The sequence below is a fragment of the Crassostrea angulata genome, chromosome 10, assembly GCF_025612915.1.
Source record: "Crassostrea angulata isolate pt1a10 chromosome 10, ASM2561291v2, whole genome shotgun sequence".
Classification (NCBI taxonomy): Eukaryota; Metazoa; Mollusca; class Bivalvia; order Ostreida; family Ostreidae; genus Magallana; species Magallana angulata.
The window spans coordinates 51,647,719-51,772,405 of NC_069120.1; the positions used below are offsets into that span (position 1 = coordinate 51,647,719).

At 32.7% G+C, this 124,687-nt stretch overlaps 4 protein-coding genes and 8 pseudogenes across 4 annotated transcripts; 5 read left to right on the forward strand and 7 right to left on the reverse strand.

Moving 5' to 3' along the window:
- Positions 1–5,406: 5,406 nt before the first annotated feature.
- On the reverse strand, positions 5,407–6,513 carry LOC128166037 (heat shock 70 kDa protein 12A-like; annotated as a pseudogene).
- Positions 6,514–8,176: 1,663 nt separating this feature from the next.
- Positions 8,177–13,352, reverse strand: LOC128168349 (heat shock 70 kDa protein 12A-like; annotated as a pseudogene).
- A 275-nt stretch (positions 13,353–13,627) lies between these two features.
- On the forward strand, positions 13,628–17,854 carry LOC128167663 (heat shock 70 kDa protein 12A-like; annotated as a pseudogene).
- A 7,241-nt stretch (positions 17,855–25,095) lies between these two features.
- LOC128166038 (heat shock 70 kDa protein 12A-like) lies at positions 25,096–27,243 on the forward strand (annotated as a pseudogene).
- Positions 27,244–32,340: 5,097 nt separating this feature from the next.
- LOC128164816 (heat shock 70 kDa protein 12A-like) lies at positions 32,341–34,175 on the reverse strand. The gene has a single exon (XM_052828832.1). The coding sequence runs from the start codon at positions 33,734–33,736 to the stop codon at positions 32,705–32,707; it is 1,032 nt and encodes a 343-aa protein (XP_052684792.1). The 5' UTR covers positions 33,737–34,175; the 3' UTR covers positions 32,341–32,704.
- On the reverse strand, positions 34,172–45,543 carry LOC128164815 (heat shock 70 kDa protein 12A-like). Its single transcript, XM_052828831.1, has 5 exons — positions 45,235–45,543; positions 44,855–45,121; positions 44,260–44,425; positions 39,488–40,020; positions 34,172–35,255 (listed from the first exon to the last, which is right to left on the reverse strand). The coding sequence occupies exons 1-5, from the start codon at positions 45,253–45,255 to the stop codon at positions 34,710–34,712; spliced, it is 1,533 nt and encodes a 510-aa protein (XP_052684791.1). The 5' UTR covers positions 45,256–45,543; the 3' UTR covers positions 34,172–34,709.
- An 891-nt stretch (positions 45,544–46,434) lies between these two features.
- Positions 46,435–49,348, forward strand: LOC128165260 (heat shock 70 kDa protein 12A-like; annotated as a pseudogene).
- Positions 49,349–55,102: 5,754 nt separating this feature from the next.
- LOC128166039 (glutamic acid-rich protein-like) lies at positions 55,103–56,929 on the reverse strand. Its single transcript, XM_052830950.1, has one exon. It carries the CDS (start codon positions 56,165–56,167, stop codon positions 55,103–55,105), a length of 1,065 nt encoding a protein of 354 aa, XP_052686910.1. The 5' UTR covers positions 56,168–56,929.
- On the reverse strand, positions 56,479–67,336 carry LOC128166040 (uncharacterized; annotated as a pseudogene).
- Positions 67,337–70,160: 2,824 nt separating this feature from the next.
- Positions 70,161–88,610, reverse strand: LOC128165266 (uncharacterized; annotated as a pseudogene).
- Positions 88,611–88,879: 269 nt separating this feature from the next.
- LOC128165263 (uncharacterized) lies at positions 88,880–96,102 on the forward strand. Its single transcript, XM_052829642.1, has 4 exons — positions 88,880–89,084; positions 94,748–95,108; positions 95,231–95,414; positions 95,501–96,102. Exons 1-4 carry the CDS (start codon positions 89,080–89,082, stop codon positions 95,698–95,700), a joined length of 750 nt encoding a protein of 249 aa, XP_052685602.1. The 5' UTR covers positions 88,880–89,079; the 3' UTR covers positions 95,701–96,102.
- LOC128165265 (uncharacterized) lies at positions 96,102–97,050 on the forward strand (annotated as a pseudogene).
- Positions 97,051–124,687: the final 27,637 nt, after the last annotated feature.

A 124,687-nucleotide genomic window follows, 5' to 3' on the forward strand; every position in this document is an offset into this window, starting at 1 on the left:
AGGCGCTCAAATTAAGAACATTCAAAAATTTGATTGGACTTTCACATTATAAACGAATGTTGTTTACAAGGCGTGAACTCGTGCGACGTTTTATAGCCTTACTCACTTGATCGATGAATACATTGTACTACCTAGTTATTGTATTTTATTTTTAAAAATTCCTACATTTGAAAGAAAAAAAACTGTACCTCAAGGCGCTCAAATTAAGAACATTCAAAAATTTGATTGGACTTTCACATTATAAACGAATGTTGTTTACAAGGCGTGAACTCGTGCGACGTTTTATAGCCTTACTCACTTGATCGATGAATACATTGTACTACCTAGTTATTGTATTTTATTTTTAAAAATTCCTACATTTGAAAGAAAAAACTGTACCTCAAGGCGCTCAAATTAAGAACATTCAAAAATTTGATTGGACTTTCACATTATAAACGAATGTTGTTTACAAGGCGTGAACTCGTGCGACGTTTTATAGCCTTACTCACTTGATCGATGAATACACTTGATTGAAAAATGTTATCATGTGATATGTTAAAGAGCCATTACATGTATCACCAATGCATAGGCGTCGGAACTGGAAGGAGGCCCCCCCTCCCCCACCCACACTCTTTTGGCAAAGTCAGACATAGCCGTATTCAAAATCTTTTTCTTTTTTGCTTGTCAAGATTTCTGATAAGGTCTATCCACCCCCACCCCCTCAATGAGCCTCAGACCGCAATGTATTGACAGGCATTTCGCTCTATTTTACTAAGGCCCGTCCTTTATTTTCATCTTTATTCAAAATCAACATTAACAAATGGCTACAAATCAAGATGATTTTCCACTGTAATTTTTTTGTTCAGAATAGCGACAATACATTTATCCCCGTAAGAGTAATGTTTTAAACTGTTTTAAAGAGGTCGTTTTTATTTAATTGTGTCTGAAAAACCAACAAAGTTGGTGTAGATTTATCGTATAAGGAGAGGGCTAAAAAAAAGTTGTTACAGCATATCATCCTTCTAATTTTTCTGTACAAATATTTAACGTTTAGTGAGACATTTCTAGTGATAAATCGAAAAATACAGCGTCAATCGCAGAATTATAAGCAAGATACAGAACTCACAATTCTGCTTGGTTTGAGTCAATTTTTTGTTCACAAGAGATAATTACATTCAACTTAAGATTTTTATACTTGGTATTTCCTATTCAGAATGAACAAAAGCATGGCCTCAGTTCTGTGAGCAAAACTCTGTACCTTGCTTATAATTCGAAACTTGACACAGCTGAATATGGTTTGTAAAGAGAAAATAGTAAACAGTTAAAACAGAAGAAACCTACACTTAAACAAAGAAAGAGCACAATTTATTTTTCATAATATATATATACCTATATATTTCTAGCAGCAAAAACAATCTCCGTTTAGAATGAAAATGCACAGCATCTTAACAAAACACGTTGCATTATAATTATAATCAACCATTACGTAGAGATCGTACCGAATTACCAATAGAATGTATATTATTTATAATATAATGTGTTAGTGCATCAGATTTTGCTCATTTTGCACAGGTAAACAATTAACTGTCTGATTTACTTAAGTCTATATTTAAATTCCAAAATACAGGCGATATTTCCCCTCAAGTTACAATGCATAAACGAAATTCAACACAACCTAAAACCACAGTCACGAGTGAAAATGTAAACGCACTGAAAGATTTAACCTCTATTCACTTCACGAAATCGGCACTAACATGTTTAGCATGTTTCAAGTATCCCTTCGCACGTAAACTGTTGCACAGTAAGCAAATACATCTTTGTCAGTTTGACCCGTTTGTCATGCGTCAACATTCAAACATTGCTAATTTGCTGCTTTATACAAAGAACTTTCGTTTTCTATATGGAATACCGAACCCGAAGTTATAAACTGATTGACCGCGATTATCTCCATTTTTGATCTCGTCAATTACTCAAATATGAAACAGAATTCGCCGATAATTTTTGCAATTAATATTTTCCTTTCCATAAGGATTATTTATGCAAAATTACGTTGAATTTGACTCAGTAGTTCTTGAGAAGAAGATTTTTTAAAATGCATCCCCTTTTTCTACATTTTCGAGGTTTTCTCCGTTTTAATAAAGATCGGTGTTTCATTTCTGCAATTTATAATCACCTTTCTATAGGGATGATTTGTGCCAAATCTGGTTGAAATTTGAATAGTGGTTTTAGAGAAGAAGTTCAAAATGTAAAAAGTTTACAGACGGACAGACGGACGGACGGACGACGGGCAAAATGTGATCAGAATAGCTCACTTGAGCTTTCAGCTCAGGTGAGCTAACAATACCGAAAAACTATTCAAACACGTGTGGTTAAAAGGTACAAAAATTGGTTGTTCAAATACCTGATGCTTTTCTCAAACAGGCCCCTGAGAACTAGACGGGATGACGACCACGTCTATCGGCTGATGTTCCCGGGTACAACCCGTGCATAATTTTACCAACTATTCAAGGTATCAACGAGGGGCTCCCCACAGGATTGATATGTTACCACGGTAACCAATGGTCAAAGTATTAAAACAAAGGGCTCTCCCAAGGATGAACCGGAAGGGTGAAGCAAGGGGAATTATAATTATACACACAGAATTTTTGTTTGTTACACACGTAAATCATCAAGGTACTGAAGAACTGACGGGAATTGATTTTTTTCGATGTTTATTTATTTTAAAATCAGTGATATGCTATTTTGCATGACAAGTACATGTAGTGTCTAATTTGAATTATGCACAATTTTATAATGTGAATTTTTGGACTTTTTCGACAAGAATGTCGAGAAACCCACATATGAGTAATGTTAAATAATATTAAAAGATAGAATTAATTCAATCAAACTATGTATCAGTGATAGAAATATTTCTCAAAAATTGTATGGATCCAAGAAATATTGAACTCTAGTCTCGTTCAACCAAACGCTCGGCTGACACCGTAAATCTCCAACAAGGATTTACGGAGACAGTCGAGCGTCGAGTTGAACGAGACTATATTGAACTCTGGCGACTATATTGAACTCTGGCGTAGGAATACATAAGACTACAAAAATATTTAAATTGTTCGTACCATTTAAAATTTGACTATATTCAAGTTTTTTATAAATAAGTTTCCTTGAAAAACAATGCTTTACATTACACTACATTACATCGAATTCATCAATTATTTTCAAGAACTAAGTCTTGTCAGCAACAATGATTAGTGCTGAGGTCCAAACACTGTTTCACTTTCGGTTTGTCTCAAGACATAGGAGAGTTGATTAAAATCAACTCCCAAAAATTAGACTTGTAAAACCGCTCCTCTTCTTTTCATGTTAATAATTCATAACTGAAAAGACATTATTTCATTGATATAAAACTGTATAAATTAGAAATTGTATTTCGTTAGTAATTATGCAAAAAGTAATCAGAAAACTTCTGGTAAGCGTCAAATAGTACAGGAAGTTAAACGTTCCAGTGACTTGCTCATCGGTGTGCATCATACATGTAGGTGTTACTTTTATTTCTGTCCCTGTGATATCCAATTTAACTGTGACATAAACTCTCTCAGGACATTGACTGTTTTTACATTCTATCATAATATTTCAAAGCAACAGCCACCCCTCTTCATCATCAAACTTTGGCAACTCCTTTTTAAGCGGAAGCGCCTATTGCAATTGCTTTCATGACCTTCTAAGTCACAGGTCAAATTCCTCCCCCTTTTTAATGGGAACTCTATCGGATGTTATTAAACTAAGGACATACAACTCTCTACCCCCCCCCCCCCCATTCATCGTATTACCCCCGTTTGTACATTGCGTTTTTTAATAATAGAACTTTCGTAATGCATATACAAGTTTGTATTTTATCAGTTTATAAATATCCATTGAAAATACCTAATAGCAAAGATAGTAAGTGTTAGATTGTGTTAGAATTTACGTTTATCTCTATTAGATACTACAAAAACGAACGATACATCTTGATCTGGTATGCGACATAAACAAATGGGTTCAGCATTTCACAAGCAAGGAGTCTGTAGATAAAATTACGAGGGAAAAATAGTTTGATATGAAATTGTTTGTTTATGAGTACAGACAGAAAAAAGGGGCATATGTAATGAAACTTTTTTTTAATTAAAAATAAAGATAATTATGTATAATTCTAATTTAAAAAGTTGATTAGAATGATACAATGCCTATAATTTTTTTGTTAACATACAAACGTTTCTTACACATGTTTGTTTTTGTTATACAAATGTACTTTACAAAATAAATATTTTGATGTTTTTAAAACTGCTTTTATCATTTTATCTTTAAGACATGGTCCAGACTTATCTTGTGTGGTTACTGAGCATTTCCAAATTTACTATATGCTTTTTTATTATGTTATTAACTATTACCTTACTTTCTTCATTTAAACTGTGATGCCTTTATAAAATATCAAAGTATAATTTTTTTCCACAATAAAAACATCAATTGAATCAATGGAATCAATTTTTATCATTCATTGACATGTAGCCATAACCACCTTTTATCAAACTAATTCTGAAGGAGGAAATAGTCATAACATTGACATCTTGCCTATAGGTACTTTAACTACTTTGATTAGAAATGTAAAAAGGTACATAGAGTTGTAAATTACGCAAGATTAAGATTATCGACAAGGGCATTGTGGATCTCATTTCTACCGATTCACCAAACGATATCCCTTGACCAATCGGAATATAAAACTTTAGGAAACAACGGACGCACAACAATTCCCCTTCAATATTCGTCTGCATAATTTTGTCATGCCAATCCTGCTTCCATTGGTTAATAAACTTTTTGTCTGGAAAATCCTTTTTATTTACAAAATTAACAATCATAAACAGTATCATACTTTGAAATACATACATCTGTTAAAGCGATGCAATTGCAATCGATACAAAGGGGAAAATCCAAGATATCTTTATTGTCACTTCATCCAGTTTTACTCGGAATGAATAACATGAACGAAATCAAGTTTTTAACGAAAATTTACAATAGGAAATGTTTACTCCATTTAAAAAGGCTCGTGACACCAACACAATTTTTCAACGACATCATCCGGGGACTTTTCATGTCGTGTCAATCCCGTAAACTATCCATTTCTGGTTGTGGATTGAAACCTGAAGCGGTAAAGGGGCGTTTCAAAACATTCAAGTGGATAAATGTAGGTTGGACAAAAAAGTGTTTCTGATTATCGAAAAATCAAGAAAAAAGTTGTGGAATTAGAAACATGGAACAGAGTATAACAGTGCTGCGTAAAAATATTTTTTCCGAATGTAAAACTCTAATACTCTCTCTTACTCTCTCTCTCTCTCTCTCTCTCTCTCTCTCTCTCTCTCATATTTCTTTCACTATGTTTGTTCAAGTACACGTTAAGCCTCATAGAAAGTCAAATGTTGCCACTACTTGTTCCCCTGTGCCCATCGAAGCTGTAACTTTTATTTCGGTCCGTGTAATCTCCATTTTTGTGGTGATGGACACTATTTCAGGCCACACCCCTTCATCATTTTTACATTCTATTTTAATATTTACGAGTAATTCGCATCCATTTTCATCCAGATACATTGGCGACTCCTTTTCGGAAATATGAATAGAAGAATAGATAGGTTTGTAACGCCCACCTTTTGCATTTTCATCAACAAACGAATAAGCTGCTTGCTGTTCAACTGATTCACCAAGAGATACCTGCTGTCCGATTGTAAAAAACTTTCGAAAACAATTGGCGCAATAAAGCTTATTATCAATAATCTTCTTTTTTTGTCGTCATGTAAATCTTCATCGAACGGTATATTTACGTCTTTGCCGTATGTGTACCGACAAATTCGGGAACAGATGATATCAGGATAATGTCCATAGAGAACTGCTCCCTTGGCAACTGCCAATCCAGCTTCCATTGGAATAATAAACTTTTTGTCTTGGAAAACCTTTTTAACATCAGAATTTACGATCATACTTTCGGCAAATCCGCCAACCATCACAACTCCATCTAAATCACTGCAAATGTCTGCCTCAAAAATATTTTTAATATGAGAAAGGATATCATTCACCGAACTCTCGAAAAAAGATGTGAACAGGGAATGATCTATATTTAGCTTGTCTCCACTTAATGACAATGCAGTCATGTGTTTTGATGTTTTGATAGCATTTACGAAATTTTCGCCGCTTTTTTCTGAAAAAAAATTTCACAAAAGCTGGAGGAATCTTCAGGACAACTCTGTTTTTCGAATCAATGTTGAAAGTTCTCATCTTCAACTCAAATCCTCGTAAAAATTCCAGGTACTCCGACCTGCCCTCGTTTTTAATATGTTTCATATTTTCTGATCCGATCAATTCATTTAAGAATTTCATAAAACTTTCATCAACTTTAGTTCCTCCCCAGTTCCCACCGCAAACCTTGTAAATAGTTTTTATTTCGGCATCTGATGTCGTTTCTTGTTCAGCAATATCAACTGTTCCACCTGGGTGTACAAAAACATGGTAATTCATTAATAGATATGTTCTAAAAAGTTTAAGAATACTAATCAAAATCTAAATTTTAGTTCATTTAAATGTCGTTTCATAAATCGGAAATTTACGACCATTATTTGTTTACTGGTGCTTTATAACTGATCTATTTATAAGTAAATTACTCTTGAATTGGTTTTCCTATTGATAAAAAAAATCAATACTAATAACAAGAAGGCCAAACCTCCGGGTTCTTAATTCATATACATAGATTATTATTAATCTGATATACAGTGTATAAATGTTTCATGAACCAGTGAAATTCTCTAAGTAGTAAATACATATACATGTTCTTATATTGATAAAATGTTAAAACTGAAAACGATCTAGTAGGTAAAGAAAACAGATTTTAATCGGCTGGAGTAAATCATTCACAAATATTTAATAAAAACGTGATACATTTCACAATACAGATGAACTAACATGAAATAAAATTGTTAATTTCTAATATGAGCGAATTTACAAAGGAATTTGTGATTGAATTAACTTAAGTATGAAGGAGTTTTGATGGTCCATAAAAAATAGGCCATCACCTTACCCATACAGGTACAGGTTTACAACACTCGATGTCTCGAGCTTCAATTTCTAAACCAATTTGATTTTTTGAAAAAACATGGCCTCATTTGTTTCTAGACTTTAATATTTCGATCCCCGATCTTTCTTTCAAGATATTTCTTGATTTCTCTTGGAAACGTGAATGCATGGGCGCAAGCGCGTCTGTGATACTAGTATTTAAAGATTTTTATAGGTGACGCAACTCCTGGCTTCTTTAAAAGGGTATACATATTTGAGAAGCTAAACCCGGTTTTTATTTGCAAATACATTTACACAAAATTGACATTAAAAAAGAAACTGAATCAATTAAAAGCATATACGATATCTTTCTACTCAAAACCCAACTTTGTGTTCATGAATATTTGTAGGCTGCAAATTCAAATTATTTTTCCCAGTTAAATCTATCAGATGTTATAGAACAAGTTTGCAAAGACACAATTTCTTTCCCAGTTTGAATATTTCGACAAAGGATCAGGAAAATATATTGACTGACGTTTTGGTGGAATCGAACCCACAACCTAAAAAAAACCTAATCATGAACGTAAGATTACTTGTATCTTATATCTGGAGCTTAAACTAATGAACCATTTCAGTCAGTGAATTTTTTAATGCTCTATGCGACTTTGGCTATGAAATTACGGACTTGAATAATTTTTCTAAAATTGTCATTTGTTGGGATACAAAATTATATTTTTAATGAATAGTTAGTAATATATACCTCCATGTTTTTGTTGATCGAAATCGGTTTAATTTCCATTAGATCTCATGTAGACTATGACAAAAATATGGAGCACAAACCCACTTTAACAGAAAACGCATTTAAATTCTAAAACGGCACTATTTAGAGACTTTAATACGTATACTCCAGTTTGAATTTATCCTTATATAGGCATTGTACACGCCTTATCCATCCACCTTCCTTCTGCATTTAATCAAACTTAATCGTTCGAACTTTTGATCTCCTGAAATTTTATCAAAGTGCCTTGTCTTGATATCTGAGTTATCGAAACTTTCAAATACCTACTAATCTAATTATGCTTTTCTGTAAATTGTAATGATATTTAAAGTACATTTGTTCTAATTTGAAGAATCATAAAATGTCAAACTTTGAGGTTGCCTTCTCCTGAGTACTTAAGGTTGCTGTAACTTGAATTTCTGTTCCAGCTATTTCCATTTGTATTTCACATGAGAAAGTTTTAGGCCAAAGTTTTGATTTATTATTACATTTTACAATAATTTCACCCAACACCCTGCATCCGACATCTTCAATATACTCAGAGGTTTTCCGATTTGAGACATAAACTTTAATGGTCAAAGGTTGTTGCCGCTGATAAGCTCTGCTTTCGTCGCGGAAATCATAATCAGAAGTAAAGGATCGTTTATCTCCAAGAAAAACTTTTTCACCCTTTTCAGAAAACTTCTGAAAAATGTTTTTACAAAACTGCTTTTTGTTTATCAAGGTTAAATTACTAAATTGGTGTTTGTCTTCAATAAATGGGATGCATATGTCATCCCCATTTGTATAGCGGCATACACGCGAGCAAATGATTTCTGGGTCGTGACCAAAAAGAACGGCGCCTTTAGCAACAGCGAGACCAGCTTCTGTAGGTACGACAAATCGTTTTCCAGGGAAAGCGTCTTTAAGGCTGTCAATGACAAGACGACTATCTGCATAACCAACAACAACTACTATTCCCAGCAAAGCTTGACAGACTGGGTCTTCCAATATACCATGTAGGTGAGATATTATGTCTTGTAACGAACTTCTAAAAAAAGATCTAAACAAACTCGCATCAAAGTTTATTCTATCTTGCAAGTAGGTTGTAGACTTGGGATAGGGAGAGTTTGATATTATTTCAGTAATGTTGCATCCTGTGTGTTCTGCTAAGATCTCAAATAAAGAAACTGGTATCCTGAATGGAATTTTATTTTGAGAGTTGTAATCAATTTGCTTTTTCTTGATTTCTAGGATTCGCATCAACTCCAAGTACTCAGACCTATACTCATCCTTAAACTCAGTGAACACATCTGCTCCAACAAGTTTGATCATTAATTGAATAAATTCCTCATCAACTCTAGCGCCACCCCAAGGTCCCCCACAAACGTCATGAATTGACTTCATTTTCCCCACACCAGTAGTTTCCTGTACGCTGAAGTCGACGGTTCCTCCTGGAACAATACTCTTCAGTAAACATTTATTCCTTTCCAACTGAAAACGTTTTGGAAATAAATAAGATAGAACGTTAAATAAAACACAATTTTTATATAATATCTTTGGCAGTGGTCCACTTAAATCTTTCTTGCTAGAAATACCAGTCTGTAAGATAAATCACAAATTACACAGGAATGTTAATGTTGTCATTGTGATCATTGACAAACGATTGGTAGAAATAGTTAATTATATGCATGTACTTTTTCTATTGATACCTTTAATTCAAAAAGTACATATGCAAATGTGCTAGGAAGAAGTTGAATTTAATATACAAAATGCACAGTTCTGCATATAAGGTAAAGGTGTAAATAAATGCTTTGAATTTAAAAAAAAAGTAAGATAAAAAAAAAGTATGCACACAGATGGACTCGACCAAAGGCATAACGAACATCTCGTGTAATATAGCTAGCGGTTAAATTCACTGAACTATTCAGAACTTCCACTCTTCGGTGTAAATATAGACCACTATGATAGAAATCAGTTTCCTAAATTTTTGTAGGCTTTTTGCTAAATTCGAACCTATGTCCCAAAAAAATTCTATCCAAATTTAATTCTTCAAACAAAACCCATAAAAAATCTGAGCTTTTTTTTAAGGCAGAGCAGGCTCCGATTTCACACAAAAAACTTTTTTTTACCTAAGTTTAAACTCAAATCCTGAGAATTTACTCAGCTGAGATTTTTCGCAAATTGCATTTCACAAATCAAACTTAGTCATTTCTCAGCTGAGTTGAATTTTTTACTTAGCTGAGTCAAGAATTGTCAATGTCACAAGTGGCCCCTTGTAACTTCTGTTGGTTTTTTTTATTCATTCTCCATAAAAACAAACGTCTGCTTATGTTTTCAACAGAGGAAAATCGGATTAAATTAACTAGGGTCATAAAATGTTAATGAGTCATGAAATGTACACTTTGTTATGCTAGGTATAGATGACATATCTACATGATCTTATATATTATATAGCAAACAAAAGACCATATTTAATACATTATGGTTACCTTAAAATCATTAGAAAGAAGAATCACTTCAGAGTTATTCCATTTAACACAAACAAATGAATTAGTTCCCTTTGTTTATATTTTTGTCAAGGGAGATAACTCCGCCAAAATTATTATTTTCTAATGAAAAAATATATTTATCAAACCTGGATGAAATATTGCATATACGCTGATCACTGAGTGGAATAGATCTAAGAAATGAACATTACAGACAATATAATACTGTATTAATGATGTTAATGACATATTCATATTTGAGATTTGACTTAAGTCTGCTATGGAGGTAACTTAAGTTTTTTCTCAAATTGAGTAAAAAACACGACTAAGATTTTTTTGTGAAATGCAGAATATATTTGAGATATATAATATTTCTCAAATATTTAAGGAAAACCCGTACTTAAATCTGAGGTTTGACTTAAGTTTTTTTGCAAAATCGGAGCCAGTCCTAAAGAATATCTTGGCCAAAATCCATGCAGAAATATACCAATTTACTGAAACAGTGCTGCTTTCTCTAAATTTGAAAGACTAATATTAAAATTGCAATAGCAATATGATAGGTTCAAAATGCAAATTTAAAAATATAGAAATATGTACGAGAGAAAATAACAAAAACACATTGAAATTTAACAGCTGGTTTTTTTTCGGAAATTCCATCTTAACTATAAGTCAATTTAATAGTTTTTCGCTATAAATACTGTAAATTCCTTATATTACGCGAGTACTTAATTTCGCAATCCTGCTGGGTTGTCTCAAATCGCGAGAACATGAAATCGCGAACGTGGAACTTTCTCCTTATTTCTTATAGTTCTGAATTCTCAGATAATAATGGCGAGATTTTAAAATCGAAAAGTTATTGTTTGTAATCGCATCAAATCTCACTATATCTTGAAATATGTCGTAATCGTGTTAATCGTGCTAATTGTAAAACATTTTTAACACGATTAACTAAATGTCCAATTTTCGCTGTTATTCGTTATTATCGTATTTGAGCACACTGCATCTTTGCTAAGCGCAGCACGTTGCTTTTAATTGTGCCCCTTCCTAATCGTATTGATCCTGGATCATTTTTGGAGGAACAAACACCACCCTGCGCTGCGTTGAGTTGCATTGTGTCAATATGGTCAAACGGGCAAAATACATGTATTGTCGGATCGAATCGTAGCATTTTCCAACTTGATTATAAAAAGAATCACCATCATTACCATACACCATCGAAACAGAGCATATCGGTTCGTAGTGAACGTACACGAACGTCTATGCACAGTTTTGATATTTGTTAAATGTAGTAAGTTTGTATAATAGAATATTCTTGACTATTCTAGATTGATAGGTTATTCTCTATAGGACATTCTCGATGTCCGGGTAATTTATGTAACCTCTTGTACATATAATTTCTAGAATTTGGTAGTTTTTTAGTATAAATAACCTATAAACAGTGCTAAAAAAAGATACTCTCGTTAGACTTTTGTACGACGACATTGAGATGTGAGCACTTACCTACTTACTGTGCCATTGTGATATACGAGATCTATTCAGCTGATTGTAATAATTGCATTATTTTCTTTGTTTTAATAGCAAAACACTTCACATTTAAATTCAAACTTAGATATTATGGGTAGTATGTCGACAATATAGCCTTCTTAATGTATGATTTATTTTTCGTTTTTAAAACTTGTCAATGACTCACCCCCTAGGTCGATGACCATAAATTTCTTCCCTCGTTCAAACGTCTTAAGCACTAGCTCCTGGTGTTCTCCCCCACTCTCAAATCTATCAATCGGAAGTAGGCGGCAGTACAGGGCGGCAGCTTCCGGTTCATATGCTAGCATTAGCTGATCGTCGTGAATTCCGGCCTACCAAGCGTTACATAGTAAGAATCACTAATCTATTAACAATTTCTGATTTTAACTATTCAATCATTTCCTTTTAAAAAATACACCTTTACAAACCAATGCTACATGATTTTTTTTCTCAAAAATTAGTACTTTTCAAAGGTTAATTTAATCAATTAAGTCAACAAATTAAGCTGATGTAATAACTTTTCCAGCATAAATTATCAAGATTTTACATCCAATAGATGACAAATGATGCACTTATGGAGTAGCTGAAAGAAACACATTTAAAGGTAAGCTGAATGAAAATCTGTATGTGTGAAATAATGCACAAGGACTTAATTATATATGTACCTCTTTTGCCGCTTCTCTTGTGAACTGTTTAACAGAGTCAGTCCAAATAGCGGGAACTGTCAATACCCAAAAAATACCGTCAGCTGTCACTGCTTCTAGAATGTTCTTGTCGTTTAACTGGCGCAATAAATGTTCTTTAAGATATCGAATGGCGTGTGCTATGATGGTCATAAAGGGCATCCTTTTACCATCTATGTCTTCTATCTCCATACTTCTCTCAAGTTTAGTAAATAAACGATCACTCCCTGCTTGATCTTTAGATATATCCTAATAATGAACAGATGAAAATATCCATTTAAAAGAATTAAATTGAATACTAGTCTGACTCAAAACTTATAAAATCTTTAAAGGAGATACAAAATAAAAAACAAAATACCAGTGCATTCATGAGTTTCATCTTGAAGCGACTGAAATACTGCAGTAGTACCACTCTTGGTGTTCTTCTGCTTCAGACAGCTCTGCGTATTTATCTTCCGCGTCGTAACCAAAGCTGTGAAATGTCTGGTCAGGTTTTAACAAAACAGTTGTCGGTGCTTTGTATGATATTCCACCAGACTGTACAGATGACCAGTTGTTGGTATGGATCTTCAAAGGATTTGTTTGGAAATCATCGCGAAACGAAAAGGCGTACCCAGAGTAGGTCGACCCAAAATCAATGGCGGCAACGACTATTTTCTCCCTCTTCTGCTCGCCCCCTTTTTATGGAAAACATAGAGTAATCGTAGATGAATGGTAATTGAATTAAATTTCAATTCAATTATTTTATTTACACACAAAAAGAAACTTAAAAAAGAAAACATTTTGAACTGTAACATTTTGGTAATGAAAAAATGTCTATTTACCTTTTTTTGGATTTGCTTTTCCTTGTGCCATATCCCCCAACCGATTCTAAACACTGTCTCTATGGTGCTGTAATGCTTCTATATGACAAATATCTTTAATTTATCCTGTAAAGAAAACTCGTAATATCATTGAAAATAATTTCAACGCAATGCATAATTGAATGAGACTCTTATTTTGGAAAATTTTCAAAAGGATATACTCAGAGTTAAATTTATTCATCGTGCTTTCTTTCAAGTCATAAATCATGTTTAAACCTAGCGTTTTCTTTTTAACTTCCTTATTCAGTAAACACAAGGTAAATAAAAATGGCTGGCGGAACAAGCTTTTTAGATGGGAAGCTTCTTGTTGCTGCCATAGACTTTGGGACAGCATACAGTGGTTATGCCTTTTCTTTTCGAAGTGATTATCGACTTGATCCCTTAAAAATTGAAGTAAACCACTGGACCGGAAATGGATCCCAAACGATGTCACCAAAGGCTCCTTCATCCGTTCTCTTGAATCCTGACAAAACCTTCAAATCGTTTGGGTACATGGCAGAGGAAGAATATTCAAGTTTGGTCGAAAATGGACAGCACCAAGACTGGTATTTCTTTACAAAGATTAAAATGAGACTGCTTTATAAGGAGGTATATATTATAGGAGATAAGAATCTGTTTTGGAAAAAATTTGTAGTTACTTTGTATTAATTTACTGCAGTGTAGTGTTAAATCGTTTTATTTAATTTAAAACAGAAAATTTCTCGAACAGACACTTTAGAAGATGAATGCGGTAAACCGATGTTGGGGCTAACCATTCTAAGTATGATAATCCGTTATCTTAAGGATGATTTATTTAAAAGATTGGAACAAAGAGGAATGCCTCTGAGAGCTCAAGACATCCTATGGGTGCTAACGGTTCCAGCTATCTGGACAGATGCTGCCAAACAGTTTACTAAAGAGGCAACAGAAGAGGTGTATATAGCTGTAGTAATAAAATATGCTTATAATTTTGATTTATTCAACCTTGGTAATTGCAAAAACATGTTTTTTATCTAATTGTAGGCGGGAATAAAAATCAGATGATATCCTGTTGGTATATGAACCGGAGGTTGCAGCACTGTATTGCCGATTTCAAAGAATGCAAAATATTTCCAATGCAAAAGGTGACAGAAATCTATCGAATAAGAAAAAGATGTTGGTGTTTGATATGGGAGGTAGGGGACCTATTACTTTAACATTTTAGTGACAGCATTTATTTGATTGTGATAACAATGATAAATTGTACAAATTTATGCAAATTAAGTCAATACAAATATGCTAACTTTGCTACTTTTGAGTCAAATATTCGATATAATGATTTTTTTCTTATTACATAAAGCTACAACTATTGATATTTAATAGATACTATTATGAAATTTGCTTATATTTATGGACTGTGGTTTAAAATGCATTACGCTTGCGACTTTTACATATTAAACATAAAATTAATATTATTGAATACCTTTGCAATCTGTTTATACCAGCCGATTTCAATGGTTTTTTTACTTTTATGTTAAGGGGGAACAACAGACATCAGCACTATCGAGATCATAAGTGAGAAAGAAATTCACGTCGTAGAAAGAGCACGTGGTGGAGCGTTTGGTGGAGTCTTCATTAACGAAAAATTCATTCAGTGGCTGGAGGACGTGTTTGAAAAAGATAGGATAAAGGAATTCAAAATGAATCATCGATCTGATTTTATGCTACTCATGGAAAACTTTGAAACCAAAAAACGTTTAATAAAACCTGATGATGATACTCCCATATGCTTCCAGATCCCGTTATCTCTTAAAGCCAGCTCAGAGAAATTTTGGGGATACTCTTTGGAGGAACATTTTGACAAAATGAGTATATCTAGTGTACAGGTTAAAAAACGTGGAAAACTGTTCATCAAGTCTTCATTTATACTGAATACTTTTTTCCCCCTTTTGCCAAAGATGTTTTTGAAGAACTTCGGAAAGCTCTCTCAAAACATGGAGATATCGACTGTGTGTTGGCTGAAGGAGGTTTAGCTCAGTCTCCTGCCGTTGTCTCTGAGATCCGGAAATACGTCAAAGACATACCTGTGTACGTTCCGTTTGATTCGTCCTTAGCAGTAGTCAGTGGGGCGGTGCTGTATGGACATGAGAATAATATCATTAAGGCTAGAATCTGTCTTTATTCTTATGGTATTCAAACGATGAGACCATTTATTAAAGGAGATGATGAAACTAAAAAGGTTGTTCAAGAAGGAGAAACGTGGTGTAAACACAGTTTTAGACCCCTTTACAAAGCTGGAGATCTCGTTAAACTAGGAGACGTGTCCTCATACGACTTGGTGGAGTCGTTTGAAGATGAAAACAGAAATCACTAGAACTTTTTTTGTCTTAAACAAAAAGTAAGGGCTTTTCGACAGCCCCATTTTCCCCCTTTTTTAACGTAAAAAAAAATTCATCTCGTATCTATTTCCAAAATTTCTGAACGCCTTGGTATAACCAGTTGCTTAGATAGGAACTGATGAGTACTTCAATATCATAAGAAAGTTAACTCCAGAACTTTACAAGTACCTACACTTCTAGTTTTCAGAATAATATTTTCAAAAAATCATTTTAAGTAAGTATTCATATCTGGGACACAAAATTTGCCTACAGTTTTTATGCTATACATTCTTAGAGCCAAGCGAGATAACTCTTTCCAAAAGAAGTTTGAAATTTAAACATGTTGTGATCTTTAGGCCTTTCAAACCCCTATAAGGAGTCAAAAAGTAGCCCCTCGGACCACAATTTTTAGATTTATCTTTTTGTTTTTAACAATAAACTGAAAAGATTTTTAAAATCGGACAAAAAATATAAAAGTTACAGCTAAAGTGCTGTTTAAAACGTTGGCCCCTGCAGACCCCTTATTTTTCGAATTGTCTACCCAACTGACAATTAACTGAAAACTTTCTGAGAAAACGAATGACGCGTGATTTTTGTTTAACATTGAAACTCCCATAGACGATTTTCATTGACCTATTAAACCAGAAGTAGTCAACATATTTAAATGAAAATCGGAATGTATATTAATTTCTTCTACCTTAATAATGTCGCATCAAATGGAATTTTAAAAGTCATTTGAATGTTTTTGTTTTTTCATCCCCTCTTTTCTAAATTTGTGGGCTTTATATTTCAAAAACGGTAAGATAAAGATACTTGTCAACGCTTACAATTTTGTAAGGCTAGACAAGGTACATCTAATACTAAAATCTGAACGTTCAAACTTAAAAAATAAACAAAATATTGCGTTTTCTTTAATTTTTACAATTGTCCCTGTAGGTTCCGGAAGTACCGGAACCGGAAGTCCAAAACCTTACATTCCATAGATTGAAAGGTTTGCAGTATAACTGTTGCATCATTGAATCAATATATCTGACAACTTTTAAAAAATCGCTGTCAGAAAACTGTCTAGTATAATAATAAAAAAAGACGAAAACAATAGGTTTTTTCGACCGAAAGTCGAAAAGCCCTAATAACACCCCTGCGAATGTGTTCGGAATGTTTTCTTTATCGTTGCTAATTAATTAATAAATCCAGAGATGCTCGAATGAAAGTTCACGAGACTTCACCGATATTTGTTCAGTTCCTGTGAAATTTCGAGCGGAAGTATAAGTGTTCGGATAATATTCTCAAAATACGTAAGTACTGGTCGTTTTTCATATCATATCCTATTTTGATTTATGTTAGAACGGGAAAAGCTTTCAAGATGTATGTCTTATTTTACCATCTAGCGGTTATCGTTCGTGTTCAAACACGTGTAGAGTGGTTGAAAATATAAACATTGGGTTGCCTAATAAAATCAAAGCCATTTTTGATGCTTGTGGTGTGCAATACCATGTTTGAAAAAAAAATAATGTGTGTCTGTTTTGCATTAAAATTTAGTATATCGAGCCATTTTCAAGCAACATTCTGCATAAAATTGTATAGTCTGTTTCACTATTGATGTTATTACTAGGTCAGGCGCGGATCGAAAATTAATCCTCAGGAGGGATCTCTTTTAAGCATGTTAGTTGTTGCAACAGCAGACAAAAACTGATTTTGTATAGTCACATTTATTTCTAGAACACATTTTATTCACCAATTAATGAAGATAAAGTTTAAAATCAACAAACCTCTAGATTTTATATTTGACTACTAGAACCTAGATACTGTGAAATATACTTTATACACGAGGTACGATTTTTACTGCGAAACTGAAAGGGTCAAATAAAACCACGTGGTCTAAAATTTGAATGACAATAACATTCGCAGGGGTGAATAAGCGATTTAAACCAATACGGTGCTTTCTTTTTACATCAATGGATAAAAATGTAAGATATGTCATCGACGAAGGATGCAAGGAACACGGAACAATTGACATTGACGTCCCAGAAGGTGGATTTCTGGTTCATTACGAATGTACTGTTGAACTTGAGTTTGCTGGAACCGAAATTATCGCTCGTTTAAAAGACGAAAAAGGTACAAAAACTATCAGACTAGAATTTATGAACTAAAAAGTAAGCGTTTATGCTTATTTGGTTTTTTTTTAAAGAAAATATATTAATAAAAACTCAATTTCAATAAAATTATATGCATTGTGGTTATTCTTGTTTTAAATTGAGTAACGCTTTAAGTATATTAAGCAAGAAAGCAAAAGAAGGAACAATATATTAACATTAATATTAACAATTTTTTCGCAAACGCTCTAATAGAATTAGGATATTTGCCAGCATTTTTTAACTTTAAACCGTGTTGTTAATTTGAATGTTTAAATAAGCTTTTCGTAATGATGTACAAACTTGTCTTATGGTCTAGCCTGCATGTTTTATTTAAAATTGTGTACAGCCTGTTATCCAAAGCTGACAAAAATAAATAACAAATTGGCTGCTTAGAAGTGTGCAAATCGTTTTTTCATCAAGAAATATTTCGGTTGTCACATATTCAATCGTTTGCGTAAAAAGCCATGTAATACATTTACAAACAGACCATACTCAGTATATGTTCGCATTACAAATACTTTTTTTTACTTTTTAATATTGTCATCAATTCTTTCTTCTTCTTTTTTTTACATTATAGCGTTCATGTTTCAAATGAATGGCGTAAAATGAAAAATAAAGATAAATCAAATATAGGTACATGCAAAACAAAACAGAAAACCAACTAGCGTGAATTTAAATTTCGCAACGTAGCATAATGTGTATATTCATTGCGGCAGGTTAAGTTAAATCTACAGCAGAAAACGCCCTCCATTGCGCCACGTTATGCGGAATCTTAATGTCGTAAATGGCATTAAATACCACTGTCAACAGTAACTGAGTACAAAATCTTTTGAAATTTACCGAAAGAAAAATATTGCTTCCATTTAAATATAAGGTCTAAACTTGGTTTCTTATGGAAACTAGGTTATAGGCGTATAAAAAAAAACCAAGAAAATTAAAAATTTGCAAACCGTAGAATCGATAATTTGATATGACTGGAATTTTGAAACGGCAATGAATAATTAGAAGATTTAAACCATGTGTAAATGAGTGAACGACGCATCATTACTTGAGTTAAAATACTTGATATTCAGTTTACCTGATTAGGATTTATATATTATTTTGTTGAAATCATTTGAATGTTAATATAATTACATCATTATTATAGTTTTAATGGTAATTTTATTAACAATACCCTAATTTTAATAGATATCATTCAGAAAATATTATTTGACGATTAATTAAAAATCAATGCATTTGAAATGTTTTTCGTATAGAATGTTTGTGGATGTAATCAATAACCTTGAGTCAAATCGTTTTTTGTTAAACTTAAAACTTGCATTCGGCAAAAATTGAACACAATCTAAAAGAAAAGTTAAGCTCATCATTTTCGTAAATGAACAAAGTTGACTTAAGAAATGAAGATAATAATTTTTCTATTGATCGACGTATCAAAGAAAAAATTGACCGGAAAACTTCATCAATGCGCTACGCGCATTGATGAAAAAGTTTTCCGGTCAAATTTTTCTTTGATACGTCAATCAATAGAAAAATTATTATCTTCATTTCTTATCATTTAATAAAACATTTTCAAATAAAAAAAATGTGAAGTGTCATTGATCAAAAATGTAAATAATGTAAATGAAGCGGTGCGTATGAATACAAAACAACAACAGCAAGAATATTCAAAATGGATGCACCTTCAGCTGATGCAGAGCTAATGAGCTGAATTTAATGGATTAAACACAAATAGTGAGTTAAAATCTGAACCGGCTGAGGAAAATACATGCGATAGCTTGTGATATTATCCACTGTGCAGAAAAACTCGTAATAAAACTAGTTTTCATGTGAGATCGCTGGAATTTGCAACTGGAAATAACCATCTAAGGAAAGGCGACCGAGGACGAACATAGCTGATATGTCGACAAAGAATAGTATGTATAAGCGACTTTTGTAAACGTTGTGGTAACTAGATAGCAAGTGATGTACTTAAATGGTATATCTGCAGCTTGGAATGCGCCGAAGGAGCTGATGCATTACTCATAGCTTTTCTTTACGACGCTTATTCTGATGATCGATCATGTACGTGTGTAAATTTAAAAATTATCGTTACCAAATTCGAACAGCAGTGTTACTGTGAAAGTTTATAGGCCTATATGTTCGTTATAATATTCCTGGAAAAGAAACAGCCAGCCTCGCTGTAAATGAATGTTGATTGATCTCAAGCAGACGAAATCGTGAGAAGACGCTTAATTTTTTATTTAGTGAATCAAATAATGTGTTTTGTTTATTTTTGAAGGTTAAACTTTCAAGTTTTTATATTCACAAGGTTGCATTTTGTTTGCTGACAATAAAACAGACACAACTTTACTTTTTGTTGACAGTGTTTATCTTGGAAATTCCCGTTCTATAAATAGTGTTAGACCAGAACAGTTGAGAAAAGTAGATCCGGCAAAAATTTTATTGATGCAGGTATCAAAGAAATTTTTCAACCAATCAGAAGCGCCGATATCTCATCAAACGAATAAATATTAAATGATATATAACTGAAACTGAAAATTAAAATAAACATAGAAAATAATAGCGTCCAGTTTTTTAGACATAATAAATACTTATTCATATTTCACAGCTGATATGTACAAGAAATCTTTAGTTTATACGGCACTGTTTATTGCACTCTGATTATGCTTTGGAAAATTGAATAATAATATCTAAGTCATGGTATGCCTTATAATTCAAAACAATTAAACAATTTCTAAAAATTTAGTCTTTATCATATCCCCATCTTTATCAATCGAAGTGTTTGAGACCGTTCATAACTTGAGTATGTGATATTCAAGTTATGATTTTGTCTGAATTTATATTTGTTCAATAGCTTGTACATTTGGTTTTGTTTCTTCATCTGTATTCCCAATATCATGTTGTTAATTTTGAATTCATGCGGTGGCAGTACATTCAACATTTACATCATGACAGCAAAATATATACATGATGATTTTTAAATAATTATGTACTCCAAAAGAAACGTGCATTTTATATCTCATTTCGTGTGTGTATAATAACACATGCCTATTTTTCATCCACTCCAAATAAAAAATAAATCCGTTCGTTAACAATTTAGCGTGTATTTGGTTGTCAATCACATGCACGATCAAGCTCGTGCTGTACATACGACTGTAATGGGTCACTTTCCAAACAATCGCTATACTCATACTAAAACGTCTTTCTTAAATTAAAAGAAATCTCTTTAATAACTGTACCATATTAAAGTAGGGTGGCATTCATGGCATGATATTGTATTTCCCTGTTTAAAATTTCTGTAAAAAAAAATCACCTAGCGAGTCCTGGCTACCGTGGCTGGTCGTAGGAGGAAAATGGTATTCAAGTCTTAGCAAGTGCATCGTTAGTCAAATGATTGACATGCCTTTTTAAAACTTAACGTACGTACCATTTCACTTCAAAACTGAATGCCACTCGCAAAAGGTGATTCCCATAAAACATTCTTGCGTCTTTCGAATGCCATACAACAGGACGCTTGCAATGTCTTTATAACCGTCATTCGTCATTTGCAAGTCAGGCGCACTGACGTCTTACTTCGTCTAAGTCTGTTTTTTTAAATGAATTATATAGATATTGTACGGAAGTGTATTGGTTTCACATTTACAATAATGACAAAAATATCAAGTAAACAATTTAAAGATAACTGCGAATCATCAAGATAACATTGTTTATACCAACTATCTAAAGAATAATTCTTAAATGTTGTAAGTAAAGACATTATTTAGCCTTAATTCAAAGTTTCACAATAATTATTTTTTTATATTTACATTCCATTTATATTGTAACGCATTAAAGTACAGTATAATTACTGTCATCAGTTTAAATTTTTCAAATTTTACGATATTTAACCCCAAAAATAGCCTTTAAGAATATTTGATGAGGTTTAACAAAACATAAAACCAACGGCGAGATTCTAACTCAAAACTTACATGTTCACAGTAAATTTTTGCTACTCTTTTAGGTGGCAATATTGGGAAAGATACTACTCATATAAGTACACTTCATTTTATTGTTTTTTCGATAAACAACACGTCACAACATGGAGGTGCCTCATACCACCTGAAACATTTAAAAAATAAAATACAACTTATATTCAAAATATATAAAAGTTATTTTAATTCATGATTAATTTCTTTGGAATCGAGATATCTTTTGCGAGGATTAAGAGTTTAACTGCTTTATATGGAGTGTTTAACCTTTTTTCAGAACTACCACAATGATTATTCAAAGAAATCCATAATTTGACATTAACAAGATCTTTATATATTCAATAAAATGTAGCAAAACATTTTAATCAATGGTACACGTTTAGAATAAGACAAAGATTAGTCATATGGACTTATAATGTTGATTGTTATACTTTCATGTTAAATACTGAAATCTGATTGGTTAAGACGCAGTTAATAATATTTACTATTACCCTCAGCGTTAGCAACGCACTTGGCAACGGGTAACATTAAAAAATGTTACATGCGCGAAAATTATGCGCGTACGGTTCGCTGTAGAATTCACGTTATTCCTATATAAAAGCAGTAAAATTTTCTTAAAAATTTTAAAAAAGACATTCAGTATAACAAAATAAATAGTGCCTGTTTGGGAGGATAACAGTTGAAATTGACACCCCTCGAAAACCATTGTCAACCTCCGCTTCGCGTCGGTTGACAATGGTTTTCTCGGGGTGTCAATTTCAACTGTTACCCTCCCAAACAGGCACTATTTATATAATGCGTCATAAACATCCTAGTTTGGTATTCAAACAGGGCCATCAAGAGTAAGCGAGTTCCTAGGTCTTCGACAATGGATACCGCCAATTCCAATGTTATTGACGTTAAAACTGCCTTTCCCTCATGCTAAATATGAGAAATAATTACATAATTTTATTGATATAAACATTTGATAAAACTGAATTGTACTTCTTCAGTAGTAAGACAAAGTTATCTGAAAACTTATGGTAAAACCCCAGTTTTACAGAAAGTCAAACGTTGCAGTGACTTGCTCACCGGTGTGCATCATAGGTGTTACTTTTATTTCTGTCACTGTGGTCTCCAATTTAACTCTGACATGAACTCTTCCAAGCCATTGACTGTTTTTACATTCTATTCTAATTTTTTCAAGCAATAGACCCTTTACTTATCCACAAAGATAAACCACTCCTTTTTAGGAATACAGAGTTAAAATTTATTGTGAATGGACTAACATTAAGCACAAAAGGTCTTTGATACTGTATTTGGGACTTTTATCGAGACTTATTATGAGAATCAGAAATGAACTATAACTGATTGTAACAAATTTGACAAATTGCGACTGTATTTTTTTAGAACGATTTGTTACAATGTTGATCCACAAACATTATCTTGCGTGAATCTTACGCCATGATCATTTATCCTCGGAAAAAAATGTTACACATATTAAAAAAAAAAGAATAAAACTCCGTTTAGCAAAATACAGACAAGTTTTTTTTGTTATTCTTTAAAGTCTTTGCGATATAAGGCCCTATGTGTGTTTTAGCTTAAGTCGGTTTGTTTTAGTACATAGAAAAAGTATTGACCAAAGTTATCCATACGGTCATTTGACCTCTTGACCCAGCCCGCTGTTATGTATGAATAACAACGGATTGCACTAACAGTGTTTTATAAAGAAAATCATTTGCAAGTGTCAATATAATATTATAGAATGAAACATAATTACAGACCTTTTGGCTTTAAACATAGAAAAATTTGTTGTATGATTTTGATCAATAACCCCTACTATGAAACGTGTTGCACCAATTTCTTATCAAGGATTGAATTTCAGTAAAGATTAAGATTTCGAAAATGTTGTTCCAACTAAAATGTATTTATATTATTTTGTTTAGAGCTTATATGAAAATATCAAATATTTGAGATTTTCGGAAGCAGATAATCTTAAAGACAATTTCTTTTTTATGTTTCTTTAAATTAATGTAAGGTTCTCGAAGATCAATATATTAGGATATTATGTTTATATTCTAAAGACTTTGACAAAAGAGTGAATATATGTGTCCAATTGTTAAAATAAAAGTGTTTGTCTACTTTCGGAATTAAGTGCTCTTATATCGATGAAACGGAATCATTTATTTGAATGGGGGGTATAATAACAACATTAAATTCTTATGAGTTTTTAAACACATTTGTCATTGTATTTGTCTGTGATAACACACCGAATCGGTTTGGAATTTACGGTCCAATGACTATGAATTTTTTCCCTCGTTCAAACGTTAAAGGCACCAGCATCTGGTGTTATCCCCCACTTTCAAATCTATCAATCGGGAGTAGGCGACAGTACATGGCAGCAGCTTCTGGTTTATGCACTCCAAAAATTATGTTTATTTTTCAAAAACTAGTACTATTGAAAGGTAAATTAAATTACTAAAGTCAGCAATTGAAGCTGGTATAATAATTTATTCTGCTTATGCACTTAAACTATCTACCACTTGATTTGGATAAATGACAAACGATGCACTTATTTAATAGCTGTAAGAAACACATTTTAAGGTAAGGTCAATCAAAATCTAAATGTGTGAAATGATGCACAAAGACATTATATCTATCTTGCCGCTTCTATTGTAAACGGCGGGTGTGACCAGTCAGCAAAGGATGTGCACTTCTCCTAGGCACCTGATCCTACCTCCACTGTAAAGGAGGTTCGTGTTTGCTCAAGATTTTCATTTTGACGATCACAAACAAACCAAATCATCAACGTTTCGTTTTTCCCTATTATGACATTTCCAAGAATTTGACATTTACCTCGATTATGACTTGCCCAGTTGTGTCAAGGACCACAAGGCGGGTGCGTCCGGTCAGCAGAGGATGCTCACATTTCCTAGGAACCAGATCCTACCACTATATTTTTAGTGGTCCTCAGCTTTGAATTTGTATTCCGTCTTATGCATTTTTGAGATGTTTGACGGTTTGTTATTGTCATTTTTCATTTGCAGAGTCTGGCCAAATGATGGGAACTGTCAATACCCATAAAAATGCCGTCAACGCTCATTGCTTCTAGGATGCTTTTTGTCGTTTAACCGGCTCAATAAATGTTATTTGATATCGAATGCCCTGCGTTGAATTGGTCATAAACGGCTTCTTTTTACCATCCATTTCTTCTATTGCCATACTTCTGTTTAGTAATTAGCAAAAAATAAATCCTGACAAAACCTTTAAATCGTTTGGATACACGGCAGAGGAAGAATATTCAAGTCTTGTCGAGAATGGGCAGCACCGAGATTGGTACTTCTTTACGAAGATCAAAATGAAACTGCTCTGTCATGAGGTCATTATAAGAATCACTTTGTAAACCACTTTTGAAATACAACCACTATTGAACTATTTTTTAAATAGCAGTTCGGAATGAATTTTACTATGAATAGCGCTTTGTAACCACTATTGGAACAAAATCACTATTAAAATAAAGATTGATCTAAATTTCACTGAAAGTGGGGAATAATGAATTTGGGTATGTCCGTCGATCTGACTGCCTGTCATCTATCATTCTGTCAATGTGTAACACTTCGTTTCCGGATGATATTATGAGGTGCTATGGGACACCTAGCGATATACATGTGAATAAAATTATAATATAATCAAAATATTTTTTTTAATTCTGAAATAATGAACGTACATAAATATTGATACTAATGTCCTTTAATTTTAATTTTCATGAATATCGCGTGTCCGACACCACCTTAAGATATAACCCGGAAACGAAAGTATTACACACAGACAGAATGAAGGACGGACAGACAATTGCTTTTGAATTCAAATGTAAATAATAACCGAATTAGAGAATTAGAATCAGAGAGCACAACGGATATAAGTGTCATTGCGATCAAAGGTGAGAAAGAAATTCAAATCGTAGAAAGAGCTTGTGGAGGCGCATTTGGCGGAGTCTAAATCAAAGAAAAATTTACACAGTGGCTGGAGGACGTGTTTGGAAAAGAAATGTTAAAGAAATTTTAAACAGAACATCGATCTGACTATATGTTGCTGATTGAAAATTTTGAAAACAAAAAACGTTTAATAGACCCTAGCACTGACAAACAGATATGCTTTCAGATTCCTTCATCTCTAAAATCAATGGCAGAAAACCTTTGGGAGTATTCTATACAAGACCGGTTTAAAACAATGGAAATAAATGCCGTGCAGGTTAAAGGTCGCAGGAAATTATTCGTCCCATCTTCATTTTTGTTAGAAAACTTGTTTATCCCGATTGCTAAAAATGTTTTTGAGGAACTCCAACGTAATTTATTCTCTCAAAACATGGCGATATCGACTGTGTGTTGGTTGTGTGTTTAGCTCAGTCTCCTGCTGTTTTCTCTGAGATCCGGAAATACGTCAGAGACATACCTGTGTACGTTCCGTTCGATTCGTCGTTAGCAGTAGTCAGTGGTGCAGTGTTGTATGGACATGAGAATGATATCATTAAGGCAAGAGTTTGTCCTTATTTTATGGTATTCAAACGATGAGACCGTTTATTGATGGTAAAGATGATGAAACGAAAAAGCTTATTCAAGAAGGAAAAACGTGATGTAAACACAACTTTAGAGCCCTTTACAAAGCTGGAGATCTTGTGAAACTAGGAGACGTGTCTTCATATAATTTTCGTTTCGTTAAGAGTCGTTTGAAGATGAAAACAGAAATCATAAGCGATTTAAACCAATACGGTGCGTTCTCTTTTCATCAAAGGAGAGAGATGTAAGATATGTCACCGACGAAGGATGCAAGGAACACGGAACAATTGACATTGACGTCCCAGAAGACTGATTTCCGTCCATTATAAATGTACCGTTGAACTTGAGTTTACTGGAACCGAAATTATTGCTAGTTTAAAAGACGAAAAAGGGACCAAAACCATCAGACTAGAATTTATTACTTAAAAATATATCCTTTCTGTTTATGTTTGATTATATCTGTATTATCACGAATGGACTTATTCTTATGGTATTCAAACGATAAGACTGTTTATTAAAAGAGATGATGAAAATAAAAAAGTTGTTCAAGAAGGAGAAACGTGGTGTAAACAATGCTTTAGAGCCCTTTACAATGGAGATCTCGTGAAACTAGGAGACGTTTCTTCATACGACTTGAAAGAGTCATTTGAAGATGAAAACAGAAATCATAAGCGATTCCGTCCAATACGTTGCGTTATGTTTATACCGAAGGAAAACGATGTTAGGTACATGTATGTCACCGACAAGGGGTGCATGGAACACGGAACAATCGAAATTGAAGCCCCAGAAAATGGATTTCCGGTTCAATATGAATGTACTGTTGCACTTGAGTTTGCTAGAACTGAAATTGTCGCTCGTTTAAAAGACAAGAAAGGGACCTAAACTATTAGACTGGAATTCATGAATTAACGAGGAAGTCTTTCTCTCAATGCTTTGTTAGATTCTCAAATGGGAATTTTGCGATGGACTGTTATTTCTAATAAACGAATTAAGAAACACTATTCAAACAAATTTGAAAAATTTGAAAAATAGCAGAAACTTGTCTAAGCCTGTCCCAAGTTATTGCTTCGATCAAGTTTTGATAATTTTCAATAAAAATACACATGCCTGTGAAAGAAATACAATTGAAATCGATGAAAGGGATTATATCCAAAACATCTTCATTGAACAATTATTCCTTTTCACTCATAAAATTTCACAGGAACGAAAACAATTTTCTTACGGAGATTTATAATGAGAAATGTTTACATCTTTTCTCCATTCGGAAGTACTCGGGATACCTCGCACAATTTTTTAACGCTATCATCCGGGCTTATTAATGACTGATGCAATGCAAAATCTCCGTAGACTTTCAATTTTGGGATGTGTATTGAAACTTGAAGGGGTAGAGACAGATAATCTTGACATTTTTTATATTAGTGGATGAACGTAGTTTAAGCATAAAGGTATTTACTATTATTGAAATGTCAAGCAAAAAGTGGTGGAAGCAAAAACTCGGGACGAATATTATAAATTTCATTAAATTCTGATTAACACCAAAACATGACTCGATCTAGTTTTCATATTGAAAAGGAATATGAATCATTTATGAAAATTCAGATTTCTACCTTTAATCGTTGTTTGTGAACATTGATACAAATTTCATATAAATTTGATTTTAAAACTTGGCATTAGTACTATGTTAAAATTCACATATAGAACAATTTTAACTTAGAACTTTTGTTCTACTTTCTTTATATTTTAACGATTTGCATCGTGATAAGAATAATCGTCTGTTGAATTCAGACATCTGAAATGCATATCAGGGTTATATCAAAAATACGTTAAAGGTTGATGCATTCAGTTTATATAACTAAAGTAAAATAAAAAGCGTATTGCTAACAAGGTTGAGTTTATCTTGATTCATCAACAAGAAAAAGACTCCAGAGTTGAGACAATATTAAAGGTATAAATTTAAAACACTGTGGTTTATTTTAAAAAATTGACAATGAGGGTCTGTTAATAACCGATAAAATCTAATTCATTGTTAATGTTTGCCATCTACATTTGTTTGATACTACAGAAAATATTTAAATGATATCCGTAAATTGACACAATCTTATTAAACCAGCTGGCATGAAATCCAAGCCCGCAAAATAGAACAATGTTTAGTCATTTTTATGTCATGTTTGATCGAACACTATTGCCTAAATAAAACAGAGTCACTTAAGGTTCTATTACAAGAAGTAGCATGGAATAAATGTGTTAGTTAAAACAATTGTCAATTTCTACGACGACTAATATTTGTTTTACATTCTAGTATTTAGAAAACCTTGTGCTTTATATTCTTTAAATCTAAGGATACGAACGCAACAATATTAGAGTTTTTCAGATCAAGCTCTTTTATGATTAGAATTTGGAATAAAGAAATAGGACATATACATCTAGATCTATTGGTTATCAGCGCAAAACGTTTTATAAGAATTTGTAAATAATAATACTTTATGCCCATACATTGATCTTAACAATGACCAATAAAGCCTATTCCACTGATAAACTCAAATCTTTTGTTCCATCTATGAACTGCATCTTGTAAATTGTTCACCCTAAAACAACTAAATAGTCATTGACGAAATATTGCATTTATTAATGATGAATAAAAAAAACTTGCACAAATAAACAATATCACAAACATGGAGATCTCTGACAAAGTCAATACTCAAACTTATTAAATAACGTATTGAAGTAATTATTACGCACGGTTACAAAAATATGTTCGGAGATGGATATATATTGCAAATTCACTAATTGACCGTAAAAGCCTTCTGCTACTCCCTCCATTTCCAAAAATATATTAGGCAAGTATTATAAAAAAAAAAATAGCGTGGCGCAACGGACATAAGGAAGATAACTCAAAAAAAAAATCGGTACCTGTTTTAGCAAACTGAATAAAATTCATTAAACTATACCTTTGTATTTAGTCAAGTGTCTCTTTAGGCAAACTATTTGAAAAATTCGACGGGGAATAGACTCTTGTGGAGGCTTCGTACATAATTTTAAGCTACGTCTTGTCAAAAATCTAGTGTTTGCTGGTACCGATCATGTTCGGCCAAATATTTTCAATAAGTTACAGCGGATGATTGAGCCAGCCAACTCATATTTTTAATGTGGTTACTAACGATGATTTTTTTGGACAACCCGCATCCTATATAATGGGGCATTAAGAAATGTTTAAATCTCCAGGAGGAAAATGACGGACAAGGACAGGACAGAAATTATTGTCTAAATCTCAATATTTGAGCGTTGATATTGCCGTTAACTCTCGATAAAGTTTCGACTCAACCAAAACCAAGACACCGCCATGCCATAACACTAAATATGCCTCTATTTTGATTTGGAACAAAGTCTATCTTTCGCTCCGCTTTTCTCAACAACAAAAATTGCATCTGAAAGTTAACAGTTCATCATCTATTCTCCTGACAGCGCGACAGATAATTTTTTTTTCTTTTAAACCCTTTCAAAAATTCAAGTTTTTATAGTTTATTTTATAAGATCTTCTTAGAAACTGCAATATTTTTATTTCATTAAAACTAGCCGTAATTTCACTGAAAGGTGCACATCCATCAACACTTACCAACCATTGCAATCTACGATAATCACAAATAATCACCGTCATTTATCAGTCACATGACCATGTCTTTATATATTTACGTATCACATGATTCCTTATGATATTGTTGGTTAAGGATAGAAATAGCGTTGTACACTTGGTTTAACACGTCATACTTTCTGCGGGTGAAATGTTCTTGTCTAAAATTTTGTCCGCTTACTGTATGAAAGTAAGTTTTCTTTCTTTTAGTCCTTTTTATTATTATATTGTACTTAAATTCCACAGTTAAGGTAACATGGAGTTAAGGTAAAGACTCCATTGCAACTGTAAAAAGGGTGTATGCTTTAATGTGGCGCGTGAGCTTCGTTGAATTACGTCTAACGACGTTTTATTAAATAAATTATATTTTATCAATGAAAATTGAAATTCTATACTATAAACTTCTAAATACTGATAAAAACAATGATGAATATCTACGGGTCTCTAAATGACTTTTTTAAAGTTCAATTTAGCTAAAGAGATTCATACAAGTAGAACATTACACTAACTTCCGATTGTCTAAAGAACTAAAAATTATTCGTACATTATCCACATATGAATTATATGTATATATTGTTTTCAATTTAATGTTATCATTTACTTTGATGAATAAGTTTACACAGAGCTGATTTTAAAATAAATTAATAATACTGTGTGCATTGAAATCTTTTTTTCTTTTCTTCACTTGGTGTATATCTCTCTCTAGTTTGCGTATGTTGTGTAAAAACGTAACTCAAGGAAGATAATTTTTTAATAAGTAAGGTTTTCGTCTATATAGAATTTATCAGTCGTATTTTGTCTATAGGTCTTGGTATTATAATTAATTTTGTAGACGCTAAAGTAAATAATATTTTTATTATGATATAATAGATCTATTTTTTTTTATAAGCTCTTACAAAATTGTAGGACATCCCTTTATGAGAAACTTCTGATACTTTTTGCTTTATCACCGTTTTTAATAGAGAAGAATATGTATCTCATTTTACTTTATACGATCAAATGTAGGAAAAGTGGGCAAAGAGCACCATAGTGCCATCTAAGAACCACGTTCAAGGCAAACAATATACTTGGAACGATCCTCTTTGACATGAAAAGCAATTAAGATCCGATAATAGCTATAAAAGTTTCAGCTTGTTTTTACCAACCATGTGAAAAATGTCCTTATCAATATCGTAAGTTTAAAAAAAACACAAATAAATTAATACTAGGTTAAATTGCAGAGTGAAAAATCAATGTAAACATGGCATAAACGTGACAATATTTTGGAAGACGCTTGCTATATTTTTCCATAACAGAAGGATTCGTTGGTCACTTAGATCATTGCCTTTGGTCATTATCCGTGAGGTATTTGGTAATATACAACACAAAAAATGACATTATAGGTAATTCTACTACAGTCATTGCCGAGATCAAAGAGATGCCGCGGACATTATTCTCCAATATACCACGCACGTCATCAGTAAATTATCAGATCAGAAATACCTATTTGTCTCGTACTGATCATGAAAGTACAACTTCAAACCGCAAAAAGTTTTAAAACCATGTCAATTTTACGTGTTAGTTCCAGTCAAAACGATGTGTATTGCCTCAAATGTTTATTTTAAAGATATCAATGTGGCTGTTCCTAGGACCTCCCTAGCACATTTTAACTGCGTGTTTTCACATAAAATATATAACGTGTAGTAGTAATAATCGTATTAACTTAAAATATTAGGAATATAACTTAAAGATATTTTATAAATAATTGAAGAGTATTAAAAAGCCCAAGAAAAAATTCTGTCGTCCGCATGTGATTCCTTTGATCGATACACACGTAAATATTACTAATATAACCGCTGGGGTTACACGGAACAGCCGTCAAAATGACCTAGATCGTCTCTCTATAGGAGAAACGATCTTTAGAAATACTGGGCTGTTAGTAGAATAGAAATAAAGTTCTTGTTTTCGTGAATGTTGCAGGCTAACGTCTCGACTTTTATATTTCAAAACAGCATTTCTCAACCTCGGAGGTTATTCTGCAACATTCATGATAACTTGTACTTTATTTCTTAAATCGACACGACATCTGCTTATTATTATCCAAATTTCTTAATTGTAGGTATTCCATAATGTCACAAAAATGCCCGGATGGAGCAATGAGCTGATCGAGTTCTTAATTGAGACACTCTGATAAAAACAATTTTTATTTATAATGATAGATGCAATGCATATTTCCAAATACACCAATTATAATGGTTACTTTAAAGATATAAATAATTCACATAAAACATTAATATGATAATCAAATTAACCAAATAAAATTGTCGATGCTTTGACAATTATTTTAGTCATTTGTAATAAATAATTTAGATTTATGAAAGTAAATAACCAATCTTCACTTAAATTTTGACACATAAATTTAACATGGAATAAATATAATTATGATTAGTCGATTACACCTAATAAATATCCTTTATTGTAAATTTTTACATGATTACAGAATACCAGCTACTTTATACAATCCGTAACATAGCATTGCTTACGTAACAATTGATTTACACACAATGTTTTTCATAATAACTGGTAATTATAGTTCCATTCATTAATTTGCATGATAACGATGTACATGGGAACAATAGAGGTTTAAATTCAGTCACCAGTTAAACTAAGACAATTGATTGACGTCATAAAGTTTTAAAACAATATTATATTTATTTAATAAAAATCTATCTATTACATAACTTTAAAAAGTTCGAAATCACATCACAGGAACTCAAAAGATGCATCCACGCTTTCACCAGTATGAGTAGTAGCCGTGACTTTTATTTCTGTTCCGGCAATTTCCATTCTTGTTTTGACAAAAATTCTTTCCGGCCATTTTCTTTCGTCGTTTTTACATTCTATTATTATTTTTCCGAGTAGTTCACACCCACTTTCATCAACATACATAGGTGCTTCCTTTTTTGAAATGAAGACATTTACATTGATAAGTTCATCGCGCAAATGCTTTCTATATTCATCGACAAACGAATAGGTTGTAGTTTCTTCTACTGCTTCAGCAAGCGATACTTGTTGGCCAATGGTATAAAACTTTGAAAAGATATCCATGCAGAAAACTTTTCTTTCTATAATTTCTCTCTTTTCTAGTGGATGTATAGAAATATCGAATGGAACCCCAGTCTCGTGTCCGTATGTATATCGACATGTTCGGGAAAAAATGATTTTAGGATCGTGTCCAAAAAGAACTGCCCCCTTGGCAACAGCCAAACCAGCTTCCATTGGAATGATAAACTTTTTGCCCGGGAAAGCTTTTTTAACGGCAGAATTAACAAACATACTTTCCGAAAATCCACCAACCATGACAACCCCAACCAAATCACGGCAAATGTCTGCATTGAAAATATCTTCAATGTGAGAAATTATATCATTCATCGAACTCTCGAAAAAAGATGCAAATAGGGAATTGTCGATATTTAGCTTGTCTCCACTGAATGATAATGCTTTATTTCGTTCTAATGTTTTGAATTTTTCTTCAAATTCTTCGCCGCTTCTTTCTGACAAAATATCCACTAAAGCTGGAGGAATCTTCAGGACAACTCTTTTCATCGAATCTTTGTTGAACGTCCTCTTCTTTAGCTCAAATCCTCGCAAAAATTCCAGGAATTCTGACCTGCCTTCATTTTTAAAGTGTTTCATATTTTCTGATCCAATAACCTGATGTAATAATTTTAGAAAACTTTCATCTACTTTAGTTCCACCCCATCTTCCGCCGCAAACCTTGTAAATAGTGTTCATTTTGGCATCGTTGGTTGTTTCTTGTACAGATATATCAACTGTTCCGCCTGTAAAACAGCATGCATAATATGATCAAAGAGGGATATAACTTTTAAATGCAATTAAATGCTATTCAATTGAAATTAGAATAAGATTAAAAATATGGAATAATTATTTTTATGTCGTTTCATGGGAATGATAATTTAATATGAACTTAATTGATAAGCGTATTCGTCTTTTCAAGCTTTTTATATAATCGAGGAACTCATGAATATGTTCACTTAGGGATGACAACTTTCGAATAGCAAAGACAAATTTAAGAAAAAAACATATACATTTGATAATAATTAAACAAAAATAACTGCGATGTCATTTATGAAAACCACAAATATAAATCCGGATCGTTTTTTTTTCTTCAAAAGTCTTCTTATTCGCAGATATATTTTTTATTGAACTTATTGCAAAAACATATGTTTAAATAAATGAAAGAGCAATGAATTATTCACAGTACTAACGTTCTTCAAAGTTATTAAATTTTCTAATGCGTGTATATGAACAAAACTTAACCCATAATTTCTTCAAGATTTAACAGTGTACGCGTACGGTTTTTTTTCTGTTTCGCTCAAATTATAACTTTGTTACCAACTTGTTTGTCTATAAACAGTCACACCAATGAGGCCATACCTTTATATCGTTTTTATAACATACATACGATCTCAGACTCAAATAACTTGAGTATTAATAAGAAGTTATAAACAAGTACTTATAAACAAATAACTAATATTATTTTCATGCCTTTGAAGAGAGGCAAACAAGCTTCGAATGCATTACAGAGTATGTGAATAAAAACATAATCTAATTTTAAGCTTTTAGAAAACAGTACTTTTGAATATGTCTTTGTATTCAACAGGCATTCTTTAAAGTAATTTTAAAATAATCAAATATGCAGACGGCCTTCATTAATCATAAAATCATGTTTTATTAAAGTGAGGAATCACAAAAAGTTAAACTTTGCTTTTGCTTTTTCTCCACTGCTGATGATTGCGGTAACTTGAATTTCAGTTCCAGCTATTTCCATTTCTATCGTACACAAAAACGTTTTAGGCCAAAGTTTTGAATTGTGTTTGCAAACAACAATAATTTCGCCCAATGTGCGACACCCCACATCATAGATAAACACAGGATTTTTTCTATTTGAAACATATACTTTAATTGTCAATGGTTGTTCCCGCTGATCAGCTCTCCTTTTGTCACGGAAGTCATAATCAGAGGAAAAAGATCGTTTCTGACCAAGAAAGACTTTTTCTCCCTTTTCAAAAAAGTTCTGAAAAATGTTTTTGCAAAATCGCTCGCTGTTTATCAAGGTTAAATTGCTAAATGGGTGTTTGTCTTTATTGAATGGTAAACAAATATCATCTCCATATGTATAGCGACACACACGTGAGCAAATAACATCTGGATCGTGACCAAAAAGAACCGCGCCTTTGGCAACAGCAAGACCAGCTTCAATAGGTACGATAATTCGTTTTCCAGGAAAAGTCGTCGCTTGAGAACCATAATGTTCTATGTGCCATTTTTGAAAAAAATTAGTTCTATACATCACTGTTATCCTTACAATCAGCTCTTTCTTAACACAATACAAAGTTATGGAGAAAATGATCAAATACAAATGTATAAACAATTCTTTTCTGTTCTATCTCCAAAACCCTTAAATTGATCAGAACCAAAATGTTCTATGTCCATTGACCAATGGCATTGTGTCTTGACCACATGTGGCTATGTGTTTTCAATGCAGATGGACGACAACAAGATTGGGTCAGTATAATTCTATTATTTTTAATGTTTTTTTCATTGTTTATCATAATTCTTATAATATTATGACACAGGAGGAGTATCAGCGTTAAATAATATTCACATAATGTTCATAATATCAATAAAAAGCAGTATTAACAGGCAACAAACTTCCAAATGGAGATAGAACATTCTGATTTTAAACATATTTATCTTTTGTTAGAAATTAGAACATTAAACCAATATTGTGATGCTTTTTCATTTTAATTGATTTGAAGCAAATGTGGGATTTTTAAACAATTTCTGATATAACTTAATAAATTTATGTATTTCTGTTATAGGTTTAAGTTGACGGAACTCCCAGACAACATATTAGTGTCTATTTTCAAATTATTTGATCTACAATTTTTACTCCAAGTAGTCAATAGAACATGTAAGCGGCTACATTCACTTATTGAAGAGAATTCAATACTGTGGCGTTTCTTTGAATTTGACATAGAACTTGCTGTAAAATCATCGGATCTTGAAAGAATTTTGCAACATTCGAGCTGCTTCAGAAGATTTTTATTACCACGCTCCAATTTTGAAATCCAGATTCCAAACACAATTATTGAGGGTTCCTTGGAGAGGTGTAGGTACTTATATTGGTTGGATCTATCTGACAGTACAATTACTTCGCTCTCATTCCTTCGGAAGACCCCAGAACTAGAGGTGTTAGACTTAACAGGCTGCAAACTTCTGCATGACAGTGAATTTCTTGAAATTCATAACTGCACAAAATTGGACCACCTATTCTTATCATTTACAAATATAACGCCATATACATTTGTTGCAGTAGCATCAAAACAGAATCTGATTACTCTGGATGGGTGTGGAATAGAGTTGAATGTGTCACAGTGTAAAAGGATTCTAAAAGAAAATTGCAGACATCTTCAGTACTTTTCTTTATCTCTAGCTGCTTCAGTTAACCATTATTTGTTTGGAAGCGAGATTACATCAGTTTTTTGTGACTGTCAATTTAACATTTACAAAATATGAATGTTGAAGAAGCTTTGATGTTGCTTGATCGCTTATGTGAAAATGACAACTCAAGCAATCAGACCTACGAAGTTGACCCTGTCATAGCTTTGTCTTCTGATGCCACATTATCTCTAAGCAACTTGAATTCAAATCCAGATAAGCAAACAAAAGATTTTAATTCTGATAGTCACATTGAAAGTACTATTGATAGCAACAACAATTCGTTTAACATCGAGGAGCCTGAAAACTTATTTGAAAGTCTTGAGGAAGAAAGCTTTATTGAAGATCCCAACGATCCAGACTTTAACATAAATGAGGAGAATGGCGATTCATCAGATGGAGAGGCCAATAATTTGGATGCATTTGAGGCGTCAACAGCCACTGAGGAAGAATTTGAGGCGTCAACAGCCACTGAGGAAGAAAGCCTTTCAGAAAATGTTCAGTCAGAAGACACCACTAGGGATGATACTGAAGAAAATACTCTAATTGGTGATAGCAGTTCAGGAGAGGATATAGGTGCAAGAAAAAGCAGAAAGCGGACACGAAACGAAGATCAATGGAAAAAAAAATATAAGAAAGAGACAACGTCAATCAGGGAAAGAATACAAGGACTCAAAAGGAAATATCCAGCGAAAAAGAGAAATAAAGAACAGAAAAGATTGTAATGGAAAATGTAAATTTCGATGTAGCTTAAACATTACATCCGAGGAAAGGGATGTTATATTCACCAAGTTTTGGAATTTATCAGATGATGGAAAGAATGCATTTTATGCCAAAACAACAGAGCGGACGGTGAAAGAACGTGTGAGAACTACAGCTGCTAAATCGAGACGCAAATACTCATATAGATACTTCTTTGTAAAGGGGGAGGAAAAAGTTAGAGTTTGTAAGGAATTTTACTTAAGTTCCATTGACATAAGTCAAAGAAGAATTGAGTGGTTTCATGACAAGGCAGCTAGAAATGAGTTCACAGACAAAAGAGGTAAACACACAAAATCACGAACTACAGATGATGCACGGACTTTTATAAGAGAGCATATTGAGTCCTTCCCTAGGATGCCATCTCATTACTGTAGAGCATCCTCTTCAAAGGAATACCTTGCTTCGGATATTAATTTGTCTAAAATGTATAATCTATACGTTGAGAAGTGTGCTGAGAATGATGTTGTACCTGTGAAGTCTCACATGTATCGCAATATCTTTAATACAGAATTTAACCTAGGCTTCCATGTACCAAAAAAAGATAGGTGTGATCAGTGTATGGAGTATCAGGCGGAAACAGATGCAAACAAGGTTACAAGAACATTGCAAGAAAAGTTCGATGCGCATCAAAAAGATAAATCTGAAACACGTGAAGAACGAGAAAGTGACAGAAAATCAACTAACAAAACAGAGGCCATCCTTTGTTTTGATTTGCAAAATGTCCTGACTTGTCCGAGAGCAAATGTTTCTAATTTTTTCTACAAGCGAAAACTGAATGTTTTCAATTTAACTGCCCATTGTTCATTAGATAAAAAAGCATATAATGCAATATGGGCAGAATGCATTGCCGGTAGAGGCGCAAATGAAATTGCAAGTGCCCTCCAAGTTATCCTTAGTGCTGTCTTGAAGGACCATCCACAAGTCATCTCGATAATTCTGTGGTCTGATTCCTGTGTCCCACAGAATCGTAATTCTGTGATGTCTCTAGCCTTAAAGACCTTTATGTCCCAAAACCCTAGCATAAATAAGATAGCTCAAAAGTTCTGTACACCTGGACACTCTTCCATCCAGGAAGTTGACAACATTCACAGTCACCTGGAAAAAGGCCTCCGAATATCTGAAATTTACAGTCCTGTTTCTTTGCTACGAGTTTTAAGAAATATCAGGCCTAAGCACTCAAAGGTCATACAATTACAAAAATCCCACTTCTACAATTTTCAGAGAGTTTCATCAACTTTGAAATTTAGTAACGTGCCATACTCAAAAGTAAAGCATATCCAGTATGTATCAGGGAAGCCTTTTCATGTGCAGTTCAAAATGTCCTTTGCAGACATAGAGTTTACAGATGTTTCCATAAGAAGTCAAACTACGAGAAGCAAGGACCCATGTCCTAACATTTATCTTCCTTTCCCAAAGAATATCTCAAAGTCTCCTGTTCTTACCAAAAAAAAGAAACATGATTTCGAATCTATGTTAAGATTCATGCCCCTTCAAGACCGTGAATTCTTTGAGGTATTTTGCCATTTGAAAAGGAAGTAATAACTACCTACTTATATTTCAAGCAGAAAAACATTGAATTGTTCCTACGTAGAAATTAGTTATGATAAAATGTTGCATTTTTGAATTTCTAGCATTTTGAGTTTTGCAATTTTGCATCATTTAGATGTTCAAACTTATGTTTAATGTTGAGAAAAGTAACTCATTGTTCTGAGCATTACTATTAAAGTAGAACAAAACATTGTTGTGGTTCTTTTTCAATTATTTTTGCATCCATTTTATCCCCCCCCCCCCCGACTTTAAATAAAAAATAGAAAACTAAGCTATATAACCTAACTGCATACCATTCTCCAGTTATGAAAATATATTGGTTTCTTAAAAATAAAAGTATTATTTATTAATTAGTCACTTTTTATTTTCATATAATATGGTGTATCTCCAAATGTATTTTTTATTTTGATATAATACATAAAACCAATTTGTGCTATTTCCAAATACAATATAACTATCAATAGATATGCAAAAAGGTTATGTAACAGTGTTCTATCTCCAAATGAACAACGTCGAATTTGATATTTTTGGAACCCTTACAGCCAACTACAGTGTCTATTTTAACCGAAATAACTCTTACAAATATAAATGTTAAAGTTTTAATTCAATTGGACATATGCATTAAAAGATATAGGGTCTCAAACTTTGAGTTCAATTTTCTCAAAATTAACTTTTTGGTGATAGAACAATATGGTTCTCATGCGACGAAGTGTCTTTAATGCTGGCTATTATTAGACGACTATCTGCATAACCTCCAACAACAACTATTCCCAGCAAATCTTTACAAACTGGGTCTTCCAATACACTTCGTAGATGAAATATTATATCTTGTATTGAATTTCTAAAAAAGGATCTGAACAAACTTGCATCAAAGCTTATTTTATCCTGCAAGCTAAATATTGAGTTTGCAAAGGGAGAATTGACAATGATCTCTGAAATGTCGCATCCGGTGTGTTCTTCTAAGATCTCAAACAAAGCAGTAGGCATCCTAACAGGAATCTTATTTTGAGAGTTGTAATCAATTTGCTTTTTCTTGATCTCTAGGATTCGCATCAGCTCCAGGTATTCAGACCTACTCTCATCCTTGAACTCAGTAAACACATCTGCTCCAACAAGTTTGATAAGAAATTGGGTAAATTCCTCATCAACTCTGGTGCCACCCCACCGACCCCCGCAAACATCGTAAATGAACTTCATTTTTCCTGTATCAGTAGTTTCTTGAACGCTGACGTCGACTGTTCCTCCTGAAATAAAACTCTGCAATAAAAGTTTTCAACTCCGACAGTTAACAAATTTAATGAATTTTGCCAATTACGGAGGCTAAAAATATATATTACGTATTTCACCGGTGAGCTAAAGAACTTGACAAACATTAATATTTTCTACGCTTTATTCGAGGTATGAAAATACGCGATGGTATAAGCTTCGCAACAAACAATCAAAAGCTGCTTCAAAGACAAAAATGAAAAGGTACGATTATTTGTATAATTCTTCGTGTAGTGCACATGAAAAAAATTCCGACACTTCGTGTTATTCTACAGGCATAAGTCCAGCCACGACCTAATTCTTGTGTTTTTGACAAAGACACTGCAAAATGTAGATAAACATGTATGTTCATAATTTAAAAAATACAGGTAGTATTATTACAACTTTTTTCATATCAACACCAGTAAAATACATGGGACAGTAGCCATACTAATGGTTGATTCCGACTCGGTAGTTGATAGGTATTTAACAGAAGCCGTTAAATATAACCTGGCGGTATTCTCATTAGGATTCAATTTTAAAGTTTCCTCAGAAAACAATTATGTTTTTGCATAATTACGAGAGTTGTCAAAAAATAGCGTAGACAAGTCGCGTTTTTCAGTTTATCGAAGACACAGGAAGATGAATTCTCAATTGATAGGTATTTTTAAACAAGTTGTTAAATATAATCTGGCAATATTATCATTAGGATTCAATTTTAAGCTTTCCTTGGAAAACAATTATTTGGTTGAAGAATACGTATGTTACTAAATCAGATACTAAAATGTTGATTGGTCAGGTTTTTTGTAATCTTAGCTTGTTAGATATTTAAATCGACTTGTAAGGTCGTTCTGGTATCTTGTAATTTATAGGTGCACAACTTTTAGGTGCTAAATTTTGTCATCCAAATAACAGGTCATCCTAATATGCAGATATAAAGATGATAATGTATGATTATAGCAAATAGACTCATGCATAGACAACTACGCTTCAAGTACCTCTGTCTGATGCTAGCATATTTTAAAACAGATTCCGAATAATGATAAATAACTCACATCTGACTAGACAATAAGTTTGTCAACATTTTTTAGCTAGGGTTTTTCCTCGTATGAAGTCACACGACATACAATTCACGGGTTTCACAAGTCGTGTCAAAAGGCTTTTTGTACAACCTCAGACGTTACATCGACATTTAATTTTCAAATAATTTGACCTTATTTTTCTCGTTAAAATAAAATAGATTTTAAGTTGAAGCAAAAGACATTTGAATAACAGAAGACTGCATATTTCTTTTAAAACCTATATCTATACATTAAGCAAATTTTAAAATTCTTTTCAGGCTTTTTGGTTATTGATAAAAACTATTACTAGAAAGCAGAAAACACTTGTTCCATAAACTGACAAATAGCAAATTTTATCAAGAAGTTTTTTTTAATAACTGTTGGCGTATACCTTTTTATTTAAATAATGGAACATTCTAGGTTTTCAGAACCAAATTCTTTTCTCATTAACATCTTGACAATGAATGATGTTAAAAGCCATCATTTTTCTTTTAGGTGAATAATTTTGATTAATCTAACAAAGCATTTATGTAAATCAACGTTTTAGAATCAAGTGCCAAGAAACCTTACAACAAACAGCCACATGGAAAGATAGCGAGCATATGTAAAAGAATGCGAATTCCGTGTTAGTTTGTTAGTGTATATTTCTCCTGCAATAACCTATCTGAAACACCAATAAAAACTGCATTTCACTGTTTATATATTCATCTGAATTTCTCCTTAATTATCAATATGAAGTGAATAATTGTACATGTATTTAAATTATCGCCAATGTCTATCACTGCGTTAAAGAGAAAGAGCGACCATTTTTCAATTCATCTAAATGTCAGCATAGTTACTAGAGCTGTTGAAAATTCGGATGTCAGATAATCCAAGTGTGTGAGGTTCCCCGCATCTTAAGTTTTGATCAAGTAATGATTTTTATGTCCATAAGTGATTCTCAACGGCAATAGTATGAGAAAAACACCAATGGAAATGCACACATAAATTATAATATATACGTGTTTTTAATCAAATATTTGAATTAAAAGAGCTTACCAATGCATCTACAAGATGTTTTGAATAAGTTTAGATAATACGTATATAAGTAAACAGGTGAATTGATTTCAATTACATTAATCGTGATTTGGGTATTTTATGAATATTAAAACTCAAACAGGATTACTAAAAAAAACAGTGACGATAAAACCCATATACATTAGGAAATGCTCAGTCCATGTAAACATTTATTAAGAGGTGAAGTGTTAGGAAATGAAAGCTTACATATTTGCAAAAACACTCATTGAATTTGAATGTAGAGGGTACATTACGAACATTTCAATTGAAATATCTCAACCCACGATCAATTTGGAGCTTTGGTGTTATTTAATGCACAAAATAAATCGTTGTTTACTATTTAAGAAAGAGTGCCCGGGAACACAGCACCAGGAAGGCGCCGTACCCTCTTCTGTGTTAGCTGCACGCTTGTTTGATATGTATGTAAAGTAGGACAAATTACTATATCTGTGCAAGATGTTTTGTAAATTGGATATTGTGACAATACATAAAAATATTATTTCTTTTGTTCATGTACTTAAAAGGCATGCAGTTTTAATTTTACAATAAAAAAGCAACCAATCACAACTATATTTACCGGCATAGGAACCCGATTTAAAAATCTATCCAAAATTATATAGCGACCAAATACATTCATGAAAGCTTGTCAGCATTAACCGCATTCTTAGTGTGCCCATAATGCATTTTTGACCGTCCGAAAGCAAATCTGAAATATACTAACTGTAATATATGATAGCAATGGTTCCTTTGTAGCTGATTTTTTTTTCATCTTTTTCCTTATAAGCTGATTCAAGATAATAAGATTCACAACTAGCATTGTGTTTTCTAAGTGATTAGTATTGATTTTTAGTCACATTAACATGTTTTAACCAATAATTGTCTTATAAGTAAGATACTGCAATTATTCAATGGTAATGACACACGTTAATTTTGAAAAAAAAATATCGCTATAGAATATTTAGCAGCAGTATCTTTTGTAATACTTTCATGTTAAATACTGAAATCTGATTGGTTTAGACGCAGTTCATTATCCGTTCTATTACCCTCAGCGTTAGCAACGCACTTAGCAACGGGTAACATTACAAATTGTTACATGCGCGAAAATTATGCGCGCACGGTTCGCCGTATAATGTATAATTCACGTTATTCCTATGTAAAAGCAGTTAAGTTTTCTGTAAAATTAAGACATTCAGTATAACAAAATAAATAGTGCCTGTTTGGGTGGGTAACAGTTGATTTACTCGAAAACCATTGTCAACCTCCGCTTCGCGTCGGTTGACAATGGTTTTCTCGGGGTGTCAATTTCAACTGTTACCCTCCCAAACAGGCACTATTTATATAGTGTTACATTTTTAAAATGACACCGACTATAACATACATGTTGATGTTCATCAAAAATCAAGAGAAAAGTTACCTTTACTATAAAACTAACATTTTTCAACTGTGACCATACCTTAGATATGACTTGTCAACATTCAACTAGGAAGCATGTGAAACATTTGCCATTGTTTTGACAAAAATAGGAAGATTTCTAAATACCTTTAGTGGCATTATATGTTCAAAGGTAGAACGATATTTAACAGCAATCACCAAGATTTGACATTTTAGCACAAATCGGTTTCCTGATACTATTCCAACTACCTCAAAAATGGATGATTCAAGTACATTGATACATTGTAAACTGATTTCAGTAAACTTTTTTTTTGTTTAGTTGTTAAGGGGGTCTGCTATTTGATGAAAAATGGAAATTCTGCAATCCAATCAGATACTATTGAATTTAGATAAGATGAAAATAAATTATTTAAACAGTTTTATAGCAAGCATTTTCCTACTTATGTAGGTAGTGACAACTTAAATGCTTAATTACTAATGTTTGTCTTTAAAAAATCTCTCTTAAAATGGAATAAAGCCTGTGTTGAAATTTAGATTGATATTCACAAAATTCACTACTTTAGTTACTATAATGTTAATAATACTTTATACAATGCTTCCGAATTTAAAGAAATAAAATTGTTTGCGAATGAATTGGTCCTTAACAAAAGACCCGAAATGTTATTATCTTTCTTGATAATCAGTGGTCACCAAGACACGTTATATATGAAAGTAAAGTCAATGACTCACCCCCTAGGTCGATGACCATGAATTTCTTCCCTCGTTCAAACGTTTTAAGCACCAGCTCCTGGTGTTCTCCCCCACTCTCAAATCTATCAATCGGAAGTAGGCGGCAGTACAGGGCGGCAGCTTCCGGTTCATATGCAAGCATTAGCTGATCGTCGTGAATTCCGGCCTAAATAACGCAATATTTTGTAAATTTTTGTCGATATATTTATTTTGAATGTCATTATTTACTTGTTTTTAAAACATTATTTTTTTCCTATCGTATTTTTTTTAAATTATTTTTATTGAAAATGATAATTTACACCAAATATCATTAACGTAAACTAATACTGTTGAATGCCTTTGACGAAATACGTGTTTAATCATATCAATGGAATCAATGCTCACTTATTAAATGCTTAGGACAGTATAATTTGATTTGAATCTTTAGTATTCAGTGCGTCTTTTTTTGTACTGTCTAAATCACAATTAAAACAACTTAAGATCGATTGACCGAATAGACTATTAAACACCATATATTTTTCGTTTGATACGTTGCTTTAATTTTAACTGCAAAATCAAGGAAAAATAAATAATGTGACTTAGTGAAGATGTATACCTCTTTTGCCGCTTCTCTTGTGAACTGTTTAGCAGAGTCAGTCCAAATAGCGGGAACTGTCAATACCCAAAAAATACCGTCAGCTGTCACTGCTTCTAGAATGTTCTTATCGTATAACTGGCGCAATAAATGTTCTTTAAGATATCGAATGGCGTGTGCTATGATGGTCATAAAGGGCATCTTTTTACCATCTATGTCGTCAATCTCCATATCTCGCTCTAGTTTAGAAAATAGATGATCACTTCCTGTTTGATCTTTAGATATGTCCTAATAACAAACAGAGGAAATTAGACAATTTAACAAAAAAAAAAAATAGCATAAACTTAAAACCAAAGCCTTATTGATATTATTAGGAGGATCTTTTAAAGTAATTGCAATACCAGTGCATTCATAAGTTTCATCTTGAAGCGACTGAAGTAGTACCACTCTTGGTGTTCTTCTGCTTCAGACAGCTCTGCATATTTATCTTCCGCGTCATAACCAAAGCTGTGAAACGTCTGGTCAGGTTTTAACAAAACAGTTGTCGGTGCTTTGTATGATATTCCACCAGACTGTGCAGATGACCAGTGGTTGGTGTGGATCTTCAAAGGATTTGTTTGGAAATCATCGCGAAACGAAAAGGCGTACCCAGAGTAGGTCGACCCAAAATCAATGGCGGCAACAACTATTTTCTCCCTCTTCTGCTCGCCACCTTTTTTTTATGGGAAACATAGAGTAATCGTAGATGAATGGTAATTGAATTAAATTTCAATTCAATTATCTTATTTACAAACAAACAAAAATAAAAAGAAGAAAACATTTTTAACAGTAACATTTCGGTAATGAAAAGTTGTCTATTTACCTTTTTTTGGATTTGTTTTTTCTTGTGCCATTTCTCACACCGATTCTAAACACTGTATCTAGTGCTGTGGTGCTTCTATATGACAAAGATCTTTTATCCTGCACAAACAGTAAAAAAAATCTCGTAACATTATTGAAAATAATTTCAACGCAATATATAAATGAATGAGACTTAACTTTGGCAAATTCTCAAAAGGATATATTCAGAGTTAAATTTATTCATCGTGCTTTCTTTCAAGTCATAAATCATGTTTAAACCTAGCGTTTTCTTTTAAACTTCCTTATTGAGTAAAAACAAGGTCAATCAAAATGGCTGGCGGAACGAGCTCTTTGGACGGGAAGCTTCTTGTTGCTGCCATAGACATTCCGACAGCATTTCAAAAGTATTTTCTTATAAGTAAATTATAGTTATTAACTTACCTTTTTTAGGATTCTGTTTTTCGTGAGCCATTATCTGTTTTCTAACACTGTTTTTAGTAGTTAGATTATTAAAATAACGAAAACTCGTGTGTGCTAAACCGTTTGTCAGAAAACATACTTGTTAGTTTAAAGCGCAGTTATCAGTTTAAATAACAACAAATCAAATTAGAAGATCTCTGGAAAATTGTCAAGTGAACAGATACATTTCAGAAATTGCGTTTGAGTTTAATCTATCATTTGTGGCTTATTTGCAATTCATAAAACATGTTTAAACCTAGCGATTTCTTTTAAACTTCCTTATTGAGTAAAAACAAGGTAATTCAAAATGGCTGGCGGAACGAGCTCTTTGGACGGGAAGCTTCTTGTTGCTGCCATAGACTTTGGGACAGCATATAGTGGTTATGCCTTTTCTTTTCGAAGTGATTATCGACTTGATCCCTTAAAAATTGAAGTAAACCACTGGACCGGAAATGGATCCCAAACGATGTCACCAAAGGCTCCTTCATCCGTTCTCTTGAATCCTGACAAAACCTTCAAATCGTTTGGGTACATGGCAGAAGAAGAATATTCAAGTTTGGTCGAAAATGGACAGCACCAAGACTGGTACTTCTTTACAAAGATTAAAATGAGACTGCTTTATAAGGAGGTATATATTATAGGAGATAAGAATCTGTTTTGGAAAAACATTTGTAGGTACTTTGTATTAATTTACTGCAGCGTAGTGTTTAATCGTTTTATTTAATTTAAAACAGAAAATTTCTCGAACAGACACTTTAGAAGATGAATGCAGTAAACCGATATTGGGGCTAACCATTCTCAGTATGATAATTCGTTATCTTAAGGATGATTTATTTAAAAGATTGGAACAAAGAGGAATGCCTCTGAGAGCTCAAGACATCCTATGGGTGCTAACGGTTCCAGCTATCTGGTCAGATGCTGCCAAACAGTTTACTAAAGAGGCAACAGAAGAGGTGTATATAGTTTTAGTAATAAAAATGCTTATAATTTTGATTTACTCAACCTTGGTAATTGCAATAAAAAAAATGTATCTTTTTGTAGGCGGGAATAAAATCAGATGATATCATGCTGGTATATGAACCGGAGGCTGCAGCACTGTATTGCCGATTTCAAAAATGCAAAATATTTCCAATGCAAAAAACGACAGCAATCTATCGAAAAAGAAAGAAATGTTAGTGTTTGATATGGGAGGTAAGGGACCTATTACTTTAACATTTTAGTGACAGCATTAATCTAATTGTGATAACAATGTCAAATTGTACAAATTTATGCAAATTAAGTCATTACAAATATGCTAACTTTGCTACTTATTAGATTAATGTTAGATATAATGATTTTTTTCTTATTACAAAAAACTTAAACTATTGATATTTAATAGAAAATAAAAGTTGCTCCTATTTATGGACTGTGGTTTAGAAGGCATAACGTTTCCGACTTTTACATATTAAACATAAAATTAATATTATTGAATACCTTTGCAATCTGTTTATACCAGCCGATTTCAATGTTTTTTTTTTACTGTTATGTAAAGGGGGAACAACAGACATCAGCATTATCGAGATCATAAGTGAGAAAGAAATTCACGTCGTAGAAAGAGCTTGTGGAGGAGCGTTTGGTGGAGTCTTTATTAACGAAAAATTCATTCAGTGGCTGGAGGACGTTTTTGGAAAAGATATGATAAAGGAATTCAAAATGAAGCATCGGTCTGATTTTATGCTACTCATTGAAAACTTTGAAACCAAAAAACGTTTAATAAAACCTGATGATGATACTCCCATATACTTCCAGATCCCGCTATCCCTTAAAACTAGATCAGAAAAGGTTTGGGGATACTCTTTGGAGGAACATTTTGACAAAATGAGTATATCTAGTGTACAGGTTAAGAAACGTGGAAAACTGTTCATCAAGTCTTCATTTATACTGAATAATTTTTTTTCCGTATTGCCAAAGATGTTTTTGAAGAACTTCGGAAAGCTCTCTCAAAACATGGAGATATCGACTGTGTGTTGGCTGTAGGAGGTTTAGCTCAGTCTCCTGCCGTCGTCTCTGAGATCCGGAAATACGTCAGAGACATACCTGTGTATGTTCCGGTCGATTCGTCCTTAGCAGTAGTTAGTGGGGCGGTGTTGTATGGACATGAGAATAATATCATTAAGGCAAGAGTTTTTCCTTATTCTTATGGTATTCAAACGATGAGACCGTTTATTGATGGAAAAGATGATGAAACGAAAAAGGTTGTCCAAGAAGGAAAAACATGGTGTAAACACAATTTTAGAGCCCTTTACAAAGCTGGAGATCTTGTGAAACTAGGTGACGTGTCTTCATATAATTGAAAAGAGTCGTTTGAAGATGAAAACAGAAATCATAAGCGATTTAAACCAATACGTTGCGTTCTCTTTACGTCGAAGGAGAAAGATGTAAGATATGTCACCGACGAAGGATGCAAGGAACACGGTACAATTGACATTGACGTCACAGAAGGTGGATTTCCGGTTCATTACGAATGTACTGTTGAACTTAAGTTTGCTGGAACCAAAATTATTGCTCGTTTAAAAGACGAGAAAGGGACCGAAACCATCAGGCTAGAATTTATGACTTAAAAATATATCCTTTCTGTTTATGTTTGATTGTATCTGTATTTCCATGACTGGACTTATCGTAACATTATGAGTATAAGTCGGGAAATAACAATAAAGACAAATTGTTCTATTAGTTTCTTACATTTAACAACCTGTTCTGGAGGGTTTATTTTACTATACATCACTGTTAAATTAAATCATATTAAAGGACTACAGAACCATTTTATATACATTTATATTGTGAGTAATTTGTATGTAATCGTTTTAAACAATTAAATTTGGTATCATCTTATACTAAAATCATAAAGATAAAAGGACACTTCATAGCCTTATTAAGGAAGCTTTTTCATTTTATACTGTTTAATACATCTTTTTAAGATTTATTATAAGAGCACGTCAAACAACTTTATGGAGCAATAAACTGTGTATGTAAAAAAAATATTTAAACAGAAATAACCCAGTTTTGATCATCTTCTGTATATCAAATATCATTCTTACTTTTTCTGTAAATTTCTTGAATCTTTCTTATGTTTTTCAAATCATAAATTACAACTCATCTTTTTAGTCTTGAAATATGAGTTTGCAAACTTCTGTCCCATTTCCATGAGTTCTTTGTATATCATCTCAGTGAACACTCTTCGTGTATATTTTGAATTAAAAGTTTTATAATAATCTTAACTTTGCTATATATCTATATGTCTCCCTATTATTGAATTTAAAAAATCAAGCATGTTCGATATAAAAAAGGAATTAAATTTTTATTTCCTTTCTTTGTCTTAAAATTTTACGAAAGAAGGCATATTATCGAATCTTAAGTAAATAATATATATACAAAAATTTCTTTAGGAAATATATATATATATATATATATATATATATATATATATATATATATATATATATATTTAATTTTACTAAAACTAACACTCTATCACTTTTTTATATACTTTCAGGTTGAAAGTGTGACTTGAATTTTATATTGATACTACAATTTATAAAAAAAAATCTAATCTGTTTAATATATGACATTATAAATATCATTATAAGTTAGTAAATTATAAGTGAGATGGTATTCATTAGTCATATTCTGAAATAAGAGTCAATAAACAGAGTTAATAATTTAATTACTTTCTTAAAATCTTGCACGAGTGGTTTTGTTTGAGAATGTGAATTATGTTCGTTGATCTTCAGCACTTCTGATTAAAAAAGTCTCGTCAAAATTTCCTACACTACTTTGCCGCATTAAGTAATCCTAGTTACATTGTAAACTAAGGTAACAATTTCAAATCTAAGGTGTATAAAAGAATTGGAGTGAAAAAAAATGTTTTATTACCGAACATCTTAAAGCTTAATATAATTATTTGTGCTAATCACACGTCTTATATTCAGTGAGTTATAAATCTGACCCATTCTGTTCATAACCAAACAGTCTCAAATAGACTTGAAGTATAATAATAATTTTAAATTGCAGTATTTTAGGTTTAGGTAAGAATGTTTTTTTTAATTGGTTTATCAATAATTCTACTACAGTTATTACCGAGATCAAAGAAATACCACGGAATACCGCTTGTAAATAGTCACCGATGTGTCGTATCCATATCATTGTCTTTGTTTCTTAAGCCTAATCTTAAAATTTTGCTCCTCTCATTTGATCCGCTATTTTGACTCATGGTTCAAGGTGTAAACAACAAGATCAGAATTATTGCACATTTTTGTTATAGAATGTATCACTGATGTTCTAAAGAAAATTATTTTCTTTCTTTTCCTATATCCTTCCCGAGTCCATGGATTATGGTTGGTGTTACTTTTAACATTTCTGATACAGTGCCGATCAACTTATTTCACAGATATTCAATTATCAAACGGGAGTTTCCTCACTTTTTAGACAAATGTCATCTCCATTCATTCCGTGACGGAGATGAAGCCAAAAATACAGGTGATAAGAAAAGCCTTAGTAAGTAATAAGTAAAACCTTTATTCTCAATGCATAAATCTATATTGTAATATATACATGCTAATAATAATTTCTCTTTATTGTATCCGTCACTTGAGAAAAACCTTCTTTTGTGTTTAGGGATTTTTGGCACCTACAGGCCACGTATGTGTTAATCGTCAATCTAAATACGAGGGTCAATAAACAAAAACGAAGACAATGTGGCTGTCTATTATATATTTTTCGTAACAGTCATAACTAACAGATTAATTTATGCAACTATACTTATATTATTGATACACGAACTTTTATTCTATTTGATGGAAAGGTATTTTGTTAACCAATTTTAAATTCAACTTGTTTTGTCACCACGACGCACGGTAACATTGAAAACATGACGTCAAGATTACGAACCGACAGTCATTATCCAATCTTTGTATCACCCTGAGTCTTCTGTGCTTTTCACCATATAATTTAAATCGGTACTATATCACTTGACATCTAATTTGTTCACATTTGTTCGAAAATCACAAGTTTATCGCATGTTTCTTCTTTAACAGTAATAAATAATCAGATGACGATGTTTATTTTTTGATGAAATACTTGCAGATATTCTAATTTCTGGCGTACTGTTTATGTTCAAAATACATTTATCATAATCCCGAGAAAAATGTGTTATAGTTAAACACAAGTGTGCAAATGATTTTTAATTGGTTTTTTCACCAGTGATCATTTTCAAAGTTTTCATCGGCTTTTTCCCGAGTTAGATCAATAATGTATAAACGTGACATCCAACTACGTCAATGAGTTTAGTAAATTTTAAAGAGGATAGCATGTCTTTAGTTACTGATATATGTTCAACAAATTAATAAAGCCCGTCATTATTTGGTACATAGAATATCATGTTTAATTTTACGTTTCAATATTAGATGGTTTTAAGCCCAATTTATGCAGATATTACTTTCAACATAATATGGTTTATTGTTGACAGAACACTAAGTCTGGCCGTGCGCCGTGACCTCATTTTTGCAGAATTAGATTCTAAGTATTTCTTAGAAATAAAGGAATATATGAACTCTTTTTGATTTCAAACTGTTTAAAACAACTGCTAAATTATGTCTACTAAAGTTAGAAATAATATGACGTGTAGCTATAGCTATAGTAAAAGTCTTCGTACTTTTTCATTGACCCTCGTAAGCTTATGAGAAAAGAACTGTAATCTTAGCTAGGTAAGAATGCATTGGGTTCTTTTTTTTTTTTTTTAGATATATTCCATTGACCTAAACAAGGTTTTATTTTTATTCTATTTTTTGTGCGTATAAATGTATCAATTATTTCGACCACAAAATCATCAGTTACAATATTTGCAAATTATCTTTGATTGAACTCTTTTGGAAAAATTTTAGCAACTGCTTAGTGGGGTGTGAACGACTTGTTATGGTCATCTCTCAAACTATACGGTATCCATCAGGCAGAAATCTTTCGTACTTTCAAAATACGCTTTAAAATGCAATGCATCCGCGATAGCGATATGCAAACAGCTATGGCAATATCATAAATCCTGTATCTGCCATCACTATTAATTATTTCCCCGACTTTTGAGTCACTTGCATTGCTTCTTACGGTCAGAGGACGGCCATGTGTTGCTGCATCTTTGAAGGACTCTATTGCAGTCAGAATTGTTTTCCACCTACGAACTGTCTCATAACATTCCTTATTAGATCCGTGACTTCCACCAATTCAGTAAAGATTTGCTATACCGATTGACCGAGTTTTGTGCAAACTTATATATTAGCTCTACCTTTATAAATATTCTCAACTCGTTTCACAATTATTTTTACAACAGTGGTCAACGACTGGTTCTATCAAAATAACTATAAGTTTAAAACTATGTGAAGCCGTTTGAAAGGTATTGAAAAGAGCAATTATCATCGATAAAATTGTACAAGGCGTTATCGCTCTGTTCTACAATACACATTGCATATTGAAAAAATCCTCGTTTGTATTTTATTATGTTTTAGGATCCTTAAAATAATTTTTTTTTTCATTCTAATGTTTTTTATATGCATATACTTAAAAGGATCTTAAGATTAAGTTGAGTCCTAGGTCTTTTCACAGTTGATCATCTGAAACATGGTGTTAATTATAATAAGGCATCACCATTATAAACAAATCGATGCGTCTTTGCTCAAATTGTTCGACGTATTTTCTCTAATATTATCTCATTTAAATTTTTTTTGCAAGATAGCAGGTCAAACTAAAAAATAAGAACAAACAAACCAACATAATAATTTGCAAATATTTTAATTATATCAAAATCAACCGATTCAAATTCATAACCATAGTTCAGAATAGGAAACGAGTTTATTTTCTATTATTATAATCCAGAGTATAAATTTTATAATTGTAACAATGCATCACAAAGATTCCTTATTAATAATAACTATTCAATTAAGAGATGAGTTTAATAGCTACCCAATTCATATGAGTATATCTTATGTTGGGGTAGATTGTGCTTTATAATCGCAATGCAATTTTTTTAGAATCGTAAATTGTCCAACTAGGCTTATATAAGTTTATCTTTGATAGCTATTGATTTCATTCTTGTAATTTATTTCCTGCTAATAATTGTAGAGAACAGTCATTAAACCGTAAAATGACCTTTACCTGTACAAATTGCAATCGTCACTTCATGCGGGATGATACGTTTTTGACGTTAGTCCTACAATGATGTACATGTAGGCAATATTCTTCATAAGATATTACAGCCTTTGAGCAAAATGCATTACTATCATAATAGAATTATCTCATGAAAGATACTCAGTCGTGTTCCAAGAATTGGAGGTCGTATCAAGAATTAAAATTTTAATATCTATATGTCAGGTTTTCAAGTGTAATTTGAATGAACACAGGCTATTTACCCATGGCTAAAATAAATATCGGCATTTTTGGGGTTGGTATTCAGATGATGCATTTTGTGCTTACTTCAACTGTGCGTTCAAGGTGACATTAAAACTTGTGAATTTTGTATTCACCATATTATTATCCATCGTTTTCCAACTGCTACTGCTGTATATATTGACTGTGAGCTCCTTGCCACAATCGCAAAGTAAATGAAGGTTTTGGCAAATATCATTTTGGTACGTCAAAACCGGTGAAAAAAATAATGTGATTGTATCTGATGGTCTATACAAATCTGGAGCAAACACAAACATCCATATTAATAGAGGTGGATCAGGTTCAATTTGAAGTACTCTATTTTCAAATAAACAAAGGTACCTAAATCAAAACTGCGAGTGATCCAAATCGTTAGATAGGTACTTTCCAAACAACGACGTGCTCTAAATCGAAAAGTATTATATAAAAAGATAGAAACAAAAGGAATATTAATACGTATGAATGAATTCGTTTTAAGGAGATGATATTGCGGATTTTGAATATATTTGAAATATCTACCAATATTGATTAGGAATATACCACACTGCAATTCTATAGAACTGTAAAATGAAAATGACAAATTTGTCAATATGATTAGCAACTAATACATACAATACACCTTGATAATGTTAAGTCTGTTGATTAATGTGTGAAAATTGTATTGTAACGGATCAGACATGCAATTCATAGAGCTCTTTTTATTGACATTGCAGAAGGTAGCTGTTCAATACAATAGTACTTCCAAAATTATCTAGAATGATATTAAATGATAACTAGTATTTTTATGAATATAAATTAGTTTTACGATTGTTTTATACACTCATGGGTAAATTGTTAAACATTTTGGTAATCATATACTTGTAACTAAATGTTAATACTAGTAAGGGTAAAAGAAGACCCTATAATTATTATAGAACTAAATGTGCTGAGTTAGCTTGATAACATTTAACCATTCTTTATTAATACCTTAAATTTAAGATATCATGCAATTCCGTTTTGTCAAAATTTATTTTGTAATTTAATTCTTTGACATATATCCTTTGATCAAAACAACGTATCAGTTAATCAATGTTAAATAAGTATCTTATGTCTTTACTCGAGATATTCTCAAATTAAGATATCAAAACGTTAGTCTATATGGATTAAAGGATCTATCAAGGCTTCCTTTCTAGTATTGAAAGTTTTCATGTTAAGAAAAACCTTTCCACACAATCAAACATAATTTACAGTTATCGTTCATTATAACGTAAATTGAAATATATTTTAACTGTCTTCAATTTTGACTTTTAGCTGTTCATGATTAAAGATTTAGAATTTTGATTTTTATCAAAATCAAATCTCTCTGTTTTACCCATCCTTTCTCTCTATGTTACCTCTATTTACATAACGAATAATTTTCTCCCCTTTTTCTAAAAATCTATCTTTTTGTCATTTGTTTCTCTTTTAGATTCATAATTATGATGGACAAGCTCTTTGACCTCTAATCGACCTTAAATCGATCTATCCTGCTGATCCTCAGAGTTACAGACGTTTATCTTCATCTAGATCAGATCTTTTGTCCTTAAATATTTGGTGAGTGCTATCGGAACTTGTACCTTCAGTTACATCAGTATCACTGACTATACATGCAGTTCCACCTTGTGGTTTTTCATTGCTATCAGGTTTATATCTATGCTGTTTGAGTTGTTGATTCTCGAGTGTATAAGCTTCAGAATATTTTTCATTACTTTTATCAGAATTTGTCTTATTGGAAGTGCTAGTTTCTGTATCATCGTATTTAAATTCATCTTCATGTATCCTTGTTGATTTATCTTCCTCAACTTTATTTTCATCGTCTTCTGAGTTATCAAGGTTTTTCAAGTCAGAGTTACTGCACTGAGCTTGGTCTAGTTGTTCATCTATCATTTTAACTTCTATATGTTCTTGAAATCTATAATTTCTAGAATGTTCTTTTTGTTTTTCTTCCTTCTTATTTTTTGTTAGTTCGTAATTATTGGTTTCGCTGTACTCGGGCTGATCTTCTTGTACATCCTGTTTCGGGTCAGGCTCGTGTTCTTTAAGATTCTCTTGCTGATAGTCTGGCAATTTTACTTCTGTTTTTTCACCTTCTTTCATGATACATGTATTCGCTTCAGATAATTTAACGTCATTGTCTTTAATTACCACACTCTTGTCAATAGCATCTTCTTTTTGGTCCAACGCAATGTCTCCATATACCTGGTGGTTTTTAATTAGGTTCTCATCTTCTTTGCATTCTTCGTTTTCAGACTCGTATTGCTTAGTGGCGAAGTTTTCATTTTTTTCAAAGTCAAGTATACTGCATTCAGATTGGTCTAGTTGTTTATCTCTCATATTAACTTCTTTATGACCATCGTATTTGCTTTTGAAGTCCTCGTGACTTTTGCCTGGTTTTTCATCTTCCTTTAATCTAGACTCAAAATTTCTAGAATGTTTCTCAATTTTGTTTTCGTTTTCGCTGTATTCGGGGCGGTCTTCTTTTCCATCCTCTTTCAGTTCAGACCTCTCATCAAGTTTCTCAAGCTGATCTTCTGGTAATTTTACTTTAGCTTCTTTAACTGCTTTCATAGTACATGTAGTCGTTTCAGATATTTTAACGTCTCTATCTTCGATCACCACTCTCTCGTTGATTGTAACGTGTTAATGGTCCGACACACTGTCTTCATATACCTCGTGGTTTCCACATTTGTTATCAGCTTCTTTGCTTTTGTCTATTTTAAAGTGACATAGCACTTTTGTAGAAGTGTCTTTCGTATCCAATTCATCCTGTGATTCTAAATCATGTTTTGCTTCTTTTTTCTTAATGTCATTTTCTTTCTCTTTTGAGTTTTCAGTAAAGTCAGAATTACAGCATTCAGATTGGTCTAGTTCTACATTTATTATTTTAACTTCTTTATTATCCTGAATTCTGCTCTCAGAATCCTCGCATTTTTTCTTTGGTTTTCATCTTCCTTAAATCTAGACTCATAATTTCTAGAGTGTTCGAATTCCTTTCGTTGTTCTTCTTTCATATCTTTTCTTAGTTCATAATCATTGTTGTTGCTGTACCCGGGACGTTCATCCACTTTCAGTCCAGACCTTTTTTCAAGTTCCTCCTTCTGATCTTCCTGTAATTTCACTTCTAATTCTTCAACCTTCTTTACAATAGTCCATTTCAATGATTTAATGGCATTATCTTCAATCAACACACTTTCTCTCATAGCAAAGTCTTTATGGTCTGAGGCACTGTCTTCATATAGCTCGTCATTATCACATTTGCTTTCATATTCTTTGCTTTCGTCCTTTTTAGAACAATGTAGTAATTCAGAGGAAGTGTCTTCCTTATGTAAATTATCCTGTAATTAGGGTCTTCCGTTTCCAACGGAAGACCCTCTTGTTATTCTACGGTTTCTTTTTATTATTAGGGTCTTCCGTTTCCAACGGAAGACCCTCTTGTTATTCTTCGGTTTCTTTTTATTATTATTTTTTTAGGGTCTTCTGTTTCCAACGGAAGACCCTCTTGTTATTCTTCGGTTTCTTTTTATTATTATTTTTTTTCTTTTTCTTTTTTTTCTGACTCCTTTTCGGCTTCATAACTCAAAAAGTTTTCAACTTATTTTAGGGAAACTTTCAGGGTTTATGTGCAATAATAATGCCTCAAAGATGTTTAAGTTTCCATAACAACGTCATTTCCGTTTTGACGTTACGTCATTTTTAAACTTTAAAAAAAGTAATTTTGTCCGCGACATTTCTCAAAAACGCTTTAAGATAGAGTCTTGAAATTTTCTGTGGTTATGAATTTGGCAATTTACATGTGCAATAAGGCTGGAAATAAAAATCCGTCGCTTCCGGTCGAAACCGGAAGTGAAACAAATTTTTCGAAAAAATGAATTTTCTGATCAAATCAAAAATGAATATGTGTTTTATAGAGCTTATCAAGCTTAATCTAACACTGAAATCCGTTTTATAATCGGACAATGCATTAAAGAGATATCGGGATTTAAAAATTGATTTTTCCGGAAATTTTGTTTCCGCGTCCTTGGTTTAAAAAATAGCGTAATGTTCAAAGTAAAGTTAACTCGTACCAAAAATAATTGTTAAGTCGTACTTGAACACATTCGGATTTTTTTTGTTAAGTCGTTCTTGAAATCAGGAAGGGTTTTGTTAAGTCGTTCTTAAAATCATTCGGAATTTGTTAAGTCGTACCAGGAATAATTCGATTTTTTCATCTTTTTATTTTAGTTACTCTTGTTATTGGTTCAAGAGCTCTGCTTCTTACAGGAACTTCCAGCTTTACTTCCGACATTAACGGAAGACCCACTCGTTGCTTTGCAACGAGCTTTGCTCTAGTTTCTTTTTCTTTTTTTTCTGACTCCTTTTCGGCTTCATAACTCAAAAAGTTTTCAACTTATTTAAAGGAAACTTTCAGGGATTATGTGCAATTATACTGCCTCAAAGATATTAAAGTTTCCATAACAACGTCACTTCCGTTTTGACGTTACGTCATTTTTAAACTTAAAAAAAAGTCATTTTGTCCGCGACATTTCTCAAAAACGCTTTAAGATAGAGTCTTGAAATTTTCTGTGGTTATGAATTTGGCAATTTACATGTGCAATAAGGCTGGAAATAAAAATCCGTCACTTACGGTCAAAACCGGAAGTGAAACAAATTTTTCGAAAAAAAAAATTTTCTGATCAAATCAAAAATGAATATGTGTTTTATAAAGCTTATCAAGCTGAATCTAACACTGAAATCCGTTTTAAAATCGGACAATGCATTAAAGAGATATCGGGGTTTAAAAATTGATTTTTCCGGAAATTTTGTTTCCGCGTCCTTGGTTTCTAAAATAGCGTAATGTTCAAAGTAAAGTAAACTCGTACCAAAAATAATTGTTAAGTCGTACTTGAACACATTCGGTTTTTTTTGGTTAAGTCGTTCTTGAAATCAGGAAGGTTTTTGTTAAGTCGTACTTAAAATCATTCGGATTTTGTTAAGTCGTACCAGGAATAATTCGATTTTTTCATCTTTTTTTTTTAGTTACTCTTGTTATTGGTTCAAGAGCTCTGCTTCTTACAGGAAGTTCCAGCTTTACTTCCGACATTAACGGAAGACCCACTCGTTGCTTTGCAACGAGCTTTGCTCTAGTTATTCTATATTTTTCCTCTGACATTTTTCGAGAGCTATAACTCAAAAACTATTTGGTCGATTTTCACCAAATTTACAGGACTGATAGAACATAAAACGTGCTTGCGAATGTAAAATTTGAGCTGATGACGTCACTTCCGGTTTGAGATTTTGAGGATTTTGTGAATTTTTAAGGACCATTTTGTCCACGTAACTCCTCCGAAACTAAAGGGTAAAGAAAAGTGAAACTTTCAGGAATATGTAGATGAATGTCTGTAAATGATCCTCTGTATTTGACATTGTGGAAAATGCGCACGGCGCCGAAGCTTGCCCGAGGTCAAAACTTGGCACCAAAATTTTTGGCAAAATTTTAACACGTTTTGCAAAATATCTTTTAACCTGTTGATAATTTGTTAAAACTTGTAATGCAAAAGTTGTTAAGATTTACACGAGCTTTTGTTTTGTTATAATAAAAAGGGGCTGGCCCCTTTAATTAGGGGCCAGGAGGGCTCTAAAGTCTTTTAATTTTAACTCATAACTGAGCAATAATTTGTCATTAATTATAGAAGCAAAAATGTTCATTGTACAGCTGTTTATCTACACAGTACCTTATTTTAAACATTTGTTACGTAATTAGGGGTTTCAAGGGGCCAGAAGACCAACACTTTGATCATTTATATCTTAAAAGGAGAAATATTTTGAAAGGCAATGTTGAACAAAAGTTGCTTAAAATAATGTTCTTTAGAACATGGTACCTTAAAATTTATGGTTTGTGGCCCCAGTAAGGAGTTTAAGGGTCGGCCCCTAAAACACTGTTGTTAAGATATCTCCAAATCGGTCAACAATTTCTGAACACTTATTAAACAAAATATGTTTATATTAATAAGATCTTTTATTTAATATTAAGAAAAAGGGACTAGCCCCTCAAATTAGGGGCCAAGAGCGCTCTAAAATCTTTATATAATAACTCTTTACTGAAAAATAATTTGTTATTATTTATAGAAGCAAAAATGTTCATTGTACAGCTGTTCATCTATTCTGGACCATACTAAAGTCATATGTTACATAATTAGGGGTTTGATGGGCCAGAAGTCCAAAACTTTGATCAGTATTATCTTGAAAAGGAGAAATATTTTGAAAAACATTGTATAACAAAAGTTGCGGAAAATAAAGTTGTGAACAATGTGATACCTAAACATTTTTCGTTGGTGGCCCCAGTAAGGAGTTGAAGGGTCGGCCCCTAAAACACAGTTGTTCCGATATCTCTATAACGGTTAATAATTCGTGAACACTTGTTGAATAAAATATGTTTATATTTGCGAGACCTTTAATTTGATATCAAGAAAAAGGGGCTGACCCTTCAAATTAGGGGCCAGGAGGGCTATGCTACAAAGTCTTTTTATAGTAACCCTTTTTAGAGCGATAATTTGTTATTAATCATAAAAGCAAAAATAAAAGCCTACTAAGTTTAATGTAAAACTGAAATCCGTTTTAAAATCGGCCGATGCATTACAAAGATATAGGTGTTTGAAAATTGACTTTTTTGGAAATTTTGATTCCACATTCTTGATAAAGAAAAGAATGTTATGTTCATAGTTTAATTAACTCGTACCTAAAATATATCGATAATTGTTAATTCGTACTTAAACACATTCGGATTTGTATTTGCTAAGTCGTTCTTGAAATTGATAATGTTATTGCTAATTCGTACCTAGAATCATTTTGATTTTGTGAACTCGTACCAAAAATAAGTCGATTTTTTTTTCTTTTTGTTTTATTTACTTATGTTTATTGGTTTAAGAACTCTGCTTCTTAGAGACAGTTTTAGCTTTACCTTCGACATTATCGGAAGACCCACTCGTTGCTTTGCAACGAGCTTTGCTCTAGTTTTAAATTGTGTTTTTTGTCTATTTTCATAAATTTTTCTTCTTTCTCTTTTAAGTTTTCAATTTTTGCAAAGTCAGAAATACTGCCTTTTGATTGGTTTAGTTGTACATCTATCATTTGTATTTCTTTATGATCTTGATTTCTGCTTTCGGAGCCCTCGTGATTTTCATCTGGTTTTTCATCTTCCTTAGATATAGACTCATAATATCTAGAATGTTTATACTGTTCGTCTTTCTTATCTTTTCTTAGTTTAAATTTATTGTTTTCGCTGTACTCAGGGTGTTTTTCTTTTTCATCCTCTTTAAGTTCAGACTTTTCTTCAAGTTCTTCCTTATTTTCAGGGAGTTTTATATTAGCTTCTTCAACTTTTTGAATGATATTTGCTTCATGTACTTTATCGTCACTGTCTTTAAATACAACATTCCCGTAAACGGCAATGTCTTTGTGGTCAGACGTACATTCTCCAAACATCCCGTGGTTTTTATGTATTTTCTCATCTCTGCATAATTCGTTTTTAGAGTCAAATAATTTTGGGGTGGATGTATTTTCCTTATTATCATGTTTTTCTTCTATTTCCTTCACTTTATTTTTACTGTCTTTTGAGTTCTCAAGTTTTTCCAAGTCAGAATGATTGCATTTAGATTTGTCTATTTGTTCATCAATCATTTTGACTACTTTATGTTCATATCGTTTCCTTTCGGAATCCTTGGGATTTGTCACCGTACTTTTAGCGATCATAAATTTAGATTCATAATTTCTAGAATTTTCTTCTTTTTGCTCTTTTTCTTTTTCAACCGTATTTAGTTCATAATCATTCTTTTCACAGTACTCTGGGTGTTCTTCCTTTTCATTCTTTTTTAGTTCAGACTTGTTATCTTCAAGCTTTTTGGGCTCATTTTCTTGTAGTTTTACAACAGTGTCTTCAACCTGTTTCATAAATGTCACTTTTGATAATTTAACGTCATCGTCTATAACCACAACACTCTCTCTGATAGTAACGGCTTTAAGGTCCGAATCACTGTTTTCATACATCTCGCGGTTTTTACCAATATTTTCATCTTGATTTCTGTCCTCATCATTAGACTTATCGATCTTTTTAGTGGTGGTGATTTCCTTATCTGGTGTATGCTGTGATTCATGTTTTCCTTTGACTTTTTTATTTTCTCCTTGATGATCCCCACTCAGCTCAGTTTTTTCTTCGAAGTTATTCTCATCCTCCTCAAAGTTTTCTCCAGCCTCTCTTCTGATCGATTTCTCCAAGATATTCCCAATAGTACACCAAGATTTTGAAATTCTGGATTTGCGAATTTTTCGACGAGAAGAACAAAAAATTCGTCAGACATAGGCTCAAAACAATCTACAAACATAAAAAGATACCACATGTACATACGAGAGAATGTATGTATTCCTCTAAAGTTCAACTATCTTTTAATTAAGCATATTATTATATAATCTTACTTGCCTTCTGTTCTTGATATATCTAATGTTCCGTTTAAAGCTTTTTCTGCCCATTTATAAAATCTGTCTTCATTCTCAAATTCGTTTTCTTTTAACCTTTGATGCAAAAAGAAATAAAACTTATCTATTTTTTAATTTACAATGTATTTATCAAATATTTGATTCATAAGGTACATGTAATTAAGACAATACTACCGATTAAGCCTATAAGATATACTTTTTTAAAAACTAGATATTAATAAAAGCAAACTAATTATCAGACAAGTACTATACCAATGCCATATAATAATAAATCAATTTATAATAATGTTTCCTTGTGCACATATTTTATAAAATTATACAAATGATTTAAGCTAAAATAGAATTGTCTTTCAATAAAATACACTAAAAAAAACAAAACTTACTAATAATTAGACAAAAACAATATAATTGTCATCAATGTATAAAATTGAAATCATTTGTTTCTGAAAGCATCAAATTAGCAACGATACTGTATATAAGAATGCAAACAAATATTTTAACAACGACGTCAACAGGTATTACTATTAACCTAACTGCTATATAAGTATCATCTATTTAATAACAACTTTGAACAAATTGATTCTTATGTACTTGCATAGTGATGTGATGATGTCTGGGGGTTTTTTATTTGATGTATTTATGTGTGTAATCATGGCAAAGAAAAATTTGTGCAAAAATCTTGAAATTTTCTGGATAACTTAAATGGAACTAATCAATTATAATTAGAACTGATATACCTCAATGTAATTTCGTCTTTATACTTTCCGTGATATCATAACTACGACCTTACCATTCTTTGAGGTTCTGGTGGACTAAATCAGCAACGTCATTCCTTTCTACCCTGGACAGAGCTGTCACTAGATCCACGACTCCCATATCATCCAGGTGCTGGGAGTTCTTCCTCCACTCCAGCAATACCTAGAAGAATTGAACAAACTGTAGCTTTGGTTTATTATTATTTTGATATTTCTCATTAAATTAATCTGACGCAATGTAAGACAATACGAATAATGTTTATCTATCTTAGGGATAGAAAAACTTTTATAACTATAACAAAGGAATTTTTTTAATGAAAAAAATCACACCTTAAAACTTACTTTCATGATTTTATTTTTTGTAGAATTGTCTCCAGATGTTTCAGTTATCATTTCGTGTACTTTGCGAAAAGGAATACCAAGCAGAACACAGAACGGAGTCCATTCAGTACCTAGTTTCGACGCTATCTTCTTAAGAAGCTTCTCCCAAGTAAACCCTTAATTTAAATTACAATTTTATAAATCTTATTTAATTGCATAAATTACTGATCGATTTAACCTAATTACTTCAGTTTAAGACTTTTAGATATACCTTTAAATGAGTCTTCACTTTTAAGAGTGGTAGTCTCAACTGACATCTCGGGTAACCATACCATGATACTTGTTTAGTCTTGTTCCTTTGGCATTTCCATTACATCTAAAGAACCAAACGCTGGTTTGTCTTGATTTGCGAAGGAAATAACAAATCTTTGGAAATTTTTTCGTTTTGAATGGAATTGAAGTTTTGTCGTTCCAAATTCCTTTTTGATATTTCCTGACAATTTTATGTTGTACTCCTGCCTATCGCAACTGCCAAAGTCATTCGTGCTTTCAGGAGACATTGCAATGAAATTTAATGATTTCCATTGGTTCAATCTATCTGTCACCTTTTGTGGAGTTGTACACTCCAGTACTATTTCGTAATGAAAATCAGCCTTTGGTTTTAAAACAGCAAAAAAGCAGACTACCTTGGCTTTCTTACACGCTTTCATATAGATTTCATTTACTTGGGTTTTTAAGCTTGCGTCAGTGGTTCCTTTTCTTTTCTCGACCAACACATGTCTAAGGGAAAAAAATGTATGAAAAGAAGTTCTATGCATTGCTTTAAATAGTTTTGGTAAGTCACCATGTTACTTACGTAGAGAAATGGGACAAGTCAAATGACACTCTTCCTTTTTTTGTCTTCGGATTTTTGTCCAAAATCTCCCATAAATTCTCGTCTAATATATCTTGGTTCGGATCAAAATGCATTGGAATGTCTGCTCCCAAAGCGCAAAGTTCTCCCTCGTTTTCAAACTTATGAGGTAATGGTGATGTGAAGGTAACGCCATTTTTCTGAAACTTGTTACAGCCAAGACTGTGATGTAGTTCATAGAAGTTGCCAATTGATAGAATATTTTTGAAGTTTTCCGTCTTGTACACTGGAATGACCTACAAGAGTCAATCGTCATTATCAGCAGAATATTTTAAGATGGCCTGAAACTATATTACAGGTTTAGGGAACTAAATAACTTACACAAAATAACATTGATTCATAATGATAAATGTTAATGTTATAAAAAAATATGTTTAAGTATTCAAATTTGATTTAAACAATTATAGTGAGTATAATCTCCTTTCCATTACCTCTACATTGACGGTACCCGTCTTGAAAGTGTCTGGGGCGACTTCTATGCTGATGAACTTGTCTACCTCTGACACAAATTCCCCACCCCTTGGGTTGACTTTAAACCTCTCAACTTTCGGAATTGTTATGAGAATGAACGATTTGGTCTTTGATATGTCCAAGCGTATTCTGATCTTCCAGCGTAGAACTCCTGAATGCTGCAGCAACCAAACACAGATAATTGCATTAACTCGCATTATATAAAACTATATTACCAATAGCTATAGTGTAATAAAGATTGTTAGGTTTGTTTTTTTTATGAAAATATATTCATAATGTTTTATATTTGACAAAAGTACCTCGTTGTACTTAATTGGTCCTTCAGCTATTGCCGAGGGGTCCTTTATGTTACCTAGGTTAGATTTGATTTGAATTATTTCGTATGTGTCAGGATGGTCGTAGAGAGGAACTTCTAACTCCACTTCTCCATTAATATGCACAGTAGATGTTATATATTCAAACGCATCGCTGATCAAAATTTCCTTCCCGACGGGCTTTAGAGAGTCTGTGCAAAACTCAGGACGAACCCGTCTGCACAGAAAGCTTAGACTGTGCAATTTGAAGTTATCAGGTGTGAATATCTTGAGTCCAATATCCTTGAGATGGCTCGTCTTACCAGGATGAAGCTCGTCATGTTCGATAATAATATCTCTATATAATAGGAAACATAGTTTAACTCGCCATAAACTATTTTTTCAATAACGTTTATCATTTCATATTGTTACGTTCAGAAAATTAACGTGATAATAGACTTTTGACTGTTTATGGGTAAAAAATAGATAAGTTGAAATCTTCCACCTTTCATCATGTATTGCATTCATCTACTATAGTTTATAAATAAATATTTAATAGAATCAACAGAAATCACATGTAATTTGGCTAACCAACAAGAAGAACAAGCACTCACTCACTATGGCTTCTCGCACCTTTCTGGACTGTCTTGCTAGTACCCTGAACTCTTTATTTCTATTAGTTGTGAAAGGAGACAGCCTTTTCTGTAAAGAAAAACCAACTACAGGAAGAACTGCGAACGCTAAAGCCCGGTTTTGTTTTGGTCTTTTTTTTTTGCTTACATTTTACATTCAAAAATATTTCGGAATTTCTATCAGATATTCAAAAACAAACTTAAAAACAAACTCATCTACTTACAAAATATTATCAATTCCTAATTGATTTATATTAAAAGAAATTGTACTCAAATAATTATTTTTTAAACGAACATTTTGCTAAAAAAAATTTGATTTTCCGTTAGTTTAAATCATGAGATGAGCTATTTTAACTCAAAACCCAAAGTTACCTTTATTTTTTTTTTACCAAATCTTTACATTAATATCTTATAAAAATATACAAAAATGTTTACTTTATTTTTAAAAAATAAATTTAATTAGACAACTATCAAAAAATGATTTTGGTTGGGTGGGTAGACAATGCTTTCGTTTGCAGTTCTTACCTGTAAGTTATTTAAACTGGTTTTGTTGTTATTTTAATAACATATAAATTATTAACCTTATTTTTAAAGTCCACATTTGCACCACAGAAGAAAAGGATTTCTACTGTTGCCAGATTTTTGCGATACGCTGCATAGTGAAGAGGAGTACATCCTTCCTACGGAAGATACATATGAAAGAAAAAAAATAAAAATATCTGTAACAAGAACCAGAAATCTATTATAAGTAAATAAATCTATTAATAAACAGCAACATCAAAACAATGATGTTTGTTTTACATTCGTTATTACATTATTACGACAAATTATAACAATTGTCTTCTTAAATCTGTATCTGATAATATATCTGAGGCTAGCAGCTATGTATATTCCGATTGCTCGTCATTTTGTTGCATTAGAAATTTAAAGGTTTAACAGCAACATACAACTTCCGTTATTCTGTTTATATCTTAATGAAATATGTTGTTACGAAATACTAACCACATCCGGGACATCCAGAGGAGACTTGTAGGCCAATAATAACTTGACGGTCTCCGTGTCACCCGCTTCGGCCGTATAGTGCAGGGCCGTCAGTCCCAGCTGTGTTAATCATAATTAATTAAGGATGCTAGATGGTCAAACAATTTTGTTTTATGGATTTTTAATATGGTTGACGGTTTTATTGTAATTTTTTCATCTATCTTAAAAATTTACATATAATAGTTTTTACCTCAATTGACAATAAAGGGTTCACTGTAGTATTAATGTTTATTTTACTTTCTTCGAAAGTTAGATAACACTGTAAACATGGCAATAAACTAATTGTATACACCTTGTGTTACATATCAGGAAACTGAAAACATTTAAGAAGTGTTGATTAGGATAATGGTCATGAATCTCACCAAATTCTTGGCCGAAATGTCTGCTCCGTGTTGCAGCAATAACTTCTGGACTACGTGGTTTCTGCAGTTTGCTGCTTTGATCAAAGGTGTTGAACCGTCATCCTACAGAAACATACAGGAATGCAAAAAGCCAATAAGAGTAGTCTGTTACAAAGCAAGTATATTATACATACATGTAGAGCACTTGGAATGTAATTAAGCGTTTTTATTTTACAGATAAAGCTATTACAAATCTTCTATCAATTCTTAAAAGCTGAAGCGTAAGCGAAATAACATTAAATTTAATCGACTACATCAATTAATGGGTTTTTACGACACAGATAACTACCAGGGCTTAATAATTCAACCTCAATTGTGATTGGAAAAGGTACTCACTCGTGCTTTACAGTTGACAGTTACGCCTTGTGAAATCAAAGTCTCTACCATTTTGGTGTGGCCCTTTTCCACCGCCGTCAGGAGTTGTCTCTCCTTCTGTGACATCTCGCGTGAATTCTGTGTTTTACCCGATACATAGGCAAATTAATACTTAATACTTTTTCTTCTATTCTGTTTTATTTCTACGGTATACATGGTCAAATGGTTTCTACCAAACTTCTAGCAAACTAGTGAAAATATCTCTCTCTATCGCTTCAACGGTTGTAGTCTTTGATAAAATTAAGAAAATCAATATTTTTCTAATTGAGTACGTGATTAATGTACTCCCTTTTGACAGATTCTTTTACAGTTTGATTGCAGTGTAAAGACATACCTCTGTGCATACTTACATAGTCCAGATTTTCTTATCTGGGGTCTGTTAAACATTTAGAAACGACTATTAATTGGTCTGCGTCCCTAATCGTTTATGTTAATGCGTTGATGCCTTTATGCTTTAACTATAAAATAAATATTGAAAATCACACATTTTTTTGTAGGAAAAAACATAAAAAATTCAGACCCTTATTGATAAACAAGGTGATATACTAGCAAATGATTGCCCTTCAATCCAAACTATATTTCTGTATGAATTGGGTTATCCTCATTTTATTCCAACGAATAAATTGATTTAGTTTACGATTTTTGAATAAAATCACAAATAAGATAATTGTATTCCTTTGTCCTGAAAAATGCTGAATTCCACCGAAAATAGTTATATTGCCCTCCCGGTAACAGTAATATTTCATAGGAAATATTTTTATTGCCAAACTGAATTGTTTTATCACGCTCACGTGCAATTGTTTCACTGATCACTTACGTCTGGTTTGAAAATTGAAGAGCAAGTTGCTAAACAAACGTACAAAGTTCTTCAAAAAATCAAAATGTCAGGAGAATATCCGCGATTCAACGGAATTTTTAATTGTTTGACTGATGAGAAAAATAATTTTTATTGAAAACTTTTTTAACAAATCATTTTACATTGATTTGTAAGATATGATTTGTCAATGAATTAGACTTAAAGCTTGGTTATGAAAAGTGGGTTTTTTCTGCCTTCGGCGTCGGGTGACAAAACAATATTCTCTGTCGACCTTGAAGCAATGTAATATATGTTTGATATTTTTATATGAATTTTATCGACAGATTTAAAATCAAGATAAATAGTATTTTGTCTAAAATTAAATAAATGTAGATGTAATTTACTATTTCATTCAAAAATGGGTATCCATTTGCACGGGCAGGCGTTAAGAACAAAATCTGAGAGTAATTTGTCAACAAAATATTTTTGATATTTTTAAAACACAATAAGGCATTGACAGTCAAAACGTTATTGACAATCGGTTCTTTTGAGAGTTGTTCTTTTTATAAAAAATCTTACTTAAATAATGATTAAGTTAGTCAAACCTTGATAACTGAAATAAAATGTCTTTCTTCAGGATTTCAAAATAAAAGTAACATAGTGACATAGTGAACCAAAATTTAGACCTACAATCGATTACTACTGTTCCATTGATATAAAAAGTTAGTCGGTTAGCAATTAGCTAATACGCCAACAGTTGATAACATAACCGTAACGAAGTCCGCAAATATTCTTACAAACTAATATCAGTTACCTGAATCAAAGACGCTATACCTGACTTAATTAATAATAATAAATACAGTTTATTTCAGTATCATATCCGACTACCACGTTGTTAGTGTTTGATTTCTATTGTTCTGCTTGCTACACATCTTCTATATAACACGTCCCCGGGGTGTACTATTTACACTTCAGGTATTTCATTCATCGGAACAGGTTGCATATGACGCAAAACACATCGCAGTTTATAAAAAAGAGGAAACTGTTCCAACCCAGTTAATGAGTATAAATTCTGTAACTTTTTCATGTGGCTTTTTTTTTACAGTTTCAAGCGATCTCACATTAAAACCGGTTTTAACGAATCTTGCTGCAGAATGAATAGTAGCAAAAGCCATCGTTTGTATTTTTCTTCTGTTTTCAATTCAATCGGTTCAGATTTCTACTTTCTATATGTGTTCAATCCATTAAATTCAGCTCAATAGCTCTACATCAGCAGATGGCTCATCAATTTTAAATATTGTTGCTGTTAATGTATTGTATTCATACGTGCCGCTTCTATTACATTGTTTACATTTTTGTTCAATGACACTTCATATCTAATTATTGGAAAATGTTTTATTAAATGATAATAAATGAATTTAAAGATAGTTCAATTGATCGAGGTATCAAAGGATAAATTGACCGAAAACATTTTCATCAATAACTGATGATGGGGTGTTAAGCTCCATGAGAAGAGACTGTTGATAACTGTGTTTATATTGTATTGTAACTGGTCAGACATTCATATCATAAAGGTCCATTACTGATATTCTCTTAGGAACAGCAACTGTGCAATATACTAAAAATCCAATTTAACCAGATTTTTAATGCAATGCATTCATTGTAATGGAACAGTATACCATTGGGTTTTTTAAATAAATACATGACAAAATCAGTGCAAAAAGAATCCTTTGATCTCTAAATTTTATAGAAATAAATGGGCCGGATTGGCTTGGCATGATGGCAGTGAACTGTCTAATTTTTATATTTAATGAAATTCGGTTTTATCAGAATTGTTTCCAAAATTTATATTGCTAGATGAAAAATGACAATTACAAACTGTCAACCATCTCAAAAATCCATAAAAAGAAATACAAATTTAAAGCAGAACAACCCGACCTCTAGAAAAATAGAGGTAGGACCTTGTGCCTAGGAGGAGTAAGCATCCCCTGTTGAACGCCTGTACCCTCCATGCTCTTTTTCCAAAATTGGGCATGTTATGATCGAGGTATATGTCAAAATTGGAAAAATGTCATTTAAGGAAAAAACTGGAACGTTGATGATTTGGTTTTAATTAAAATTACGTATTAGTATTGTTTATATTAAAATCACATATACATATGTTAAAGTAACATAAGTATCATATTTTTAGCTCGAGATCTTCTCAAATTTAGATTACAAAATACAATTTATAAAGTCAATTTATATAATATTCACTAGAATCTATAAAAATATCTCTTCGATTCTAGTATAGAGTATTTTCACGGTAAAAAAAACTTTGCACATGAAAGATTTGTTAAAACTAAATAACACCACACCATCTCTATTGTTTACAGGTAACTTAATTTGTAACATGTGTTACACTCTATATTGTCATCAGCTTTGATTTGATTCATTTACGTTGATTGCTATTCGAAGTAAATCATTTTGTTTTCACTATCGTTTGTTTCTATGCTTTTTCTTTTTACACGAGACTTGTCAAAATATCGTTTAAAAATTTACGTTGTTATCCTTGTCAAAGAAATCGTTTCCTCCCCTTTCTCTAAATATCCATCGTTGTCTTTTGATTTCTTTTCATCGGCAATGGCAAGCTCTTTTACAACCAGTTGACCATCTGTCGATTTTTTTGCTGTTCCTCGGGGCTAAAGACTTCAATATGACTGTCTCTCTCCCCAGTTTTCTCTTGAGTTTTATCAACATGTTAATCTTCATCTTAGTCAGATTCTTTGTCTTTAAAAGATTTGTGATTGTAATAAGAATTTTCCCCTTCAGTAATAACTGTGTCACTGTCCATATCTTCCCTTTGTAATTTTTCTTGGTGTTCAGAATTGTATCTATGATGTTTGTTCTGATCATTCACAATTGTATTATCTTCGGGATAATTGGCATTATTATACCCGCACTTTCTAAAGAAAGTTCGGGTATATTGTTGTTACTCTGTTCCGTCCGTCCGTCTGTCACGTTTTACTTTCTCAAACTGCTCTTACATCTTACAAACCAGTAAACTGAACTCTTGGAGTTTGTTTTGGGGTATCATGTTGTTTTGTAAAAAGGTTTCAAAAATTCTCTGTTAGTCCTGGGGGTCAAATAATTGGTAAAAAATGACGTTTTTTTCACACAAAAAACCCCTCTTCCTCAAACTCCTCTTACATTTTCAACAATAGACAAATTATCTCTTGGAATATGTTTTAGGGTATCCTACAGATGCGCAATAAGGTTTCGGAATTTTCAATTTTGTCCTAGGGGTCATTTAATGGCTGAAAAATGACGTTTTTTAACAAAAAAACTGGTTTCAAAAACGTCATTTTGGCAGTAGTCAAATGATCTTCTAAAATATGATTGGGGGTGTCAAATTGAAGTGTGATCAGGTTCCAGAATTTTTTTTTATTAAGGGGATCAGTGGGCAACAAAAAATGACTTTTTTTGCAAAAAAAGGATGGTTCCCAGAACTCCTCTTACAACTTTTGGAGTAGCTACGTCATCTCTTGGGATATAATTGGGGCTGTCCTATAGATGCGCAATAAGGTTTTAAAAATTTAAATTTCATCCAGGGAGTCAAATAGTAGCAGAAAATTGACGTTTATCACTAAAACAAAAACATAGATCCAAGAGCTCCTCTTAAGATTTAATGGATAGACACATCATATCTTGGGATATGATAGGGACTGTTCTATAGATGTGCAGTAAGGTTTTAAAATTTAAATTTCATCCAGGGAATAAAAAAGTAGCAGAAAATTGACGTTCATCACTTCAAAAAACCGAAGATCCTAGAACTCCTATTATGATTTAATGGATAGACACATCATATCTTGGGATATGATAGGAACTGTTCCATAGATGTGCATAACGGTTTTGAGAAATTAAATTTTACCCTGAGGCCCATTACCTACATACCTTTTGATACCCTTTTAAGGATCAAGAATATTTATGGTTAAGGAGTGGGGATCTCAACCGTTTTCGAGATATTCGTGCACTTTCTGTTCGAGGGGGGTCATGATCACCCCCGGGGCCCATGATCTACATACCGTTTAATGCCCCTTGACACAAGGAACAAGAATATATATGGTTTAAGGGTGGGGATCTCAACTGTTTTTAAGATATTAAGGGACTAGCTGTTTTAAGGGGGTCAGGACCACCCCCAAGGTCCATGACCTACATAACATTTGATGCCCCTTGACATCAGAAACATGAATATATATGGTTTAGGGGTCATGATTATAACAGTTTCTGAGATATATGGTAATTTCAAATTCCAGGGGGGTGGGGATGACCCCAGGGGTCGGATCTTATAACCCATATATATATTGTCAGTAACAGTCAATAAATGATTATGAAAACCTTGTATTATTATCTTTGTCCTTTTTCAAGTTACTTCCTACAAGGTTCAATGTTAGACATCACACCCTTTTGACCCCCCCCCCCCCCGAAAATTGGTTGTCTAACCCAAAATGAGAAAAATAAAACCAGGGTGCACAACTAAATATGCAGGCCTATCATATCCTAGTTTTGTACAATTCTTTTCAGCCATCTCTGAGAAACAAGTTCAGAGCGGGAAAGAAGAAAAAGAAGAAGAGGAAGAATAATAGTACATGTATCAAGTACCGTACAAAAACAATAAGTCTTCAAATTTCATTCTGGAGACTTAATAATAAAGATTAAATAGAGATAGGATCATCAAACATCAATAATTTAAAGATAATTGACAATTTCTGAATCTAAGGGGGTCAGAATGACCCCTTAGGGTCATGACTTACATGCCATAATGATCTGATGCGCCATGACCTAAGGAGGAATAATATCCTTGGATTAAGGTGGGGATCTCAATGGTTTTTATGATATTTGATAATCTCAGGAAGAGCACTTGGGATCATGACCTACATACCATCTGAAATGCCTTGAACAAAGAAACAATAATATAATATGTACATGATATATGATTCAATTTAAGAACCCAGATATAGATCAAACATATTAGTTTGTATTAGTTTGTGCTTTGTTCTATACTATTCATGTTCATGACTATAGTATGGCTTAGTCTTATTTTAAATTACATTAAAAAGTTGTCAAATATATGACTTCGAACCCCCACCTCTAAACAAACTCAAATATAAACTGTTCTCCTCCCCCCCTTAATTGTCGAATGATCTATTAAAATAAAAATATAATTTGGGTGTCTAAAAACTTTTACAAACTGTTAAAAAATGTTATTCTTAAAAAAAATGTTATTCTTAAAGCTGCTTGGTCCGATTTTATATCTATTTTTTTTTTTTGCACGCTTTTAAACGATGGTTATTATAAGTATATGTATAATAATAGACATTGCAGTTTTTTGCCCAGTCAGTTAAACCAAATTTCAATGAAGAAAAATACGTACAAAGTTTGCTTACAAAACGAACGACATAAACGGGTACTGCGTTATTTCGTCACATGTTAAAGTTCAACCCTGACGACGAGACGGGTATGGTTGTATTACGACTTTGACATCGCTTTAAATAAATGATTAGACAGATTACAAATAAACATGTGTATGCTAATATTTTACAAGTTTGCTTTCTTTACAATCGATGCATAGCACGCGGGTTGAATAACCCCAATTATTCGGGGGACGAAACCAAACGGTTTCCTTTTCTAAACATTCCCGTGATGCATTTTGGTTTGTTTTTTCGTTTGCCCAAAAAGAAATTATTTTTATTTACTTTGAATGTTTCTAACTTTGAAAGGAGACTGATTCTGCTGGTGTGAATAGGAGAAAGTCCATAACTTTCTAACATTCCACGTATATTTTGCATGTAAAGCTACTGCAGATACATGTATAGCACCATAACACAGACAGGGTACTAAAACGTTTAATCACGGGTTTTAATTGTGACGTCACAAACATTGAACGCTGATAAATACAACGTCACAAGCGAAAATCAAAGATCACGCTTGTGGCTGTTACTGTTGTTCTTCCATTAATTTGAACTTACCCATAGGATAATACAGTGATTTGAGGTATAGTTGGCATTTTCGTACAACGCAAGAAGGTAAAAAAAATGTAAATATAAGCATTAAATCCTTATTTTTTGAAAGATATAGTCTCATAACTGCAACGGTGTGTGCAAACAAATTTTCATGATAAATGGTTTGTATAGAAAGCATTTTGATACTGTAATAACAAAAAAATCAGCTTTAAAAAAAATTACACCTTGCATAATTGACAAATGATCTATTGAGATATGATCAGAGGTCATATTTCTACCTTGGGATCAATACCTAGTATTCATTGACAAGTTAAAATTAATAACAATAAATGATTCAACTTATAAATGTTTATACTCAACATTCACCCCCCCCCCCTCAAATTTAACCTGGTTCTAAAGATTCAGTCTTCTTATTACATTCTTACATGTGTACAGTCGCAAATTTTAAATCATTTCTTGATTGCTTTTTCTCATTGCACATTAACATTTTGGAAATTGCTTAATTTAATTTTTAATAGATTTATAAACAAAATGTCATAGGCATGTGTATTCGCCTATTTGGGGCAATTGTAAAATCTCCTAAACAAAGCAGTGTCATCATTATGCTAGGAATTACCTACATGGATTACACACTACATATGAATAAGATAAAATACTTTATTATTTCTAGTTCTAGAATGTCAGAGTGTCTCCAAGGGGGCATAATCTATATACAATTTTACGCGCAATGACACAAAGAGCAAGAATAAATTATATGGTTTAGGGATGAGGATCTCGATCTCAGAAATTAACAAAATATACAGTGTATCATCATTTCCTATTTCATAAAGGCGGGGGGGGGGGGGTTAAAGACAACACCTGGGGGTCATTAATGTACTTTACACCATTTGAGCATCGTAATGACATTAGAAGATATTTTGTATTTTCCTGTTTCGTGGGGTCAGAACAGTCTCAACAGGTCATGACCTACATTGTATTTAATGCATTATAATACATTAAGAAAGATATACTCCTTCCTTCCTATTATAACTCATATAAAAGTGATAAGTGTCTACACTTACTTACATGTAATACACAAATTTAATACGAAATTGTTTATACAGGGTCATTATCGGGTCAACTCAATAGTGCAAGTCTGACAAATGAAAAAAAATAACTTTTGCAATTAAAATGACAGAAATTTTACAAATGCGATAGGATAGGTAACGATGATAAGCTTATTTAAATATTAAAAGATGATGATACAGTATGCTGTCAAAGGGAGATCACATTTAGAAAGTGAAAGTAGAACTTATGTATGCTGGCATCTCATTACATTGTGCTCCTGCTACTACATGTATTATGCTTACCTAGATTGGTCAACATCAAAATGATAATCCAATTAAAACACAATAATGAATTCCTTTAGCTGATCTTAACTAATTCTTTTCTGCATATGGAAAACACAGACATGTTGTATACACGTGAACCCATCTAATCGAAGAGCTGGGTAAAACTAGTACCCGCTAATGAGACCTGCAAACCTGTGTTGTGTACGTAACTTCAGACAAAGATCACTTATTTGTAACATGCATGTATTTTATGACATATTCTTCAAATCCACTTGCACTGTTTTATTAGGTAAATAACAGCTTTCAGGTAGTGCAGGACACCTGCATATTGTGATGTATACTTCCTATCGAGATAAACAATAAAGTACATGTATATTAAATATTAATTAAATATTTACCCCCCCCCCCCAAAAAAAAAAAAAATAATAATAATGTTATCTTACATTGGAGCGCAATGGGTTAGAGCGTTATGATGTCTGTAAGAGCATTGGGGTCCAAGGTGTATTTTTGGTAATTTTACTATTGATATAAATGAATTTTCATGGGGAGGGGGGGGGGGGGGTCTGGACCCCTCACTCCCACCCCTTCTCTAAATCTGTGCACACGATGATGTACATGTAGGCACACAGAAGCAAATCTAACACCGGCAACCGCCACGGGGAGGGGGCATAATTTAATTTTTAATTTTGTTTGTCATATTATACTTTCTATGACATGAAATGTTAAGATTATTGATTAACTGCATGAAAATTCACTGCAAACAGTTCAACCCCAAATTGCACATAAAGTGCCGCTCATTTGTATTGTCATATGGGAAGGGATCTCATCCTTCAGTTATGAAAATTATAATGTTTAAATGTATTACCGGAGCTTGCATGTGGCCTTCATTTTTAATTATAGTGGTACAAAACACTTGGTGCGGGTATTACTGTCTAATGACAGCATCTAGTTGTCATTAGAATTTGAAGCATTAGAAATACGTTCTTCTGTATTGTCGACTTTTAACTCATCTTTATTCATCCTCGAGGGTTCGCCTTCCTCAACTTCATTATACCTGTCTTAAGATTTTCTAGGATTCTTTAAGTCATAATTATTGCCGTTAGACTGGTTAAGTTGCTCATCCCTCATTTTAACTTCTTAATGTTCTTGATTTTTTATTTCGGAATCCTCGCCACTTTTCTCAGATGTTCCATCTTCCGTAAATCTAGATTAAATATTTTTAGATTTCTCTTCCTGTTCTTCTCCGTTTCTATCTTTTCTTAGTTCATAATCATTTGTTTCGCTGAACCTAATGTGTGCTTGGTTTTCATCCTCTTTGAGTTCAGACTTTTCTTCCTCTTGAGTTTCTGACTCAGGTTTTGATTCTGTTTTCTTATTTCCTCCCTTGTGATCCCCAATCAGCTCCGTTTTTTCTCCCAAGTCACTCTCCTCATCTTCCTCAATGCTTTCCCCAGCCTCTTTCCGGATTAATTTCTCCAAGTGCAGATGATATTTCGTTTTTCTCTTTTTCTCTTTAGTTTTTTCTAACCTTTTAAACAATAGAAATATTATAAAAACAAAATGTATTTACTTTTCTTTGATTTAGAGCATTCCATATTAAACAAAATATTAAAATATCTTATATGAAAGGAGAAAGATTTGAAAGTTCATACCACTTTATCTTACAGTCCTGGACCCACTGAAAACATTCAAAGTTTTCTGTAATTTGGAGAGCCTCAGTGAGATCTATGAGAGCATTTAGTCGATCTTTCTGTCTCTCCCGAGCGACAATAAACATCTAAACGATGAATCTTTGGATCAAAGTCAATGAATACTTTGTATAACATCTTAATAGTTAATGAAAAATGGACAAATCGCTTACATGCAAGACTTTGTACTGGTAATTTGGAAATGTTGTATCTGCGAAGATGTTTGAATTCTGGTTTTCAGGTATCCCCAATAACACGCCAAGATTTTGGAAATCTGCATTTGCAAATTTTTCGACGAGAAGGACGAAAAAGTCGTCAGACATAGGCTCAAGACAATCTGCAAACATAAAAAGATAACATATGTACATATTCATCCTTGTTAAATTATAGTGGATATTATCCATTAAAGATTAACTTTCTTTAAATTGAGCATTTCTATTATCTCACTTGCCTTCTTTTCTTGATATATCTAATGTTCCCTTTATAGCATTCTCTGCCCATTTATAAAATCTGTCTTCTTTCTCAAATTCGTTTTCTTTTAACCTTAAATGCAAAAAGAAAGAAAACTTCAATAATAAGATTAAATGATACGCGTGATCAATATAAAAATTCCAAAAAGCGTATAAAATTGTTAAATTTAGAAATTAGTCTTAAAACAAAATAATAACTAGATGCCCTCAATAGACAGTAATACCCGCACCAAGTGTTTGCCCCTAAATAACATTGTTTTGTACCAGTTTAATAAAAAATGAAGGCCACATGCAAGTTCCGGTAATACATTTAAAAATTATAATTTTCATAACTGAAGGATGAGATCCCTTCCCATATGATAATACACATGAACAGCACTTTATGTGCAATTTGGGGTTGAACTGTTTGCAGTGAATTTTCATGATCAGTTAATCAATAATCTTAACATTTCATGTCATAGAAAGTATAATGGTCTATATAATTATTACAAACAAAATTAAAAATTAAATTATGTTCCCTCCCCGTGGCGATTGCCGGTTTTAGATTTGCTTCTGTGTGCCTACATGTACATCATCGTGTGCACAGATTTAGAGACCCCCCCCCCCCTCCCCATGAAAATTCATTTACATCAATAGTAAAATTACCAAAAATACACCTTGGACCCCAATGTTCTTACAGACATGTAAACGCTCTAACCAATTGCGCTTCAGCGTTAGGTAACATTTTTTTTGGGGGGGGGGGGTAAATATTTAATCAATATTTAATATACTTTATTGTTTATCTCAATAGGAAGTATACATCACAATATGCAGGTGTCCTACACCTGCACCTTAAAGATCTTATTTACCTAATAAAACAGTGCAAGTGGATTTGAAAAATAGGTCATAAAAATACATGCATGTTACAAATAAGTGATCTTTGTCTGAAGTTACGTACACAACACAGGTCTGCAGGTCTCATTAGTGGGTACTAGTTTTACCCAGCTCTTCGATTATATGGGTTCACGTGTATACATGTATGTGTTTTCCATATGCAGAAAAGGATTAGTTAAGATCAGCTAAAGGAATTCATTATTGTATTTTAATTGGATTATCATTATGATGTTGACCAATCTAGGTAAGCATAATACATGTAGTAGCAGTAGCACAATATAATGAGATGCCAGCATACATAAGTTCTACTTTCACTTTCTAAATGTGATCTCCCTTTGACAGCATACTGTATCATAATCTTTTAATATTTAAATAAGTTTATCATCGTTACCTATCCTATCGCATTTGTAAAGTCTCTGTCATATTAATTGCAAAAGTTATTTTTTTCATTTGTCAGACTTGCACTATTGAGTTGACCCGATATTGACCCTGTATTAACAATTTCGTATTAAATTTGTGTATTACATGTAAGTAAGTGTAGACACTTATCATTTTTATATGAGTTATAATAGGAAGGAAGGAGTATTTCTTCCTTAATGCATTATAATGCATCAAATACAATGTAGGTCATGACCTGTTGAGACTGTTCTAACCCCACGAAACAGGAAAATACAAAATATCTTCTAATGTCATTACGATGTATCAAATGGTTTAAAGTACATTAATAACCCCCCAGGTGTTGTCTTTAACCCCCCTCCCCCCGCCTTTATGAAATAGGAAATGATGATACACTGTATATTTTGTTAACTTCTGAGATCTGAGATCCTCATCCCTAAACCATATAATTTATTTTTGCTCTTTGTGTCACTGCGCGTAAAATTGTATATAGATTATGCCCCCTTAGAGACACTCTGACATTCTAGAACTAAAAATAATAGTATTTTAATCTTTTTTAACAGTTTATAAAAGTTTTTGGACATCCAAATTATATTTTGATTTTAATAGATCATTCGACAATTAAAGGGGGGAGGACAGTTTAATCCAAAGAAATTATACCTCCTTAGGTCATGGCGCATCAGATCATTATGGCATGTAAGTTATGACCCTAAGGGGTCATTCTGACCCCCTAAGAATCAGAAATTGTCAATTATCTTTAAATTATTGATGTTTGATGATCCTATCTCTATTTAATCTTTATTATTAAGTCTCCAGAATGAAATTTGGAGACTTATTGTTTTTGTACGGTTCTTAATACTTGTATTATTATTATTCGTCTTCTTCTTTTTCTTCTTTCCCGCTCTGAACTTGTTTCTCAGAGATGGCTGAACAGAATTGTACAACACTCTAAGATATGATAGGCCTGCATATCTAGTTGTGCACCCTGGTTTGATTTTTCTCATTCTGGGTTAGACAACAACATCAAGTCCCTTAATATCTTCAAAACGGTTGAGATCCCCACCCTTAAACCATATAAATCCTTGTTCCTTGTGTCAAAGGGCATCACACAGTCTGTAGGTCATGGGATCAAGGGTGGTCATGACCCCCCTCGAACAGAAAGTGCACGAATATCTCGAGAACGGTTAAGATCCCCACCCCTTAACCATATATATTCTTGATCCTTAAAGGGCATCAAAAGGTATGTAGGTAATGGGCCTCGGGGTTAAATTAATTTTTCAAAACCGTTATGCACATTTATGGAACAGTTCCTATCATATCCCAAGATATGATGTGTCTGTCCATTAAATCATAAAAGGAGTTCTAGAATCTATGTCTTTTTGAAGTGATAAACGCCAATTTTCTGCTACTTTTTGACTCCCTGAATGAAAATTTTAAAACCTTACTGCACATCTATAGAACAGTCCTTATCATATCCCAAGATATAATATGTCTATCCATTAAATCATAAGAGGAGCTCTTGGATCTATGTTTTTTGTTTTAGTGATAAACGTCAATTTTCTGCTACTATTTGACTCCCTGGATGAAATTTAAATTTTTAAAACCTTATTGCACATCTATAGGACAGCCCAAATTATATCCCAAAAGATGACGTAGCTACTCCAAAGGTTGTAAGAGGAGTTCTGGAACCATACTTTTTTTTTTTTTTTTAAAACGTCATTTTTTGTTGCCCACTGATCTCCTTAATAAAAAAAAATTCTGGAACCTGATCACACTTCAATATGACACCCCCAATCATATTTTAGAAGATCATTTGGCTACTGCCAAAAAAAATTAAGTTTCTAAAACCAGTTTTTGTTTGGTTAAAAAACGTCATTTTTCAGCCATTAAATGACCCCCAGGACAAAATTGAAAATTCCGAAACCTTATTGCGCATCTGTAGGATACCCTAAAACATATTCCAAGAGATGATTTGTCTACCGTTGAAAATGTAGGAGGAGTTCGAGAAAGAAGGTTTTCTGTGAAAAAAAACGTCATTTTTTACCAATTATTTGACCCCCAGGACTAACAGAGAAATTTTGAAACCTTTTTACAAAACAACATGATACCCCAAATCAAACTCCAAGAGTTCAGTTTGCTGGTTTATAAGATGTAAGAGCAGTTTGAGAGAGTAAAACGTGACAGACGGACGGACGGACGGACAGACGGAACAGGGTAACAACAATATACCCGAACTTTCATTAGAAAGTGCAGGTATAATAAATAGCAAACAACTATACAAATGCAAATGCCATTTAATAACAAAGAAATAAATAAAATTATTTCTCTAAACAAATATTTTATTAATCATCATATATATATAAGATTACATGCTTTTTTAAAAACAAAAAAGGTAACAGATATTACTTTAAAATGATTTGCATACGTTAAAAATGGTCAGCATGAAGAATTATCTTAATAATTTTTATAATTCCTCAGGTCATTCATGCTATCATTTAGTTTGTCGCGTTCTTTTGAATTCCGTGTTTTGTTCCTTCCAAACACAAATGAATAAAATAACTTATTCTAGGGGAAACTGTTATTTCGCGATTATAAATAAAAATGATTAGTTTAAGTAGCTGTATAACTGTTTGCATCTAAAGTTAGTATCAAGATTTTCACTGCATAGAAAACAAAGAAGTGTATAGCGGAATGTGTTCGAAAAAAGTTAAGTTTTTAGGGTTTGTCCTATGACCTTAACTGTAAAGGATCGAATGCAATTACAATGACAATTATAACCGATGCATTCTAGTGTCGATGCACCTCAGTGTTAAAATTATGTACGACCTTACCATTCCCTGAGGTCCTGATGGACTAAATCAGCAACGTCATTCCTTTTTATCCTGGACAAAGCTGTCACTAGATCCACAACTCCCATATCATCCAGGTGCTGGGAGTTCTTCCTCCACTCCCGTAATACCTACGAAAAGTAATTGAAAAAACACACATGAGCTGTAAACCTTCCTTTGTCATATTCAGATATTTTAAATAGAATACGTCTGACAGTGTTACATTGAATAAATTATGCTTATTTAGCTTACTGTTAGAAAACTGTTAACTGTACAAATGCTTGTATTTAATTTTGGGATGACAAGGCAATTCAATTAAACTTACTTTCACAATTTTATTTTCCGTAGAATTGTCTTTAAATGTTTTAGTCCTTATTTCATCTACTTTGCTGAAAGGAATTCCAAGCAAGACACAAAAACGGGTCCATTCTGGGCCCAAATTTGTCGCTATCTTCTTAAGAAGTTTCTCTTGAGTAAAACCTTAGAATGAATATTCACATTTTTATAATTTTTTAATGCCGTAGATCATAAAATGATTAATTATATTTATCTGTGTTTAATGATGTAAGACATGTTATACCTGTATATGAATACTCTTTTATAGGAGTGGTGTTTTTTGCTGTTATATTGGACAACCACAGCAAGATACTGGTTAATTTTTGTTCCTCTGGCATTTCGATCACATCCAATGAACCGTATGCTGGTTCGTCTTTATTCGCAATGCAAATGCTAAGTGTCTGATAACTGTCTTGTCGCTTTGAATGAAATTGAAGTTTTGTTGTTCCAAATTGCATTTTTATGTTTCCCGAAAATTTTATATTGTACTCCTGTTTTTCGTAACTGTCAAAGTCACCCGTACATTTTGGAGACAAAGCAATGTAATTGTCAGACTTCCATTGGTTCAATCGGTCATTTACCTTTTGTGGAACTGTACATTCTAAAGCAATTTCGTAAATGTTATCAGGCATTGGTTTTAAAACTGCAAAGAAGCAGACTACTTTTGCTCTCTTATACGCCTTAGTATAAATTTTATTCACTTGAGATTTAAAGCTTGCGTCGGTGGTTCCTTCTCTCTTCTCGGCCAAAACATGTCTAAAGAAAAATCAAATGTATAAGAAGAATTATCTACCATGCTTCAAATTATTTGATTATATCAACATGATACCTACGTAGAAAAATGGGACAAGTCACATGACACTCTTCCTTTTTTCTTCTTTGGATCTCTGTCCAAAATTTCCCATATATTCTCGTCTAATTTATCTACGTCTGGATCGAAACCCAATGGAATATCTGCCGCCAAGACACAAAGTTCTCCCTCGCTTTTAAACTCATGTGGTAAAGGTGATGTTAATGTGACGCCATTCTTTTGAAACTGGTCACAGCCAAGACTGTGATGTAAATCATAAAAGTGACCAATTGATAGAATATTTTTGAAGTTTTCTGACTTATACACTGGTGTCGGAATCACCTTAAAAAGAAATCACATCAACAGTAACAGAAAGATGCACGAGCACCTGAAACAATATAACAGGTTGAATGAACACTGTACTTGTATTATTATTTAGCAATAATGATACAAGTCTTTTTCCCCCTGCATTTTGCATTGTATTACCTCCATATTGACAGTCCCCATCTGGAATGTGTCCGGGGCAACTTTTATGTTGATTAACTTGTCTACCTCTGACACAAATTCCCCACCCCTCGATGTGACTTCAAACCGCTCCACTTTTGGAATTGTAATTAAGATGAAAGATTTGATCTTTGTTATGTCCAAGCGTATCCTCAGCTTCCAACGTAGAACTCCTGAATGCTGCAACAATCAAGCATAGATATTTACAATATGTCGCACCGTATTAAATAATGTTATGAATAACAATTCCTTGTATTAAAGATTGTGGAGTTACGTTTTTTCTTATGGAAATAAGTTTATATTTTTTCATATTTTACAACATTACCTCATTATACGTAGTTGGTCCCTTAACTATTGCCGAGGGGTCCTCCATGTTACCTATGTTGGATTTAATCTGAATGATCTCGTATGGGTCAGGATGATCGTAAAGAGGAACTTCAAGGTCCACTTCTCCATTAACATGTACAGTAGATGTTATATATTCAAACGCATCGCTGATCAGATTTTCCTTCCCGACGGGCTTTAGTGAGTCTGCGAATAACCCAGGACGAACCCGTCTGCACAGAAAGCTTAGATTGTGCAATTTGAAGTTATCAGGTGTGAATATTTTGAGTCCAATATCCTTGAGATGGCTCGTCTTACCAGGATGAAGCTCGTCGTGTTCGATAATAATATCTCTAAAAATAAAAGTGCTGGTAAAGATTCATGTAGTAACTTTCTATGAATTTTTATTTTTAATGTTTATGGGAGATACTTGATTGCTGTGATATAAACATTACTAACTAAAAAGGGTTTATTTTTTCATCATGTATTGCACACTAGTTGATTATGACTATAGTGCACAGTTTCATTGAAATTTACCTTCTTAGTAAACTATTCTAAATCAAACAAACAAATTTTTCTTAAGGGATGTAAAGAAAAACTTATTACATTAAAAGAACCGTGTGAATGCAAACGTTGTTTCCAAAATATCAAAGTTGACTAAAAAGTTTTTATATAACTAATAAACATGCGCCTGTATATCACAAGTCAGACGTCTTATAGTTTGAAATGTTATTGTTCAATTTATTGACGCTTAATATCAAATATTATTAATGCATTATCATTTGTTTAACCAACAAGAAGAATATCGTTGCACTCACTTGCGTTCTATGGCCTCTCGCACCTTTCTGGACTGTCTTGCCAGTTCCCTGAAGTCTTCATTTCTATTAGTGGCAAAAGGAGACAGTCTTTTCTGCAAAGAATCAACTATAGAAATGAATTATCTGTATAGTCATGCAGCTTATGTCGTCGTATTTCTACCAAGCATGTTAACTATTTACCTTATTTTTAAAATCTGCGTTTGCACCACAGAAGATAAGGATTTCCGCTGTTGCCAGATTTTTGCGATACGCTGCATAGTGAAGAGGAGTACACCCCTCCTAATCAACATACATATGAAAGAAACAGAAAATAGAATCTTTACCAAAAAGCAGAAATCTATATATAAACCACCAAAATAAAAATGATTCCTGACATTTGACATCACATTTCGTTTTGACATCTATACTCAATTATATTCCTTAGAGTTAAAATGTAATTAACGTCAAATTTGAGGCTATCAGCAATGTGTTTGCTCATAATTTTTGGACCGCATAACGAAACTAAAAGTAGTATCCATAAACTATTAATTTCTGTATTTTGTTTTATTTAATGAATTATGTTGTGTTATAAAATCTACCATGATAAATTGCATGTTTTTTTTTATTGTATTAGACAGATCTGAAATATCCTTCATGCTGAGAACACTTGCTTAACTAGTAATACAAGTATTTTATACAACTTTAAGACAACACTGACCACATCCGGGACATCCAGGGAAGACTTGTAGGCCAACAATAACTTGAGGGTCTCTGTGTCACCAGATTCGGCCGTATAGTGCAGGGCCGTCAGTCCCAGCTGTGTTAATTAAAAGGAATTAAAATCATTTGTTCCAGTATTACGTTTCTAAAATTCAATAACTTTATTACCAAAAATATGAATAATCAATAAGTCAAACAATTATTGAATAATCAAAAAAAACCTTGTTTTTACATGCATACAACAAGTGTTCATTTAGTCAACCTTAATGACATTTCATTCATAGGTTTTAATTCTAACTGTAATAGTGTCCAGCATATTTTTCACTCTCTGTATATTCTACATTCCTATAACAAAAAATAGGTTAAGGGGCTATTACTTTACGACACCCCCTCCAAAACAATATGTTAACCATTCAACAATTGGGCAAGCACAGGCAAATGTTGAACGCGAAGAGAATTTTTATATACACTAGTAGTACATGTCTCAATTGCTGAATATTAGACAAAGTACAAATGACATATATGCATTTATCGAATGTAAAAATATGAAACTATGATCTGCATGCTTAAAACATTTCTTATATAAATCAAAGTTATAATTAAAATTAGCCATTCTAATCAACATTGTATTTATATATTTATGAATCATTAAGTAAGTTAAAACAATTGCTCAATATTTTAGCCGCAGACACAAGTATTGTCGTTGAACAATATTCACAAAAAAATACTGTAATAGAAATTTATGAACAATATATACCGTATATTTTGAAGAAAAAAAAATAACAAAATATACTTAATACTGGGTGTTTGCGGACTCATACAAAATGTCTGTTTATTTATAAACAGTTGTTTTAATTGTATTTAACCAACTGTTCATTATTTTATAAGCGCGTATATATAAAATGTTAACTTAAAGATAAACGTTATGGAGTTAAGCATTATATTGGAGTTGGTTCCTACAGCTACTGCTATAGCCTTGTTATTTCACTTAAGAAATATTGTCTTCCTTCCTTTGCATTGTATAATCTTTAATACTCTTAACCAAAATTTACATTTGAAACACATTTCTTTACATATTTTGTTTTGAATAGGTAAAGACCAAAATGCATTCGTAGGTTTAAACCCAAAAACTAAATAGGGCATATCAACTTTATTACTATAACTCTATACAATCGCTGATGGGACTCCTAAAATGTACATATAATCGGCAGTCAACCCTTCTGTTTATCCTAAAGGGTTCGTTCTATTTGATACGTATATTGACTGTATTTGATGGACAAATCGTATATATCAAATATGAAAATTTACAAATATGACCCATACAACATGTGTTAAAATTAGCATACTATACTGCATTAAACAGCAGCCGAATGTTTGAAGGTTCTTACCGAATTTTTTGCCAAAATGTCTGCTCCATGTTGCAATAGTAACTTTTGGACCACGTAGTTTCTACATTTCGCTGCTTTGATCAATGGTGTCGAACCGTCACCCTATATATATATATATATATATATATATATATATATATATATATATATATATATATATATATATATATATATATATATATATATATATTAGGGATGTCAACGAGTACCCGGTTAACCGGGTACTCGATCGAACGTCCGAGTATCGAATACTAAAATCGGTACTCGGTTACTCGGATATATATTTTTTAATATTTCTAAGTTTATTTAATAAGGCATTAAAACATCGGTTTTAAAACTTCAAATGTCCATTGCACTTGTACATACAGTAATTAGGATTTCTTGCGCCTCTAAATAAGCTAAATGACCGTTATCGCCCGTGGCAGTGTTTATATAGTAATTATCGTGACCAAGCACCTGCTACCTAGCTTTTCTCGCGTTTGGCTGTCTTCTACCCATAGTTCGGCTCACTTTAATGATTTGTTTTCACTGAACATCGTTGATATAGTCTATTATATAAATTAGATAGCCCACAGTAGAGAAATTAAACAGACCTAAAATGCCGCCACCGACTTCAAAGGTCTGGATATACGAAGTGCTTATAATTCTTACAACAGAAACACACTTACGGGGAAACCTCCCTTTAGATCATGTGTTTTTTTTTTCTACAAAAGTGACCAAGGTTTTACAGTTAATAATGTACTTGTTCATATTTATTTACACTTTAATCGAGTACCCGGGTACTCGATCTGAAAAACGTCCGAGTAACCGAGTACTAAAAATTGACCGACTTGACATCCCTAATATATATATATATATATATATATATATATATATATATATATATATATATATATATATATATATATATATATATATATATATATTAGAATGTAATATACTTATAAAAGTAGTCTGTGAACATATGTAAAAATACTAAACATTAAACACAAAGCAATTATTATGATTTTGCAATTTATCGTCAATAAAGGTATCGCATATACATGCATATGGAACTTGAGAAGCGATTAAAAACCAAAATCATTAAATTTAATCAAATCTCCATCAAAATGGTGGTTAAACACAACTTATTTTCTATGACAATAAGATCTATCAGACTCAACTTTAAATTGTGATTAAAAAAGGTACTCACCCGTGCTTTACAGTTGACACATACGCCCTGTGAAATCAGAGTTTCTATCATTTTGGTTTGGGCCTTCTCCACTGCCACCAGAAGTTGTCTTTCCTTTAGCGACATCTCGTGGGGAGGAATTCTGTGTTTTACCCGATATATAGACAAATTAAAAGACAGGATTAATAAAAACAAAAGTTTTGAAAAAAAATGTGTCACCTTTTCCTTCCATTCTGGTATACTTCTGCAATGTAAATGCTTAATCATTGGTCATTGCAATCTTGCTGCTTAACTAATAAAGTAGATCTTATCATCGCTATAACAGCTAGAGTCTTTCATTGAATTTTATCAAATACACGTTGTCCAAATGAAGTAAGTGATTAATGGGTTCTTTTTGATAGATTATGTTACAATTTGATTGAAATGTGGAGACATACCTATGTGCATACTTATATAGTGCAGATGTTCTTATCCGGGATTTGTTAAACAGCAAGAAACGATCATTAATTGGTCTGTGCCTGTTGTCGTAAACTCTTCGGTATCCGTTATCTGAATAAATTATTGATATCGATTTTTTGCACTTCAAGTATCAACCGTAAATAAAATAAGAAAAACACATTTAAATGGTCTTAGAATATATGTGTAAGTCTGTTATTACTTACATCATGAATAAATCTGCCGCGACTAAAATGTTCCTACTTCCAGTTGGATTCATTTTTCCACATTAGCTGTGTCCCGTCACATTTGATCGGAAAACAGAAATCTGTCCGTTGGCGTTTTTATTGTTTCGTAGAAGAAAACATCAACACTTCAAGGCCCGTATCGATAAACCAGCTAAAATACGAGCATATAATTGCTTCGAAACACAACTTAATGCCTGTTCAACACTGAAGGGATCGTACAAGTCGAGCTGAATTTTTAAATTGTTTGATATTTGAATGATCACTGTATACATGAGTTGTCTACTGTAAATAGGGCTCTGTTCGTAATATATCTGTTGGTTCCTGCTCGTCTATTTAAATGTCCCAATTGACAGCAAATACACCTCATTTAATAAAGGTGTACATATCTTTTCACAAATGCTTTTAAAAAGAACTAATGCAAACAATTGCATTAAATTGAATATGTAAACATTAAGAGAAGATTGGGTAAATTTAATTTAGTTACTAAATATTTTGGGGACTAAAGAATGGTATTGATCAAAGACATGGACGTCCTATGTAAAAGATTTGAGCATAGATATGAAATTCTTTTCATTTTCACGGTATAAGTGGGTTTAAAGTCCCTTATCTTAGCAACAGCGACGCTGATTCTGCGCAATGCACGTCTCGATATATTGACACTATTTAGAGAAGAATAGGACATGGATGCAGGATAGACAATAACACTCATAAAATGGGGTAAGTAATTTGAACAATTTTGATACCTAAATTAGAAACAGTGCAATTCATGTACATTTGTGTACTTTCGTTTTGCAACCTCTGTTCATTAGATCAGGAAGCACCTAAATATATCCCTCAGGAAGGAACAGAACACTTATGTCGGTGTAATAAACAATTTTTCGCATACCTTTTTTTCTGTACTCTTGATTTTAAAGCAGTCAGCATATATCAGGAAATGTACATTGTCATTATTTAGAATTAAAACATTACGACACATTGGTAAATACCGAGATAACATATCCAGGATTGAACACACAAATATATACGTATATATAAGTGTAAACGCTGTATGTATACGTATTTATCTACTTGTGCATACGATGTACAACGGGAAGTCGAACCTTGCATGTAACTGCTAGTGGTTGATATGTTGCAAAAATCTGCATCTTGCTTAAGTTTAAGCTTGCTTTATAATTCTAATAAAAAGGAACTTTTCTTAAAGCTGCTTTGGCAAAGCAACACCTTGCATAATGTAACAAGATCTTTTATGAAAATACAAGTCACAATTTACCGGAAAACGACGTTCAACCGATGAAATCATTTTCAATCAGTTTATCCTCGTTTGCACTTTTTTAATTTTCTTATTCTCCTAATGCATGGGTTGTCCCCGAATTGCATAAGCTGAGGAAAATACTTAAGTTTGTTAATTGTAATTTCGTAAGACAACTGTATTTTGATCGTTTGCCATTTGTCAAGCAGTACCCCAAAATTCAAATGCGTGCTTAAAATATTCCTTGAAAAACAATGTACCGGTAATTTATATCGACGAGTTTTGGCGGTGCAATGTGGGACGTCGAAAATAGCTAACTTTTACTTCGTTAAATCGTTGACGATAACATTCACATTCCCTTTCTAAATTTGTCCTGGTAGATACTCTTTTTTTAAACATGTACTATGTGTTAAAATTCATTATGCATTTCTAGTTTTGTTTTTAAAATTGTATTCGTTGCCTTGCAGATATCTTCTTGAAATGTGTTTTTTAGCAGCGTGTCATCAATTTCTTTCAGTATGAGTTTTTATTTTCATTTCATTTGGTGTCTTCATACTTGTCCCGAATTTTTTGATTTTGCTAGACTACTCATTCACAAAATGCATTTTTAGAAAATTTTGTTAATTTTAATTACCTTAATATTGGCTTAGGATTTGTTTCAATGTCTTTAATTTTTGGGAGTTGAATTTAATCAACTCTCCTATGCAGTTACTCTGACAAACCGAAAGTGAAACAGTGTTTGGACCAAAGCACAAATCATCGTCGCTGACAAGAATTAGTTCTTGAGAATAATTGATAAATTCGAAATAATGCATGCTAAAGCATTGTTTTTCAAGAAATCATATTTATAAATATCTTGAAAAGTCCGAAAATTCCTATTATAAAAATGTGCGTAATTCAAATACAGATGATATACTTGTACTTGTCATGCAAAATAACATATCATTGATTTTAAAATAAATAACCATCAATAAAATCAACTCCCGTCAGTTCTTCGGTACTTTGATGTTAGATATCGCTGCGCTGACTCAAACGCTAGTTTAACGTCGTCATTTTACTTCGATTTAACACTTCAACTCGTCACAAAACGCGATATAAAATCTATAAAAAATTAAATCTAAATGCTTTTTTAAAATTTATTCGAAATTACTCATCCTCGCGATTTTCATTTCGTTATGTTGATTTTAACTCTTCATTTTTGACATTGCGCTGCATGTCGAATTCAAGAACGAGAATTCTTTAAAGTTACGAATTTAATCGCAGACAATATTTAATATCAAAACATAAATTTAATGCAAATTACTTGTATCCTTTGTAACACAAGTTTCCTCTTTCTGTGTCTTTGATTAACTGAATATTTAGCACCACTTGTCTACGTTTTTTTGGGACAACCCTTGTACGTTCAATATCCGTGGAATAAACGAAGTCCATTCTATCCAACAAATAGTTTTGTGCAATTTGAAATCATGGAATGGACATCTCTGGACGAATGTGTTCGCTGTAGTAGGGTAGCCATGTGTTCTCAAGCGTTTTGTATGCAACTCATTCTTGACCGGCCTGTTCATTTGAAGTCCATTTATGTCCGTTGGACCTGAGCCACAATCGGACAATAACAATCATGAAAATTGTCAGCTGCTGTGTGGAACACTTCCGGTAATTATTTGGTTGTTATCCGGTTTAACTCTTATGTTACATTCTACAAGTATATGTATTTCTTTTTAAGTGTGTGAAAAATCTACCGCATTTGAAACAAATTCTAATAACGTTAACGCGCGTTGCACGATTTGTTTGCACCCATCGTTGCTTTTATGAGACTAAATAACACAATCACAGATCCCGGGAACCTCAAACAGCGCCGAGTCGTCATTCATCAATTCCTCTGTTGGACACCCGTTGACGGTATTTGGAAAGGTGTGCCTATGCATACAATGCAAAAGGGTACCAACTAAGACTAAAACATCTCGTGTTGCAGTTAGTTCCTTTAATATAGGGGTAAATATGTTGTTTTGCATCAACTGTTACTACAATATAAAACATCGAACCAAATCACCGGAAGAAATTCGTTGTTGCTGAAATATTTTTTGTTATTTTCCTAATACATGTATTTTGAGATGCGGAAAGCGTGTAATTATTTTTTTATATTTTAAAAATCATAAGAATAATATGATATCTATTATCATGACAGGAACACTTTTTATGAATAAAAAAATAACACTTTTTCAAACCAAAAGGTTTCTTGTTTGCAAAAAATAGCTATCGGCGCAGATTGTCATATTCTTTTTAATTAAGATGGCTCACTACACCTTGAAATATTTTCTCAAATCAGCAGAAAACTACTTGATTATAATGGATATCATAACGGATAAGAAATATTTAAGTCAAATAGGCCAAAAATGTGTAATTTTGATGAAAAATTACATTTTTGGAAATTTAATTCATTAAACATGAACAAAAGCTCCAGGCGGATTCGAACTTAGGATCTGCGGTTCAGAAGCCCAATAATTTAACCACTGAGCTACGACGATATACAACCGAATCGAACGAGATAAACAGTTTAACAAAACATTTAAATCGCCATCTTGTGACGTGATGTCTTAAAAACTTGGAGCGAGTTTGATAGAAAATATAGTTTTCGTTTTAAAAACGCGTGAAAGTAAGCTCATGGTTTCTCAATGTACAGAAGTCCGGGCCTTTTGAGAACCTTATTCCTTGTGAGAAGAGTCTTATTTGGGGACTGTTGTATAATTTTATCAACGTATGTTCCTAAGGTCAACTAAATAATAATATAAACAAGTTGCTGTCCTTTAAAAAAGGACTACAATACGTGGACCATTTGCATGAGTTTCCAACGAAAACGTTAAAGCCTTAAGATTATCAGAGATTCCAACGACTCTAGCCCTCTGCTTTTAACCACTAAATTAATTTGGACGTTGTATTACGTATAAATGTACATGTATGTATAGCCCTGACTTTTTTTCTCAGAATTTAAAGGATTCATACTTCTAAAATAATTATGACCTATCTATGAATGAAGTTTGCATATATAGTATCAGGCATTCGGTGAATTCTACTATTTGCGCACACATTACGATTCGCACTACTTTGTTAACTATGCAGTGACAGCTTTGTGTTAATTAAAAATTTCATATTTTGATGCATTTTCTTGAGATTAAAACTTTTATACAGTGACATAATTATTCAATCATACTTAAATGCTTAAAAAAATTTAATCGGGAAGTTCTCTAACCTCGCCTACTATGAAAGTAAAGTTAAGTTACATGTGTATTCGGAAAACAACCAAACATTGCAAATTATGCTATTTGATGCATGTTGTAGTTTCGGCATAACATTGACTTATTTCATAATACTGATTGTTCATATCACATGCCAATCATTTCTTTAATAGGAATACTTTGTTTCTGTATTGTTTACCGACAACTTTATAATTACAGCGCCTCTGAACTTATGTGTGCATTTAGCACGGAATTCCGATCCCGATTCAGATAAACGTGTGCTAGCCTGGTTCCCTGAGCTACCCATTACGCACAGGAACCAGGCTAGCTCATGCGCAGGCTGAATTTTTCCCATAGCATCCGGTTTAACCTCGCTTATATATTTTCTGCGTGGACCTCAGGGTCCACGCAAAAAACGGAGCCCCTAGCTTCATGAAAAAATGACAATAACAAACTGCCAACCATCTCAAAAATCCATAAAACGAAATACACTTTCAAAGGATAGCAACATATAGAGGTAAGACGCCTTAAAAGAAACCAATGGCCCTCGCTCATCAGAACTAATTACGTAATTTTTTTTCATATAGTAGTCTCATAATTTAAAATACAGTTTATGTACATATAGACATATTTGTATATTGAACTTCAAACCCCTCTTGGGGACTCGGTATTGGTCAAATGTCTCAGTTTTAACATTTTATAATCTTCGCTTCTTGAGAATGATTGTATAGTAATTTCATAATTTGTCGCATTGCTGATAATGAGAAAATTTTTAAGCATTTTCCCTTTATATTTCTATGTTAAACTTTGAACCCCTCTCCATGCACGGATCCAGAAAATATGTTCCGACTCCGCCCCCCCCCCCGCCCCACCTCTCTATATCAGCTTAAAATCTTCACTAAATATAGAAGCGTTGGTGTAAGTATTAGCATTTCTGGTTTGGTGGTTCTTGAGAAGATTTTATTATAAGGCACACAGTCTATTTTCATTGTTTTGTGATTATCCACCCTTTAAAATGGTTTCGCTCTTCGCTGTTCTTGTGTTTTTTTCTATGATATGGTGCCAAATATTTCTATTTGTAAATAACTACAAGAGATTGATAGGACGATGTTGGCATGTGATCGCAAACAATTAAACGACTGTTGTTGTACAAATACAAATCCGTCTTTAATTACGATACTGAATGTCATAATTATGCGTTGATGAATCGGGACTTCTTTTAAATTTTATTTTGTTGGTTCATTAAATTTGTGACAATTTGTTAAAGGTCCGACTACCTTTGACAAGGTAACAATGAATTGTTGCTGTGTTCTTTGTTTGTATACCAAACTCATAGGAAATGTACTGCACACCGCTTGCAGAACAAAAAATCATAATCTGTATTTTTGTATGAAAATGGATAAAGAAGTCAAGGATAAAATGCACTCACTAATTTATTAAATAATTATTGGGAAATAATCGTTGTTATCATATATCTCAATTTATTTTTAATGTAAAATTACAAATTAATTTGCTATTTTATATTGATAACTTTTACCGTGAAAAAGTTTATATGCTTTTTTTTCATGGTGAATAGTCATCAAAACTATCCACCGGAAGCGTGCAGTTTCACTCGCATAAGTCTCAAATCTCTTCTATCTGGTGTCACCACGGTGGCTTTATTCAATTCCGATCAGTCTTACTAGCAACTAACTGAACATAGCCTTACAATTAATATTTCCTTCTGAAAAAAAATTCACTGACTCTTGGATAAAACCAAGTTTATATTCCCCTCCACAGCAAGTTTTTTTTGTAGTTACTGTCTCAAAGGACAATAAATTTGCTATCGTCCTCAAAGCCAATAAATAGGTATTGACGAAGGATTTTGCTATAATGAATTTTCTTTTACAATATTTCAGGGTGATAGACAAGGTACCAGGACACGGGGAGGACGGATTGTACTCGTTTTCTTCCTGTCCGGTCACTCCTCGAGACAAAACTGGAAATCGTTTGGTGAAGTTCCAGGCTGTGAGTCGGTCACACCAAACACAGTCTCATCATTACATCAGAGTTAACTCCAAAGATCGACTTTCCCACATCAGAAGAAACATCAATTTACAGTTTAAGGAAAACTTTGAAAGAGGGTTCATTTTCCTGAGTAAGACAAGAGAAATTCTGAGATCAGATGAAAGAAAAACGACAATTTTTGACATATTGCCAAAAATCCCTGTGGACAAACCAACAGAAAATTTTCGATACCCGGATGTAGAGTACAAGCGGGTATGTCTTGTGAACAGAAATTATATATAGTTCGAAACTTTTTCAAAATTAAAAGTTTTCTTATATGGGGAGCTTGTTTGTTTTTTTTTTTGTTCGAATCCGGTTCTAATTGTATTTACTAGGTTTCACACACCTATGACGGCAGACGGTATATCGTAATGTGTGCATGTGTGGTGTTTCTGTACGAAAGAAGCAAAGTAAGCCAATGGCCTTCCCACGAGCTCAATCAGCAACTATGCGAAAATCTCCTAGAGGGTTTTTCATTGATACCAACAGATATTATGTTTTTGAAACCAAAGCTTATAGGTATGTTATTTTTTAAAGTTAAACAAAACAACGTCAAAATACTCCTTTAGTGTTTGTAAAACTTTATATTTTATTCATGGTTTTAGAATTTCAAGCAACTTTGCTTCATATAAACGCGGCATATGGAAACGTAAAGGATTTAGAAGAGGCCATCAAAAAACTTCCATACACACCAAACGTATATGACATATGCGACGAAAGAAATGCAACGCCACTACACTACGCTGCAGAAAACGGAAAGATAGATGCATGCGAGATTCTTATCAATGGTATTGGCAGGGATTAGATTTTTGTAAAAGATATGCATGGTAGATCGCCTAGACGAAAAGATGTAATCATTTACCTTCTACAGCTGAACTCGGAAGTTAGGGACGTGGATAACAAAGGAAACAGCTGTATTGATTTGCTTCTGCGACAACATGATATCGACATCCGTTATATTGCTTCCAACTTGCAAATAAGTTCTCTTGAAAAACACATGCAGTTCAATCTCTCTTACTTTATGCTTTATCCGAAGCAAGAAAAAATGACAATAACAAACTGTCAACCATCTCAAAAATCCATTAATTTTAATTTTCATGAATATCGCGTGTCCGACACCTCATTAAGATATCACCCGGAAACGAAAGTATTACACATAGACAGAATGAAGGACAGACAGGCATTTGCTTTTGAATTCAAATGTAAATAATAACCAAATTATATTCAATTCTTTTAAACTTTTTATCAGAGGGCACGACGGATATAGGTGTCATTGCGATCAAAGGTGAGAAAGAAATTCACATCGTAGAAAGAGCTTGTGGAGGCGCATTTGGCGGAGTCTACATCAACGAAAAATTTATACCGTGGCTGGAGGACGTGTTTGGAAAAGAGATTTTAAAGAAATTTAAAACAGAACATCGATCTGACTATATGTTGCTGATTGAAAATTTTGAAAACAAAAAACGTTTAATAGACCCTAGCACTGACAAACAGATATGCTTTCAGATTCCTTCATCTCTAAAATCAATGGCAGAAAACCTTTGGGAGTATTCTATCCAAGACCGGTTTAAAAAAATGAAAATAAATGCTGTGCAGGTTAAAGGTCGCGGGAAATTATTCTTCCCATCTTCATTTTTGTTAGAAAACTATTTTATCCCGATTGCTAAAAATGTTTTTGAGGAACTGCAACATATTCTCTCAAAACATGGAGATATCGACTGTGTGTTGGCTGTAGGAGGTTTGGCTCAGTCTCCTGCTGTTGTCTCTTAGATCCGCAAATACGTCAAACACATCCCTGTGTACGTTCCGTTCGATTCGTCGTGATGTATGGACATGAGAATAATATCATTAAGGCAAGAGTCTGTCCTTATTTTTATGGTATTCAAACGATGAGACCGTTTATTGAAGGAGATGATGAAAATAAAAAAGTTGTCCAATACGTTGCGTTATGTTTATATCGAAGAAAAACGATGTTAGGTATGTGACCGACAAGGGGTGCATTGAACACGGAACAATCGAAATTGAAGCCCCAGAAAATGGATTTCCGGTTCAATATGAATGTACTGTTGCACTTGAGTTTGCTGGAACAGAAATTAATGCTCGTTCAAAAGACAAGAAAGGGATTAAAACTATTAGACTGGAATTCATGAATTAACAAGGAAGTCATTCTCTTTATGCTTTGTTGTATTCTCAAATGAGAATTTTGCGTTGGACTGTTATGTTATTTCTATTAAAAAAGAATTAAGGAAGGAGTCTTCTCGTTATCAAACATACTTCTTATGATAAGAAATTCATGAAATTTTGACACAGTCAAACGGATCATATTATCAAATGACTCTATCAGTTTAATCAAATTTGACCTTTTTGTTATTGCATAAAGGTCAGGTCAAAGTCAATTCCTCAATGTAAAGGATGATAAAAATAAGTTTAGCTCTTTGTAGTTCCGTGGACATTTGTTTAATATTTGAAGATTCTATTCTTCAATGAAATGATAGAATATCAGAATGTCTATTAGCTTATACTAAATTGGAATAAATATTTATACTAAAATTGATATTGCTTAGGCCGCATTTCCTCTAATTTTCTCCCATTGTGAAGAAATATTGATTATTTTTTTATGCTTCCAATAATAAAACATTTCTGATTTTAATGAATTATGAAGACTTTATATAGAGATATAAATTGACCGAAAAGCTGACCATTTAATAAGAGAGAAAAACTGATTTTAGTGATTTTTTCACAAAAATCAATGTATAGAATGGGCGCTTTAAAAAGCTTATAAAAATATAATTTGATAGGCAAATCATATTTTAAAAACATATTCTGAAACCCAAGAATCATATTATTAGTTCACATTAGTAAAAAAAAAAACCCAACATTTAATATTATTGTTTTTAAAATGCTAGAACTATCTCATTTATCTGCAGCTATTCTGAATTGCGAAACATGTGATATTTTCCTTCACCAGTATTACGTCAAAAATATAATCCTTGTAAGATTCTAAACATTGATTACTTTTTCTATGCCAAGTTGTACGATAGAAAAAAAGAAAGAAAAATATACTATTTTAATTTCCTTTCATTTGATTTAATGCGCAATTAATTAAATTTACGTTTGACAAGTCGAAAACCAGAAAAAGACTCCTTCCTTAAGAAACACTATTCATACAAATCTGCAAAATTTGAAAAATAGCAGGAATTTGTCTATAGTCTGTCCCAAGTTATTGCTTCCATCATTTTTGATGATTTTTAATAAAAATACAGATGCCTGTGAAAGAAATACAGTTGAAATCGATGAAAGGGAATATATCCAAGATATCTTCATTGAACAATTATCCCTTTTCACTCATAAAATTTCACAGGAACGAAAACAATTTTCTTAAGGAGATTTATAATGGGAAATGTTAACATCTTTTCTCCATTCGGAAGTACTCGGGATGCCTCGCGCAATTTTTTTAACGTTATCATCCGGGCTTATTAATGGCTGATGCATTGCAAAATCTCCGTAGACTTTCAATTTTGGGATGTGTATTGAAACCTGAAGGGGTAGAGGGGGCGTTTCAAAACAGATAACCTGGACATTTTTCATATAAGTGGATGAACGTAGTTTGAGTACAAAGGTATTAACTATTATTGAATTATCAAGTAAAAAGTGGTGGAAGCAAGAACTCGGGACGAATATAATAAATTTTATTGATTTTGATTTACACCTAAACATGACTCAATCTGGTTTTCATAATTAAAAGGAATATGAAACATTTATGAAAATTCAGATTTCTACATTTATTCGTTGTTTGTTGACCGTTGATTTTTAATTATTTAGATTTTTAAAAAAAAATCCGTAAATGATATTGGCCAAATCTAGTGTGTAACGAGATAAAGAAAATAAACTGAGAAGTGACTTTTCGATGACTCCAATGTCCCAATTACATTGATTTGAATTTAAATTCTGTGAACATTGATACAAATGTTATAGATATATGATTTTAATACTTGACATTAGCACTATGTTAAATTTACATATAGAAAATGTTAACTTAGAACTTTTGTTCTAATTTCTTTATATTATAATGATTTGGATCGTGATAAGAATAATCGTCTGTTGAATTCAGACATCTGAAATGCATATCAGGGTCATATCAAGAATACGTCAAAGGTTGATCCATACAGTCTGCATAACTAAAGTAACAATCAAAGTACCGGGGTACTGACGGTAGTTGATTTTATCGATTGTTATCTATTTAAATATCAATGATATGTTATTTTGCACGACAAGTAGTATGTAATCTGTATTTGAATTACGCACATATTTATAATATGAAATCTCGGAATTTTCCGACCAGAATTTCGAGAAAACCCTATATAAATCATATGTTGTATATTATTAAAAGATATAATTTATTCCATCAAACGATGTATCTATTATTAAAATATTTCTAAAAATTGTAAGGATCCAAGCAATATTGAACTCTAAGCTCGTTCAACCAGACGCTCGGCTCCGACAAGCAAGAGAGAGTTTGTCGAAGATTTACAGAGACAGCGGGACGTCTGGTTGAATGAGCCTACATTGAACTCTGGCGTAGGAATACACACGACTACAAAATAATAGATTGTTCGAACTTTTGAAAATCTGACTATTTTTAGGGTATTTATGAATAAGTTTTCTTGAAAACAAAAACAATGCTTCAGCATATTTTACATCGAATTCATCGATTATTTTTATGAACTAAGTCTTGTCAGTAGTGATGATTTGTGCATAGGTCCAAACACTGTTTCACTTTCGGTTTGATTGAGTAATTGCATAAGAGAGTTGATTACCCCCCCCCCCCCCCCCCACAAAAAAGGGCGTATTGCTAACAAGGTTGAGTTTATCTTGATTCATCCACAAGAAAAATACACCAGAGGTGAGACAATATTAAAGGTATAAAGTTTAAAACATTGTGGTTTATTTTTAAAAATTGACAATGAGGGTCTGTGTATGACCGATAAAATCTAATTTCTTGTTAATGTTTGCCATCTACATTTGTTTGACACTACAGAAATGATTTAAATGATATCTGCGTAAATTGACACAATCTTATGAAATCAACGTTCATGAAATCCAAGCCCGAAAAATAGAACAATGTTTAGTCATTTTAGGTCCTGTTTGATGGAACACGATTGCCTAAATAAAACAGAGTTGCATGAGGTTCTATTACAAGAAGTAGCATGGAATAAATTTGTTAGTTAAACAATAGGCAATTTCTACGACGAATAAATTTTGTTTTATGTACTAGTATTTGGAAAAACTTTTGCTTTATATTCTTTAAATCTTAGATTATGAACGCAACAATTTTTTTTTCATTTTTTTCAGATTTTTCATATCATGCTCTTTTATAATTAGAATTTGGAATAAAGAAATAAGACATATACACATAGACCTATTGGTTATCACAAGATATCCAAGGGCTGTTTAATTTATAATGTGTAGTGTAGCACAGCGCAACCACATTTTAAAAGAATTTGTAAAATATATTACTTTATGCCCATACATTGATCTTAACAATTACCAATAAAACCTATTCCACTGATAAACTGAAATCTTTTGTTCCATTTATGAACTGCATCTTGTAAATTGTTCACCCTAAAAAACATCTAAATAGTCATTGACGAAATAATGTCAATTATTAATGATGAATAAAAAAATTGCACAAATAAACAATATCACAAACAGGGAGATCTCTGACAAAGTAAAAAATAAGGTGGCATAGACTGTACATAGTTCTGCATAAATACTGACAACCATGATGCACACAATGTAAACATTAGCATGAATTTCTGATATTGGCACAGTCTATCATGACTTTTTAAAGAATAAAAATATTTACAAAGCAACCAATAGCTTAAGTTACTAAACACGTCCTTATCAAACTTAAATGAAAACAAAAATGATATTCACGTGATCAGAATACTTGCATTTCATTGGCTAATGGCAAGGTACAAGCACAGACATTTATAAAAAGGTACAAGATCGACGATTTAGCCAAAAATTACCATAACAATTGGAACTATAATTAGAATTTCTAAAAATAGAATAAGCGATACAATGATGATATAAACATATTATTCGCCAATAATATTTCATTTGGATAGCTCTATTTAACACATTTCATACTGTAAAAACACGAGTCTTTAGTTCCACATAGTTTTGAACTTAACGTCATTTCAATTGTCTTTAACCATTGTTGTAAAAATGGTTGGATACGGGTTACGATTATCAAAGAAATAAGACCTTGTTTAAAAGTTTGCTAAAAACCAGGTCATTCAATGATGAATTGGCGGAATTTATTGTCTCTGAAGACAGTTCGAGAGTGGAGAAAGACATTTTTGACTGGTACAGAGTCCTTCAAAAATACAGCAAATTCTAGCCGACCTGTGACTGTAACAAGCTGGACAAATGTCTCAAAATTCAGGGAAATGATTAAAAGTGATGACAGATACACAATCGAAACATGATATTGCAAACGCTGTTTGCATATCCCTATCGCGGATGCATTGCATTTCAAAGCTACTTTAAAAATATGTCTGTCACATGGATTATACGCAGCATTGATAAGGCGTCCCGATGCTAAAATACGGCTGGAAAACGATATTTTTTGATTCATGGCAAAAATGATTTTACCAGGAGTATTTCTTTAAATCTATGTTATATTTATTGACATCGATGTTAAACATTATATTTGATGCATTTTTGTGACGTCATATGTACTTCGTAATCACGTGACAGGCGAATCCTAATATTGCAAATGATCTAGTTAAAACGCATCGGCGCAGGTGATTAATGACATTAAATCATACATATTTTTAAGAAAAATCCTTTGTTAAGTCATAAACTTTGAAGTTCTTGCTTGGGAAAGAAATAGATATTTCGTTTATAGAAGATATTGTTGAAACATTCCACAAAATCATCAAAATAATGCACATTTTTACTAATCAAAAGCGATTTACAAAAAATTTGGGTAAATCCGCAGGTTTCCGCAGCACGATTCACATTGGTATTTATATTCTCTACCAATTTTACGTAAAATATTTTAAAATTGTGTTGATCTTTCACCTGCGCCAAGCTGGTTTTACATGCATTAAAATTTCTTCATTCAGTTGTTTACACGTAGCAGGGAGAGTCTCCAAACCACTAGTTTATAAATAGTCTTTTACTTAAAACGAAGGTTTAAAACTGCCGATTATTTGATACTGGTTTTTAATATGAATGAATTCTGTACGTCTAGAATTTACTGCAGCATCTATATAAAGGAAACATGCGGTATTATACTGGTTTGATATAATTCACTTTTAACGTTAAGATACATTCCCTGAGAACTATCGACAGGAATGCAGATCATGACGTCAAAGTTAATTATGACGTCATATCGTATGAAGTACAGACAAGTGACTTTCTACATATCGCATCGGGAAGCCTTAACATGCCCGCGTACATTTCATTGCAGATTACAAACTAGTACAAATACAAACGGCTAAGGAATACCTAGAAATGTATCAGAAATTGAATTAAACATTTTGCAAATATTGTTCCTTGTGACGAAACATGGGTGCACTGTTTTGAACCAGTTAGGAAGTTTGAAATATAATAAGGCTCACTTAACACTGTAGAAGGCCTTAAGTTGCCAAATGAACCATAAGTACAAAAGTGGTTCTTCATTGCATATTCTTGTCATGCAATGATATATAGTTCAAATTCCGTACTGAAGAGCGAAAGTGTTACAAGTCGGTATTACTGAGATGTTATAGTAAAGAAGCTTAAGAAATATTATCGTAAACGAACCCCTGTGTCAGGATTTGGGCGTGTTCGTATACTTTAATAAAATGCTCTACCACATATATCTGAGCATAGCTTGTAAAACTTTTTTCTAACCCCATGTGACTTTCCTTTTTTCCAAAAAGTAGAAAGTTTTTATTTGGTAGTCGTTACAAGTCCTGAGAAGACATCAGTCGGTTCCATATACGTCTCCCTAAATGAGTATAAAACACATTTTAGAAAGATATTAAAATAGCGAAATTATAAATTTTAATCCAAGGAGAAGACTTCGAAGGGATGTAATGTTCATATTACTATTTGAGTAAAATGAGATATCGTACAATGCAAATGGCATATCGGACAGCCCCTGTAATGGTTATCACAATACGTTTTAATAAAATGAATGCAAAATCAAAACAACTTTATGAGTTAAAAAAGTAAACTATATACGTAAAGATTTGTGTATTCTAATTAAAATTAAAAGCTTTTTAGTAAAGAAAAAGATTTGCCGAGAGAAATTTTCAAGAATATTATTTACTAAGCAGTAATTAATTAATAAATATTGCATTGAGGTCTATTAGGCATTTATCAAAATAAAAATTGAATCCTAAGAATATCAATAAATGCTCGGTGAAAAGATGAATTTAATTCTAAGGAGTACAAAAACTATCGAAAATAAGTTTTATATCGTATATATATTTATTCAGATTAAAATCAAATGGGGCAACTCTTAGAGTACAGGAAAAGGTCATTTATAAGGACACATTCCACTCCTACATACTGATACTTAAACATGAAAATTATGTCCAAGTATACTGAGCATCAAGCCAATACATAAATGTTATGCATCCAGATTCTTTAACTCTGCTGCTATTATGGATAGGATACCTTAAGGCATTGTATGCCAAAAACTAGTTTCAGCAATAAATTGTCTATATTATCTATATTATTGCTTATTGGTTTAAGAGCTCTGCTTCTTACAGGAACTTCCAGCTTTACTTCCGACATTAACGGAAGACCCACTTGTTGCTTTGCAACGGGCTTTGCTCTAGGTTTTAGGGTCTTCCGTTTCCAACGGAAGACCCTCTTGTTATTTAATTGTTTCTTTTTATTAGGGTCTTCCGTTTCCAACGGAAGACCCTTTTGTTTTTCTACGGTTTCTTTTTTTTTTTTTAGGGTTTTCCGTTTTCAACGGAAAACCCTTCTGTTATTCTACTGTTTCTTATTATTATTTTTTTTTTCCCGCAAATTTTGTGCACGAGATTTCTCGAACATTTTTTGTCTGATTGCTATGAAACTTTCAGGGTATGTAGATGATATTAATATCTCTAGACGTTTTTTTTTCAAATTTTTAAAATTCGCTTCCGGTTATGAGTTATTGCCCTTTAATTGAAAATTGGGGGGTCTTTTGTCCAAAGTTGATCTCGGGAACTACAGATGATAGATGCATGAAATTTGGCGAAATTGTCGGTAATATTTTATAATTTTGCTGGCATGAACATTTTGGTAATTTCTTTGTTAGTTTTTGAGCTATTTGTCGCCAAAGTTTAAGATTTTTTCGGGGCTGAAATTTTGTTGCGATTTGTATTATAACCTTTAAACTAAAAATATTTTGTTAATACATATAGAACAAAAGTTGTTTAGATTAACGAGAGCTTTCATTTAAAATTAAGAAAAAAGGGCTGGCCCCTATAATTAGGGGTCAGCAGCTCATACACGTATTTTTCTGATAGCAAAAATCGTTATCATTTTATGAAAAAAAATTAATTTAGTTATTGTTAATATATTAAATAATGTCATTTGGTATCAAATTAAACAAGTTCTGTCCTATATTTTTTTTCAAATTTCATAAAACAAATATGTGAGAATCGTACATGAACGAGTTAATATGTCTACATAGACACACAAGCGAACAAATGCCACATTAAGGCCCAGGCATTTACTGCATTACGTTGTGTTGCGTCTTAGATAAATTGTTGTGATTCAATTTCATTTTTTTCATCTATATCATTTATGAATTCAATGAACACACATTATTTAAACGTTCTATGTGCAACTATTTGTCGGGGCGCCCCTGTTTGTGACCCCCCCCCCCCCCCCCCGCGCGCGCGCCGAATGTAAACAGTAACGAACGGCATTGTAGAAAAGAGAGAGCCGTAATGCAGAAGAGAAGTTGTGTATTCTTTCGGTGTACACATGCATTTTCAATTTGCTGTGAAACATATGAACATGCACAGGGAACAATACTACATATTTGTTTAAGGAGGATATTTTTCTCGTGTGAATCGTTTACGAGGAAATTCTGACAGCCACACTTCTGTCGACGATCAGCCGTTGATAAGCTACGAGTAATAAAGGAGAAAAGATGGACATTAAAGTGTGTGATTTATGTGGATGTTACTGAAGAAGGTGAGGCTTTTACTCCTTTTAAAGTTTCTTGTTAACTGGTTAAAATTTAGTATATAGTATAGATGTACATGTAAGTACGTGCACACTGTTAGATGTTTTTGTTATGGTGTGGGTGTTTGTTTACTAACGTGTAATTTTTACATGTTTCATGGGTGTTTAGACTCGCTCGAGGTTCATGGGGGACTGGAAAGGGTAACTGAATTTATCTATTTAAAAAAATAACAGATTGTGAATTTTCAACTCAAAATTCAAAGCAGGGTCTAATTAGAAACATATCATATATTCTTGTGCAGAGGACTCCAAATGTAGTCATGAATACCCTGTAGACATAACTTCAAGTAAAAAAAATTGTATACTTCAGACTTCAGAGTTAAAACATGACTTTAATATCTTTATGATGCCGATCATTGTATCATTAAAGAGGTATAGCAGACCAACGGGTACCCGGTACATGTACTTGTACATGTAGGTTACAAGTTAGAACTATGCCTACCATTCTACCAGTTCACATAATTTTTCTTGTTTAGCAGTTATGATGTGTACTTAAATTGTCCTTGTTAATGTTTTAAATGTAATTTTTATTCTCTTTTTTTAATCTGACTACTGGCAGTACTGGCGTGCAAGCAGTTCTCGCCGAGGACCATTTCTCGCTGGTGCACTGTTACATCATATTTTCGTATATAATTTTATGTGTTAATAAAATGACTTAACAATGCACTGGTGAGAAATGGTACTCGGCGAGAACTGATTGCACGCCAATATTGATTAATTACAGACAAAAACTGAAGGTTGCGAGTGTTATTTTTAATTGAACAACATTGTTTAAAATAATTCTTTATATATGTGACGATCAGACCGGTTTGAATACCAGTGCCAGATAGCTCAGTTGATAGAGCACCTGACTAGAGATTCAGGGGGCCCAGGTTCAAATCCCTTCATTATTTCTCCCATCCTGTTACAATATTGGTGTTGTGACCAACCCCTGGAACTAACAGGTTAACTCGATCCTGCCAGGGATGATCTTCGAGGGTGAAGATCATTTAAGGGTGAGGAATGTGACGGTCAGACTGGTTTGAATACCGGTGTCAGATACATGTAGCTCAGTTGGTAGAGCACTTGACTAGAGATTCAGAGGGCCAGGTTCGAATCCCACTTCGTTCCGTCGTTATTTCTCCCATCTTTTACATATACATGTATATCAGATATATGACAGATGATTAAGGTCATCACATGTTTTGCAAGATGCAATAAGTGTTAAAAACCTTTACTTTACAACAGAATACATTTAAGTGAATATTTATGTTTCTTGTTATTATTTGGTGTGGTTTTCTTGACAGTGTCGCATAAACAATTTACCCGCTCCTAAAACACAAACTTTCTTTTTGTGGATTCAGCTTACCGCTGATTGGCTGCTGTTGCAGCAGACAAATAAGATATGCACGCACAAAACACAATGAACTTAGGTATTTTTTTTAAAATGTATACTTGTGACAAAACATATATGTGGTACATACAGCTGTAGCTTTATGAAGAAAATTTTGGTTAGACCATATATACCTATCATGCAAGTAAATGATATTTACAAAAAACTTGCAATTTATGGCGCACGAAATATACGCTAGTTTTATAAAGATTGACATACATGTAATGTACCACATTCTTTGAAAAATAATCTATTAAAAATTCTTCATTAAGTTTACTCATACATGTTTTATGCTTATTACACGTAGTATTGTTTTTAAAACATGTAATTTATAAGAAAATAAACAAAAACCCTCGCTAAATTTATTTGCAAACAAAAAATACACAGTAGAATTGATAAAAAATGGTATACCAGAAGCTAATACCAGTACATGTACTTTGACGCTGTTCGGTGGGTAATATTCGTTTGTAATTTACGAATTGAAATATTGACTGTTGCACTACAAGTCTGGTAATAAACTCTCTCTCTCTCAAACTCTCTCTCTTTCTCAATTTGATAAGTGTTTATACCTATGAAAATTTTTTAATATTATATTATGACTTGATATGCAAATTTTTGATCTTGTACTGCCTAAATGTTATGTCATGTATTGGTATATGTCATACTTATTACACTGCATGGTCAGTGTATTTTTTTACAGAAATACTATGCATATGTTAATGTAAACACAGCTATTACTAGTACATGTATGTAAACACAGCTAATTATTTTTTTTATTTATTTCAGCTCAAAACAGACTCTTCCCTTACCAAAATATTGACCTTCTGGCAACACATTATGGCATAATTGCAGCAATACTGCAGCAACATTCTGGCAATACATTGCGGCAATGTTGCTGCAGTAGCGTTTTTCGTATGCAAATGAGATTGCGGCAATATTGCCAGAAAGATGTCGCCGCAAAAGTTTTGCTGCAACACATTGTTGCGACAACACCTTTCTGGCAATACATTTGCACAAGAAAAATGACATAGCAGAAATATTGCTTCAATGCATTTTCTGTGCTCTGGCATCAATGGTACAATATATGCAATATTTATAAATAATAAATGTATACAGTAAAGCAGTCATGTATATTATATTAATCTACAACCAAAATGAAAAAAAAATCTTTAATTGCCATTACAGTTTTATTTTTTTAAAGATGCAAAAAGGTTACAACAAGACTAACAATTATTAAACATTTCGCATTACATTAAATTTGGACTTTCAAAAATAAAAAATAAAAAACAGTTTGTGATTACACAATATTACAGAAGTAAAAAAATTATATTATTCAATGTAACATGCAAAAAATAAGTATTGAATTAAAAATATAATGTATAATATTAGAGACCTGAAACTGGAATTTCAACATACTTATAAAGGACATCAGTTAAATTAATAATCTTTAAATTTAACACATAAATACAATAAACACAAATATGATGAACAAATCATGATGAAACTTGACTAAAAGTACTCAGCCAATCAGTGACAATTTATTGCTGCAGAATAACATGTACTGGTATTGTAGTTTGATTGACACAACGCGCACAGACGGATTGACACAACGCGCACAGACGGATATGGACAAAAGTTCACTGTTTACCGTAAGCCCAAACCATTTAGTTCACAAGTCCTGCACAACCACTTGCTGTATTACGACTGATCAAGGCATTCGTCCTAGGCATTCCAAATGTCCTTTTTTTGACAGCCTCGTGGGCATTCTGATTTCATACATAAAAAATCACAAAAACAGCTATCAGAATATCACAACAATATCCATATTGGAATTCAGCACTGTTGTGTATATGTTCCTCTCCATAATCTTAAACAAATTACGTCATCATTCTTTTTTGGGTGCCAGTTCCACCATTCATTTCATCAGTAAGATGACAGCTTTTTTCATGGTTTTCTTCAGGTCTGTGTAACCCAGGGCAGACCTACTGGGAAGATAAATGGATTTCATATAAGCACATTGGCAATTGTTTTAAGATTTTAAGCAGTTTCAAGGGGGGTCAGGGGGGTCCAGACCCCCTCCCCCTATTCAAATTTTTTTAAATTACATTATAAAATTCCCAAAAATATGCCTCGGACCCCCTTCCCCTGGCAAACTCAAATAACCGTCGAACCCCCCCCCCCCCCCCGGAATAAAATATAAAATTCTAGATCCGTGCATGTTTCTTAAACAGTGTTAAACAGTTAAACCCATTGGTATAATGGTAGATCGCAGTCTTTCGGTTTATATTCTTTTACAGATAAACACTCCATTGACAGTGTATTTTTTAACCTTGTTTACAGATAATTCCCGTTTTTCATTCATTTCACCATCTCCAGTGATGGCAGGAGCCTGAGGAGGCTCGATGGCAGACAACATGGCAGCTTCGAATGTGAAAATTGGCGGCTAGCGATTTGATCGACCAATCAGCGCGCGCATAACTTAACATTGAAACGAAAGTAAAAGTGGAAACAAACAGCATACGAAAATTCTTAATTCAACCTGCATCGAGCAGTTTAGATACTCAAATCTAAGTAGACTGATATTTTAACTTCATGAAAAAGAATATACCGTTACAAAAGAACAGACAGGTCGGTATTCACGTTAAACATGAGTTTGGGGGGGGGGGGGGGGGTGATTCAAACAGTCTTTTATAGTGAAACATCATAACCATGCATAACAGTTATATGCCATTGAAGGGAATATCACTGGATTTTTTTAATTGAGACTTTCTTAGAATAAGATAAAATATTTATTAGATTTAATTTTTTCAACTTATTATTATTTTGGGGGGGGGGGGGATGGTATGTATATATACAAAAGCAATTCATGCAATTATAATTGACAATTTTAGACTTGTGCTGAATGTGTAAAATTTTATAAGTCTAAATTCTGCTTAAGCTTTTGCAAGCTCGGTAAGCATAATAAATCAGAGGAAAAAGAAAAGTTTGTGGTAAACTTCTGGCAAATTTTGAGGTGTTATAACTGAAATCATATCTAAATAATTGACAATTTTTAACCCCCCTCCACTGCTCGGCTTCTCCTTAAATTATAATTAAAGCAGAAATCAAATATGATGCCTAGCAGTATTGCCAGATCGAATTATATATGTTATGTATAAATTAGTTCATGATTTAAATGATCAAATACATGTAGATGTTACCAGAAAATTATTTCTGGCAGTATGATACTGAGTGTAGCCAGAATATTACCAGAAGTCGTTGCAGCTAGTGGCAATATTCTAGGTGCATGTTAATATAATTTTTTACAGAAATGACTCTAATAGTATTGCCAGAATGTTGCCAAAAGTTATTGCCGCTAGCTGCAACACTCCAGCAGTATTGCCAAAATGTTACCAGAAGTTGTTGCAGCTAGCGGCAACATTTCACTAGTCTCAAAATCTGGTTTCTGGTAACAAAAATGTGTTGCTGCAATATTGCCGCAATATTGCGGCATTGTTGCAGCAATAATTTTACTTTGGTAAGGGTTGTTATCACATGGCTTTTACCGGTACCTGTTGATTCTTGTGGGTCAGCTCCTGAGATTAACCTGTCACCTCTATCCACATGCATATTCCTTGTGTTCTACAGACTATTTACTGGTAATTCAAATTAAATCCGATAATGCATGAACAATAATGGAACTTGAAGAAAGCATCATGCCATGTTGTGGTTTGTGTTTGATAAGAAATTATGAAAACAAAATTAAGGCTGTTTAAAGAAATTCATAATTGCTGTGAAAATTTGTTTTTCAATAAAAGTATACAATTATGTTTCCTTTATTTTTTATTTCATAAAGATATTTAGATGTGTTTACATAATTGAAACCCCCCCCCCCCTCTATTTAATTGTCTGCATTAAGATTACATGTAGGATATGTAAATGTACATTTGACTTTGAAATAAAATCTGCTATGATAATTACTTTTGAAATGAACAAGAAGCAACCTATTTCTACCTTTCTAAGGTATATATGCATAAAAAAGTAGAAAAACATGTCAAATTTGAACATTTTTCATTGAAATCAACTCTGTCTCCAGCTACCTGGGTGTGTTTGAATTTAATTCTAATTTAAGGCAGATGTCTAACTTGTAGGTTGTAACTTACTGTTTTAGCATGGTTAGAAGAAGACTAGAAATCAGAATAGATTAGATATTCACTAAATATGATTGTTAGCTTACTTTTTTCATGAAAACAAGAAATCACAAGCAGGACAGCTGTCTATTTGTTAATTAAAATGGTACAAATCATACAATAAACAAATAAAGATCACATTTTAGAATCATTGATGATTGTTTTCAAATATATGTGAGAAATGACTCAAGGAAATTGCCACATGTTTCATAAAATTAGGTAAAACATTTCAAACCATGACTTTTTATGAAAATCAAAAGATTGGGGGGTGGGGGGTATACATGTAACGGTATTTCTAAGTGATGTGAAGCTTTTATCATGATTATATCATGTAGGCATATGTTGTATTGAATAAGGTTTCTTTTTAAAGGTGGTTGAACAAAAGTTGACCTCTAAAAGGTCAGATAAAGATGTTTTACTATGGAGAACCCTGTAAATCTGTGTTTACTAAAGGAAATTGGAAATGGTGGGTTCACTTAAATGGCCATATTTTTATTAAACCTCAATGGAATTGGCAATATGTGGTATTCTTTTTCTCCGAATTGCATTAGCTTTCTTATTCTAAGACAAACCGTCTTTTCATAAAAATGTTAGTGTACTAAGTTAAGATACAAGGAACAGTTTCGGATAAAGTACCGTCAATATTTTTGTAAAATTAAGAGTGACTGTACTTGAAGGTTTATCATTGTTGCGTAGATTCATGAAATGAATTTTAATGATAACCAATAGTTAGAGGGATGTCTCTTGTTGGAATTGGTAAGCAATATTAAGGCCCCTAATTTTAAGTACATGATCGATCGCGCGAGAAGCAGAAATAAATTGTGAAACTTGCGGCTATGACAGATATGTTGACTTTACAGTGAAATTGAAGGTTACAAACGGGAGGTTATATAACATGAAATGTAGGTGGATGGGATATTATATGCCTATTTAGTATTTACTGGGTATGAGGACAATAGCAAGTTTATTGTCCCCCAAGACAGCAAATATTTAATGAGGCAAAGCCAAGGGAAATAGTAGCTGTTGAATGGGACAATAAACTTGCTATTGTCCGAATAGTCAGTTAATTGGTATTTCATTATACAGAAGAAAACTTTATTTGTCAGCGATGCAGAATTTCTTGATGATAAACAAATTAGAGTTAAATCAAACTTTGTATTTAATGCGGCGATCTTATTAGGTCAGAGGTGTTCCGAGTTTAAGGTGATATGGGACACTTCCATGTTGTGACGTATTGTTTATCGAAATAAACAATAAAATAAAGTGTAATTATATAAGTACATGTAGTTTCTTCTCAAAAATGGTCACCTAACTCCTTAGCACAGTGGGTTAGAGGGTTTACTAGGAACCTGTAAGTCATGAGTTCGAATCCCGCTGGGGTTTTTACAATTTTTACCTTTTCAAATATTTTTAAAAGCTATTTTTTGGTTAAATATTGTAAAATTTGAAAATTCTAAACCGGTGAAAAGTGTTCAATTATATAGTACTTTAATCCACATTAATATCGACAGATGTCCCATACCACCTTAAAAAGGAGGGAAATCAAATTCTGCTAATGAATGGTTTTGATGACTATTCACCATGGGCAGATAGCATGGATACTATTTTAGATAAAAAGGCATGTTTATGCGGGCGCCTTCTAGTGATCAATTTGTTGGTCTGTCCATCCGAGATGGCTTGACAGGAGCATAGCTTCTCTCCCCTTGGCCCAATCTGGCTCATACCTCATCCACAGGGTTCCTTTGGTTGAAGGATGTGCAGTGACCTTGAACCATGTTTTTAGGTATAAGGTTAAGGTCATAGCAGAATTATATATATAAAATCCTTGTCTGGGGCATATCTTTTTACCCTTTGGTCCAATCTGGCTAATACTCACAGAGTGTCTCTATGGTTAAACGATGTGCAGTGACCTTGCATGAAATTTCTAGGTAACGGGTGAAGATCATATCGGATCATGCAAAAATCCTTTTTTGAGAGCATATATAATTTCTACTAACCCCTATTTGGCTCAGACTTCACATAAGCAGAGCTTTTGAGTAAAGGGTGAAAGGGTGTGTAGTGACCTTGAACCTATTTTCAGTGAAAAGAAACTGTGAAGGTCATATCAGAATTATATTTTTAAAAATCCTTGTCCGGAGTATATCTTCTCTCCCTTTGCTCCATTCAGCCTCATACTTTACCCACATGATGCCTTTGTTCAAAATATATGCAATGACCTCGAATGATATTTGTAGATGAAGAGTCAAGGTCATATCAGATCACACAAAAATCCATATTTTAAGAGCATAAATATACTCTCCTTTTAGCCCCTATTTGGCTAATATTTTACCTTTACAGAGTTTATTGGTTAATGGCGTGCAGTGACCTTGAACCAAGTCTGTCAATGTGAAGGTCATAGCAGATCTTTTTAAAATTAGTTTTAAATAGTAGATTATTTTCCAAATATGCTTAATCTTGGTCAGATTGAACAAAAATGCATGTATGTTAGGGGGAATGAAATTGAATTAAAAGTTCTATGCCAGCTGGAAAAATTTCAAGTTATAGGTCAAGGTCAAAGCAGAATTCTCTGAAATAACATAAGCGGGGCCCTTTGAAATGTTCACCATTTCAATGTTGTCTGGTTCATAGTAATTTTACATAGAAAATATTCACAGAAGTACAGTAAAGTAAACTTAACATCGATAAGTTTCTGACAATTAATGACGCAACGAGCACACAGTACGAAAGGTCAACCTTTTGAAAAGCAGTGAAGAGGAAAAGTTGCTCAGAATTATGTTTTAAACAAAATTGATTTTTTACATAAATTTTAATTTTGCATTCTGGGTTAAGAAAAAAGATGTTAGTTCAAGGTAAAGTAAACTTGTACCTAAAATGAAGTCAAATTTGTTAAGTCGTACTTAAACACATTGGGTTTTTTTGTTAAGTCGTTCTTGAAATGGTTAAGGGTTTTTGGTTAAGTCGTACTTAAAAACATTCGGATCATGTTAAGTTGTACCAAGAATCATTCGATTTTTTTTTATCTTTTTGTACTTAGGTTTCTTTGTTACTAGATTAAGAACTCTGCTTCTTAGACGTACTTCTAGCGTTGCTTTCGACATTAGCGGAAAACCCACTCGTTGCTTTGCAACGAGCTTTGCTCTAGTTATTATTTTTTTTCCCGCAAATTTTGTGCACGAGATTTCTCGAAAATTTTTTGTCTGATTGCTATGAAACTTTCAGGGTATGTAGATGATATTAAGATCTCTAGACGTGTGTTTCAAATTTTTAAAATTCACTTCCGGTTATGAGTTATTGCCCTTTAATTAAAAATTGGGGGGTCTTTTGTCCAGGGTTGATCTCGAGAACTACAGATGATAGATGCATGAAATTTGGCGAAATTGTCGGTAATATTTTATAGTTTTGCTGGCATGAAAATTTTGGTAATGTCTTTGTTAGTTTTTGAGTTATTTGTCGCAAAAGTTTAAGATTTTTTCGGGGCTGAAATTTTGTTCCTTTTTGTATTATAACTTTTAAACTAAAAATATTTTGTTTAAACACATAGATATAACAAGAGCTTTCATTTAAAATTAAGAAAAAAGGGCTGGCCCCTATAATTAGGGGTCAGCAGTCCATAAACGTTTTTTTCTGATAGCTAAAAAAATTATCATTTTATGAAGAAAAAAAAATAACTAGATTTCTTTTAATAAATTAAATTTTGTCATTTGGTATGAAATTAAACAAGCTCTGTGCTATATTTATTTGTAATTTCATAAAACAAATATGCGAGAATCGTACATGAACGAGTTAATTGTCTACATAGACACACAAGCGAACAATGCCGCTTCCGGGCGTAGCATTTGTTATTGTTCTGATTAAATTTCACGGTTTTATTCTGTTTATCTAAATCATTTATAAATGCAATGAACATACACAACTACTTATTTAAACGTGCTATGTGTCCGCGCAGAACAAATCTCTGTCGGCGCCACTGCCTGTAACCTCAAATATAAACAGCGACGAACGGCATTATGGGAAAGACAGAGCCATGGATGCCGAAACGCAGAAGAGAAGTTGTGTATTTTTTCGCCGTACATGTTGTACGTTCACGTGCACTTTCAATCCACAGTGATCAAAGCACATGTACCGGGAACACTACTTCGTATTTGTATATTAAGGAGGGATATATTCTTCATACTTGTTTGAATCGTTTACGAGGAAATTCTGACAGTCACAGTAGGCCTACTGTCGGCAGATGTTTACGTTTACATTGATCAGGTGTTGATAAGCTGATAAGAGTTACGAGTAATAACAGAGAAAAGATGGACATTTAAAAGTGTGATTTATGTGGATGTTACTGAAGAAGGTAAGTCTTTTTACTCATTTTAAAGTTTGAACTTTCTTGTCTTTAGTGGTTAAAATGTCAGCATGTAAACTAGTTAACATTTAGTCTATAGATGTGTACATGTAAGTACGTGCACACTGTCACTGATGTATGTTATTTTGTTAGTTCAGACAATATAAATCCATTTAACAGAGTTGAATCCCAAATGTTTACCTTTTACTTGTTTTTTTTCCTTTACTTTTTACCGGAATTTTGTTTGAATTACAATTCAATTTATTGACAAAATCCACATGTGGCGAAAGTCATACATACAGTATACATATATAGTTAGGGCTAGTACATAGATTTTCTTATGTTATGTGCATCACGTATGAAGTTACAAATATTTCTCGCTCGAGGTTCATGGGAGACTGGAAAGGATGACCAAATTTATCTATTTAAAAAAAACCAGTTTGTGAATTTTCAACTCAAAATTCAAAGCAGGGTCTGATTAGAAACACATGATATATTCTTGTGCGGAAGACTTTAAATGTAGACAATGAATACCCTGTAGACATAACATCAAGTAAATAAATTGTATACTTCAGAGTTAAAACATGACTTTAATATTTTAATGATGCCGATCATTGTATCATTAGAGAGGTTTAGCAGACCAACGGGTACCCAGTACATGTACTTGTACATGTAGGTTACAAGTTAGAACTATGCGTACCAGTTCACATAATTTTTCTTGTTTAGCAATTATGATGTGTACTTAAATTGTCCTTGGTAATGTTTTAAATGTAATTTTTATATTCTCTTTTTTTAATCTGACTACTGGCACTACTGGCATGCGAGCAGTTCTCGCCGAGGACCATTTCTTGCTGGTGCATTGTTACATCATATTTTCATATATAATTTTATGTGTGATAAAATGACGTAACAATGCACTGGTGAGAAATGGTACTCGGTGAGAACTGATCGCACGCCAATATTGATTAATTACAGACAAAAACTGAAGGTTGCAAGTGTTATATTTTATTGAACACCATTGTTTAAATAACTCTTTATATATGTGACAGTCAGACTGGTTTGAATACCTGTGCCAGATAGCTCAGTTGGTAGCTAGAGCACCTGACTAGAGATTCAGGGGGCCCAGGTTCGAATCCCAGTCTGTTCCGTCATTATTTCTCTTGTACATATATATCAGATATACATGTATAACAGATGATCTTAAGAGTCATCACATGTTTTGCAAGATGCAATAAGTGTTAAAAACGTTAACTATACAACACAATACATTTAAGTGAATATTTATGTTTCTTGATATTATTTGGTGTGGTTTTCTTGACAGCGTCGCATTCAAGTCAGTGTCAGCTACATTATGCATAAACAATTTACCCGCTCCTAAACCACAAACTTTCTTATTAGTGGATTTAGGTTACCACTGATTGTCTGCTGTTGCAGCAGACTAATAATATATGCACAGACAAAACACAATGAACTTATCAGAGAATGAAAAATTCATCGAGTTACTTTCAACTGTTGGAATTCGGGTATTTTTTTTTACAATTTACATACTTGTGACAAAACATATACTAGTATGTGGTACATACAGCTGTAGCTTTATGAAGAAAATTTGGGTTAGACCATATATAGCTACCATGCAAGCTAAATGATATTTACAAAAAATTTGCAATTTATGGCGCACGAAATATACGCTAGTTTTATAAAGATTGACATACATGTAATGTACCACATTCTGTGAAATAAAATCTATTAAAAATTCTTTATTAAGTTTACTCATACATGTTTTATGCTTATTACACATAGTATATTTTAAAACAAATAATTTATAAGAAAAGAAACAAAACCCTTGCTAAATTTATTTGCCAAAAAAACAAAACAGTAGAATTGATAAAACATGGTATACCAGAAGCTGGCTAATACATGTACTTTGATACTGTTCGAATGGGTAATATTCTTTTGTAATTTACGAATTGAGATATTGACTGTTGCACTACAAGTAATAAACTCTCTCTCTCTCTCTCTCTCTCTCTCTCTCAATCTCTCTCTCAATTTGATAAGTGTCTATACCTAAGAAAAATTTTTAATATTGCCTAAATGTTATGTCATGTATTGGGATATGTCATACATGTACTTATTACACTGCATGGTCAGTGTATTTTTCCAGAAATACTATGCATATGTTAATGTAAACACAGCTATTACTAGTACATGTATGTAAACACAGCTATTTTTTTCAGCTCAAAACGGACTCTTGTTACCACATGGCACCACATGGCTTTTACCGGTACCTATTGATTATAGTGGGTCAGCTCTTGAGGTTAACCTGTCACCTCTACCCACATGCATATTCCTTGTGTTCTACAGACTATTTACTGGTAATTCAAATTAAATCGGATAATGCAAGAACAATAATGGAACTTTAAGAAAGCATCATGCCATGTTGTGGTTTGTGTTTGATAAGAAATTTAAGGCTGTTTAAATAAATTCATAATTGTTGTGAAAATTTGTTTTTCAATAAAAGTATGCAATTATGTTTCCTTTATTTTTTATTTCATAAAGATATTAAGATGTGTTTACATAATTGAAAAATCACCCCCCCCCCCCCCCCCAATCCAAGTGTCTGCATTAAGATTACATGTAGGATATGTAAATGTACATTTGACTTTGAAATAACATCTGCTATGATAATTACTTTTAAAATGAACAAGAAGCAACCTATTTCTACCTTTCTAAGGTATATATGCATAAAAAAAAAGTAGAAAAACATGTCAAATTTGAACATTTTTCATGGAAATCAACTCGATCTGTCTCCAGCTACCTGGGTGTGTTTGAATTTAATTTTAATTTAAGGCAGATGTCTAACTTGTAGGTTGTAACTTACTGTTTTAGCATGGTTAGAAGGAGACTAGAAATCAGAATAGATTAGATATTCACTAAATATGATTGTTAGCTTACTTTTTTCATGAAAACAAGAAATCACATGCAGGACAGCTGTCTATTTGTTAATTAAAATGGTACAAATCATGCAATAAACAAATAAAGATCAAATTTTAGAATCATTGATGATTGTTTTCAAATATGTGTGAGAAATGACTCAAGGAAATTGCGATAAGTTTCATAAAATTAGGTAAAACATTTCAAACCATTACTTTTTGTGAAAATCAAAAGATGGGGGGGGGGGGGTTATACATGTAAGGGCATTTCTAAGTGATGTGAAGCTTTTTATCATGATTATATCATGTAGATGTATGTTGTATTGAATAAGGTTTCTTTTTAAAGGTGGTTGAACAACAATTGACCTCTAAAAGGTCAGGTAAAGATGTTTTACTATGGAGAACCGTATAAATCTGTGTTTACTAAAGGAAATTGGAAATGGTGGGTTCACTTAAATGGCCATAATTTTATTAAACCTCAATGGAATTGGCAATATGTGGTATTCTTTTTCTCCGAATTGCATTAGTTTTCTTATTCTAAGACAAACCGTCTTTTCATAAAATGTTAGTGTATTAAGTTAAAGGTACAAGGAACAGTTTCGGATAAAGTACCGTTAATATTTTTGTAAAATTGACAGTGACTGTACTTGAAGGTTTATCGGTGTTGCGTAGATTCATGAAATGAATTTTAATGATTATCATTAGTTAGAGGGATGTTTCTTGTTGGAATTGGTAAGCAATATTAAGGCCTTCTTGTTGGAATTGGTAAGCAATATCAAGGCCCCTAATCTTAAGTAAATGAGAAGCAGTAAATAAATAAATTGTGAAACTTGCGGCTATGACTGTTGTGTTGACTTTACACAGTGAAATTGAAGGTTACAAACACAGGTTATAATATAACATGAAATGTTGGTGGATGGGATATTATATACCTATTTACTGGGTATGAGGACAATAGCAAGTTTATTGTCCCCCAAGACAGCAGCTATTTCATGAGGCAAAGCCAAGGGAAATAGTTGCTGTGGAGTGGGACAATAAACTTGCTATTGTCCGAGTAGTCAGTTAATTTGTATTTTATTACACCAAAGAAAACTTTATTTGTCAGCTATACAGAATTTCTTGATGATAAACAAATTAGAGTTATCAAACTTTGTATTTAATGCAGCAATCTGATTAGGTCAGAGGTGTTCCTAGTTTAAAAAGGAGGGAAATCGAATTCTGCTTATGAATGGTTTTGATGACTATTCACCATGGGCATATAGCATGGATAATATTTCAAATTAGATAAAAAAGCATGTTTATGTGGGCGCCTTCTAGTTATCAGTTGATGTCCGTCTGTCCATCCGAGATTGCTTGACCGGAGCATAGCTTCTCTCCCCTTGGCCCAATCTGGCTCATACCTCATCCACAGGGTTCCTTTGGGTAAAGGATGTGCAGTGACCTTGAACCATGTTCTTAGGTATAAGGTTAAGGTCATAGCAGAATTATATATATAAAATCCTGTCTGATCAAAGGATTTGCAATGACCTCGAATGATATTTGTAAATCAAGTGTCAAGGTCATATCAGATCACACAAAAATCCATATACCGGTATTTTAAGAGCATACATGTACTCTCCTTTAAGGCCCTATTTGGCTAATATTTTACCTAAACAGAGCTTATTGGTTAATGGCGTACAATGACCTTGAACCAAGTCAATGTGAAGGTCATAGCAGATCTTTTTAAAATTAGTTTTAGACTGTAGATTATTTCCAAGATATGCTTAATCTTGGTCAGATTGCACAAAAATGCATGTATGTTAGGGGGAATGAAATTGATCTAGAAGTTCTATGCCAGCTGGAAAAATTTCAATTTATAGGTCAAGGTCAAAGCAAAGTTCCCTTAAATAACATCAGCGGGGCCCTTTGAAATGTTCACCATTTCAATGTTGTCTGGTTCATTGTAATTTTACACAGAAAATATTCACAGAGGTATAATAAAGAAAAACTATACATCAATAAGTTTCTGACAATTGATGATGCAACAAGCACACAGTACGAAAGGTCAACCCTTTGAAAGCAATGAAGAGGAAAAGTTGCTCAGAATTATGTTTTAAACAAAATTGTTGGTTGGTGGCCCTGTTAAGGAGTTTAGGGGTTCGGCCCCTAAAACACAGTGTTTCAGATATAACTTGAACGGTCAACAATTCTTGAACACTTGTTGAACAAAATATGTTTATATTTACGAGACCTTTTATTTGATATCAAAAATATGACTGGTCCCCCAAGTTAGGGGCTAGGAAGCTTAACTTTTTCCGGAGCAATATTTTGTCATTAATCATAAATGCTGAAAGAGCTTATCAACCTCAATTTAAAACTGAAATCCATTTCTAATTCTGACGATTGCATGCGGGATATAAGCATTAAAAAATTGATTTTTACAGAAATTTTAATTTTGCATTCTGGATTAGGAAAATAGATATTAGTTCAAGGTAAAGTTAACTTGTACCTTAAATGTAGTTTACATGTATATCAATTTGTTAAGTCGTACTTAAACACATTCGGATTTTTTGTTAAGTCGTTCTTGAAATGGTTAAGGTTTTTTGTTAATTCATACTTAATACCATTCGGGTTTTGTTAAGTCGTACCAAGAATCATTCGATTTTTTTTTATCTTTTTGTACTTAGATTATTTTTGTTACTATATTAATAACTCTGCTTCTTAGAGGTATTTCTAGCGTTACTTTCGACATTAAAGGAAAACCCACTCGTTGCTTTGCAACGAGCTTTGCTCTAGTCTTATTCTTATCATTATTATTCTTTTTATTTTTTTTCCAACTCAAATATTTCAAAAACGCTTGCATCGATTGTTTTGAAATTTACAGGTTTAATGTGTATCTAAAAGATCTCTATGATATAAAAAAAATATTTGATGACGTCATCAAATTCGTCAGATGTTGACGTTTTTCACGTTTTAAAAAGTGATTTTGTCCGGAGCTTTTCTCATTTTTGATTTAAGATAAAGCTATGAGATTTACAGATAAGGTAGAACTACCGTTTTACTTATGACTTATGACAGGCTGGAAACTCAATTCAGACACTTCCGGTCGAAACCGGAAGCAAAATCAATTTTTTTTTAATTTTCATGTTTTTCAATTTTAAAAATTTTACCTACGTATCTAACAGTCATTTTCATGAAATCCGTTTTAAAATCAGACGATGCATTCAAGAGATATCGGGGTTTAAAAAGTGATTTTTCCGGAAATTTTGATTCCGCGTCCTTGGTTTAAAAAATAGCGTAATGTTCAAAGTGAAATTAACTCGTACTAAAAATAATTCTTAAGTCGTACTTGAACACATTCGGATTTTTTTTGTAAAGTCGTTCTTGAAATCAGAAAAGTTTTTGTTAAGTCGTACTTAAAATCATTCGGATTTTGTTAAGTCGTACCAGGAATAAATCGATTTTTTTCATCTTATTATTTTACTCTTGTTATTGGTTTAAGAGCTCTGCTTCTTACAGGAACTTCCAGCTTTACTTCCGACATTAACGGAAGACCCACTCGTTGCTTTGCAACGAGTTTGCTCTAGTTATTATTATTACAGACCCTGAAACATGCTACTACACCTCTAAAACGAACCGAACCGTTCCGTGCAAGAAACGAACCGTACCGTTCACAAAACGAAACGTACCGTTCACAAAGCGTACCGCACCGTTCACAAAACGAAACGTACCGTTCATAAAGCGAACCTTACCGTTCACAAAACATTTACGTCACTTCCTTTCAAATTTGGCGGCCATTATAGATATCGCTTCGAAATTTTTACTGATGATAGATGTATCAATTCTATAATGTACTGGGGGGTTTAAAAAAATTTTCATCGTTTTTGCTCAAAACCGGAAGTAGTGCCAATTTTTGTAAATTTTCAATTTTTTGAACAAAATTAGACAATATTACAGTCTTATAGAACTTACCATTGTGAATTCAAATCTGAAGTTTGTTTGATAATCGGACGATGCATTACAGAGATATCGGGGTTTAAAAATTGATTTTTCCGGAAATTTTGATTCCGCGTACTTGGTTTAAAAAATAGCGTAATGTTCAAAGTATAATCAACTCGTACAAAAATACTTTTTAAGTCGTACTTGAACACATTCGGATTTGAGTCGTTCTTGAAATCAGGAAGGTTTTTGTTAAGTCGTACTTAAAATCATTCGGATTTTGTTAAGTCGTACCAGGAATAATTCGATTTTTTTCATCTTTTTATTTGAGTTACTCTTGTTATTGGTTTAAGAGCTCTGCTTCTTACAGGAACTTCCAGCTTTACTTCCGACATTTACGGAAGACCCACTCATTGCTTTGCAACGAGCTTTGCCTAGTTCTTCTTATTATTATTCTTTTTATTTTTTATCCAACTCAAATATTTCAAAAACGCTTGCATCGATTGCTTTGAAATTTACAGGACAAATGTGTATTTAAAAGATCTCTATGATATGAAAATGTTTTGATGATGACGTCATTAAATTCGTCAGATATTGACGTTTTTCACGTTTTAAAAAGTGATTTTGTCCGGAGCTTTTCTCATTTTTGATTTAAAATAAAGCTATGAGATTTACGGAGAAGGTAGAACTACCGTTTCACTTATGACATAAGGCTGTAAATTAAATTTGGACACTTCTGGTCGAAACTGGAAGCAAAACCATTTTTTTTAAATTTTCATGTTTTTCAATTTTTAAAATTCAACGCACTTATCTTACTGCAATGTTCATGCTGAGTACGAAACTGAAATCCGTTTTTAAATCAGACGATGCATTACAGAGAAATCGTGGTTTAAAAATTGATTTATCCGGAATTTTTGATTCCGTGTTGTTGGTTTAAAAAATACCGCAAAGTTCATTGTGAAATTAACTCGTACCAAAAATAATTCGATTTTTGTTAAGTCGTGCTTTGACACATTTTTTGTTAAGTCGTTCTTGAAATCGTTAAGGTTTTTGTTTATTCGTTCTTAAAATCACTCGGATTTTGTTAAGTCGTATCAAGAATTATTCGATTATTTGCTTTTTGTTTTTTTTTTACTCTTGTTCTTAGTTTAATAACTCTGCTTCTTACAGGTACTTCTAGCTTCATTTTTGACATTAACCGAAGACCCACTCGTTGCTTTGCAACGAGCTTTGCTCTAGTTATTATTTTTCTTTTTATCTGACTCCTTTTATGCTTCATAACTCAAAAGTTTTTTTAACGATTTTGATGAAATTTTTAGAGGTTTTTGCACGTTAGCGTCCCTCAAAAATATCAAAGTTTTAAAGAGAACGTCACCTCCGTTTTGACATGACGTCATTTTTAAAAATTTAAAAAAGTTATATTGTCCGGGACTTTTCTCAAAAACGCTTTAAGATAGAGGCTTGAATTTTTCAATGGTTATGATTTGGTCGATTTACCTCTGTAATAAGGCTCGAAATGAAAATTTGTCACTTCCGGTCGAAACCGGAAGTGAAACAAATTTTTAAAAAAAATTAATTATCTGATCAAATCAAAAATGAATATGTGTTTTGTAGAAAATATTAAGCTGAATCTATCACTGAAAGCTGTTTGAAAATCGGACGATGCGTTACAGTGATATTGGGTTTTAAAAATTGATTTTTCCGGAAATTTTTATTCCGCGTCCTTGGTTTAAAAAATAGCGTAATGTTTATAGTAAAATTAACTCGTACCAAAAATAAGTCGTTAAGTCGTACTTGAACACATTCGGATTTTTTTGTTAAGTCGTTCTTGAAATCAGGAAGGTTTTTGTTAGTTCGTACTTAAAATCCTTTGGATTTTGTTAAGTCGTATCAAGAATAATTCGATTTTTTTCATCTTTTTATTTGAGTTACTCTTGTTATTGTTTTAAGAGCTCTTCTTTTTACATGAACTTCCAGCTTTACTTCCGACATTAACGGAAGACCCACTCGTTGCTTTGCAACAAGCTTTGCTCTAGTTGTTTTTCTAATTGCTCCATTTGATTTTTTAATTCTCTTTTATAAAACCCATCACCTGTCGCCATATTGGTTGCTTAGACAAAGGTGTTTACTTCGAGATAGCTATAAGAGACAAATAGAAATGGTTCTTACCTTATTCTGTTTTGAACTTCGCTCAGTCCTGGTCACGGGCACCAAGAAAGTTCATGTAAGCCTTCTGTCTTACGGATCCAATTGAGGGTCAGCTCAAACTTAGTGATCACAAGTACAGTATTTCTTTCTCAAGCGCTTTTATTAAGCGTGATCGTATAGTTACAACAATTAAAAGAAGCCCAAATCAAGAGTCTCAGAATCTCTATAAGCGGAATCTGTTCAACATCATTTTACATGGGTATATATAATATTTTACTTATGATGGACAGTTCTGACTAGTTCGGCCCATTTACGACGATCATGAGTGAACATTTAGTGTTCAAAATTAAGATTAATATTTTATTTCTAAATAAAGTAACAAAAGTGTCAAAACTGCCAATCAAAGAGTCTGGATGCAGGATTTGAGTCTCCGACTCCTGAGTTTCCGAGTCCTCCACCTAGGTATGAGGCATCACCTACTCATAATACGTTCATTCATATATGGCATAAAAGGTAACAAAGGTTAATATATAGAATACACAGAACATGACTCAAAATAGAGTACCAGAGCTATCGTTGCAGACACAGAATCGCCAAATATGACACTTGTTTTTAAACTCTCAATTTGGATATTATTATTCCCGTATTATTCACCTGGTTTTATAACATCA

Coding starts and splice junctions, on each gene's coding strand:
- LOC128165263 (XM_052829642.1), top strand. Junction 95,109..95,230: donor CGGATGTAGAGTACAAGCGG/GTATGTCTTGTG, acceptor TGTATTTACTAG/GTTTCACACACCTATGACGG. Junction 95,415..95,500: donor TTTGAAACCAAAGCTTATAG/GTATGTTATTTT, acceptor TCATGGTTTTAG/AATTTCAAGCAACTTTGCTT.
- LOC128164815 (XM_052828831.1), bottom strand. CDS start 45,255: ATGAAACTTATGAATGCACTG. Junction 45,122..45,234: donor TGAAACTTATGAATGCACTG/GTATTGCAATTA, acceptor GTTTGTTATTAG/GACATATCTAAAGATCAAAC. Junction 44,426..44,854: donor CAAGAGAAGCGGCAAAAGAG/GTATACATCTTC, acceptor TGCGTTATTTAG/GCCGGAATTCACGACGATCA.
- LOC128164816 (XM_052828832.1), bottom strand. CDS start 33,736: ATGAACACTATTTACAAGGTTTGCGGCGGAAGATGGGGTGGAACTAAA.
- LOC128166039 (XM_052830950.1), bottom strand. CDS start 56,167: ATGAAAGCAGTTAAAGAAGCTAAAGTAAAATTACCAGAAGATCAGCTT.